At 37.1% G+C, this 144,179-nt stretch overlaps 18 protein-coding genes and 1 long non-coding RNA gene across 20 annotated transcripts; 11 read left to right on the forward strand and 8 right to left on the reverse strand.

The window, feature by feature from the left end:
• Positions 1-38,952: 38,952 nt before the first annotated feature.
• Positions 38,953-63,330, reverse strand: ankrd27 (ankyrin repeat domain 27 (VPS9 domain)). 2 transcript variants are annotated; one of them, XM_065291312.2, is made up of 30 exons: positions 63,082-63,330; positions 60,060-60,182; positions 59,518-59,628; positions 59,279-59,435; positions 56,447-56,601; positions 56,261-56,314; positions 56,075-56,134; positions 55,932-55,985; positions 55,781-55,846; positions 55,575-55,651; positions 55,032-55,159; positions 51,340-51,421; positions 51,059-51,191; positions 48,850-48,930; positions 47,844-47,968; positions 47,316-47,398; positions 47,122-47,237; positions 46,209-46,301; positions 45,929-46,126; positions 45,343-45,402; positions 45,154-45,270; positions 44,932-44,976; positions 44,729-44,851; positions 44,017-44,214; positions 42,753-42,872; positions 42,189-42,362; positions 41,978-42,074; positions 40,965-41,043; positions 40,756-40,807; positions 38,953-40,438 (listed from the first exon to the last, which is right to left on the reverse strand). In XM_065291312.2, exons 2-30 carry the CDS (start codon positions 60,159-60,161, stop codon positions 40,046-40,048), a joined length of 3,333 nt encoding a protein of 1,110 aa, XP_065147384.1. In that variant the 5' UTR covers positions 60,162-60,182; positions 63,082-63,330; the 3' UTR covers positions 38,953-40,045. The 2 variants fall into 2 exon arrangements, with proteins under 2 accessions (XP_065147384.1, XP_073669365.1); XM_073813264.1 differs by lacking the exon at positions 56,261-56,314 and having other exon boundaries at positions 63,082-63,329.
• Positions 63,331-65,793: 2,463 nt separating this feature from the next.
• LOC135781029 (histone H1-like) lies at positions 65,794-67,095 on the forward strand. Its single transcript, XM_065291341.2, has one exon. It carries the CDS (start codon positions 66,366-66,368, stop codon positions 66,981-66,983), a length of 618 nt encoding a protein of 205 aa, XP_065147413.1. The 5' UTR covers positions 65,794-66,365; the 3' UTR covers positions 66,984-67,095.
• Positions 67,096-67,651: 556 nt separating this feature from the next.
• Positions 67,652-68,182, forward strand: LOC135781015 (histone H2A-like). Its single transcript, XM_073813281.1, has one exon. The coding sequence runs from the start codon at positions 67,655-67,657 to the stop codon at positions 68,039-68,041; it is 387 nt and encodes a 128-aa protein (XP_073669382.1). The 5' UTR covers positions 67,652-67,654; the 3' UTR covers positions 68,042-68,182.
• Positions 68,183-68,623: 441 nt separating this feature from the next.
• Positions 68,624-69,160, forward strand: LOC135781038 (histone H3). The gene has a single exon (XM_065291351.2). The coding sequence runs from the start codon at positions 68,738-68,740 to the stop codon at positions 69,146-69,148; it is 411 nt and encodes a 136-aa protein (XP_065147423.1). The 5' UTR covers positions 68,624-68,737; the 3' UTR covers positions 69,149-69,160.
• Positions 69,161-71,364: 2,204 nt separating this feature from the next.
• LOC141281492 (histone H4) lies at positions 71,365-72,026 on the forward strand. Its single transcript, XM_073813283.1, has one exon. The coding sequence runs from the start codon at positions 71,368-71,370 to the stop codon at positions 71,677-71,679; it is 312 nt and encodes a 103-aa protein (XP_073669384.1). The 5' UTR covers positions 71,365-71,367; the 3' UTR covers positions 71,680-72,026.
• A 514-nt stretch (positions 72,027-72,540) lies between these two features.
• Positions 72,541-73,594, forward strand: LOC135781068 (histone H2B-like). Its single transcript, XM_065291383.2, has one exon. It carries the CDS (start codon positions 72,541-72,543, stop codon positions 72,913-72,915), a length of 375 nt encoding a protein of 124 aa, XP_065147455.1. The 3' UTR covers positions 72,916-73,594.
• A 10,619-nt stretch (positions 73,595-84,213) lies between these two features.
• Positions 84,214-84,777, reverse strand: LOC135781061 (histone H2B-like). The gene has a single exon (XM_065291376.2). It carries the CDS (start codon positions 84,773-84,775, stop codon positions 84,401-84,403), a length of 375 nt encoding a protein of 124 aa, XP_065147448.1. The 5' UTR covers positions 84,776-84,777; the 3' UTR covers positions 84,214-84,400.
• Positions 84,778-85,734: 957 nt separating this feature from the next.
• On the reverse strand, positions 85,735-92,520 carry LOC135781012 (histone H4). Its single transcript, XM_065291323.2, has 2 exons — positions 92,382-92,520; positions 85,735-85,952 (listed from the first exon to the last, which is right to left on the reverse strand). The coding sequence occupies exons 1-2, from the start codon at positions 92,516-92,518 to the stop codon at positions 85,778-85,780; spliced, it is 312 nt and encodes a 103-aa protein (XP_065147395.2). The 5' UTR covers positions 92,519-92,520; the 3' UTR covers positions 85,735-85,777.
• A 368-nt stretch (positions 92,521-92,888) lies between these two features.
• LOC141281501 (histone H3) lies at positions 92,889-93,733 on the reverse strand. The gene has a single exon (XM_073813315.1). The coding sequence runs from the start codon at positions 93,674-93,676 to the stop codon at positions 93,266-93,268; it is 411 nt and encodes a 136-aa protein (XP_073669416.1). The 5' UTR covers positions 93,677-93,733; the 3' UTR covers positions 92,889-93,265.
• Positions 93,734-94,915: 1,182 nt separating this feature from the next.
• On the reverse strand, positions 94,916-95,312 carry LOC135787966 (histone H2A-like). Its single transcript, XM_065297880.2, has one exon. It carries the CDS (start codon positions 95,300-95,302, stop codon positions 94,916-94,918), a length of 387 nt encoding a protein of 128 aa, XP_065153952.2. The 5' UTR covers positions 95,303-95,312.
• A 14,364-nt stretch (positions 95,313-109,676) lies between these two features.
• Positions 109,677-111,630, reverse strand: LOC135781097 (uncharacterized). Its single transcript, XR_010545064.2, has 3 exons — positions 111,559-111,630; positions 111,112-111,153; positions 109,677-109,703 (listed from the first exon to the last, which is right to left on the reverse strand). It is a non-coding gene; the product is annotated as an uncharacterized lncRNA (long non-coding RNA).
• Positions 111,631-123,435: 11,805 nt separating this feature from the next.
• LOC135788206 (histone H1-like) lies at positions 123,436-124,059 on the forward strand. The gene has a single exon (XM_065298095.2). The coding sequence runs from the start codon at positions 123,436-123,438 to the stop codon at positions 124,057-124,059; it is 624 nt and encodes a 207-aa protein (XP_065154167.2).
• A 746-nt stretch (positions 124,060-124,805) lies between these two features.
• On the forward strand, positions 124,806-125,405 carry LOC135788207 (histone H2A-like). Its single transcript, XM_065298096.2, has one exon. The coding sequence runs from the start codon at positions 124,806-124,808 to the stop codon at positions 125,190-125,192; it is 387 nt and encodes a 128-aa protein (XP_065154168.2). The 3' UTR covers positions 125,193-125,405.
• Positions 125,406-126,116: 711 nt separating this feature from the next.
• Positions 126,117-126,559, forward strand: LOC135788133 (histone H3). The gene has a single exon (XM_065298041.2). The coding sequence runs from the start codon at positions 126,117-126,119 to the stop codon at positions 126,525-126,527; it is 411 nt and encodes a 136-aa protein (XP_065154113.1). The 3' UTR covers positions 126,528-126,559.
• A 711-nt stretch (positions 126,560-127,270) lies between these two features.
• LOC135787945 (histone H4) lies at positions 127,271-127,582 on the forward strand. Its single transcript, XM_073813247.1, has one exon. It carries the CDS (start codon positions 127,271-127,273, stop codon positions 127,580-127,582), a length of 312 nt encoding a protein of 103 aa, XP_073669348.1.
• An 879-nt stretch (positions 127,583-128,461) lies between these two features.
• On the forward strand, positions 128,462-128,836 carry LOC135788209 (histone H2B-like). The gene has a single exon (XM_065298097.2). It carries the CDS (start codon positions 128,462-128,464, stop codon positions 128,834-128,836), a length of 375 nt encoding a protein of 124 aa, XP_065154169.2.
• Positions 128,837-136,466: 7,630 nt separating this feature from the next.
• LOC135781070 (histone H2B-like) lies at positions 136,467-136,876 on the reverse strand. Its single transcript, XM_065291385.2, has one exon. It carries the CDS (start codon positions 136,871-136,873, stop codon positions 136,499-136,501), a length of 375 nt encoding a protein of 124 aa, XP_065147457.1. The 5' UTR covers positions 136,874-136,876; the 3' UTR covers positions 136,467-136,498.
• A 586-nt stretch (positions 136,877-137,462) lies between these two features.
• LOC135788126 (histone H4) lies at positions 137,463-137,885 on the reverse strand. Its single transcript, XM_073813237.1, has one exon. It carries the CDS (start codon positions 137,883-137,885, stop codon positions 137,574-137,576), a length of 312 nt encoding a protein of 103 aa, XP_073669338.1. The 3' UTR covers positions 137,463-137,573.
• Positions 137,886-141,538: 3,653 nt separating this feature from the next.
• On the forward strand, positions 141,539-143,588 carry LOC135781009 (C-type mannose receptor 2-like). The gene is made up of 4 exons (XM_065291321.2): positions 141,539-141,608; positions 141,697-142,038; positions 142,314-142,652; positions 142,783-143,588. Exons 1-4 carry the CDS (start codon positions 141,572-141,574, stop codon positions 143,145-143,147), a joined length of 1,083 nt encoding a protein of 360 aa, XP_065147393.1. The 5' UTR covers positions 141,539-141,571; the 3' UTR covers positions 143,148-143,588.
• The last annotated feature ends 591 nt before the right edge of the window (positions 143,589-144,179 follow it).

Raw genomic sequence — 144,179 nt, forward strand, 5'->3', positions numbered from 1 at the left:
AAAGATTTAAATTAAATATATTTTCAACTGCAAAATATACTTTATATTTTATACATACTTATACATTTTATATTTGTATAAAATATAAAAAAATAATATTTTGGCCAGGATTTGTTTTTTTTTTGCGATAATGGGTTGTAAAGTTAGAAATGTATTAGTTCCCCTGAAATACATTTTTAAATGTATGTTATATTGGAACGTTAAAACTAAATATATTTTCAAATTTAAAATCAAAATGTATTTATTTAAGCTTTACTTTCTACAAAATGTATTTAGGATATATTTAAAACATATTTTTGGCCAAATAAATGTATTTTGTTTGTTGTATTGAAGACATGCATGGACCATTATGGTTTTTATTACCTCTACCAGAAAAGGTCCACTGAGAGGTATCGATCATCTATTAACAACACTTCTTTATGTTATACAAGAAATTTGCAGGTCAGAGTTCATTAAACTCGAACTTTAGAACGTGCTTAAATGGAAATTTTTCACATGAGCTTATGTTTCTGATCTGCATTCACTTGTGTATGAATGGAAGTCAATGGAACATAAAGTCAAGTGTGAACATAGCATTATGATTATTGCTTGACAGACTATGCCACAAGACACCAGATTATCGCTTGGGTTAAAGCTCACATCGCACACGCTGTTTCTGCTTATCTCATCTTAATTTTGAGTACCTATAGTAGCATAAGTTCATTCATATATCTAGTTTTAATTTGATCAGTTTTTTAAAGCAACACTAAAGAGTTATTGCTCTTTGCTCCCCCTACAGGTTAGAAGCGTAATTGTTCATTAGCACTGTCGTAAATACTGCTGCATAGTTGGCTCTGATTGGATTGTAGGTCTGCCGTAAAGCAAGTTTTTGTAGTTTTCACTCGAACTACAGGACCACTACCCGACGGTTGGAAACTTCTTTAGTGCGGTTTTGGCCGATAGAGGGCTGCAAAGTGAATGTGAAAGTGCCATTTCAGTGGATGAACCACTGAAACTTTTTTGGAAACGTTATTTTATAGTAAAAAAACTATTTGGTGTTGCTTTAAAAGACAGATCAGATGTGCAGATTATTTCCGAATAAACCAAGCTCATAATGCATAAAACATAATACCACTAGCTCTGGATAATTTATGATTCACTACATGTTCCTGTCCTTTACATTATATGCCCTTATGTGCCGATTACCAACAAAACACAGACATTTGATGCACTTTTATGTACCGCCTGTGACTCATGACCGGGTGTGCCTCATAAGCCTTGAAAAGTGAAGCCTCTGGCTCTTTGATCGCCCCCTGGTGGCTGGCTTCAGTACAAGTCATAACCCCGCCCTCTCCATTCAAACGAATGGGACTCTGCTCTAAATAAAAATATTATTTACACTTCCAATAAAAGTTTGCGAAAGATGGTTTTGGTCATTTCAAGTAGATGTTATCACGCTGAAATATGTTCAAGTGTTCATTATTGTGGTAAGTTTCATTTTAGCTTGTAATTTGATGCTATAGAAACGGGGCGTGTCGTTATGATTGGCGTGGTTGAATTGGGCGCGCGAGCGTTTGGGCGGAAGTCTGATACCGCGGTTCCGCCTCTGGCCTCACGGACGATTCCTTCTGCTCATGCCTTGGCTCCAAACTTACGTTTTTACGTAACATGGCGGCGACCGTAGTCGGACATTTTTGGCTTCAATTCATTACAATGGTGGGAGGCGATGTCGCGTCGTCCATCTTTTTTTACAGTCTATGCTCATGACCCGTTTGGGACTGCCACATTTCAATAAAATCCAGCGTTTAACAAAGACATACGCAATCCCAGATTAACAAACTCCATTTTTTCCATAAGGCTGTGTTCTTTGGGAAGCTGATCAAGCTTAAATTTTCTTCACAAACAACAACACACTTCTTCAGTGATGTTGATGTCGTGTCAGCTCTTGGTTGGTGTGTGCGTGCGCTATTCCGGGTAAAGTGCCCATATAAGGACTTCCACTTTACTTCCTGCACTGAAATTGCCCATAAAAGAATCTTTCATGTTCGAAAAAACCTTCAAATTTTCATTAATCACAGAAATACTCTGTCATACGTCCAACTGGTTTTTTGACACTTTGTCAATGTTTAACATGAGGAATCCAAGGCTTTCTGTGTTTTTGAAGCTTTGTTTGTGTTTACAGTGCACAATATAACATGTGTTCATGTTTCACGTGTAAAAAATGCGGCATTTTTCACACAATTTACTAAGAATAAGTATACCGCTGTCTCACTGTCCTAAAAACAGGCTAATGTCTTCATTGTTCTGTGAAGTCCCTCCTTCAGAAATACATATCGAGGTCTGATTGTGTAGTTTGTTTAGTGTGTTGTGATTCGATAGCAGCTTAGCTTGTCGTTAGCTTAGCTGGTGACTGACGTATTCCTGTGGGTGGAGTTTAGTCAAAAAAACGTTCTAGTTACGTCATTAAAGCAGGAAGTAGGGGGCTGTAGTCCAAACCGGCCGATCGCTGTAGGCTTTGAAAGGTGAATTCTGTTAACGAAAATATATCGCCTGACAGTAAACTTTGACCTTTATAATTTTACAGGTATTATTTATGCTATTATAGCAACATTAAACACTTACTAGGGTTTAAAAAAATGGGTTTAGGAAGAACGTGACCTTTAAACAGTGTTAATAAGTCAGAATGCATGAAATAGATTAACCCCCCATCCCCAGAAAAGGCAGACTGTGTAACACCAATCTTTTGTCTAATTAAAAAAACACACATTTCCATATTTCCAACATATACATTGGCCATGATTGACACCACTTACAGTATTGCATGGTTCAGGGTGTTGCTCTATGTCCTGAAATATCACACGTCTCTATGACAGCCCTGAGCTCTGTAAATAGCAAACAATTAAATTTTCGCGGTCAGATTCTTTGTTCAACTGGTCAGTGAGATTTAAGGTGATTTATGCTTGTCGATCATTTTGCCCGTTTACAGTGAAGACCATATATGAAAAGCACTAAGCATAGACTAAAATAAAAAAATATTTTATATTCTCTAAAATCGTATCTCAGAGAGCAACAAATCACACAGTTTGGCTCCAGCTTATGGCACTTACAGTCTTGGCCACCAGCGCCTGTCATCTCAGTGTCTGAACGACAGGCAAGATCGCCGCTTAATACCGAACATGAAAAGGGTTTCCCAAGTTCAAGACTCTCCATTGATTAGCTCTTCCTCTCTCTCCCTCCCCTTTCCTCTTATCATCTTCACTTCTGCTGGCCGATCCACTCCCTGCAGAAAGAACTATCGATCGTTGTGTCTGAACATAGACGAGCGGCAGGTCCTCTACAGCTTTTGAAAAATATCAATGATGGTTTAAAGTCACGGAGTACAGAGATGTCACAATGAAAAGAGATTTTAACAAGAATACCCATCTGACAGCGGTGTTTATTTATTTCGGTGTTGGTTTAATGCTCACAGAAAGAATAATATAGATCAGTTAATTCCATAAATCTATGTATTATGCATCTATGCACACATTTTTCATAAAAGGATTAATAATATCTCTAACAGATAAAAAATTGACATCCAATGTGTGTGATGTCATATGTAGTTAAAACAGTGTGGTTCAAATAATAGATGTGCGCCAAATTTACTTTATTTTTGGGAAACAGTCGACTAAGTAGCTAGTCCAGCCCAGTCTCACGAAATCACATACCTATAGTCATGTAATTTTTGATCTTTTTTCGTGATCATATCACGAATTCTGTTTATGTGTCATTCTCACGTATTGGTTACTCAACTGCTTTTTCCTATTTTCAAACCATTGTCGCTTCGGTTTAGGGTTAGATTTGGTGTTTGCATTTGGATGTCACCAAGTATTGGTTTATACAATTTTTGTTCTGATTTTTTATATTTTCTGATTTTAAAACGATTGTTGCCTGGCGTTAGGGTTAGATTTGGGTTTGGGTAGGATGTCATTTTATGTAAATCTAACCCTAAACCAAAGCGACAATGGTAAGAAAGTACGACAAAACTGTTGCGTAACCTATATGTGACAATGACACATAAATAGAAATTTGTGATACGATTAAAAAAAATAACATTTGCAGAAATTTGTAACAGTATCATGAAAAAAGAATCAAAAAATAACTTTAGGTTATTATAGGACAATAGGTACGTAATTTCGTGAGACTGGGCTGGACTAGCTAGTTAGTTTCTCCAATAATGCATATGGTAGTTAAGCAGAGAGTAACATCGTTGTATAATCAATATATCTGCTGTCCAAAGGCAATACCAGCGCAATACCTCTGTGCATTTTACGAAATTATTATTTTATCAGATGTTTACAAAATAGGGTGGCCATTCGTGTTTTCGGGTGCGTTCTCCGGAAGTCGCGTTGGTCAACCGCATACGTCATCAAGGTTTAATATTTCTGGTTCAATTTCAGAAAAGCAACCGTTACATTTCAAGGTAAGAATGAAACTACAATTATACAATTAGGCTATGGTGTGAGCGCAATCGCGCCTGAGCGCGATTCAAAAGGTGAAGACGTCAGTTGCGCGACCACTCACCTTCATCTGCCTTTTGATGCGTGCAGCGGTGTTACGTGAATGTCCGAGCTGCACACGTGACAGATCAACTAAGCAATATGATGACATGTGAGAGGGCTGTCTGTAATCGCGCACCAAACGACTCTGAATAAAAAACACAGACTTATCATAACGGTGGGTTCCAGAGCTTTACTTCCTGCTTTTTTCAAAACAATCGCATCTTATGACGAAAGCGCACCCAGACTTGGATCGTTAAAAACTACAGTGTGAGTGCGTGCTCTCACAGGGGAGTAGGGAGGGCTGACAATCGCGCTAGGGCATGGTTTGGTTTGTTTTGGATAATGTGAGTGAACCCTTACTTACTTATTCATTTAGCTGACGCTTTTATCCAAAGGGACTTACAATTGTTATATATGTCAGAGGTCACACGCCTCTGGAACAACTAGGGATTAAGTGTCTTGCTCAGGGACACAATGGTGTGTCACAGTGGATTCGAACCCGGGTCTCTCACACCAAAGGCGAGTGTCTTATCCACTGCACCATCACCACCCAGGCACCCATACCTCGATGACGTATGCGGTCGAGCAACTAGACTTCCGGAGAACGCACCCGAAAACATGTTCGGGACGTGTCCGGTGGAACTAGCACGAATGGCCACCCTATTACCAAATGCTTTGTACTTTGCATCCATCTCAGACGAAGCATTTCTGTGTGACTGCTTCATTTCCATAACTCTCAGTTTAGCCTCGACATTCCGAGTTAATTCCTATATTCCCAGTTAATCCTTTCATTCCTCAACCACCATCCACATTCCTGTTTATGAGTATATCTCAATACTACCAGTACAATCTCCACACTTCCTGTTAATCTTTACACGGCAGGGTAATCTTTTTACTCTCAGTTCACACATACACAATCAGTTAATCTCAATCCTCCCACTTCATCCCACACACGTTCAGTTGAAGTCGCATCTTAATAGACTCCGAGGAGAGTTCACCTGTTCTTTGCTTTTGTTCAGTTGTAAGGATCCACCAGAGATCTCATTAGTCTTGTCTCATAGCTGCGCTGGGATGACCCTAATGATGTATTATGAAAAAAGCACCAAAATTTAAACGTAATATAAGTGAAATTGATTAATGCGAGCCACTTGCAGGTGGATGAGAGATACAGTGATGTTGGAAATAAAAAATGATGTATTAAGCCCCTACAATTACAGATGGTTCAATCCTCTCGACAACCGCTATCCATTTGAGATGCTATTAGCATGCATAATTATGCTAATTAAGCCGTAATTAAGTGTTAATCCTTCAGAGAGTCTACCCTTTCTTCTGCTGTAATTTTCTGCAAGATGGCAGTAAGTAGTTTTCCCAGGCTTTTCCACATTTTGAACTGATTTTCAGGTGAACATAGATATCGGACAATATGACTGCATTCTGTTTCATTGGCAGCTATTCTGCTTAATTAGTTATCTTTAAAAAGCCCTTTGAGATTTCATTAGGTTGAAAATTATGAGTCTTTTCCCTTTATTGGCTTGATCCATGCCCCATTTTACCACCCTTGCACCAGGCACATTGATCCAATTAAATGTTAAAGCTATTGTTTTTTCTATGTAACATTTTACTGGACTAGAAAGTAAATAGTCTATCAAGAGCTAGTTACTAATAATATAATTTACAACTTACTCTCGGATATCATGTACATACTATATGCTGAAACACTCAAATTAACCAATTAAAAGATAAGTACAGCCCATAATTGAATTATTATGGATGAGCACCACTGTTGATTTTATACAAAGATATGGGAAACGACCAGATTGAGGTTGGCACAGAGGCTCAGTGGGTAGCATTGTTGCCTCACAGGAGGACCACCGTTCGAGTCCTGGCTGGGTCCTTTCTGTGTGGAGTTTGAATGTTCTCCCTGTGTTTACATGGACAATTGTAATCGGTTTAAATGTTCAAAACGAATAAAAAACCTCCACGAAAACACCACAATCGGAATAAAAAGAGCCGTTGGAGAGGGGTGGTTTATACCTTTTGTAATCCACTTAAAAGGACATTTAAACACTTCATTGAATTGATAACTGAAACAGGGATGCTCTGCACATGTGCAATCTTCTTCTTCGTTTCTTTTTATGTCGGTTGTCAAACACATTTAAAGGTGCATTTCCGCCACCTACTGGAATGGAGTTTATATGCAATTAATTGACATATGACGCAAAGAAGGCAAGCTTGTGTTGTTGAGGGAAGTCACGTGCAGTGACCATCCCGTTGCTTAAATGTTCCCAATCAATCCTTTGTAAAGTGATATGAGACAGCATTGTTGTCAGTCCATGATTTATTTTCTGATCCACGAATGCGAGTGAAACTATATTTGTGCAATGTGCGATATCAAATGATCAAATCTGATTTAAAGGGATAGTTCGGCCAAAAATGATATTAAACCCATGATTAACTCTCCCCCAAGCTGTCCGAGTTGCATATCCCTGCTGAAAAAACCAGCATACCAGCAAGACCAGCATATGTTGTGTTTTGGTGCTGGTTTGCTAGTGAACACCAGCTAAACCAGCATCAAACCAGCATCAGCACCAGCATTAGCACCAGCTAAACCAGCAACAAATCAGCATTAGTACCAGCTAAACCAGCATTAGCACAAGCATCCCATGCTGGTCATACCAGCAAATGTTGTGTTTTGGTGCTGGTATGCTGTGACCACCAGCTAAACCAGCATAGACCAGCATAATTCCCATGCTGGTTTGATGCTGTTTTTTTCAGCAGGAATGTCCATCGTTTTTCAGACAAACACATTTTCGGATATTTTAGAAAATGTTTTAGATCTTTCAGTTGATTAAATGTAATGTTACGGGGTCCACGACCTTCAAGTCCAAAAAAAGTGCATCCATCCTTCACAAAATAAATCCAAACGGCTCCAGGATGATAAACAAAGGTCTTCTGAGGGTAATCTGCGCGGTGCTGTAGAAATATCCATATTTAAAACTTTATTAACGAAAATAAATACCTTCCGGTGGCGCCGCCATCTTAGACTCCTCTGTATTCAGAAGAGAGTATTAGCGTAGTGTACGCACTTTTCTTAGTGATGTATGACAAATTTCGGAGGGCGGGGGCACAGATCAGCAGCAGAGTAGCCTCCGTAGGCTGCGTAAGCTCTCATCCTGAATGCGGACGCGACTAAGATGGCGGCGCTGCCGGAAGTGGGTTTGTGTGAAGTGTGGGTTTACTCCGGGTACTCTGGTTTTCTGTCACAGGCCAAATACATGCAAGTTAGGTAAATTGGAGATCCCAAATTGCCTCCCCAACCTGTGAATGGATTAACCAGTTCTCGCCATGAATGTAGCCATAAATGTTGAAATGGTGTAAAGAAAGAAATAACAAGATTAAGTACTCTGTTACTACACTAGTTAACATCTTGTCCTAAGACAAGAACAAATATTGTGTACATTTTTGGGGCTCGAGCCCCAAGTTCAACCCCCCTTGCAACAGAAACTACACAGAGGAAGAAAGAGAGCAGTGAAGGAGGAGATGGGGAGGAGGAGGGATGCCGGAAAAATTGCAGCTGGACCCGGAGGCCTGAAGGCTGGCTTATATATGCCCATAATGATGATTGACAGACCTGAATGTTTAGGCTCCTCTTGAACTTATATTAAAACTACAAACAAATATGTTGATTTCAGTATGTTATTCGAGGTATATGTTATTCCTTATTCAAGTAGGTTGAACATTAAAGAGCACCTATTTCATTGCTAAAAAACAACGTTATTTTGTGTATTTGGTATAATACAATGTGTTTGCAAGGTTTATGGTTAAAAATCACATTATTTTCCACATAAAGTACATTTTTGTAGCTCCAGATTTCACTCTATTCCTGAAACGCACGAAAAGTTTGAAAAGTTCTGTGTCCCTGATTGGCCAGCTAATCTTTACATTGTGATTGGCCTGAATACCTCTGACATCAGCCGGAAATGTGACGCTCCTTACCATGTTTAAAAGATTCGGTTGCTAACAGGAGTTAACTTACAGGCTGTGATCCGAAGTAGGAGGAGTATGATAATGTCTTTACTACATCACCAATCTCAGGAAGTAAACTGTTGCCTAAAATTCGTTTGTTTGTTGTCCAAGAAAAGAGATTTACGTTGGAGACGATAACTCGTGTCATCGTTTACTTTGGGGTTTGTACCTTTTGCCAACGTGAAATGGACAATAGGTGCTATTTAACTAAAATGATAACTAGTCCACATCACCGAACAATAAAAGTAACTTTGTTAATTTGCTCGCGCAGTACTCACACAAATCACTTACCTTCAATTACCTCAAATCACTTACCTTATTATTAACTAATACTGCAGATTTTCTGTAATAAAAACTTTAGCAATTGTTTATGTCACTGAATGTGTAGATATGCTGTTCTTGTTCCATTTACATAGCGGCTATAACGAGCAGATTTCCTTAACACACTCCGTTTTGCGTAACTTTAAACCGTTTGTGTTAGCCAACATTTTGGTGTAGTCAATGTAGTAGAATAAAAAGCATTACGTTGTCAATTTCACAGCAACTGCATTAGCACTGGATACCTGAGGTAATTTTATGTTATAGACCTTAACAATAAGCTTCTCCATCGTGTCATCTGTCATTTCAAATGCATTTATAGTTCATCAGTTGAAAAATAATCACTCAGAAAGTGATCCCAGCAATACCGTTCATTGTATCTTTATTGGGCAACACTTTATTTTACAGTGTCTTTGTTACACATGTTACATGTAATTATTATAGTAATAAATTAATTATGCATAGTTACATGCAACTAAACCTAACCAAACCCTAATCCTAACCCATGTTGTTGGGTGTTGTTACATGTTGTTAATGATTATTACTTGGTACTTAAATATATAATTACACTGTAACAGTGATGCCTTAAAATAAAGTGTGTCCCTTTATTGTTACAGTTATAGCGTGAACTCCGCTATTCTAATTAATGGTTTTTTTAACTAACTACTTAGTTGTAATGTGAACAAACCTTTAGTCTTGTTTGACTGAATGTATGTCTCTGATGTCACGGGTGCTTAGTGGTGCGACTTCTCTTAAGGAACTTTGCTTTAAATGAACCTATGCCGGGTAGTTTGAACTCACAGTCAGGGGAAGTACTGACATTTTCTAAACCTAAGTTTATCCACATTTTACCCACCCATGGGTTTAAACCAGTGGTTCTTAACGTTATTCCTGGAGGCCCACTGCCCTGCATGTTTTGTATGTCTCTTTTATCTGGCAGACTCAGTTCAGTTCATTGAGATCTCTTCTAATGAGCTGATGATTTGAATCAGGTGTGTTAAATAAGGGAGACATACAAAATGTGCAGGGCAGTGGGCCTCCAGGAATAACGTTAAGAACCACTGGTTTAAACAATCTAATGAATCTCCAATTAATCTATTTAGAAACATACTACAATGGCAGGTCAGGTACAGTAGAACTGTCTAACTGCAGCTTTGGGAATGATTGATGGCTTAAACACAGATTCATTTGCATGACAATTATATGCACACAAATGAAGCCCTTTTGTTTTTAGAAACACTAATGAACTATGCACATGTTTAATTACAGGCAATTCATGTACAACTTTAATTAGGAACAATTAAAGCATATCTCAGGTGAGCTATATTCAGAGCAGTGGAGGCGTACGTGTGCGTGAGTGCATGTGTGTTTGTGTAGATGAACGACAACAGGATCTGTGTACTGTGAGCTCACTTATACAGGAAATGACACGGCACAGCGGACCCTCGCAGTATGAGCTCTGCAATTAAAGAGTTATTTACCTTTAAACAACTATTACATCTATTAATGAAAATCCAAGTATATTACTTTCTTATCTTCTGAAAGAACACTTTTAACCCCTTCAGCTGTAAGTACTGAATTCATGACTTTATTGCGTAAGACAGAAGTGGGATCAGCATTCTTTAATTCTAAAACCCCATTCACACAGACCTTTGCTCCCAGAAAATACCTGTAAAATTGCCAAACAAGCGTCTGTGTGAACACAAACTTGTCCCGTTAATCTTCTGGGATCGTTGCCGGAAAGAGGACCTAGTCAGATACCCGGATAACCCTCTGTGTGAACAAGAGACCGTAAGAATGCCGCAATGGGCGTGTCGTAGTGAGGACGCCGGCGTCATCACAACAAAAGTTATGGTTCAGCTCATTAAAACAAGAGATAACATGCATATAAACATTCACCACGAGAAATGTTGCAAACTAGATTGAAGCAGTTATCAGGAAATGATAAATGAGATGCATAAACAATGAAGCACGTGCCGTAGTGAGAATGTGCGTGTCATGGCAACATGAAGTTGGTTCAACTCTTTAAAATGAGGGATTTACAACATTCATGACGAGAAATGTCAGCAAACTGGACTGAAGCAGATATAAGGTAAGTTAGCTCGTCACTTACTGGGTTGAAACGAAGATCATTCAGCAGCATAAAAGAATATCGCGTCACGTGCTTATTTGAGCTATAATAAACGAAAATACCCGCGCGTCATACCAACAAGATATATCGTCCAGCTCCTCAAAATGCGGGTTTTAAATGCATATAAACAATCACGATGAGAAATGTCTGAAAACTGTTTTAAAGCAGAGATCAGGGAGCTTGTCAAATATCCATTATGAAGCTGAGATCATTCACCAGCATAAATCTGTGCGTTCACGCGCTCCTTTATAGTCTTATCATAAACAAAAATGCACGCGAGTGGTTTCTGGAGAGAGGAATAATAAATAATATGCAAACTTCAGACGCTGCGTAGAAGAGAGGGCGGGACTTTCAACAGGTCACCTGTCTTTCCGGGACCATCAGATCCTGGGTAATCTTGGCAGTGTGAATGAACAAAAAATCTAACGATCCCGGAAAAATCCAGGATGCCTTTCCCGTGTATTTTATGGAATGTCTGTGTGAAAAGGGCTTAAGTGGTCCACAGCTGCACTTAAAAATTATGTGTATCATTTCCAGTGGGAGGAATTTTACTTCCGGAAAGTTGCGTTGATACATATTTGTATTTGTATGTTGCGGTATCTGTTATATGAAAGCAACAAAGTACTTGAGGTTATTGCTGTATCGTGAATAAGTCACAACTGAATGGGTTACATTGACTTTGATTCACGCCATGCCTAACAATGTCCTTCAGCGGTGACTTATTCATGATACCGCACAGCCTCAATACCTTATTGGTACAATCATTATTTATGCATGTATGCACATAAACACTAGAATATGTGTTACAAACAAGTATATGGTACTGTATAGTGTTGATATTCTGTGCTCATAGCAGGTGGCAGTAAGGGCAATTATTAGGGTGCAAACTTCTGTTTAACTAAATGAAACGACACTTTGTTACTTTGCAGCCGACATAGTAGAGGAAAGTGGTTTCAGCGATAACAATTGTTTTATTTATATGTTCTCATTTGTGGTAAAAACTTTTATTTTAGTACTTATGTGATTGTTTAAGTGTAATGGGGCGTACACACCAAATGCAAATTTAACGATTTGTGCGAGTAGATTACATACAAAGTCAATGCAAAAATGCGAATAGACGCAAACTCGCACAGAGCAGCGCAAATGATGCAAATTGAGCAGCGCGATTTCAGCGAAAACACGGCTATTACCCTTAAACCTGTTTTTGCGCATGTTAAAAATATTCTTCTCTTGCTAAAAATCTGCATGACAAGAAGTTATATTTTGCGAGTAATCTAGAGTGAGGAATGCAATGTTTTGCATTTGGTGTGTACGCAGGATTATCAATAAACACATAATGGGCCTTAAAACATCATTTTCCAGCACATCTCTCTAGCAGCTGGTTATTTCACCACATGTTTTCAAATTACAAATATGTGATCGTACACTGTGGGTGGCAGCTTTGTGGTTAAATAAATTTGACCAAAGTGGATAGATGATATTAAATTTTAAGATAAAATATAACAATACACATTTTGTTGCCAAGTTCCTTTACGAGTCTGTTTTGGAAGTACACAAAACGTAGACAAATACCAAGAAATAAAGGAAAATGCAGGTTTACAAACAAGTGCATGCCTCCGGGTAAAGGTGTATTAGAAAAGAAAACTGGCAAAGCTGTATGGTAGCAGAGCAAGATTGTGGTAAATGTGCAGACGTCATATAAACACGTTCACTGACATCTCATTGTTGTTACAATTTGTAGTGTCGAAAACACCAGCAATAAATAAACAGCAGATTTTATCAATGGGTTTCAATGAGAAAAAACTGGTCTCATTAAAGAAACCAATTCAAAAAAAGAAAACACCGGGGTTGCCCTAATTTACACCACAGCCCTTTACTGTTAAAGCGTCAGTATTAAAATAATTAAGTGCAGTGCTAAGTAACTTCAGAGTCCATGCCAAAACGTAATTAGAGATTCATCCGCTCGTATATATCAAAATTAGTGCGTGTCAACAGGGGGCTATGTATCAGAGCCAGGCAGGGAGGCTGCAGGACTGCTTCCTTCTCGCCTGTGAAATACAGCCTGGGGTTCAAACGCTGGAATTAAGGGATTTTAATTAAAGCTAGAGAAGTTTACCACCTGGTTTTGCTTATTGCTAATGCATTTCCCACTCAGGAAAGCCCTCTGTGCTTCATTTAATGGGCTGTTCTCAAACAAACAGTCGCTACTATTATACCTCACCTACAAGTGATACTTAAAACTGATGGCTATATTAAGGATCAGTCACGAAAAGGCGATGTGATAGGATATTAAAATAAATTTGTCAACACAATTCACTCATTCCCTGCCAGCCAATTTTTTGAAAAGTTGCCTTCCAGCATTTGTTGTGATTTTCACAAAAGTTTTTAAAAAAAGCCTTCCAGGAAAATGTTCTTCTAAAAATATATTAACATACAAATATATCAAATATAAGAACAGACCATTTGCTTTCAAACAAACACTACAAACAAAATGGAAAAAAATGTTTCATCCTATCTTGATTCTTTCTCTGCTTATAAACTCTTAAATATGGGTATTTTTCTTTAAAGAGTAACTAAACCCTAAACCAACTTTTTTTAGTTAATGATCTGTAAGAATGATGCTTTATTAGTGCTGTTAATTGATTTTAGTAAGTTTTTTGACATTTGGATATAAAGTGTTTCAATACTACAATATATGGTGTAAAAACGTCTGAGTGCTGCCCTCTTCAGGTTGAACAGTGGCTACTGCAGTTGAATTTTCCTATTGGATGTTGGGTCCAAGAAATAACTCATGACGTAAGCAGATTCAAGCTCACCACGCCCTTGTTACGATCTCACCACACACTTGGTACGAGCTAGTTCGTCCCCTCTATCTCCGTTGGGATCTGCCCACTTTTCTTGCATTTTTCAAATATTGCAGTGGGTGGAGTCAGGCTCTGACCAGGGGTTTAGTTACTCTTTAAAAATAGTTGTTTTTAGCAAAAAGCTTAAATAAGCTCATAATCGGTCCACATTTATATCCAAGAGACTCAATAATCTTTTACATTTGAATGCTTTACTTTTTCATATTTAAAAGCGTTTTTGTGCTGCTACGCATTCATGTATGTGATAAGCAAGCCCGCGGTGTCGTCCCGTTTATAGGCGCATATTTGTAACGTGCTCATTAAATAACAAAAACACTATTGCGCCATAGACTTTAGACCAGGTTTTATTTGGTCAATGGTGTAGTCCAACATTCAATGCGCCTGAACACACCTGGTTTTTAGATCAGAACGCCCATGGGCGCAAAAATGCATTTGCTATTTAAATAACGTGGCACTAAATGTGAAAATGGTCATTGCGCCGGGTTGAAACTAGCAAAAGACACTTGTGTTGCGCATTGCACTGCATTGCGCTGGTTGTATGATAGAGCCCACAGAGTTTAAAACAAGTAAATAAATTTGGGTAAGTACGTTATCTAGTGGATATTCGCGGTATTGCTGATGGACATAGAAATTCACCAGGAACGCCTTTTTTATGCGAATGTTTTCTTTTAATTTACGAGATAACTCATCAATGGCAGGGAAAGAGTTAATAGCCGTCACAATATTTTATATTTTAAAAATCTTACATTTTCAAGCATGTTGTTCCAGTGACATCTGGTATTTACAGTACAGTGTTTTATGAAATTAATTAACGAATGTTAGTTTTAATTTCAACCAAAGAATGCTTCAATCCAATCACAGACCATTAACAGAGCAGGAAGCAGTCATCCATCCCCCTGTTAAACAGACCGAGTAAAATACAACAGTTCGGCAAGTAAGGCCACCAGGTCTGTATCACTGTAAAACTTTAACAAATTATTCAGTGTTAAAAATGTTAGTTCAGGCCTCTGAATTTGAATGGATTTTTAAATGCAATATTTCACAATTCACTGTTCATGAGCCACAATACTTATAATACAATATAAGGATTTCAATAAAAGATACATTTTGTACTGTTATGTAGAGGATTATGGTAAAACAGAACATAATTTCTCGAGGTGCCAGTCCTCAAGAAGTTTAGGAGTACCATGTCTTTTACCATAGGGAGCTGTGTCTATCCAGACTCAAGTAGAGAGCGAGAGAGAGAGAGAGAGAGCCAATCCCCCTCCTGGGGCTCCTGGCCATGCTGTAATAATGAGCCCTGGAGAGCAAGACAGTCGGTGCCACAAACCATGCCCACAGGTACTGACCATAATAACTGCCCCTGGGAACAGTGAGATAGAGAAAGCACACAAGTAATAACCAAGTCTCTTTTCACGCTCCCTTACAAACAGCATTCACCAAAAAAGTGCTGTGCCCAAAACACACTGTCTGCTGGAGCTTCTGTCCTGTAATTGAAGTGAATGTCATACACTGTAGAGAGACAGAATAAGAGCCGCTGAGATTTGATCATTTCAGATAATAGATTTCCCCCCAGCACAAACAGGTGGAGGGTGGCGCAGAGCGAGGGAGGGAGGCACAAGAGGTTGTCAGTGTTGTGGAGGGGAACGATAAAGACGCGACACAATCATCTGAGAGTGCACTTAACTAAAACTAATCGATTAGAGAGACCTCAATACACGGGAATCACAGAGCCCATCTGTCAAATCACATCAGACCCCACAGTGATCCCGTACGCGTCACCACTTATCGGCATGATACCATGCGCGGGCCCGTGTGAGGCGGAAAAGCCCTTTTGATACGTCTCACCAGGACACTTCATTAGGATCTGACAGCCCGGTTAACGTTCGGCTCTCAGAGCAGCACATCTTCAGGTTGACACAAGCAAACGCCACTAAAAACTATACCCAGATTTTTAGGCAATACTATGCAGGATCATTATTTAAAGCAGGGGTGGGCAACTCCTGGTCCTGAGGGCCACAGCCCTGCAGAGTTTAGCTCCAACCCTAATCAAACACAGCTGAAAAATCTAATTGAAGTCTTCAGGACTGTTTGGAAATGACATTCAGGTGTGTTTGATTAAGGTTGAAGCTTAACTCTGCAGGACTGTGGCCCTCAATGCCCACTGATGAGAGCATAGTTCCTAGCCATATCGGCCTAGAAAACTGAAACTTTTAGTTTTCCGTCAGTCTTAGTACACGATACAGAAGAGTCAAATTTTAAATAGGACAAATATTGAAACCCTTTAGTTATTATTTAGTGTGATGCTAATGGTCTTATCAGATTCAATGGATTATGCTAAGCCATGCTAAAAGTGGTACCGCCAGACCCAGAGATCGTCTGAATGGATTCCAAAACGATAAAAATCTAATGTTTAACTCTAGGGGAGCTGGAAAATGAGCATATTTTCAAAAAAAGTGGAATGTCCCTTTAAGGTATCAAATTTTGGTCAGGTTGGAAAGCCAATAGCATGTTTTATGGATAACTGAAGTCCCAGTAAAGTTTTCAATTGACCAACCAGTCAATAGCCAGTCATTTGCTTTATATTAAAAACCAAACTCTGTTAACATCATATGTGAGTCAAGTTTCCTGCTATTTAAGTCCCTGAAGCAAGCTACGTAAATAGGGAGCAGACAGAAATGCGCTAGGTTGCGCTTTGATCAGACCTGTGCATTTGGTGGAGAGGTTAATCCATACAATACAGCAAAGTCCCATTAAACATATCCACAACAAACACCATCAGATAATTGGAGAGAGAGAGAGAGAGAGAGAGAGAGAGAGAGAGAGAGAGAGAGAGAGAGAGAGAGAGAGAGAGAGAGAGAGAGAGAGAGAGAGAGAGAGAGAGAGAGAGAGAGAGAGAGAGAGAGTCTGTCTGTTTGCAGCATGTGTCATTTAATCTGGTTAATTGAATGCTTCAATAATTCTGAGCAGATTATACTCTGACAAAGTGGCACTATAAGGTCAGGGTTAAGTAAGGCCAATTATCTATTTGTCAAATACATAAAGCTCTCATCTAATTTCCGCTCATTGGAATTGATTGTGGTGTAGAATGGATCGCAGATGGCTAATAAGATTTGGTGAGGAGAAAAGGAAAGCAAATATTATCTAAAAGTAAGGGATGATCCACGATTATTAAGGACAACCCTGAATCGTCAAAGCTGATTTTCACGGAAGAATCGCCTTTAGCTGACAAGATCAGTGAAAGCTGTTTAGCCAAGAAAGCCAAAATGATCATCAGTAATGAAAAACACCATGACATTAGTTTCATCTTAAGACTCTCACTCTCATTTCAATATGTAAACTGTATTGAATGTTACAAAGGAAAAGTCTGAATGAATAGGTCAACACAGATTAAAGATTCACGCTTACTAAAACTCTGCCGCCCCTACCTGAATGAAGGTGCTGTGCAGTGATGTATGTAGGGCCTGGGTAAACAAGTCAGTGCCGCCAAGTCCACAGTTTGTGCTAGTATTAAATTATTGCCGTGGGTTGTTATTTTTTTCCATAGGTTGAAGGTGGAAGGATTTTGATAATTTTCCTTCTATCTTAAGTAGGGCTGGACCAGAATATTCGAATAATTGAATATTCGTTCAGTGGGTTGACATTCGATTTTCAATTTTGAGATTCGAATATATATATATATATATATATATATATATATATATATATATATATATATATATATATTTTTTTTTTTTTACAGCGTTAATGCAGAGCTTTTGCCAAGCAGGAAGTGCGCTTCACGCTCCCGCTCTATAGGTGACGCAGAGAGACCAACATCCATAGCCAACAGCCACCAAACGCCACCAGTACAAGAGATCGCCTCAAACGGAAAGTGCGCTTCCTGCTTTGGCATTCACGCTAATAGTGTTGTAAATAACGTTTGGTTTCTTGCAAAAACTGATTGATTTGCTTCACAAGACGTCAATATGTCACACGGAGTTATGGGGGATTACTTTTGTATTGGATATATATGCTTTAGCTCTTAAAGTGTGCGGATCGGTTTACTTGCTTGATGGAGCACTGGGGTTTCTGCAAAATATCTTCTTTATTGTTCTACTGATGAAAAAACATATTGGATGGTGTAAGTGTTATAAATAAACTTGATTTTGAAAGTATGCTACCGTTTTATTACAGTTTGTTGAACTTCTTTCATTGATTTTCGTTGTTTTATTTAAATAGCCTACCCTTTACGTTGTCATTAATTACTGTGCTGCTAATTTCTGATACGGGATTGTTTGTTTGTTAGAAAAATATTCGGTTACCTTATTGAAAGTATTGCTCTTGTGTTTTGTTTCACTAATGCTGTTCTCGCAGGACGCGTGACAGGCACACCGCTTCCGAAGCTCAAAAAATGGTATTCGGAACAGCCCTAATCTTAAGGCATTATTATATTTAAATAAAATAAGAATGTGCTTATAATTACTGTACTATACTTTAATAACCACAGGGCTGTTAAAAGAATAGCTACCCTTTTGCCATATTAAACTATGTTATTACCTCAATCCTAGACGAATTAATACATACCTATCTTTTTTCAATGCGTGCACTGTACAGCGCGTTGTGAATGTGTTAGCATTTAGCCTAGCCCCATTCATTCCTATGGTACCAAAAAAAGTTTTATTTTGTGGCACCATACTTACTGGTATAACTCCTCATGTAACAGTCTTTAAATAGGGAAAACACGGAAGTGTTTGGTGGCTTCCCTGTTTGGTCCCATAGGAATGAATGGGGCTAGGCTAAATGCTAACACATTCATGACGCGCTGTACAGTGCACGCATTGAAAAAAGATAGATATGTATAAATTTGTCTAAGTTGAGGTAAAAACATAGTTTAATATGGCAAAAGGGTAGACTATTCCTTTAAATGCTTCACTCTTATTTGTTTGAGAGATGTTCTACTAGTGTGCATTATTTTTCAATAGACGCACACTTATGAAGTAGTTCAAGGCAGGGTTTGAATTGGGCCAGGGGCGTCTGGGGCTGAGCCTGAGTCTGAAGGTCTCACTCTGTGGCAGTGTGCCCGCGAATAACACTTTTTCATTAATTCCTATGGAAGGTAGGCATCACGCTCGTGAGTGTGGGGCACACGTGAAACCAAAATGCGTGACCGAGTTTTGCACGACGTGTCACTACGTGCTTAATTAATAAGTCTACGCAGCCTCGCCTTAAGTCGAACACAACACATCTTACTCAGAATCTCAAGAAGGCGCAAGGTCATTAGATATTAGAGATGAAAAATAGAGAGATAAGAAAAAAGGTCTTAGACATCAAATGCTCAGGTCAGAATAGAAGACTTAATAGAAGACTTGAAATGTGTATGGGATTAAGGGAAAACCGACCTCGGGCGCAGTAATATTGACGGAAGTTTGAGCGAGAGGGGGAATTGTCAGAAGTGATTATGTTACTGCGCGCCAAGGTGGAAGTGCTCTTCCGCCATATAATATACTTCTAATTTTTTATCCGCTTAAAAAATCGCCACGTTTTATTTTGTGCCACTATACTTAATCGTGTAAATACTCATGTAAGAGTCTTTAAATAGGGAAAACATGGAAGTGTTTGGTGGCTTCTAAATTCATCCCTGTTTGGATCCTAAGGAATAAATGGGGCTAGGCTAAATGCTAACACATTCACAATGCGCTGTACAAAGATTAAGTCCACACAATAAATAAAAATAGGCATGTATTAATTTATCTAAGTTGAGGTAAGAACATAGTAAAATATAAAAAATTGTGGTGTTTTCCTTTAAGTCTATACCCATGACACTCATATCCTTACAATATGCTAACTGGAATACACTGAATATAACTTATTGTTTATATTTAAAAAAAAAATATCTTTGATTTTACAAACCAGTTAGAACTATAGTAAACAAATCTTAATTTAACCCCTGGTTCTAGGTCTGTTGACTGCATTAAAGTTACATGTTACTACAGCAAGTTTAAGTGGAATAACAGACTTATTTAAGTTAAACAAATAAAGCATAAATATATGTGTGATAGCGAAAGAAAGAAATTGAAAAGAGTGAAAAGAAATATTTCCTGCTTGTTCAGTTTTTGTTTTTTCTTCATTTCTAATAATATAAAACTAGAACAAGTTATACATAATACTGAAGAACAAAATAATATATAAATATTGGCAGGCCAACTTGGTAACATTGTTCCCATTACTGCAAACACAAGAGCAAACACTTTACATCAAAAGCAATGTGCAGGGGTAGGTAGTGCTACAGTCTCTCTCTTTCTCTCTCTCTCTCTCTCTCTCTCTCTCTCTCTCTCTCTCTCTCTCTCTCTCTCACTCGCTGTTTAGACGTGATGCATAAGAAAATAGTCCTACTCACAATAGCATTTTAAGGACTAAACCTGTCAAATGTTAAAAAGTCCCGTTGGGGGGGGGGGGGGGTATGTGAGTTGTGGTTGTATGGTACAAAATGTACAAAACATTAAACATTTAATGAATTTATTGAACAAAATAGTTAACAAAAAGGGAAAGCACAGCAAATCCACAAAAATGCATAGAAAATAAAGGTAATATTTTATAGGTAATAAAGCATGCATTGAAAACATTTTAATTTGTTATTAATATTTATTGATCCTCTTTTGTGGGAATATTTTATAGTCTTTGTCCTGGGCTATGCCTTTATAAACTTTGCACATCTGATGTGTGTCATTTTTGGTAAAGCCTCTTAAAAATTATTTTCAGACAGTGCTTTATAATCCAAACACACAAAGGCAACATGAAGACAAAATTCTTGAATAATATATGCAAATAAAGTCTGAATATGTCAATTGTTCAAAGCTGGACGCCTCTACTGAATAAATATATAAAATTTGTGTTATATACGTTATTGTTTATATGCACATAACATGTAAGGTTATCTTAGATTTTTTTAAATTAATTTTATAATAATAAAAACCTTAAATAATAAACAATATTCAAGGTTTGTATTTAAATATTAAATATCATTATTAAAAAAAATCATATTATAAAGTGAGTTTTTGGTCATATGCTGATCTAATAGTCGTATAATAACATTGAAGTTAATCGTGCTTTTAATATGCACTGCAAGAAACAGCACAACTGACAGACTAACAAGAATTCTTCTAGATGTAATTAAATGAACGCACACATTCAGACTGACAATTAAGGCAATATGCAGCACTGTTAGGGCCGGTATGACACGTCTGCCAGTCTCTACAGGAGGCCAAATATTGTCAAATCACCCAGCAGGACAAAGCACAGTTAATAAGCATTCACTCAAGCCTAAGATTGACCTCTGACCTCACATTCCACATCATACACTGAACATACTGACCAGAAAACAACACTATACACGTTTAACAGGCTTGGTATTTAAAATTAGAAAAGGTGTACTGTTCCATTTCCTTATAGCATTTCATAAAATATACTCACACGACTCACAGCGTTGGTAACGTTTCACGCGCACCATTGCAACATTAGAAGACAATCTATTTTCTAGAAACTCAAATTTTGCCAAATCACCCTGCAGAGTTAATATACATTCATTAAAGTATGGACTTGACCTTTGTTCTTTACATTCCACATCACACACTAAGCAGCACTATACTAGCTAATTTATTATACACATTTATTTTTACTTTTTTATTATTTTCCTTAAAGCGTTAGTTCACACCAGAAATAAATTGTTGTCATTACTCCCTCATGTTGTTCCACACCCATAAGATCTTCATTCATCTTCAGAACACAGATGAAGGTATTTTTGATGAAATTTGAGAGCTGTCTGAGCTCTAATAGACAGCAATGCAACCCACATCTTTCAAGGCTCAAAAAAGCACTTCAACGCAGACCGCAAGCAATGTGATTGGTCTGCTAGTACCCCTCCCGTCAGGTAAAAAAACGGCGTCATAGGTATCTCCATTTGCGATGTTGAGAACAAAGATGGGCCAAGTTGATGAGTGATTTAACTCAAACTGCATGGACTCCTGCTAGCACTGAACTTGTAATGCGCATGACTCAGACTCTTCCTCACACCTGAGCTTGTAATACGCGCGGCTCTGACATTTTCTTGCACTGAGAGGTTGTTAGGCGCGCAGGGGTTTAAAACAGCGAGTTTGTTGTTCCCGCTTCCTGGCACGCAGGAAATTTCAGAGCGCCTGGACTTTAAAGGAATAGTCTACCCTTTTGCTGTATTAAACTATGTTATTACCTCAACTTAGACAAATTAATACATATCTATCTTTTTTCAATGCGTGCACTGTACAGTGCGTTGTGAATGTGTAAGCATTTAGCCTAGACCCATTCATTCTTATGGTACCAAACAGGGAAGCCACCGAACACTTCCGTGTTTTCCCTATTTAAAGACTGTTACATGAGGAGTTATACCAGTAAGTATGGTGCCACAAAATAAAACTTTTTTTGGTACCATAGGAATGAATGGGGCTAGGCTAAATGCTAACACTTTCATAACACGCTGTACAGTTCACTTCACGCATTGAAAAAAGATAGGTATGTATTAATTCGTCTGGTAATAACATAGTTTAATATGGCAAAAGGGTAGACTATTCCTTTAATGACAAGCTCGGATTAAAGGCATAAGTTTTAAGAAGGTTGCGGTCATAAAAGTGTTACACAAATAAGTGAACTATTGCCCCGCACCCCGATACTAAAAAAAAAATCAAGAAAAAAATTCTTAGTACTTTTGTCTTGTTTTTTTAGTAAAAAAAATCTTAAATTAAGATACTTTTGTCTTGATAAGCAAAAAATCTGCCAATGGGGTAAGCAAAAAAATCTTTTTCAAGAAAAATTCAAGAAAAATTTGCTTAACCAATTGGCAGCTTTTTTGGTTGTTTTATGCATAAAATCATTTAAATTGGATATTTTTGGTCTAAAAACTAAACTTATTTTCTTGGGTTGTTTTGCTCATCAAGAAAAAGCATCTTAGTTTAAGAATTTTTTGATATTTTTACTGAAAAAAAAAACAATACTAAAAAATATTTTTTTTGCGTGTATTAATTGCCTGATTGCCCTGACCTTTATTGGGTGTTTGGTGTACGAAACTTTGAAAAACAGAAGAAAACGTGTCTGGAGTTAATAAAGTAAGTTACAATTATTAAACAAAATAAATAATAAAAAATCAATATTCAATCACTATCGCAGTTAAAAAAAATAGTTTTAACCCCTCACTGGTACCTCACTAAGAAAAGAAGTCATGTAAAAGACAAACCAAGTGGATTCAAGTCAATAAAATACATGGCCTTGGACCAAAAAGCAATCATAAGTAGCACTAGTACGGTATATTTGTAGCAATACATTTTTTTTTTTTTTTGCCAAACATCTTTAGGATATAAAGTTAATGTCATGTTTCATGAAGGTATTTTGTAAAATGTTTTTAACATTAGTAATATGTGTTGCAAAGGACTTCATTTGGACAACTTTAAAGGTGATTTTCTCAATATTTTGATTATTTGTACAACGAGAATCCAGATTTTCAAATAGTTGCATCTAAGCCACATATTGTCCTATCCTAACAAACCATACATCAATCAATTTAAAATAATTGAACATTTTGATGGGTTTGTGTTGAAAACCCAGCTAGTCATTGTTTTGTGATTTACTGTTTTCTATCATCCTACATAATGTAAAGAACATTCTTTCTATAACCAATATAACCTTTAGATCTTTAATATTGTCTAAATATAATATAATATTGAGTAAGTTAGGTAGACTTTAGCCTAGATTTCACCAGTACAAAGCTAGCTTTATCCAAAGCGCCAACAATAACCTGTCCTTCATACTTGAGTTTTTCTCCTCATCCTCTTTCAAACTGGATAGTGTTTTGTCACTGCCGCTCACTTCTACAGTTTGTGAGGGACTCCTATGTGTCTCATTGATGATAGGTCGAGCGGACAGCGACTGCTCACTTCAAAGGCCGTCCCTTGTCTCCTGCTCTCATAATCTCCCACACAATAGCGGAAAAACATCCGTCTGCTTCATTTGATCGGCCATGACTGGCTCGAGTTTGACGCATCACAACACGCCTTTCCCTTCAGGGTGGATGCGTAGGTTCACGAGGTCAAGACCCCGGCTGGTCCTGTCGACAGTTACCCGTCATGCTTTGTACCGAATGTGCTCCTCTGCCTGCCTGATGTTCTCTACCTCAAACTTTCTATGCCGCCAATCCCCTGCCACGACTGGACAGGACAGCGTGGGGGGTGGACGAAAAGCGAGTGCGCCTGACTGTTCTTTTTTGACTTTGGTGCAGCTCGAGTGAAGCTTTCACAACCGTAGTGGGGCTCAGCGCTGAGGCAGTCATCAGAGTGGCAGGCCTGTCAGATCACGGAAGGCCGGAGGTCTGATCACCGCGATGGCAGGCAAAGAGACAGCGAGCGTGGACTGTGCCGTACTGACAGGGAATATGTTCACACAATTGGCAAGCTGGTGGCAACTGAGTGACTGAGACTTCAAGAGGCATCGCGTGAGGGTGGATGGACTGCAGTCGAGTGGCAAACTGAAACCACCTCAGATTTTTCTTCAGGTAAAAGTGCACCAAAAACTTAAAATTAACAAGTATTGAATCACCTTAATGCAATCTATGGTGTTGTGACTCCCTTTTATATTAAATAGTGTCCATATGACACTGAATAGTAGTGTTTTCTTTTTTTTACAGATAAATTGGCCATCAATATTACAGACTCCATTACTCCAGTGCTAAAGTTAAACTGGGTTTGTTCAGATGCATAACTTTCAAAATAAGCAATAGCAAACACCACTTAACCCACTTGAACCTCACAAGTCATCAACTGAATAAATACAGTAACACAATACAGACATAATTAAAATATTTTCGAATGAGTTGTCATTTTCTAATAATTAAATTCAGACAACCTGTCTAAGCTGCCAACCTGCCTTAACATTACACACCAGAGATGCATTTATTACAAATAATGAATACATTTATTCTCAATCCCATATTATTTTATCAGTCTTATAGGTGGTATGCATTAGTTTTACCATTATACACTAATGACTTAACAATGACTGACACCTGATTTGAATTCTGCGGCATATTGTGACACGTTTGCAGTCTCTCTCCGCCATTGTGAAATAAACCCCCATACACTTTAACAAACATGACAGCGGTGTAGGGAGAATAATGAATAATCATTACCTAAAGGTCCACAAATTATTGATGTAAAATAAGCAATGATATTTTTTTCCTCTTCGCAATTTATTGCCATTAACAAGTAACTTGCAATCCAATAAATGTCAGTGTGGCTTTCAGTTAATTAAAGAAATAGATATTATATAGTAATGCGGGGTGGCACTTAGATCCCAATTGCCACAGACTGCAATTTACAGTCTGAGCTTTATTTGAAGGGAACCACAAATAATGACCATTAAGCTGTCAGCCAATGGACAGGAGATCACATTAATGAAATTAGATAAGCCGAGCGGTGATCTACACAGCCATCCCGCTAAAAAGACGGAGAGCTTGAAGAAAGGGTCAGGACCAATTAACTAACAAAACAATGCAGAACCCACCTCGCTTTTCAACGGCAGTGTGCAGGAAATGTTTGTGCATGGATATCTGAAGCAGTTGAATAGATCTGTTGAATCCACAGGATTACAGCGTGTGTACAACTGTAACATGCCAGGTGTCATCTTAAAGTATCAACTATCATGTCATTTTAATTGTTTTTTAGGTTTCGCTTAGTTCACTAAAAATGAATTAAAATTAAAATGAATGCATTTCAAGTACTAAGGTTTTCAAACTTTCACTGTTTGCCATATACTTGATGTCTTTAAAGCTTAATTTTTTCCTCTCTCTGCTTTAAAAAACACAATATAAACCATCACAGAAAATCTAATGAATTAAATGGTTAATAGGAATTGTATTGGTTTTAAAGGAAGCTTTAATGCCTCTGATGGTCATTACTGTATGTGTTGGGTTCTGTTGGTGAGATGTTATTACTGGAATAATACCCAAAACATTATATAAAGGAATTTTGTAGTGGTCGATAAATCGGCCAATAATCATTATTGACAAATCAAAAAGCGGAAAAGTCAGAATTCATTTTGTGTGAATATTTTTTATTTGAATCAATGTTCGAATGGGGGGGGGGGTCCTTGACCAAAAGTATAAATTAGGTTGTTTACCTGTTTTTTATTTAAAAATACTAAAAAAAAAATAACATTCTTGTGCTGAGCTGCCACAAAGCGATACTGTCCATTATCTGTCCCAATTTCGCAAAAAACTAATCCAAAAGACTTCTGTCTGAAATAAATGTAAACCCTCAAGTGCACCTCACGCTGTTTCCTGGAGGAATTGACAGACGAGTCCGAAACCGCCTACTTCCATACTATATAGTTATTCTAAAATAATGCACACCCACAGTGTCCGCTTCGCGTCGTGCCGCATTACCATCTTGGGTGGGCATTATTTTCTAACAATTCAATGGCCCATCGTCAGTTATTCCTTACTTATTATCTTGAGTAATATTTAGGGTTAGGGGCTTTTTAAAAAAATAAAAACTATTATTTCACACAAATTTGAGGAGTAAAATGGTTAGTGTTTGTTTGAGTTAAAGATGCAACTTGTATAATCCGCGCCACTAGAGGGCGCACAATCAAAACAATAACAATGACATAGGCCGTTTCTCAATGTCAAGGATACTTCTTTGGCAGTACTGGTCTTTACAAGTCACTTCCTTCAGAGGCAGGGCGAGGCTCCTCTTCAGCATTCGAAGAACACGTAAATGGAACAGACTAGCAAGTGCACGTCATTGCGTCATTACGTCAATGAAAATGTGTGCTTTCGTCCCTGCGCGCATAGGATTGTGGGTGATTTCAGCGTGCGAAGGATACACATAGGCTGTTTCTCAATATGCGTTCTTCAGCTATCTTGCGTCCTTGTGTTCTCGCTCTACGTCATCATTAACTGTCGACGTTCAATTCCAATTTATCAACGATGCATCGAGTGCAGACTTGCGCCCTGAAATCTGGGGAGCTTAGGTGACCAACAGGAAGATCGCACACATCTCAATTCTCACAAGTGTGTTCTGTGTTCTCACGACCTTTTGAGTTCGTTCTTCACGAGAACACAAGTCCGTTCTTTGCATAATTGAGAAACAGCCATATTTCTTGAATGAAGGACTCAGTCCTTGGTTGCAATTCCGAGGATCCTCGACATTGGAAAATTCTGGCTTCCGAGGATCCTTCCTTGGCATTGAGAAACGGCTCCAGATAAATGGCTCTTTGAAGCAGCGTGGAATGATGGGATTTGATGTCTTTAATTCAATAGCTGATACCATCAATCAGACGTGAAGGAGAAATCATGTTACACATGAAGTAAAGTAATCAAGTTTTATAAATGTTGTGTTTGATGACAGTTTTATTTCATTATGTAAGGTTTCATGTTATGTTCAAAACGCAGTTGTTAGTCATAGATATTACAGTATTAGTCCAATATGATGGTGTGTTAACACAGCACAGAATTAATTGTTCAGATCAACAAACTTACCATAAACAAGCGAGTGACCTGACAGATGCTATTACTTCCGCATTTGTCCACGACACTGTTGTCATGTGGTTTCTACATCAGTAAAGGCGGTAACAAAGGAAATTAACATCACTGACAGGCGACTGCACTGCCCCGTGTCACTGTTTTGAATGACAATTTTCTCAAAATTTACAACTATTGTAAGTAATCAGCTGGATAAAATATATAACACTGACCTAGTGGTTTTGGATATTTTACGGCAAATATCTTACAAATTGTATCTTTAAAGGACAAGTTCGGTATTTTACACTTTAAGCCCTGTTTTCAGATTGTTTATGGTGAAATAGAATGGTTTTGACTGAAATGTCGACATATGCAGCTGCCTATGTCGACGTCTTTGCCTACTTTCGTTTACAAAGACGTGAAACTCACGGAGTGGTCAGGGGTGTTCACTGATATGCTCACACAAAAATCGCTGCAAAAGATGCTTTCCAACAGCTGTTTTAGCATTCGTTGTTAACTTGTGGACCTATTTTTCCAAACGCCTCACACCCGTACATTCTTCCGCTTAGAGCTTGAATAATAGACACTCCAGCCCAGGTGTTGGCGCTTATCCGCCATTGCCAATTGCAAGAATAGAAACAAAGTTCCCGGCGTGGAGTAATACCGTACCTCACAGGACATCTAATACAAGTCAATGGAGTTGGCAAAAACTACGATAAAACCTGTTGGAATGCGTCTTTTGAGCGATTTTTGTGTGAGCATATCAGTGAACACCCCTGACCAATCGGTGAGTTTCACGTCTTTGTAAATGAAAGTTTAATGCATTTTAGGAAGGATTGTTCCAGTGCACCATTAAACCCATTGTAGAGGTCTGAGCTGAAACACAAACACGCGAAAATTCTCAGGGCAGCCGCATATGTCGACATTTCAGTCAACACCGTTCTATTTCATCATAAACAATCTGAAAACAGGGCTTTAAGTCTAAAATACCGAACTTGTCCTTTAAAGGCGCTCTAAGTGAATCTGTGTGACGTCACCTCTTGTTGATGTTCGAAGTGTTGTCAAAACAAAACTCCTCCCCTTCCCCTCCCTTCCGTGCTTTCTGAAGGAGTCATGAACGCGCCCAACCCCCACTCCCAAATCCTTCTTGTCGTTTGGCTGGAACACTTTGTTATGTTTCGTGGTTGTAGGCTGTGCCACTTTGTTTTGGTTGCAGTTTGTGGAGCCTGGGCTGTATACAGAGACCGTGTTTTCTACAGTGTGTTCAGAGGACAAGCAGCTAGCAGATAGTGAGGAGATGATTACTGTATGAAACAAAAAATATTTTATGGCCTAAAATGCGTGAATTCGCTTAGAGCGCCTTTAAGGGTAATTTAGGGTTTCTTTAATTAATACGTTGATCCAGGATCACATCTTACTTTGTGAAATTACGTCGACCATATAATGACGGGGAGGGGGGGTGTTGTTCTTGGCCGGAGGGGGTGGGCTTAGCTAGGGGACACCCCATAATCTTTGACATAATTTAAACACTGGTCACAATGACAACATAATTACAGTTTGTACGCTTTGCACTTCTAGGATATCATGGCATAATAATTTGAAACAAGGAGTAAAACTCCAAACTATAAGTAATCAAATATTGCCATCGGCTAAGAAATTTTGTATCGTGAATCGTGTTTTTAAGGTAAACAGCTGATGGTTCTTTACAGCATTGTAATGGAAGCCAGTTTCTATTGTTTTTAGCATGAATGGAGCATTTCTGAAGAAAACCCAAGCAGCTCTTCCATGCAATGAAAACATAATGATCATGTGCTGTCAATCCCTAAGACAGCCTTAAAAAACAAATTTTAGGTATTATATAAAGAAAATCTTTTCATCTGACATATGCGATGTACATACTCAGACTGGGTGTTTGACACCAAAGACACTGAACATCAACACTTCTCACGTTCAGACTCGACATACCATGAATATGCAAATACACGAATGACATATCTGTAAATAATGAGTTAAATTTCATGTTATTGTATGGCTACATTATGGCACACAATGTTTGGAGTTTGGAAATGAAAGTTCCTGGTCAATATATGCTTTTATTATATGGACACCACCAGCATGAGCATTTTGAAAAAAAGTCTCATTTTGTATTTCAAGTCTGGAATGGCGTAAATTATGCAAGCATTTTTATTCATAGGTGAACCACGAAATAAGGCAGGATTCTTTCCCTGAAATGGCCATGTTGCTGCATGCGAAACAACCCCGGGAAGTTAATAATTGTTTTGATACGACCCAGATACTAAAAGACACAAGTCACAGAGACGAGAGAGGTTCACCCTCTCCTGTCTACCCTCATAAGTGTGCACACAGCCTTGTATTTGTGTGTATGTGCCCCCCGGCAGAATGCCATGGCTGGCACTAAATTAGTGATTAGGGACCCTCTCCTCCCTCACCCGCTCCTCTTACTCTCTCCAGAGACGACCCACAGACTGGACAGCTGGATGCATCAAGAACTGTCACCTTGTCAGAGAAAGTTTTCTCTCCGTCCGCCGAAACTTTCGTCAGTCCGTCAGCCGGTCGTGAGGGGCCGAGCGCTTCCAGTGAAACTGGAAACGTGTGTGGGGGGAGGGAGCGTGTGACATTTGTGACGGCTCCCACTCAAATGAGCGTCTCTGCTGCTGTCAGCGCAAGCCTCGCCCCCCGGCAATGACTGTCAAGCGACATGCTCACAGCGGCACGAAGAGGCAGCAGCCTATCACGGAGAGACGGACATGGGATACATTCACTTACAGTACAGTTGTCTGTACAGTTGTATGTTACTGTGGTCAAATGTTTATGGTGCCCAGGACTTGTCGTAGTTTTATGATCCGTGCCAAGTACACTAACCCCAATCCTAATGAACTATCTGTTTTATTGCAACCACTTTAACAGGGTGTTAAAATGCACAACTCTTCCCACAATCGCATCTATCTTTCTTTGAAGTTTGCTGTTTGTCATGATAAGCGGTTCATATGACATTTCCATCTCTCAAAAAAAATTTGGGACAATTTAATGAGACTAACAGCTAAAAATGTTGTGCACTGAAAAAAAATTAATTCCATTTTTACTCTTTTTTTTTTAAGGTAAGTGGTTGCAATCAATTTATTTAAGCTACATTTAAACAAAAGTTTTTTTTTTTTTTTTTTTTTTTTTTTTAAATGTAGCTTAAATAAATTTATTGCAACCACTTACCTTAAAAAATTGAGTAAATTGAATTATTTTTTTTTCAGTGTGTGTGCATGTAGATAACTCAAAAGTTTAGTGTTTGACATTTTGTACCATAAACCTCATATTTTGATGCAGTTATCCTAACCTGAGGGGCATTAAAAGCAAATACTATACAAATAGTCCACCACGGCATAACATTTAGGCACTAGGCCTACTATACACTGCAAAAAATAACTTTCTTACTTAGCATTTTTGTCTTGTTTTCAGTACAAATATCTTAAAATTCTTAAATTAAGATGTATTTTCTTGATGAGCAAAATAACCTAAGAAAATAAGTCTAGTTTTTAGACAAAAATATACAATTTAAGTGAAATTGTGCTTAAAACAAGGAAAAGATCTGCCAATGGAGTGAGAAAAAATCTTAAAATAAATACCTTTTTTTTGTTAAACAATTAATTCAAGAAAAATTAGCTCAAATTTTTAAGTCAAAGCTTTTAAGTCAAATTGTATATTTTTTTGTCTAAAAACTAGACTTATTTTCTCAGGTCATTTTGCTCATCAAGAAAATACATTTTGATGTAAGAATTTTTTGATATTTGTACTGAAAACAAGACAAAAATACCAAGTAAGAAAGTTATTTTTTGCAGTGTATAGTAGGCCTAGTGCCTAAATGTTATGCCGTGGTGGACTATGTGTATAGTATTTGCTTTTAATGCCCCTCAGGTTAGGATAACTGCATCAAAATATGAGGTTTATGGTACAAAATGTCAAACACTAAACTTTTGAGTTATCTATTGAACAAAATATTACACTGTAAAAAATCTGTTTTTGTCAAATCATGTTACTTCAATTTAACAAATTAAGTTTAACAATTTCAACTTGTTTTTATAAGTTACATCAATTTATCACAGGTCAAAGCTTAAAATAGTAGGTTGAATTGACTTGCAAAACGCATTTTTGGATTTTATTTAAATTTACAAAAAATGCTTAAGAAAACAAAAGCTAATTCTATTTGTAATCAATATGTGTTGATCCTCTTTTTTTTTTTTGATAATATTTTGTAGTTATTGTCCTTGGCTAAGTCTTTATAAACGTTGCACATGTAATTTTTGGCCAAGCCACCTTTAAATCTTTTCAAAGCTGAACTTCAGATTTTACTCTATACACACCAATGCAAAATGCATGCAATATTTTTAATGCATTTTTAAAGTCGCCATGCAACGGAAGTAGCGATTGTCTCTTTTCCCCGTAGTGACGTACAGTATATCCTAGTGAAACTGGCTTTAGAAACGAAAGAAGGTGAACTGTAAATAATTTGCTGTAATTATGCAGCTGTTTGCCATGAACTTAAGATTGAAAATATTTAATGTTTATTTAACTTTGAACAAACTGTTGCCAGTAAACAACCTAAATGTAAAATCTACAGTAAATTACTGGCAACCAGCTGCCAGTAATACTGTAATTTCTACAGAATAAGATTTTAATTCGCCCATCGAGATCTGATTGGATTGTTTAAAGTTGGGTCGTGTTCTAATTGCTGCGATCTTCCCTGGACCCCGCCCACCTGCCATACCATACGACTGAAAGTAAAGAGAGATGATTTTGAGGAGAAGAGGAGATTTGCATTTTTGATTAAAGATTATGAGGGCACATTAATTTTTTGAAGCTCAAAGATAAGCCATTGTTAAAAAAATTCCACAATATTCCAAAAACATTACAGTTTTTCCTTTTAATTTCATGCCAACTTTAATAAATATTTAAATAAAGAGCAAACATCTCAAAGTTGGACATCAGTTTTGGCTACTATTGTAGACTCAAAAGCTGTCCCTGGCTCACCAACATTTAAATTGGAATGTATGTTACTACTTGGACACAGTTTGTTCAAAGTTTAAGAACAAATAAACATAAACAAGTCTTTATCTTTACAGAATAAAACTATAAAATAACAGCCTCATGCAAAGCATTCTGGGAACCAGAAATCCTCATTAACCTTTTTTGTTTTTCCTTCAGATTTTGGTTCCTAGAATGCTTTAAATGAGGCTGTTATTTTTATTTAAAAACTATTTTAACATTTACATTTGAACAAACTGTTTCTAGTAAATAACATAAATTTAAATCTACAGTAATTTACTGTACTAGCAAACAGCTGCCTTTAGGTACAAAGGTGAACTTTATGAAAGGGTACCATCCAATTGACAGCGCTTTTTACCTTTTTTTTTCTGAGAGTGTACACTGTAAAAAATTGCTGTAATTATGCAGCCGGTTGCCAGGAACTTACTGTAGAAGATAAAGACTGAAAATGTTTCATGTTCATTTAACTTTGAACAAACTGTTTCCAGTAAATAACATAAATGTAAAATCTACAGTTAGTTACTGGCAGCTAGTTGCCAGTAATATTGTAATTTTACTGATTTTTGAAGTAATGAAAGTACTAAACCTCCACCTTTAGCATGATGTGTCGAGTATGAGCTACTTGATTGAGATTTTTAGACATGCTCCACATCCACAAGATAAATTATATCGACAGCATCAAGCACAGTCACAGTTTAGATGAATGCACTTACAAACCGCTCTAGTTCTGCAGGGTTTGAATGCAGAAGAGTAAAGCTCGCAAGTGCTTGAACTAAATTACAGAAATGATTTAGTTAAATCCTGCTTATTTTTCACACTGTAAAGCATTTATTATTTTCTAGTTGAATAAACAAGGTATAACCAACCTTATTCCCATGGGTGCATTATGTATATATAAACTGGGCCTATAAACGGGACTTATGTTGTCATGACGTTTACAGATTTGACATAACAAGGCCAGTGAGCAATAGCCCATGTGTTTATTTTTATGTGTGTGACCTGGCCCCATATACTTTCGTTGTAAGCGCATTATTGTTACTTTTAATTTACATTTCCTGGAATATTCACAATGTGTCCCAAATGTAACTTATATCGTATCTGATACATTAAAGTAAGAATGGATAGAATTTACCTCAAATATAAACAGATCAAATACTTCATTTCAACTTACTATTATTTATCTTGACTAGAGATGAGTTGTTATAACTACAGGTGAGTTGTTATAACTCATAAAATTAAGTTGACTTTTCTAAACTATATTTTTTAAGTTGTGACAACTCATCTCTGTTGACATGACTTGTAAATCTGAGTTGATTCAACAAAAAAAAATTAAGGCAGCAAAGTATTTTTTACAGTGCATGATACGACTTTAATAATTCAATTTCATTACAACCAGTGGAACTGATATGGAATCAGCAAAAGCCTAATACAGATTAAAAACAGATTTGACATTTAACTTTAAAATTACCATAACCTCAAGCATAACACACTGTGGCTTAGACATAATGCATAATAAAGTCTATATAATTGAAATGTCTTCACAAAGTTTAAATAAAAAACATATTGAAATTCAAATGAAAATAAAAATGATTATTTTTAATAACGGCGTGTTGCCAGTAAATCAGATTTGTGAGAAAACATTTCATATTACAGTGTGACTGTGGTTATCCTCATTGGTTTTAATGGAAATCCACGGCTGGATCTGTTTCAGTATGGATCTGTGGTCTTGCTGTGCCTCTGTCATGTTTGTTGAGCTAAACGTGGACGGGACATAAACCTTGAGACGGGACAAGCTGCCAATACTCCGGCCATGTGACACTGACACTCGTGTCTCTGCACTGAAATCTTGTCAATATGTGTGCATGTTGACATGCTTTGCTCATTTCCCTACACGGGGAGAGTAATGGACACGTAATTGTTTGCCTCTTTGTTGTTGTCTTTAAATTGCATTACTGATGCGGCAACAGTTTGTAAGAATGAGCTATGCTATTTGTTTATTTAATAGCTGTCATGTTACTCACTGTGCTGTCTCCACAACAATAGTAATGCCGGTAATTTTTATTTTTTTAACCTTGTGGGGACATTTTTTGGTTCTTTCTGAGGAAACAAGCTTTAAAATCATACAGAATAGTTTCTTGTAAATCTAAAATAGCAGAAAGTTGACTGTGAGGGTTTGGATAGGGGTAATGGATAAAATATACAGATTGTACAGTATAAAACGTGTGCGTGTGTGCGTTTATGTTGTTATTCAACAGTAGTGTTGTGTTGACCTAATGTTATACTGCCCCCCAGCGTCTGCTATATCATACTGCACATAAAAGTTAAAACAACTTAGTTTTGCAAATCAATACTATTTTTGACCTTTGATAAGTTGACATACCAAATTAAGTTAAACCATTTCAACTTGATAAGTTAAGTTAAAGTAACATAAAAATAATTTAATTGCACTTGATCATAAATACTGCTCTAACTAATCAATTTAAACATATAGAAATGTAAAAGTATAATAAAAAACAACATGCATTAAAATAAAACACTAAAAGGAGTGTATATAAATACTGCACAAGGTGATTAGCTGAATATAAATACAATTATTGCACATTATAATTAAATGCTGCTATTGCAGTATCCCAGTACAGTTAGGTTGCAGTATGTGGATTACACTGCAAAAAATGTTTTTCAAGAATAAAATTCTTAGTATTTTTCTCTTGTTTTCAGTAAAATATCTAAAAATTCTTAAATGAAGATGCTTTTTCTTGATGAGCAAGAAAATAAGTTTAGTTTTTAGATCAAAAATATCAAATTTAAGTGATTTTGTGCATAAAACTAGCAAAAACAATCTGCCAATGGGGTAAGCAAATATTTCTTGAATTTAGTGTTTAGTAAGATTTTTTGCTTACCATTGGCAATTTTTTTGCTTGTTTTATGCACAAAATCACTTAAATTTGATATTTTTGGTCTAAAAACTAGAATAATTTTTTTGGGTCGTTTTGCTCATCTTAATTTAAGAATGTTTAGATATTTTTACTGAAAACAAGACAAAAATACTAAGATGTTTTTTCTTGAAAATCTTTTTTTGCAGTGTAGATGAACTAGAGATGCCAAATTGTCCTGAATGGATACGAAAGGCTTTAATCTTACAAAAACTGTGATCGAACATTGAAATGAAACTGATTTAGTGGTTTTAACACGACTAATGCTGTTCTCTGGCTCTAAGATTCCTATAAAGAAAAGCTGACACAAAAAGTTTCTTGTTCCTCTTTTCCAAGAGCCACAATATCTCATCCTGATATTTGCTTAATGTGTTAATTGATGACCCATACTTTCCATATTCAAATGAACATACACGCCATTTGTGCTATCTGAAGAACACCTCAAGGCAAACATTTCTAAAAGTCTAGTTTCGATCATTTAATGCACTTTATTAAAAGTGCTCTCTCTCTTTCCGTTTAGTTTAAGTGCTTTAATAGTTATGTGTGTGGTCTTGATGCATGGCTGCCTGTGAAACGAGCCCTGTGCTTAATAATGGTAATGACTACATTTCCCTACATCGCTTTCATTAAATCAAGCAGGCTGTACGTTTCTACATCCGTCCGGCTCGCAGTCATCAATCGTTGCAACTATCAGCACCGCCGCCGAGCCCAGACACACACTAGGTGCCATTTTGGCTCGGGAAGAAAGTTTTATATGTGTAAAGGAGCAATCGATTACTAGCGCAACAGAATACTGTCATCCCGAGAGAGACCAAACTAAGATTCATGTTACAGACGTGAAAGTGCACTTTGTAATTTCTTCATTAAAAAGTTTTACAGACGCATAATTGAACCGCACTTTTGACGGATATGTTGGAAAAGACTTTCGACTCACGTGACATGAAGAGTCAGTCTTATCACTGTCCATTTTGGACAAACACGTGAGCATTTAAGTCCTGTCAACAAAAATATCTGTGTTAGAAACATGTTAAGGGATATTCTTGGTCAGTATACACAAAATAATAAATTGACGACAAATTGAACACTTTCGTATCCAACTCTCACTTTAACTAGTTGCTTAGTAGCTTGCATATTGGCTGTCTATTAGTACTTATAAAGCACATATTACGCCTTATTTTGCATGACCATATTCTACATTGATTAATCCACCCTATTCATTATCTAACCACTACAACAACAACAACTAGATTATTAGCTATTAATTAGCAGTAAATTAGGAGTTTATTGAGAGTAAAATCGTGCGCGCTTAGTGTACGAGTCCGTCGGGTGTACCATCTGTCATTTTTACGCTTCGAAGTGTGCTCATCAGTGCCCCCTTGATGCGGTCTTTTGCGAAGCCCACACTGCAGCAGGCTTCGCGCACTTTACCAAACCTAGGAGTCCTTGCGAAAGAGAAATCAGACCAATCAGACGACGGAAGGGAGGAGTTCACATTGACGGGCAACTTCTTCTCCTATATTGAGTCTGTCCCAAAATACGACTCCGGTGTACCCACGTGGACTCGCATCAAGGGTCTCTAAAGTCTGCACTACATGATGTCATCGAAGTGTGGACTCTGAGTAGGATCAAAAGTCTGTAGTGTGCCATTTGGGACAGGGCCTTATACGGTGGAGTTTGTGAGCGGATGTAAATTATAAAAAAACTAGCAGAGGAAGAAGACCACCAGTTTAAGACTGATGTTAAAAAAATGTGTTGTGTTTTATTTATTGAAATGGTTATTTTGTAATTAAAGCTTTGGTTCTCTTTAAAATTTGTTATTTCAGTAATGGATGAATAATTAAAGTAAGCAGTGTTTTAATTGCTGATAAAGTATAATGCATGATCACTACAATCTCAAAAAGGTTTTTATAAGAATAATTTACAAATATGCAAAAAAAAAAAAAGGTTTGCATGAGTTAAAATAGTTTATTTGTAACAAACAGGAGATAAAGAATTTGCAAACGTGTTCAGCACTGGGACTGCGCCATGAGTGTTTTGAAAAATATTACCAAAAATTATTCTCATTTCACCATATCCAATGGTACAAAGTTACCATACAGTAAATCCGTGGGGTAGCATTTAAAAAAAAAAAAATCAAAATAATTGAAAAAAATAAAACCAGCTTACTTACAAGGCTACAGGTGAAGGAGCTCTTCACACTTTCGAAAGTCCTATAATTGGTCCTCATTTACAGGTATGTCCAAGAAATGTCAATAATAAAACTTTTACATTTTAACTCTTTAATTTGTCATATTTAAAACTGTTTGTGTGCTGCTGCGCATCCATTGTGTGTAATAATCAAACCCGCGTTGTTGTCCCGTTTAGAGGCGCATATTACTAACATGCTCTTTAATTAACAAAAACAATATTGCGACATTGACTTTAGATTTTAAAACAGGTTTTAGTTGGTCAATGGTGTAGTCAATTTAAGTTGCCTTAAAAATAGCAACGCACCAACAATGCACCTGAACACACCTCGTTTTCAAGCCAGCATGCATGGGCACACAAATAGGCGCAAATGCATTTGCTTTTTAACAAAATGACACAGGACACGAAAATGATAACTGTGTCGAGCTGAAGCTAGCAAAAAAGTTATTTTGGCAAAAACGACATTATTTTTTTTTGGCAAATATTTTTACAAAACTGTACCTGTTCTGTCTCTGTGGTGGTTAGTATCTTTATAATAGCCTACAAGAATTTTATGGGTACAAAACAATTAACTGTACCCTACACAATTGATCCTTAAGGTACGGTAATGTACCCAAAAAGGTACATCATTGTATTTTGTTTAGTATACTGTAAAGGTACAAAACCGGGTACCACCCCACAGTGTTAAGGACTAAAGTTAACCTAGACAGAGAAAATACATTATTGCTTGTTGGCAGAGTTGTATAATACTTAAGTATTTTTACCATCCACATAAAAGTACCTTTTCAATTATTTGTATTTTATTAGTGTTTTTCTTTGGAAAACATATATTCCAAAACATATTATCATAATTTTTACTCCACTAAATTTCATAATTTCAAGTTTTTGGTTTATATTTAATATTTAAGTACATTAAACATCTAGTATTTTTTGTACATTTACGCAAGTACAAATTATTTTCGTACTTTTACTCAAGAAAGTAAAAGTACACAATTTTTTATGTAATTAGTTATTAAATCAATTTTAATATGCAATATATAATGAAAACACAGTATGATTCTATGCTTTAGAATGTAGTGAACATTTTTTAGTAAAGAAAAGTACTTTTTTCCCCAAGACAAACACTCTGATAAAGCACAGATGCTTGGAAAATGTAACTAAAATACTTAAGTATTATACACCTCTGCTTGTTGGTGTATGTGATCCAGTAAAGTGTGAAAAACCTGTCTACACTTTACAGAGTCGAGACCATTAAGCTTTTGTGTTGTCTAACATAGCCTACTTCTGCACTTCTAGTACACAGTATGTAGTATGGGTCATATAAATAACTTCTGCATACACTGAATACCCAGATACCCTAATTTTTATGGAAATGTCTAGTATGAAACAAGAACAGTCAATGTATTTTTCGTTTATTCATGTGATGAATATTTTAGAAACGGTTTTCTCGTAATGGTTTATTATAGGTTTTTGCTCAAATAAAATAAGGCACATTTACTGCATTGTCACAAAACAACACTGGAAGTGATTTATACAAATATAACAGCTCTCCAGTTCCCAACAATCCCATGTCCAACTGAACACATACATTCAAAGACATACCAGTCCTGTTTTACATTCAGTACTGTAGTACAAGTTTGTGTGAAGACATTTAACAATGACCAGCATTCATTTAAACATGCCATTACTTACACTCAACTAAAATTAAACAAACAATTGGACTACAGTAGGCAAACAAATGTTGCATGCGATTAAAGTGCATTACAGCGGAGGACCACAGATACATTTTATATTACCTATCACACAAAACTTTATTTTCAGCGATATAAAACTCGTATGATTTGACTGAATATTTCTTGCCGTGATTTGGAGAGGAACTCGAAATTAATCCAAAAAAGTAAAAAAATGCACTTTAAAGCATTGAAGAAATAACTCTGTGAGTAATAAAATACTGACTGTGCAATCTTTGTTGTGAACAACACCATTACTGCATGTAACACTACATAATATACTGTTAACAGAAAAGAACAGTAACGAACAAGACGGATAGTGAAAATAAAACTCTACACGCTACAAAAATCTTGGATACAAATAATTTGTCCCTTTAGACATAGAAAAACATCTCCCTTTATATTAATAAGTGGCAACCATTTCATCTTTAAGGGTCACATCAACATGCACTTCATTGCTTGTGTTGTTGTTTTTTTATTGTGTGATTAGTATTGACACACACAAAGCTTGTGTGTTAACATGAAGAAAAAAGACACAAAAAAAAATGTTTTAAGTCGTGGTTGCTCAGACCCATAAAATCTGTAAAAAAACAAAAACGATTTTGATCTTAGAAACCAAACACATGCGTAAACATTCCAACACTGGATATTATTAATAAAGTTTAGATGCTTTATTGTAAATCTGACCCATCACTCCTCCAAGGCAACTAAAATACAAATTAAATACACAGTAAGAGTCTTTTGTAACCAGATAACCACTCACAAGACAACACTGTCCATTTCTGTGAAAGCCGAATCCAGATCAGTTCCTCTGTAGAGGACGTTTTTCTTTTCCTCCCCTCGCCCTGACGCAGAGCCTTCATTAACCCGTTCAGGGTCATGTGAGGGTTTGAGGGAGTCGGTGGGCTCCTGAGGTCCGTTATTAAGCTCTGTCTCCATCTGGTCTGTAGAGGAGATTTGTTCTGAGGTCTGGAGGGAGCGATGGGTCAGATCCTGGCTGATGGTGTGGCAGCGGGTCATGCTCTTGGTCTTGGCGTGTAACGACTGCATGCCTGTAGAGTCCTGCTGCGTCTGCGTATGACAGTATAGGCCGCTGCTGTCTATGGTTTCTCCTCGTGTCAGTCTCCGTCTCTCACTCTGACCGTGTGGTGTCTGAAATGAACAGATGCGTCAGGAGTCAGATTCACTGATTTAAATATAAAATGTATTACAAAAATCTAATTGGTTAAATACCAATGAAGTGACATTTTAAGTGATGCATTAAACATAAATGATAGCTTTGAAGCTACAATTTTAAACTGCATTGAAACTGAGGAGGTCCACTATATGGAGAAAAATCCTCAAACTTCATTTATTTTCCACTAAAGAAAGGCATGAACATATTGGATTACATGTGAGTAAATGATCAAGATTTTTTCATCCTTCAACTGTGAGTTTGTATATATGCGTGTACATATGAAGAATAATACCTGATCTTTTGCATCTGTGGTGCTCATAGTTCTGTCAGACCTTTTCTGAGTTCTAGAAAGCACAAAATTCCTTATGAAACATCTTTAACAAAAAACATTTCTGGACATAAAATATAGCTTATAACTGTACTGTGAAATACATTTATGAAAAGTTAAAAACAAAAGGAACATCCAGTAATAAACAGGCTATTCATGGATGGTAAAAATACCTTTGTTTGGTGGCGTTTATCCCTCGACCCTCACTGTCAGGACTCTCACAACTTTTACCTTTTTGCACTTCCGAGTGTACTACATGAGAAAAATAGACAGTTAAACTATATATTTTTTATAAAGTAGTACACAAGTAATTTATGATACAGATGCGGTATTATCCCCTTCTGACATCACAGGGGGAGCCAAATTTCAATAAGCTATTTTTTCACATTCTTGCAGAGAAAGTTTTCATAAACCAAGTTACAGAGTTGATCTTTATCACATTTTCTAGGTTGATACAAGCACTGGGAATTATAGCACTTAAACATAGAAAAAGTTTGATTTTCATGATATGTCCCCTTTTTTTAACGCAATGCCAGCTTCTAATGGTATATTCATGGTGAGAATAATCTAATTATTAAAGTAAAACTAGAAAATATGTTTTAAATGTATTTAAAGCAACACTATGTAGTTTTTTCACCTTTAAATAATGTCTCTAAAATTATTTCAGTGATAGAACAACTTTTAACTGGACAAATTGTACTGTTGCTGCAACCTGAGCAGCCTCCTAGCTGCTACAAGCACACTCTGAAAGTGGCGGTGGAGGGTAGAGCACACAGCCCCGCCCCTCCCCCTGCCTGTAGAAGAGTGTCTGATACCAGGCACTGTTGCGCTTTTCAACCACATGGGGGAGCTGTGAGTCATTTTTACATGGAAACTACATAGTGTTGCTTTAATCTAAAATCGTGGAACTATGTTTGGATTACCTTGATTAAAAACGTTTTCAAAAGTATTAACAGGAAAAAAAAAAGGTTTCAGATATAATACAATCTAGTAGTTTAATGGACAATGAATTCTGACAATATGAACATTTTCTCCAAGAGTATAAATTGATTTATGATTTTTGGTCTTATTCTGCATCTTTTATAGTTGACTTGATCCCAACGATTCTCAAAACAGAAATTTTCCAAACATCAGGATTTATTTCATGCAACATTGATCTGTATTGATTTCAGTTACTAATTCTTACCCACAATCCCCTCTGATCCTATGGAGTTGGTTTTAACCAGGTTTGACTCTACAGTATCAGAACAGGCTTTCTGTAGAAGCCTCTGGATCTCTGTGTTCTGTAGAGACAATTTTAGGACTTTATGAAATACAATTTTCCTAATATAAATGTGGCATGTGTGTGAATACAAACAAAACATACAGAATAAACCACCAAACGTTAGCAGACATACCTTTCCACCCATCTCGTATGCGCAGTCGAGGGCGGTTCTCTGTCTTTTGTTGCGCATGTGCACCTGTGCCCCCCTGTGCAAAAGCAGCTCCACCAGCTGAACGTGTCCCCCCCTTACAGCTTCATGTAGACCCGTGTTACCGTGATTATTTGCAAGATTTACCAAAGCACCGCTCTGAGAGACAACACATATTATCATTCATTTTATATTAGCACACAACAAATGTAATGATTATGAGATTTATAATACATATGTATATCCAATTATGGATAAATTTCATGCAACTATTATGACAATTTAGAATAAAAATACATTAAAATACAAATTATATGCATACATTACACTCATATTAGAATTAAAATGTTTGTTTGTAGTATTTAAGGCCATGCGACTGTGGAAAATAATATGAAATACAATGCTTTCAATATCATTAAATTATAAACCATATAGATAAAAACGTCTATAAAACATTATCTAAATACAGAGTCATAAAACAAGCATAATTGAATATAATATGCTTCAAAGACACTGGACTCTTGGTATATGATGTAAATATTTACATACCTCCAGCAAGATGGTGGCAATCTCTGCATTTCCCTTTAGACAGGCGTGAATAAGCGGCGTGTTCCCATAATGATCTTTCTTATTCAGTTTGGCGTTACACTCCAGCAGGGCAGACACCACCTACAGGACATACAGCAGTCACAAGAGGGCGCTATATACTAAACCCACTCTAAGCCAAATGTCAAATCTCCTGACTTTCCCTGACTAAAAAGCTGAATTTTCATGACCTTTCTGAGATGTTGTGAGCCTGATAATGTAATGTAGCCTACACTGTTAATTTATAAAATTCGCTTAAATGTGTAAAATGAATAAAAAAAAAATGCCAATAAACAGCTGTTTAGATTATAGTCTCACTTGAAATCAGTGGAAGCTTGGACCTGAAAATGGCATCACAACTTAACAAGCAGATTACATTTTGATTACATTTAAAAAAAAAAATTAAAAGCGGCAAACAAAATCCCTGATATTTCATGACTTTGACAAAAAATATATATAATTCAGCTTTGAGTGTACATTGTTAAACACTCAATATTGTGATGCATGGTGGGGTTTAAGAAGTGTATTAAACCCCAATAATAACTCAATAATGTCCACTATGGATGGATATATATATGATGGGCATTCGATTAAATTTTTTTAATCGATTGTCAGGAGAATTAACGATCGACTATCGATTAATCATTAATATTTCTATAATAAAAAATTATTATTTAACTTTTATAATTCAAAAATGTTGAATACAAAAATACAGCGTGTTTTCCTTCATGAGACCTTTATTACAAGATCAACTTGTGGCAAACAGTTAAACTACATTTAGTTAGACAAACGGAACATATATGCGCTTGAATATGCGGTGCTCTAAAGCAGCGAAACCTGCAGCTGCGAGCCGCATTCTTAAACAGAGACCTCATTTGTTCCAAAAAAATCATGACCTCTTCATGATTATTCTTTTGAAATCAAAACGGAAGGTCACAGATAACGAAGTATGGTGTTAAATATTGCACCCTGGTGGTAAAATGTTGAATTGCTGCCACACAGTGAAATTCATTTAATTGCTTCAGGACACACGCTACGCTAGGCAACGCAACCTGCATTCGATTAAAAAAAGTATTTGATTAATCAATAACAAATTAACGTCATTGACTATATATATATATATATATATATATATGGATGTTCCCTTAAATAGTGCACTATTTAAGTGTATATGGGGCTGTTAAATGTTTTGAAAGGCAAGTTGTGATTGGTCAGTGATTGTGATCACCTGTATGTGGCTGTTCTGACACGCCAGGTGCAGTGGTGTGGACCTCTGGTTGTTGCAAGCGTTGATGTTGGCACCATGACGGATGAGCAGAGATACCAGAGCTGTGTGCCCGTGCAGCGCTGCCACGTGGAGCGGAGTGAAGCCATCGGCACTGCTGCTGTTTACACCCAGACCATCCGGCTGCAGACGGGCTGTTTTCTAAACACAAAAATGAACAATTTAGCTAAGAACATACCGCACTATCCCATCAACAACAACTTTTGTTTGAGATGGGATAGTGAAAAGAAGAAAAACAAGCATTAAGTCCTCTCATCCTCATGCAATGTATAAACAAATCCATTCAATTATGAATAAAGATTAGGATTTAAAATATACCGGTAGATGAAATTAGGATGCTACAAGTCTGTTGTCAATAAATTTGAGGCAATCACAAACTACTTAAATAAAGCTTAAATAAAGGATTGTATTTTTATTTCCTGTAGTCAGATGCATTAACACTGTATCAGGGTCTCAGATGTATTCAACTGCATTTGTGCTGACAATCATGTGACTCAAAGGTCAAAGGTGTGCCATTTCGAGGCACCTCTCTCTCTATAAGTCATTCAACAGTTAACAAGTCAAGTAATCGGGATTATGATTTTTTACCCAAATAACCGTGATTATAATTCCCCCCCATAATCGAGCAGGCCTATGACATGGGTGACATTTAGACCTTTTGTGTTGGTTCACAGCTGGGACACTGGCAGAGCGGATGGCAAAGCTTGGTTTTCGCTGAAACCTCAACCTCCTGAACTTCATCCGGCTCCTCATCCACCCATTCTAAAAGATAGTGTACCTGAAACACATACAAACACTGGAATCAAAACTACTGTAGCTGTTTGCAAAATCATGTGAATGACACTGAAATGAGCTCACCATCTGCACATCTCCATCCGCCACTGCTCTTAACAACTTCTCTATCTGTTCGTACGAAACAAAGAGTCAAAGACTTGTTATCCTTCACTTTTCATGTCAATATACTTCCATACTGAAGCATCTGTTTAATTTCAATACTTTATTTTCAATTATGCAATATATATTAAAGTAAAAACTGGAAAAGGTAAGCAGTTTTCATTCTCCAGAGGGCGCTGTCAGTACCTCTCTATGTCTGATGCGGTCAGTTTCTATTGCTGTTTCTACACTCAGTGACGACACGCTGGATACGGATGAACGTCTACTGCTGCAGTCAGACAGCTGTGGAGATCGACTCAGAGACTGAAAGACAACTTATTGTTAAATACGATAAACAAGCAATGGGAAAACTCTAGCACAAGTTTTAAACCTCACCTCAAATCCACTTTCCATTTTACTGGAGTCATTGTGTCTGCGCTCCAGCAATGACAAAATCTACGAAATTGTAAATGGGTTACATGCTAAATATTCGAAACAATCACAAACTCATTTTGCTTGACATTTGTAGGCATTTAAAGGTGCAATGTGGGACTTTTAGAAGGATCTCTTGACAGAAATGCAATATAATAAACATAACTATATTATTAGTGGTGTATAAAGACCTTACAGAATGAACTGTATTGTTTTTGTTAACTTAGCGTGAGCAGTTTTTATCAACATACACCGAGGGTCCCCTTACATGAAAGTCGCAATCATGTTACTACAAAAACAGACGACCTGCTCAACAGTGCGCATTTTATCCATAAGTTGTCGCAAATGACGACAGTTTCTCACTGCATTTCGAAATTGAAATTGGTTGCACTTCGCAATCTCACCACTAGATGCCACTAAAAACCCACATTGAACCTTTAACAGTATAATCTCTACAAAATACTAAAATTATATTAAAAAAAATGTAATCTTTCACACGAATACTGATAATGTAGACACAAGACAAAATCAACAGTGTAAATGTTGAGACCTTTGAGTTGAGAGCGCAGTGCAGTGGAGTCTCCTTGGCTTTGTTATGGATGAGGGTCGACGCTCCGTTTTCCAGAAGCACTTCCATGATGCTCTCATAACCCCAGCGAGCTGCGATGTGGAGCGGGGTGTCTCCCTTATCATTCTGGACATTCAAGCGACACACGTGCAAGTCGAAGTACACCAGCGCCTTCACACACTAAAAAAACATGAATGATTTGAATGAAGTCTAAAAGTTGAATTTAGCTGTGGGATATTTATGTGTTTTAAGGACGGCTTACATCTTCATGACCGTACATGCAGGCCAGGTGTAGTGGAGTGTTGCCATTGTTGTCCTGAGCGTCTGTGTTCGCCTTATAGTCTAACAGCAGCAGCTACATGAGAAAACAAGGAGATGCATTTAATAAAATGAACCCTTACTTAAAGGGACCATTTCACATGACTTTATTATGATGTAAAATAAATATTTGGTGTCCTCAGAGCGTGCATGTAAAGTTTTAGCTAAAAATACAATATAGATCAAAAGTGTGCGGTTTTGGGTGAGTCCTTTAAAATGCAAACTAGCTGATAAAATGCGGAAATTTGTTGAAATTGAAACTCAATTGTGCTGTCAATAATTTTTCTCTCTGCACTAAATGGCAGTGCAATGATTGGATAGTGAAGATGGGGCGGTATTATTATAATAAGATCCCCTTCTGACATCACAAGGGGAGTCCAATTTCAATGACCTAATTTTTCATGTGCTTGAAAGACAATGGTTTACCAAAACTAAGTTACTGGGTTGATCTTTTTCACATTTTCTAGTTTGATAGAAGTACTGGGGACCCAATTATAGCAGTTAAAACACGAAAGTGTCAGATTTTTGTAGTATGTCAACTTTAATATACAGTTCCACAACACTACAACTACATCATTGTAATAAAATTATTATTAGCTAACTAAAATTTATGAGAAAATAAGTAGCATTAAATAGGAATGAACAATGTTTAACATGCTTTTCCAGCTTTTATCATATTTGGATTTAAATGGCAGCTGATGATGATATTCTGTAGGATAAAAGCTTGTTTTTCATTTTAAATGATCGGTTTAGTTTTTTGATCAAGTGTGTCCAGATTTTGGTTCCTCTGCATTTCTAGCATTTTGATTTTGTTGGTACAGCTGAAACATGAATGAAATGAATGAATAAAATCTGACCGTGACTCCCTGAAAACCCTTTTGACAGGAGAGGTGCAGCGGTGTGAGGCCGTGATAATCGGTGCTGTTTACCACGGCTCCCTTTGAGACCAGAAGATCGATCAGCGCAGACTGACCTGAGAACCACAACAGCATGTTTACAATAAAGAACGGTGTGAAAATTTATCATTTTGTAGATATGGGACTCTGCTTACCACAAATAGCAGCGACGTGGAGGGGAGTGTAACCTCTGTCATCACGAGAGAATGGAGTGACAATGGACGGGTCGTTTAACCTCCTGAATAATGACAAGACAAAACTTTAAAAGTTACTATCGAGGCTTTTATCCAAAGCAACTTAGAGTACATTAAAGGTACAGTATAAATTGTATCAGCACACTGTCAGAAAAAAGTACAAAAATTGTCTTACTCTTTAAAATGTACCACCACTTAGGTACAAAGGTGTACTTGTTAAAAGGCTTAAGTATCTTTTAAATCCATAACACATGATACAATGACACACTCGCTCCCTATTAAACTCTTTAAAAGCTGTGAAACTTTGTACTGCAGCTCACAGTCATCATCATATCCTTAAGATGAATCAATTTTGAATGTCAATAACACTGATGAAAATCATTAATAAATAAATCTAGATGATTGTAAAGGCTCTATACATTCTTATAATTTTAGATAATAAATAAAGTAAAAGTGTTGATGTAATTTCAGATGTGTGCTGGGACTGACCCTGAGGTACGGAGGTCACAAGAGTCACATGAGCAGAGCGGGTGACACATTTGCCTCCCATCATCCTCGTTCTCACTCTCAGACAGCAACCGCTGTACCTCGGCCTCATTACCGCTCACGATGTGCTGCAGACAAACACAGCGTAACAGATACAACACCACATAGACCGTAAAGAAGATGGACGACGCATCTCAATAAGACTTCCATAAAAAAATGTATGTAAATAATGTCTATTGACATCTTGCACCAATGCCGTGATTTGGAGCCCATTTTCCTATTCAACTCAAATCACAAACACATAAATCATGTTGTTTGTGCCATTTTTTTACAACTAACTTAAACCAAACTTATTAGAAAAACGAGAACTTTAAAGTAAATAAACATGATAAGAAATAAATAAAACAAGAGAAACCATCACGTTTACATGCAAACAAATAATCTTATTGATGGCTCAATCGGATTGCAAACCCTTGAGGTCAATTGAAAGCAAAATTTTGATTGTATCCAAAGGGGTGTTGTACTCCAATCTGCTGCGATACGATCAGCCAGAGAAAAGGATTAAATTGGATTAAAATCAGTCGGATTGAAACATTTTGTGCATGTTAACATAGCCATTGGGGAAAAAAGTATTGGAAGTGTGGAAGACCTATACTGCAGCCAGCCACCAGGGGGAGATCAAAATGTTTTGGTTCACTTTTCAGGACATGTGTGGCCCTCATAGTCCCACATACCAAATATTAATTTGAAGCTACATTTTTAAGTTTACTGTGGAATTGCATGTCCAAATTATTTTTGGCATAATGTTCTAAATCCAGTTGGATACTCATGTCCTGTCATATGTTTAATTTGGTTTTTACTTTATAAAAAATTACTTTATGTCTAAACTACCTAGTTTTAAAATGCTGAAAGTTCTTGAATAAAAGCAGCAGTGGTGATGCTTTATTTCTGGAAGTGGCAAAGACATTTGAAACAAGAATAAAAAACACCTTGAGACATTGCAGCTCACCTCAAACAGATGGTCTATAGGTGTAACAGCGTTCTGAGAGAGGAGGTCCATCTTCTTGAAGGACAACCTGTTTCCTGCTTCCTAAAGTAAGTGCACATGTGACTCATTACTACACTCATTTTCCACCGTGTTAACCCTAGTTATGTAAAAAGTTAGAAGCTTTGACAGGATTAAAGTCAGAACAGATCAAACAGATGAATAATGAATGCATTTGTGGTTCAACTAGAACATTACATCACTATGGATTAGGGGTGGGCAAAAAAATCGATTCTTAGATGAATCGCGATTCGGACGTGGGCCGATTCTGAATCGATTCACAAATGTCAAGAATCGATTCTTAAATGTTAGTTTACAAAATAACGCCACGTTATCAGAACCAAAAGGCGGAACTCAAAGCGGTGATGCACACGGACAACTTAAGAGAGCGCGCCCTGCAAGAGCGCATAGCGGAGCTTACAAGAGCAGAAGAGAAAGAACACTTTAAATGCTTGTAGGACTATACTGCATATATCTCTACATTGAATTTAGGGCTGTCACCATTACTCTATTCTTTTTGAGGAGTTTTAAAAAAAAATCCTTGAGTACACGTCGAGTACTCCTTAAAATAGCGGAGATGCGGTTTAGTGAAACAAACAGAAGCATACAAATCAGCGCTACGCTGCCTCTCTCTCTCCCTCTCGTTTGCTCGCTCACACACACCGTGCGTGTGAATCAGCAAGTGTGTGAGGCAAGAATGCGCATCCATGTGAATTTTGGAAGTTAAAGACGACTGAGCTGCAGTGGCATGGCAAAACACATTTGAGAAGAAAGGCGCAGCAACTCAAAAAGACCTGCATGTTTCACAATTACTCCAAAAGACCATAATGACAATTTTGCGCGTGGAGCAGCAGTTGTGCGATCTACCGGCATTGCCTTTGCGATCGACGTATTGGACACCCCTGCCCTAAACCATCCGCAGACTGTTTAGATATAACATGAATATACTTCTGAAAAAATATGCACATAGTTTGTTATTCAGTCGCTGGGTGCGCTGCATTATATAAATACAGTAATACTGCCAATCAATGTGTATAATGATGATGATTAGACGCTTAACGTTCGTGGAAGTTAATGCGGGTAATATAAAGAATTAATATGTCACTCTAATTTAATATTTTTACTGGTTTTAATGTCTTACAACAGAAACAGGACATGTATGTATATAAGAATGACATTATTTATCCCTAGTTGCATTAAAGTACAGTATATGACAGTTCAGAGACTAGCAAAAGCGCAAACATTAACCTGGCTTTGAAAGCAAATGCGACGTAATGACGTCACATATATGCAAATTAGTACGTCAAGAATCGATTCTGAATCGAATCGGGACCCTAAGAATCGATTCTGAATCGATTCATGAGGGTCCAAGCGATTCCCACCCCTACTATGGATGTTCCTGCTGTATGTGCAAATGCAAGAGGGGAATTTCCTATTTGTAGTGTAATTATGTAGTTCTTCTAAATAGTACCACTTACAGGAAGTTACTCTTGAAACTAAAAGTTATAAAGTGGCTTATGACCTATACAAAAGAGATTTGAGACTTGGAGTTGTGACAAAAACTAAGAAAGACTTTAGACAATGAAAAACTTGATATTTTATGAACTCAACTATGATGCAAGATAAACGGGCCATTAACACAACAGCGTTTTCAACCAACCAGGAAAGGTTTTATGCATTTAGCCGTTTGTTTACACAATGGCATTTTCGAGTATCGTAAAATGCAAACTTTGTAAACAGATTTAGGCCTAGTACACACGGACACGAATATTTTTATAACAGAGTTTTTCCCTCCAAAAAAATCCCGTCCACACATGGTCGGTTTACAAAAAATCTCGGTCCTTATGAAAAAGCAAAAACACGCTATCAAGCGCTGTAAGAGCATGCCACACCAGCAGGTGGCGATATGACCCAAATCGTAATTCCACCTTGACCAATAATAATAATAATAATAATAATCCTACCTTGTAGTTCATGTAAACAGTCTTATGTGTTTGTATTTATTGGTCTATTGAATAATGCATGTGTGCACAAAGGCATGTAGTGCTTCATTACTATGTAACATTGCCATCTACTGGCCTGGCATGCATAATACAGCATTTTGACGTTTAATTGGATCCGTGTAAACGTTGATCTTTTGTAGGGTATACGTAGTCGTAAGTGTAGCTCTTACCAGTGTGCTCTGGTTGAGGTTACCCTGGCTGATGTACTCCACGGCTGCTTCGAATGAGGTAAGACAGTAACCTAGATCATCCTTACTGGAGTTACAGAAGCGGAAATTCTTTATATAACTCAGATTTGCCATCCTGAGGAAAAAGCCAAACCATTAGCCGTGTTGCCTGCAATATATGCAAATTTGAATGTATGCATGCAAGTACGGCTCAAAATGCTAGTTCATAATTATTCAACCAGCTCTATAGAAGTTAACTAGAAAACACATACGGCCCAACTCACCAGTTAGGAATCTCCGTTTTGATTAACAAGTAGAGAATGGCTAACAGCAGATCATCAGCACACATGGCCTCGACGTTCACAGCTGTGAGAAACACATGATGCGTTATTACGTAAGGAATAATTGACGATGGGCTGTTGAATATTCGAAAATAATCAGAGTCAATTATTCTACTTATACCACGGTTACCAAAGAAATTGGTAAAACATTGCTTTGGTGGATATTTTAAGACATTTGACAGGTCAGGTGTGCATCTTACAAAATATAATCATGCTCATGGAAAATTTCTCAACCAATCAGAATAAAGCATTCAACAGCCCCATGGTATAACATGTTTTACTGTATTCTGGGCACAATCTTGCATGGTGTCTCAAGTAGTCATAATGCAAAATACATTGAAAGCTATCATCTATCTTTTTACAAGCACACTCAGTGCTGGCGCGTCAGCCCTGGTGTTGAGCCCTATTCGTGTGAAGACCTACGAATGTAAAGACCAACGACTCTATTTGCTTAACTCCACCGAGCAAGGACACCGACAAGACACTTGGAGTATTATATAATTGATTTCTTTCAAATTCTATTTAATTTTTTTAATTTTAACTAACAACATGTGTTTCCAGTACATTCCTGACACGCTCTGATACCACTCACACTACGAGTCTACGGCATGCACAAGGATATAGGCGTGTGTTGATTTGCTCATGCATATCAGGTGCGGTCCAACTGCACAGCAACCGCAGGCCCCACGACAGAATAGAAGTAAAGCGTATTTTTGTCAGCAGCAGTCACGAAACAAACCAGCTCCACGTCTGCCATGCTTCGGTTGAAAACGGCAGGTGTTAGGCATGCAGAGGAATTTTAAATTTGAGCAAGCGTGGAGCAATTTTACGGAGTGGGATGAAATTTTTAGGTGAGCTGAATTGAGCGAAGCGATCTAGTGAAGCGGGGTTAACGAACACGCACGTGAGCATCTAGTGGTGAGACTGTGAATTGCAACAAACGGCTCAGTCCTTCCCTTTCGAAACGGCACGATGTGGGTGACAATCACATACGATTAATCATGCAGCCCCCTTAAATTGATGTGTTTACTTGATGAGCAAAATGACCTAAGAAAATAAGTCTAGTTTTAGATAAAAAAATCTTGATTTTTTCATACACCATTTCAATTTACTAAATGCTAAGCAGATTTTTTTTTCTTTGAGTATTACAGCCTTGGATATGTCAATGATTAACAACAACATTAATTTTTATTTATTCATATTTTTTATGCAGTATCAGATTAAAAAAAAGTTACCTCTCAGGTCCATAAAGGACAAAAATGTCCATGTCAAAAAAGTGTCATAAAAATATTATAGATTAATATTTTTTTCCACTTTCACTGATGCCATTTTTTTAACCAGCATCAGCTCTAATCACATTGACCAAACATTCATTAATTTTCAGAATTTTAACCCTTCAAATGCTGGTTTGTTTACACAATGCCACTGTTGTTTTTTATGGAAAAAAACGACACCTCCTTTGCAGCAGTTGTAGTCTTGTGATTTCCAGTACAATATTTTTTTTCATTCAAACTGTTCACACACGCACACACACACGCTCACACAAATGCACACACACACGCACATTCTGGTTTCCATGTTTTGTGGGGACATTTCATAGACGTTTTATACCATACAAACTATATATTCTATTCCCCTTACGTACCCCATTCTCCAACCCCAACCATCACAGAAACCCTTCTACTACTCCACATTTTCAAGAAACATCATTCTGTTTGATTTATAAGCTTGTTTTCTCATTGTGACCTCAAAATGTCCCCACAAGGTCACAAAAATACTGGTATTCCTATCTTTGTGGGGACAATTGGTCACCACAACGTGATAATTACCAGGTACACACACACACACACACACACACACACACACACACACACACACACACACACACACACACACACACACACACACACACACACACACACACACAATTTTCAGTACACACATACAATGAAAGACCAATGTTGCATTTTGTATACATAGTACACACATACAAACCACACTCTGACATCCATACGAACACACCCACACAATTATAGCTTCATAATATATCTAATTGGCTCTATAATATGCATAAGCAGAAAACAACAAAGCGATAATTTGCTTTATATGCCAAACCTAAAAAAATGGCACAATCTGGTAAAAAATAGTAAAAATTTAAATTTTAAAGCCTTGCCAACAGAATGAAAGCCTGTTAACAAAGATTGCATCATTTTATAGTTGAATGGCACCGGGATTAAAAATTGCATTTTTAATGGGTTTCAATGGGGACATTTTTGTCCAAAAGGTCCTGAGAGGAAGTATTTTGTGTACGTAGTAGAACATAGATTTTTTAAAGGAAATGAAGGTGAAATATTAAAATTCCAATAAAAATGCACACCTGTGACAAATTTTATGCAGTTAGCATTAACGCAGGCAAAGTTATCAAAAAAACAAAACTGAAAAAGACAAAAATGTCCTCAAGGGTGCACAAGGGTTAAATCATTTAGTTTCGTTAGAAAGAGCAAACACTTACAACTGAATGTGTCTGCTGACTGAATTCAGCGGAGCTCAACGCGCGTCACGTCACAGAGCAGCAGGTGTCAGATTTCATTTATTTCTGTCAGAATTTGCAAGGCGAGCTGACTGACCAGATGATGACAGAAGCCGCGTGCTTACTCGTTTTTGTTATAATGTACATATATGATGTTTGATATAAGCGAGATCGTTTTGTTGTTGTGTTTTTCATCAAGAAAAATATTAAACCCATCATTCAAGCAGCGCTTTTATGGAGAAGTAGCCGGTTGCTCTGCTTGGGACTGGCGGGTTCTTTGAGAATTACCTGCGCACATTGACTCAAGCACTTAAGTAAACCAGCTGTTGCACTCGCATTGCACGCAAATTCATACGCGATTAACGCAGCTTACGCAAGCACTGCATTTAAACAGTTGCGTAATTCAAAAGTGAAAGTAAAATGTGCACATCTGCATGCGCATTTATAAGCCCCTCCCACTCGGTGATACCGGGATCACCGAGTTTGTGACGCGCCGATTAACCGGTGGGAAAATTACGTCACCGCGGCAACCCTAACACCATTAACAGATTTTTTGCTTGTTTTATGGACAAATTCACTTAAAGTTGTCTGTTTCTTGTCTTAAAACTAGACTTATTTCCTTAGGTCATTTTGCTCATCAATAAAAATACATACATTTGTAAATATTTGTACTGAAAACAAGACAAAAAACTAAGTAAGAAAGACATTTTTTGAAGTCTGACATTTGAGTATAAAATCATGGACTGTACCTACAAACAGCTCAAACTCTTTTGGTCTGCCTTGTCAGGGCAAAATTGGTAGAATTACTAAACAAGCAGTGTGACAAATAGATATTAGTAGTTAACAGATACTGAAGATGTTGTTTTACAACATCTAGTAAGGTCTGGTTTCAAACAGTAGACTAACTGTTTTAAATGAGTGCACAGCAGCTAACCAATTACAAGCGTTTTCAAGGGTACAGTTATCACACAATTAAAACAACACACGGCACTAAGCGTAGAATGGCCCGTACAGCAATGGTTTTAGATAATAATACCATGTTATTAAAAGATTACTGTATTCACCATCATGGGAATGTACAGGAAGCCTTCATGTGGGAACATACCTGCATTTTGACGTCTGGTCGAGTTCATGATGGTTAAAATAACCTTCTTGAGGCACATTAGTTTCTGCTGAGGAGACGTACAGGCGTTCAGCTGACTCAACTCTCGTTTAGCTCGAGGAATATTTATACTGGAGGAGATAAAGAAAACACATGATCACTAAATCACAGAATACTGTGGCTCGACAAAAAGGATGACCTGATGGCCTTGGGTAAAGCATGATGAATAGTTTTTTCGAACGCCCAGCTTTGCAAAGTATCGTTTATTTGACTTGTATGTGTATACAGACGTTTGATGCATGCGCATTGCAACAAAACACAATGCATCCCCTGGACTACATACTACCGATGAGTGAACAATGCTCAGGAAAGCTGACAGAACGGTCACTTGCCCACTCGAGGAGTGCGGCATCATTGCAAAAGTTCATAGGCCTTGCTAGTTAAAATATTTAAGCAAAGAAGACGCAAAACAGATCTTGATGCGCTAAAAGTGGTGCTCATTCAAAAACTCCTTTTCATTAATGAATCAATGATGGGAAAGTTCACCTGAATTCTGACGTCACACCGAGTTCTTTCTGCTGCAGATCATGTAGCGATCTTGTTGTTTTGTTAAATGCTGCGTCCTGCCAGGAAGAAATTCAATCAATAACAAAACACAACTGAGCGCAGCGGCCAAACACTTTTCAGTGCCATGTTCTGACAGTACATTTATTTTCAAAGTGAAAATAAACCAATGAAGAGATAATCCGTACCCGACTAGCTTCAAGAGTCCCAACATAACTAAAGAGCAGATCATGGATGCCATGATGGATGTACATCTGCAAATAAGGGAAAAGAGAAATGTATTGTGTATAATGTTGTTGTTTTTTTAAGGTGAGACAGAAAATAAAAGTGGTAACTGACCTCCACTGCTTGTTTGAGGAGGGTCATCTGTATCTCCTGTCTTGCCAGGAGCTTCTAAAATGGAGATATTTTCCTGCTGTTAGCCTCTCAGTGAACGTCAATGTTGTTGTATAATGCTTAAAAAAATAAATAAAAATACTTACCAGACGAGAGTCCTTCAATAGCCACTGAAGACATTTTGTATAGAGAGTATTAACAGAGTCCTGAAGGATTGGAAAAGTAAATAGTTACAAATGAAAAATACTATGAATTGAATGGCCATCTGATATATTAAAGTGCCAGAGTATTAATATCAAACATCAGCATTTATTAGTTTTGTTATTACACACATGACTCCTGTTCTGTACATCAACGCTTGTGAAAAATCCCCTAGAATTAGAGCTCTTCAGGATTGGTTCATTTTCAGGTAAGATAAAAGCAAGAGACAATGTTAAAGATAGAAAGTTAAAAGTGGGGGGTGAAGGGGAAATAGGTTTGAATAAGATAAGATAAAGCAGAAAACGGGTTTTGCTCACTATGTGATGTCGAATGCCCTTCCTCTCTTGTTCTTTAAAGGACTGACAGAAGGTGTCCACAAACTTGTCCAGTTTCTCAGCATGGCGGCCCAAAAATTCTCTAACATCCTGGATGTTCTTCAGGCAGTACGTTGCAGTAACCGAATTTACCTCCTCTATGAAACAAAAAAAAATAAAATGCAATAATCATAAAAATGAAAATCTAACTATTGCGCAAACAATCACTTCTTATTGTTACAAAAAACATATTTAATTAATATGCCCTCTCATAACCACAGCGACAAAACAGCATTTAACTCTTTCCCCACCATTGTCAATTAAGAGAAAACATTTCCCTTCCAATGACACTTCCCTGACGAGTTTTTACGATACTTTGTAAATACGCTATCATCCACAAAATGATTTTATATATATATATATATATATATATATATATATATATATATATATATATATATATATATATATATATATATATATATATATATATATATATATATATATATATATATAGAGAGAGAGAGAGAGAGAGATAGATATATATAAAAACAGAAGCGAAAACTACTTTAACAACATTTTAAACTATGTATGTTTTTGATCATCATTCTGAATCTGATCTATAAAAAAATTCCTTTACAGAAATACAATTATCTCTCAAAATTTTGTATTTTTGAAGAAACCTACCCATATTTAAGAGGTTATAAAAGAGAACAAATGAAGATAGGATGAAACTTTTTTCCCACATTTTGTTTGTTTAAAAGCAGTGTGTATGTTTTTGTTTCATTTGGTATTTTTGTATGTTTATATATTTATAAAAGAAAATTTTCCTGGAAGGTATTTTGTGAAACTTTTGTGAAAAATCATCAAAATAAAAAATGCGGGCGGGCAACTTAAAAAAAGGCTGACAGGAAATGAGTTAAAGGGGACACATCATGAATATCTGACTTTTCCCATGTTTAGGTGCTATAATTGGGTTCCCAGTACTTGTATCAATCATGAAAATGTGAAAAAGAAAAACCCAGTAACTTAGTTTGGTAAACTATTCTCTGCAAGCACGTTGAAATTTGGCTCCCCCTGTGATGTCAGAAGGGGACAATACCGGCCATTAATCTGCACCATCCAACCATGGCACTGCCATTTAGTGCAGAGATCAGCTTATTTGTATTTTAAAGAACACACACAAATGGCAAATTTTTGCTCAACCTAAAAACGTGGCAATTTTAACTTGATATAATAAATTATCTATATGACATTTTGAGTTAAAACTTCAAATATATGAAGAAAAAAAGTCTTGCGAAATGTCCCCTTTAAAGGAATAGTCTACCTTTTTGCCATATTAAACTTTGTTATTACCTGAACTTAGACGAATTAATACATATCTATCTTTTTTCAATGCGTGCACTGTACAGCGCGTCGTGAATGTTTTAGCATTTAGCCTAGCGCCATTCATTCCTATGGTACAAAAAAAAAAGTTTTATTTTGTGGCACCATACTTACTGGTATAACTCCTCATGTACTGTAACAGTCTTTAAATAGGGAAAACACAGAAGTGTTTGGTGGCTTCCCTGTTTGGTACCATAGTAATGAATGGGGCTAGGCTAAATGCTAACACATTCACGACGCGCTGTACAGTGCACGCTTTGAAAAAAAGATAGATATGTTTTAATTCGTCTAAGTTGAGGTAATAACATAGTTTAATATGGCAAAAGGGTAGACGATTCCTTTAAGTCATATTTTTCTATTGGTGCTTGTGTGCCTTTTGTTTAATTTAAAATAAGCACTTTGATCAGTCACAAGCACATATGAGATTTGAGCTCCAGGCAAAGAGCTTCACAGTCAATTACAGTATTATATTTCAGTTTTTTTGGAGCTTGAATAACCCAGTTCCCATTCTCTTTCATTGTACAACAAAGCCAAGCGATAGATTACATTTCCTTTTCGTTAAACTGAAACAACCATGTGTGCCTTTTTAGTTTCTGTATTTGTTGCATTGTGCTGAATTGTCACAGTTGTTCAATGTGATTTCTGTAATCATTTGATCTGTGTTTCTCACACATTGACTTTAGCACAAAGCTTGTAGCAAAAAAGCAATGCTAATGTCAAGCCCAATGCACTGAACGAGCAAAGCTCAAGCTGACAAAACACACACACACACACACACACACACACATATATACATATACATATATACATATACATATATATATATATACATATACATATATATATATATATATATATAAAATAAAAAAACGGAAAGCTGTAATGTGAAGTCACCGGGACAGCAAATAGTCTTTTGAATTTAAAATGATGAGTGGATTAAGCACTTTAAATCTGCAAGAGAGGAATAGAAAGTAAAGAAAGCTACGCAAACAGTTATAACACCGGTCAATGTATAATCTAGACTTACTAAACTAAAACTTACTAAACTTCTAAACTAAACTTACCGTATTCAACAGAGTTTTAATCTTTCTACACCTCTCACAATGTTAATAAATCCTTTCAAATGGGTCATCTACACAAGTATTGCTTCATATATCAGTGCAAAAACTGTGTTTTTGTGGTGCTTTGACGAACAGTCCCACATTACTAGTTGTTTGTCACGCATACAGTAGTAAACCGTTTTTTTTTGTAGGTGGGTAATGATTGCCTTTTTCACCAGCTACCACCACAAGTATATTTCAGATCTGCAGGAACCACTGGATCTGATAAAGTAGCCACCTCTTTTACTATAAGAACATACATAAAAACTACTTTTTCCATGTTCAATACTTAGTTTTTTATGTTTAGTAAGGATGAGGCATTAGCCTAAACAAATAACACACACAATACCTGGGCTTTGGTCCGAGTCAAGGGGTCTTGAGACACAGAGTATACTGTAAGCCTGCTCTTTCTCATTGTAAAAAGTCTCCTCAAACAAGATGGGGATGGATGTGGGACTGGGAAACCCAGCGCCCAGTCGGACCTGGTTATTTTCTATAGATACTTCCTGAAACAAATGCCACAAAAACATGTTATATTCAACACTGAAATATATGAGGTTTTATTCGAAAGGTCGTTTAAGCACACACCTTTCCGTCTAGTGTCTGGTAACCCTGCTCAGCAGGCTGAAGGACGTATCCATCAAACTGAGGTGCCGTTAAAGAGATGACTGGTAAGCTTCCACGACAAGGTACCAGAATCTATAACGCGACAACACACAGACAATAAACGTTACAAAAACAACCTGAAGTAACAAAAAGTTTAAATACTGCTCTTTGGGAAAAAAAACCTCCATGTCTTACATGGAGAGTCATTTTATGCAACTTTTTGGTTTCGTTTGTGGAGCTTGAGTGCCACGGTCCACTTTCACCCTTACTGGATGAAAAAAATTCCCTCTATAAAGCTCAATTGCAGTGTTAGCAATGCAAAGGTCGTGGGTTTGTTTAATTGTCTATCAAATAGTGGTCTACAGTACTTTAATCCAGGACAGTTAGGAGTGATCTCTATAAATGGACATGACAATAAGCTCATCGATCCTGAAACAAGACTTAATTCATGTAGCGAGTGGAAACAGAACTTCAGACAGCATGTGAATCGACCACAGTCACATGAATGTTGGTTAGTGACTTACAATGCCATGAAGTTGTGCCACTCGAATGCAGAGGTCCGGTCTTTGTTTTTCCAGAGCCAAGTAAAAAGGGTTCTTCAGGATATCCTCATCATAGACAGCCATATGTGTATCAAACTCCAGCTCCTTAAAAGAAAGGAGGAGACAGGAGATAAATAACAAGAAATTTAAAGAAAGGAGAAGCAGATGCAGAAAATGAATTTTAGAAATGTCAAAGAGAGCTTGCATGTTCCCTCATTATTGTTGTATTTGGCTGAACTTCACACAGCTGATTCTTACACTTAACAAACATTTAGTGGGTTTAGTGTTTTGGATGGATAAGTGCAAACAGTTGGACGTGTTACAGAGCATTTCTGTGCCGAATGCACTTCGTCAGGGTTTGTCAAAGTTTCGGAAAGGTTTTTTTCGAATAAGGGTCCAGCGGACATATTAGGGGTAAGCCATACGTATTATTTATTTTCATAGGCACTTTCCCCAGAAATGCACGCCCACACGTCAATCAGCGGGAGAGCGAGAGCCCAGGATAAGTTACAGGCATCAGCTTTCAAACTCACCAAAGGCACGAAAGAAGAAGTGTGTTTTTGGATGTAAAGAGAAGTAAGCCAGCCTTATGGAAACAATGGATATAGTTTGTTTATCTGGGGTAGCAGTGGAGTTTTGTGTGTGTGTTTGTTTAATGCTGGATTTTGTTGAAAAGTCCCAACCGGGTCATGAGTTGGGTCATGCGGTAAGTAAGACTTCTGTGTTACGTTGAATTTTGGCATGTAAGTGCATATGATGTAAATGGCCCGAACATGTAGAGAATCATAAATTATCCAGTCAGTGTTGTATGAAGTGCTCGTGACTCGCTCCTCCCGCAGCTTGTAACTCCTCCTTCTGAATACATTCAGTATTCATATAACAAATATCTGAGTACTCGTAATCTACAAGTGGATCTGTACAAACATCACATGAGATTCAGCACAAAAAATCTATTATCTCTCTCTCTCTCACACAGCTGTGCCCATTGGTAGTGAAATCAACAACATAACACTCTAATGTACCAGTAAACATCCCTGTATCCATGCAAATAAAACACACAGACAGACATTACTCATACTAACTTACAATGGAAGAGGTAACTTATACAACACAACAGTACGTTCCTGAAATCTCATTGGACAAGAGATGCCATACTGCTGAAAACAGACCAGAACAGAATACAATGTTTGGTTTTACTCGACCACAGAAATGAATATCTTTATTAAGCCTGTCTGTCTGTGTTCTGGGGTTTTAATAGATTATTTGAATGGGCTGGATGTTTTGAACACTTTTTGTGATTTTTGGTATATCAAACTCTCAAATGCAAATTAGATTCTCTTATATATTATTCATTTAAGATCAGATAAAGACAAACTACATTTCTTTTGATCAAACATCCCGCTGCAGGAATTTCCCACTCGCTTTCATAGTGAATAATTCTGTTCACTTCCTAAAAATCAAAGTCAAATCAATAACACAACGGATCATTCTGTACGATTCAACCATGCCAGCTAATATCATATGATGCCAGTTTTACGAGAATGCCACTCAATCCTAAAACATTCAGTTGAGATTATATATTTATCAAGAATATAGAGTTATATATTTGAGCAGAAAACAGGTAAAAAAAACCTATAGGAGAATCAGCAAGCATAAATCATACTCACATACTTATGGCGGTTAAAGAGAGCTTGCGACACCACAAATAATTTCATCTTCAAACCCTTTAAATGTTTAATAAGAAATAAGAAAGCCATGTAGATGAGGTTCAGATTGTCCGGATTACAGAATCACACGGGAGCTCGGAGAGGTCACGGCCTGCTGAGGTCCTCCACCCCTCATACTGAGCAGCATCATCAATGTTTGGATGACTGTCTGCTGCTGAGACCATGAAGAATGTGAGATTTGCCATGTGATCTGTTTCTTTAGGCCATAACGGACTGTGGGCTTAGAGAGAACCTTGCCCCCGTGATCCAAACAGGATCCGACTGTGTGCTCTCTCGAAAATGATTTCGCAATAAATAAACTTTAAGCTTGATGCTTTGAATTATCAGATGCACTTAAGATTCCATCAAAGGAAAACTAAGGGAATTAGATGCGTCTGGTTGACATTACTCAAACATTTGCTCGGTTGTGCCCCTATGTACTAATCCCCAATAGTGAATATCAATAAAATAAACAGGCCCATTTATTGAAACGATTTTAATAGATAATAAGGTGTTTCACACAGGTTTATGTAACCCCTAACAATGCTACATAACACAGTTATTCAAGCTATAAGCTTTGTTTATCATAACACGCAAAGTCTTTTGAGAGACTATGGTATTTGCACGTGACGCTGATGGAAATACTGATATAGAAATGTGGAAAACATTTCATGTGGAACCAACAAATTAAATCCGGTTTTATGGCCAAACTTTTAAATTGCACTTAAACGAAAGAACGAAGTAATATATCACATGATCACGTGTCTCAGGTCAATAAAATCTGTACAACAATTATCATCATATTTGCAATACATGAATGCAGTATACGTGCCCTGTTTGTATGAAGTATTATTAAAACAGGAAACGCAACATTAGACTCACAACACCATCAAACAAGAATGCACCCTTTATGTGCACCTTATCTTCTCCTAAATGTTTTACATGTTTACACACAATTTAAATTTTTAACACTACATGTGAACGCTTGTAGTAAACATGATATTTGTTTCATCATCTCTTATGAATGACACAAGCTAACTAACTTAACCTCAGATATTTGTCATCCTCAACAACTACACGACTCGGTTGACGTTATATTTGGCTTAAATGTGTATGAATAAATGTTTAAGCGATCCAGAAAACTAATAACAAGAGCGACAACGATGTAGTAAATATATATGCTAGTGCTAGTGTGATGGGTTATACGGCTAACTTACTGCTGCTAACAGCACTGAATAACTACAGTCAAACAAAACACAATAATGCGGTCTTTAAATTAGGAATCTTATCATTCTTACCTCATATCATTAAGCACAGGATGGTAAGCTTGTACAAGTATTGGAGTTTGAACAAAAAACGCAAAAGCATTTCAGACATCCAGCGACAAAAACACAACGCCTCCTAATCTCATGATTCAACGGAAATCATAGCGACCAATCAGAGATGCCCCCGATGATGCGTTGACCAATCACGAGAATTCTTTCGTTTGCTCAAGCGCAACACAGGAAGGCGTCATTTCGGGTTAAGGAAAAGCTTCGAAGTGTGCTTAAACTCGAGAGCAGGTGCACGAAGTGAGATAGGATTGAGTTAAGAATGGCCGATCAGTTTAATTGTTTTGCAAAAACTTGCACAATGTGCCCGTATTTTGTATAATGGCTGGTAAAGCGCGTTCGCGGTGCAAAATAACCAAGAAACAAAACCTGAATGCACTGCTTTGGATAAAATGCTAATATGCTAAAAACGATATTATAGGTTTATTTACAATGAAAATACATAAGTTATTTTCTAAAGCAAATACATATTATCAGATGACGATGCCAATAATAAATGGAGTGTAGTGCTCAGGTCCAATTAATTTAGAAAGATATGTTTTATAACAGCACTTCAATGGTTAAAGGTCGCAGATAAAATGCAAACAAACTATTAATATAACAACAGACCTAATTCAAATCCCAAAACTAACAATATGAAATAAATTAAATATGTTAATAATATAACCTTTGATAAAATTGACGCATTTACTAATTTACAGTCTTTTTGAAAATTCTGTTTTTTCCTAACTCCATCTGAATGCAACTCAAATAGCATCAATACGTATGACCATAAGCTATCAAAAGGGTTGTTTAACATTATGTTGTCATTTATTGCCATCTATTGGCCATTTAACGGAATGAGTTTCTGCATGATATTTCACATGTTTGCAGAGAATGGTTTACCTAAACTAAGTTACTGGGTTGATCTTTTTTTTCACATTTTCTAGGTTGAAAGAAGCACTGGGGACCCAATTATAGCACTTAAACATGATAAAGTCAGATTTCCATGATATGTCTCCTTTAATGTTTGTCTTCTTTGATGATTGGACAGATTTAAGAGATTTGCATATTTGTTAACGTCATCTTGCTAACATTTTATCTTTCTTCAAATCCATGTGACATTTAGTTTACAACTATACAAATGTTTTTTGACATGTAACTTACAATGTAACTTAAATGTTACATGATGCCCCCTCCCCATAGGAATGCATATTAATCATTATATATTCATAACATTATATCTTATTATAAATTTTCAAAAATGTTGATAAACTATATATCATTGGAAAGTAGTTTTCATATTTTGACACCTTTTTGCATTAATAATGATGCAGTGACAGTAATTTAATAATTTGTGACAAGAGTATGCAGCAAACCGTTGACACCTAGTGGCCATTGTTGGTAAAACCACTAAAAGTGTGACACTAAAAGTGTGATTTTAACTTGAAATTCGGATCACAACTAATTGAGACTTCTGGCTTCATGTTTACCGTACATTACTTTTGTGAAACCTTAAATTTTTTAAATGTTTTTTTTTTTATTAAAATAGATTTAAACGGCTATAACATTTTTTATTTATTTCATATTTTCACCTATAGATACTTCTGTGTTAAACCTTCAATTGTCTTCCTTAAAACAAGACCAAGATTAGGCTTCTAGACAAAAAAATGCCAGAGTTATATTAATTTGAAAGTGTACCACTCAAAAGGAATTTGTGCCAGTTAAGGGGTTAGATATACAATTAAAATGGGTGCCTTTTCAATACTGAAAAAAGACCAGTTTTACAGCTTTTAGGGGGAACACATTGATGTGAAAGAAACCAACAATGTCAACTAAGACTGTATAATTTGTTTTTTCCAGTGATTGTCAAGTCGCAGACAGTACAGTCAATTCAATCTGTTTCTTTTCCCAATGATTATGATGCAAATCAACAAAAATATAAATCTAATAAGTGAATGGACATTTATTTTTCTTCAATCTTGATATAGGCTAATAATGTGTAACAAAGCTGAATGCAACATGACTGATTTTGGACGGTTGTGTTTTTATGTTATCATGAAGGATGAATCCAGCCAAGACATCAACGGACAGCACTGCACTGCACTATCTTCAGTTAATATACATTTATTTGATTTTAATTGTTCATGTTTTTGTTTAATACATTATGAAGCAGTTGACCCTGACAGGATTTATGCTAACCCCAGACCAAAATGCATGCTTGGGCTGCTTTAATTTAAAACACCATGCACTGACATAACTTTACATATATCAGTGCCACTGTTTTGTCCAAAGATGCTCAACAACGTTGTTTTTCGTAAGGTTTGTTTCTAAAAACGTTTTAAATGTCGTAATATAACGGCCTAGTCCTGAATCAATCAGATCCCTGTACGGAAAATTGCCTTCTATATATTTAACATTGTTTCATAAGTATTGTTTATAAGCTTATTTGTTTATATATTTAATTATTTAAATGAAATTACTTGTACTATTGTGTTAAAAAATAAACTATCATTGCCTTAATAAGCTTTATAGAATTGGAGGCTCGGTTGTAACTGAGATCTCTACACCCATTGCAAAGTGTACGTATTTTAATATTTCATAGTCACCAGTATGTAATGGATTTTATGTCATTCTTTTATGTGTTCAGATGTAACAACGTTATAAACAAAAGCAAGAAATGTGTGACGTCGTAAAATATTTTGTCAGCTTCTAATTGTAGCCGTGGACCAAGCCTTTCAGTCACAAAGAAACAGCTACGCCTCGTGTGTTACAAGATGATCAAACTAACCACTATTTAGGACACATAACAAGTCCGTCAGTGATGTTCGATTAATTCAAGAGATTTTCCAAGTGTCTGTTGAAAACACAGAAGACGCGCTCGACATGTCACCAAATATTAAACGAGAAAAACTCATGATTATCATACGCAGCTTTATATGGTGGCTTATGTTGGTCTTGGATTTTATGTGAATATGACAAAATAAATGTTTTGTTCACGCATGTTTCAGTTTCAAGATAAAGCTCTGAACCTCTGCTTTCGGTCTACATTGTTATTATCGCGCCAATGTGTTAAAACACTCCAGTTATATTATAAATGTTAAAGGAGAAAACACAAGCCAGCGGCTCGTGAAGGCGCGCAGACACCGAACTGCCCCGGTTGAGTCTATATGGTTCTCATGTGCTGAGTAAAAGCGCCGCGCCCTCTGACGATCTCCACGGAATTGCTGAACTCGTGTTGACTGTTTGATAATCCAGATCCGCTCAGAGAAATGGCTGAAACCGCTCCAGTTGCTGCCGCCACCCCGGCCAAAGCACCCAAGAAGAAATCCGCTGCTAAAGCAAAGAAAACGGGACCAAGCGTGGGTGACCTCATCGTCAAAGCTGTTTCGGCTTCCAAGGAGAGGAACGGTGTCTCTCTCGCTGCACTGAAGAAAGCGCTCGCTGCCGGTGGCTACGACGTGGAGAAGAAAAACGCCCGCGTCAAGATCGCCATCAAGAACCTGGTCACTAAAGGCACTCTTGTCCAGATTAAAGGGACCGGCGCTTCCGGGTCTTTTAAACTGAACAAGCAGCAAGCAGAGACCAAGAAGAAGTCTGCGAAGAAAGCCGCTCCTAAAGCAAAGAAGCCCGCAGCCAAGAAACCCGCCGCTGCCAAGAAGCCCAAGACTGCAGCGACAAAGAAGACCGCCGCTAAGAAATCACCCAAGAAAGTGAAGAAACCAGTTGCCAGCGCCGCTAAAAAGACAACAAAGAGCCCCAAGAAAGCAAAGAAGCCAGCGGCTCCTAAGAAAGCAGCGAAGAGCCCCAAAAAAGCAAAGGCTGCTAAACCCAAGACGACAAAGCCCAAAGCAGCTAAGCCTAAAAAGGCAGCACCCAAAAAGAAATAAAGCAACTCTTTGTTTTATTTTTTTACACTCAAAGGCTCTTTTAAGAGCCACCCACTAATTCATGAAAGGGCAGTGTTTCAATATTATCTGTAACTTATTATGCTTGTATTCATAATTTGACCGCAGCGTTATCAACTATTTTCCGTGTAAAGTAACAAAAGTAATCTGTTTAGAGAGTCGCTAAATTTCGGTAAACCACTTATAGCAAGTTGTCGCCTTTGCTGTGCAGTATAGACACAACAACTCAACTAAAGTCGCTGTTTTTATATATAAATTGCTATAGGGGTCTGAAGTCGCTAGATCATTACCTGAGAGATCTGATTCAAGTTGTGTGTGGCATTATTAATATGACAACTTTTCTATTAAACCATTTACATTATCCCTTCATAAAACGAATCCTCATGCATACTGAAAAAAAAATATATATATATATATATATACTTTAATACACTGTAGGTCGCTTTGGACTAAAAAGTCTGCCAAATATGCAAATAAAGACCGAGACGGATAAAGAAAGTCTGGGCGTAGGCATTTAGAGGAAAGTTCAGTGATTGGTTTAAACTTTCTAAAGACTCTAACCAATCGGCGAGAGGCAAGCATGTTTAAATAGCGCGTTGACTAGCGTTAACCTGTATATTTCTTCTAGAAAGCAGCAAACTCTTATAACGAAAATGAGCGGCAGAGGCAAAACCGGTGGTAAAGCCAGAGCAAAGGCTAAGACTCGTTCATCCAGGGCCGGGCTTCAATTTCCCGTCGGCCGTGTTCACAGACTTCTTCGCAAGGGTAACTACGCAGAGCGCGTCGGTGCTGGAGCTCCAGTTTATCTCGCCGCTGTGCTCGAGTATCTTACTGCTGAGATCCTGGAGTTGGCTGGAAACGCCGCTCGTGACAACAAGAAGACTCGCATCATTCCCCGCCATTTACAGCTGGCAGTGCGTAACGACGAGGAGTTGAACAAACTCTTGGGGCGCGTGACCATCGCTCAGGGCGGTGTGTTGCCCAACATTCAGGCTGTGTTGCTGCCAAAGAAGACCGAGAAGCCCGCTAAAGCAAAATAAACTGTCCAGTTTTCCAAACCGAAACAAAAGGCTCTTTTAAGAGCCACCCACCTGAACTAAAAAGGAGGAATTTCGTTAAATTATTGGTCTGTTTACGTTTAATAACATGGGGAATAAACTTCCTAGTTTTGCAAAACCAAATGCTTTATTCAGAGTAGGCAACTTTTTTTAATCACTTCTAAAGCGTCATACAGTTTCGCGACACAAACATTTATAACACACTTAAAACAATGAAGAATAAATGGTTTCTTAAGATTCACATACAGTGGTGGCGCAAGATTACAGAGATATGCAGGTCAATGTATGCCTAAATTTTGACTACTGACAAGTCGTCTGGTGGTGGCTGGTTTGAGTATGTATTTTAAAGAAATCTTTACAGAACATTAAAGTATTTGACAGTATTTAAACTTTATTAACGATATCGTTACACAAATACAGCTTGAACAACTGCCTTTAGGTGAGGTGGAATAAGACAAAAGATTTCGAGCGGGAAACTCAAAATTGCGCCTTCTGCTTGTTTAAAAACACGAGACGCACCACCATTGGCTTCTGTCTACGCTAACGTTACACACTAGCCAATCATATGCCAATACACTGTCGCCGCCCTCTGAGGTCACGGTCGACCTGTCTTTAAAGTCAGCCTTAAGAGACCGTTTCTACATTTTGTGTCGCAAGGAGAAGAGTTTAACTTCAGTCATGGCAAGAACAAAGCAGACCGCTCGTAAATCCACCGGAGGCAAAGCGCCCAGGAAGCAGCTCGCTACTAAAGCTGCCCGTAAGAGCGCCCCAGCTACCGGCGGTGTGAAGAAGCCTCATCGTTACAGGCCCGGTACCGTAGCGCTGAGAGAAATCCGCCGCTATCAGAAGTCCACTGAGCTGTTGATCCGTAAGCTGCCTTTCCAGCGTCTGGTGAGAGAAATCGCCCAGGACTTCAAGACTGATCTGCGCTTCCAGAGCTCCGCCGTCATGGCCCTGCAGGAGTCCAGCGAAGCTTATTTGGTTGGTCTGTTTGAGGACACCAACCTGTGCGCCATCCACGCCAAGAGGGTCACCATCATGCCCAAAGACATCCAACTGGCCCGCCGCATTCGTGGTGAACGCGCCTAAACTCAACATCATCCGCATCAACATAAAGGCTCTTTTAAGGGCCACCACAATTCCACTGAACGAGAGATTTCTCACAATATTTAGTCACACTACACGTTACTGTGTTTCTTTAATTGTAGGTTCATTAATAAATATAAAATTACTTTAATTGTCTTAATGTTTTTTGATGTTTTAAAGGTAAAATGATAGAACATAGGACATTTTAATAACATCACTGTTATATGAACCAGGTTTATGAAAAGAATGCACATCACTCATTTCAATTAAAAACCACTCCACACGCACAGCTTTATATAATTGCTATACAATTTTCTAAATTAAACGTTTAAAAGTTGTCTGATCAGAACAGGCAATAATGGACTAAAATTCTAAAACGTTCGGGGAGTCTTAAATGTATTTAAGTGTATGGCAGAGTGGGGAGCAGATAGAGGGGCGCTCCAAACAGTATAGCAATGATAAGATCTGTACTAGATTATGGAAGTATAGCATATGGGATGGGGGCAAAAACACGAGAAATTGGATAGAATTCAAGCGCAGGCATTGAGAATCTGTTGTGGAGCTTATCCAACAACACCTATTGCAGCAATGCAAGTAGAAACACATGAAATGCCGCTTAATATGAGAAGACAAATGTGTATTGGACAAATTTGAATTGTCAAAATGAGGTACACCCAACAAGGAAAATTCTAAGGGTATGTTGGGAAAAAGGAATGAAGAAATATAAGAGTTTTGGATGGGTGGTAGAAAATGACATTAAGGAGATGGGGATTAACAATTATAGATGTGTACCCAGAGTGATATATCCAAATATCCCAATATGGATTCTCCCTCAGCCAGTAGTAGACTTAACATTACTGAAGATAAGACAAAGTGAAAGAGATTATGAGATGGAAGTAATAAGAGCAAAAAAATATTTAAGTAGTACGTATGAGGACAGTGTACAGATATACACAGATGCATCCAAGAAAGGAAGAAGAGTAGGAGTGGCAGTCAATGTGCCAAAGTTAATGTTGAGGAAAAAAAAATTAGAATTAGTGACCAAATTTCAGTATATACAGGTGAGCTAATGGCTATGCTGTTGGCAGTGCAAGTAGATAAGGAAAGGGAAATAAAAAATGCAGTTATATGTTCAGATTCATATTCAGCAATAGTCAGTATTGAAAATAAAAAATCAGAATCAAGGCCGGATTTAATCATGGAAATTTTTCAAAATCTTTATGAGTTGAGGCAAAGCAAGATAGAAGTACAGTTTATGTGGGTACCAGCACATGTAGGAATTAAAGGTAATGAAGAAGCACATAAGTTAGCTAAGCAAGCAGTAAATGATGAGATGATACCACAAATTGAGATACCACATAGTATAAAAGAAATAAAATCAGTAATAAAAGAGAAAGTGTTTGAAAAGTGGCAACAATATTGGGATAATGAGAGTAGAGGAAGACATTTATATGCAATACAAGAGAAAGTGGAAAAAGGTAGGAAAAGAGGGAGAAATAGAAGAGAGGAAAGTATATTTACGAGATTGAGAGTGGGGCATACAGGTTTGAATAAAACATTGCATTTAATAGCTAAGCACCCAACGGGTTTGTGTGAGAAATGTGGACAGAGTGAAACAGTAGAACATGTGATTATGAGTTGTAATGGATATGATGAAGAAAGAAAAGTGTTAAGAGAAGGAGTGTGGAACAATGAAGGGAAAGAATTAACAGTAAAGAATATATTAGATCTAGATATAGGAAGTAGTACGGTTGATGTGTTGTTTCAGTTTTTGAATAGTACTGATTAAATGAAGATAGTGTAGGATTAAAATATGGATAGGATTATAGAATGAAGTAGTGGATGAAGTATAGAGAGAGTCAGGGAAAGGAATTCAGGAGGTTAAAAGGGTGTTTTGTGTTTAATTTTATTTTATTTGTATATTATTTTTTATTTTATTAATTTATTTTTTTACTTGGGAGGGGGGTTAGAAAGGTTAAGAGAAAGAAAGGTTTCTGGTCCAAGCTCCATGCTACCTGAAGATGGCAGTAATGCACTGTTAAGTGCGGTTGCCAATATAATGGAAAAGAAGAAGAAGAAGAAAAGGTTCGGGGGGGGCTTAACTGTGACCCCGCACAAAGCGCCGCCTTTATTGCTGCGTGTTTCTACTAGGTCCTGTAGGCAGCTTTAAAGACCTGTTTCACTTCTCCACAAGTTTACTCTCTGTTTTGCTGATTGAAATCATGTCAGGAAGAGGCAAAGGCGGTAAAGGACTCGGCAAAGGAGGCGCTAAGCGTCATCGCAAGGTTTTGCGTGATAACATCCAGGGAATCACCAAACCCGCCATCCGGCGTCTCGCTCGTCGTGGTGGAGTCAAGCGTATCTCCGGTCTGATCTATGAGGAGACTCGCGGTGTGCTGAAGGTGTTTTTGGAGAACGTTATTCGTGACGCCGTCACCTACACTGAACACGCCAAGAGAAAGACCGTTACCGCCATGGATGTCGTCTATGCTCTGAAGCGTCAGGGTCGCACTCTGTACGGTTTCGGAGGTTAAGCTTCAGTTCTACGGAAACCCAAACGGCTCTTTTAAGAGCCACCCACATTATCACATAAAGAGACGAAGTCTATGCAGTACTACTGTGTTGTGTTTTTTGCAAATAAGTTTTTACGATGGAGTATTGTTTGATTATAAACTAACTAGCTAAATACTGATACCTTAATTTGGCGGTTTGTACTCCCGAAATAGAAAGTTATAATCTAAGAGGCTGTAAACATAATTTTTCATACTACAATTAATAGAACCTATTATTTATTTTTGAAAGAAAATCTAAAAAAAGTATTTGTATTTTTATGCCACTTTATCAGATAAATGAGCATCCAGTTTGTATTAGTTGTTTTTAAAGCCCGTGTTATTGTTTTTATTCGGAAGATAAATGGAACATGAGCTACTTTGTGAAATCTATTTAAACAACTAAATTGTTTTCAAAAAACTCTTAGTAATGTTATATACTGCTTTTACGTGCTTGCATATGTGAAGAGCTTGCTTGTATTCGTTTAATAAACGTTTTCCTGTAAAATAAATAACTAAACCGTGCCTTAAATTTCCGCATTCAATTACCAAAGGAACTTTAATGAAATTGTATTTTAAAAAGAGCGGGAAAGTAAAACCACACTACAATACATGGGTGTATTAAATTCAAACATTAGGCTGTGGGTGGGGCTTCCGTTTTAGCCACTTTGATTGGCTCGCTCACGTCTTAACCACACCAATGAAATCCATTCATGGTATTTGTCCAATGAAGACACCCAATCAGCACCGTGAGCCTGTAGTCTTTGAAAATTAGCATGAATAGAGAATAAATACTTCTTTCCCAGAACAGATCGGTACACACTTTGATTTCTGTCGTGAGTGATCATGCCTGAGCCAGCGAAGTCCGCACCTAAGAAGGGGTCCAAGAAGGCCGTCACTAAAACCGCTGTCAAGGGTGGTAAGAAGCGCAAGAGGTCCAGGAAGGAGAGCTATGCTATCTACGTCTACAAGGTCCTGAAGCAGGTTCATCCTGACACCGGGATTTCCTCTAAGGCCATGGGCATCATGAACTCTTTCGTCAATGATATTTTCGAGCGTATCGCCGGTGAGTCCTCTCGTCTCGCTCACTACAACAAGCGCTCCACCATCTCATCGAGAGAGATCCAGACCGCCGTGCGTCTGCTGCTGCCCGGTGAACTCGCCAAACACGCCGTGTCTGAGGGAACAAAGGCCGTCACCAAGTACACCAGCTCCAAATAAATCTGTTGAAGCTTTCGACACCACAAAGGCTCTTTTAAGAGCCACCCACTTTATCAGATAAATGAGCATCCATTTTGGTTTAAATTATAAAAAAAAAGTTTTTTTTCTGTTTTTAACTATGGGTTTGATTATTAGTATGTTTTATTCACATACAGCATAAATCGTTAGACTCTAGTTGGTTAACGTTTCCATTATGTGCTTCAATAATATAATGGATCTTTCATAATTTTTTAGTAATGTAAAAAGTTAATCTCATTATTACTGGGCTGACCAAAATATGTTGAGAATGATAATGGATAATTGTGATTAATGCTTTCTTACATTTTTGATGTATTGCTGCTGTTTTATTGAAGTGTGATTTTTTTTTTTATCGTTTTTTGTGTAAAAGCAACATGTAGAGGGGGTGTCAATGGTCATGAATATTAATGTCAGTCACACATGAGGAGATGAAATCCTCAACCCCCCAATGCCTCAATGAGGAATGTTGTGCTAAAATAATGATGTTGAGGAGACTTAAAGACAAATGTTAATAATAAAGTAGTGTACAATATAATCTAAATCTAAACAAGTATCAAATGTAGATTTTTATACACATAAATTTGACCCTCTGGGGTCTTTAAGTTTAATGGCCCCCTTGAGAAGTTTTGACCTTGTGCTTTGATCATTTGCTTAAAACCTAATGATGGCAAAAGTCTCATAACACTGTTCAGCACAAACTGAGATACAATATAATATTAGCAGCATGTATGCAGATGTTTGTATTTTTGAGAGAAAAATGTTTATGCATGGTTTTAAAGTCTACAAAACCCATATTAAAAATATTCTCCCAAGACTTTTTAAAACAGGATCTAGTAGTCTAGAGTTTTTTTCTTCAAAATGATGTGAAAATCATTCTGCCTATTCATTCACATAAAACAATATTTTGATTAACTATTTCTAAGACACTATTTGCTGAGAAAGGCCATATGCGAGGAGGTGTGAAAGCTGCTGAATAATCTGTGATTGACACCTCAGGAAACAAAGATTTGCATAATGAGCCGCATGATGAGCCTTTCATGCAGGAATGTTAGAGGGAAATGTACTTGTTTTATTTGTGTTTAATTTAAATTATAGCTAAAAATATAATCCAAACAAATAAGGGTCAAGGCACTTTTAAGAAGTCATATCTGTATACTTATATAAACAACCTATATAACCAAAAACAAATAGTTTCTAACTCAAACTGCAACAAAACTCGCTGTTTATTTACTCCCATCATTGCTGGTCTTCTCAAATCATAGACAAAAAGTTGCTGTTTCAACTTCGTTTGTGGGTCAACTTGCCAAACTTCTTCTTTGTATAAAAAGTTTAAATGAAAACTGTCACCATCGCGGTTACCCCGTAGGACCTACGCACAACTATAGCGAGCCCTTAAGTGGTGCAGCGGTGGTGTGTCAGACTTTTTACACAGTAAACCAGGGTTCGAAACCTGTGTAAGATTACAAATGTATAAAATGTATAAATCCTGTGTTCCAATGTAATAGTATATAAACTGAAAAAGTGATGTACAGTGTGTTTTACATCTTCAGGTAAAGATTATGACATTCTACAATCAAGTCAGGCAGCCCAGGTGGCTAAGACATTAACATTTTGTCTTTATGCTCTTCTTGACCATTGGGAAGAGTGCTAAGTTAAAGGTGATTGCTAAGCTCAAGGCACAATTGTGCCTTTGTCTCTATGCATTTGAATGTATGGGCGATACAGTTTTGATGACTGGATTAGCACCATTACATTTGAATGACATTGCTGATGAGATCAGGGCTGAAGCAAATCCGGTAACGGGCTGATTCCTAGACTGAATTTAGATGCTTTGTTTAAAGTTGAGTGCTTTTAGTGCATTTTAGGGACTAAAAAGAGACTTAAGAGACTTAATGACTGAAGCTCCTGAGCTCTATGGTCTGATTTGAATATCGCTTTCTGCAATAAAGACCACAGTTACACTTTCAGTGCTAGATGTACAGTATACAGTGAATCAGATGCCCATTGTCAGATTATTTAACTTCTGTTATTTTACAATGTAATAACAAGTGTGATTCTTTAAGCTTGCATCACTCGCTTGTCAACAATAGTACAATGTTATCTTGGAATCACATTACAGCACACAGTTAAAATATCCTGTAGTACAACGTTTAAAAGGAGCTTAACTAAAAGTTGCCACCAAGGACACCATGATAGCGAATGTAACTGAGAAAAATTACTTGCTTGTCACTGGCTGCATTTTGAAAAGCTACTGGATCCAGAGTTACAATGCTTTTCTGAGGTAAAGATAAACTCTTCCTCAGTCTTCCTCACTGTCCAGACCCAACTGAAGATCTTCCTTACGTGTGTGTATATAATGATATCATCCAAACACGCATTAAAGTCTAAATCTGATGATACTTAATGTTTTGTTTGTCATTGTTTGCACGTGTTAATGACGTTTGCATAGTTATTTATTTTCACATGAATAGCCTGTACTGTCTGTGGGTGGGATCTCATTGGAGATAATAGGGTCATACAGACGAAACGGTCGCTACCTCTCTTTACTTTCACAGAGATTGCATAAACAGATAATATTTTTTTTTTGATTGTAGTTAGTTTGTTTAAAAGTAGACATTTCAGGCTTTCCTGTTTGGGTGGTGCTGTATTAATTTTTGTAACATGTTTTTTTCTGGATTTTCTGAAAGCGCACCTTGTTTATCTTATTTATTTGACAAAAGCACAAAGTTTTGTTGTTATCATGAATGTACACAAGGAGCACAAACGTGTGGTTGTCATTTGTGTGGCGTATTTATACCACTGATTCTTGAGAGTCGGGACAAAACATGTCCCATTTAGAAAAGTCTCATTTATAGCAAAATTTATGAAACTAATCATGATTGACATAATTACAAAGTTAAATCTATAGGATTTGTATATACCAATCTGATTTTTAGAATAAACTTTTTTATTTTTGGGGGGATTTTTTTTTAAATGTGTGGTCTGTGGTTAGAAGGTCCATGTTATTGCACTTGTCCTCAGCATGAGGTCACAATATTAATCATCCCAAAAAAACTTTAAAAAAGCTCTACAATTGTGAAAACATATATATCCACTAAAAAATAAGGGGTATAAATATAAAAAACAATGCATGAAGTGAACATCAAACAATATTTTCCATAAAAATCTACCTATTAAAGTTGTGTCCTCAGTTTCTGTCAACTCCGTCAGATTTTTTTTATAAAGCTATTTAAATCAGGAAATTCAGGTCAGCTATATCCCTGAGGACCCTTTTTCATCTCCCTGCCTGTGGTGAATGCAGCACTACCACACATTCTCTGTTATGTTTACATTTGTTATATATATTAAACAAACAATGTGAATATTCCTATGGTCACAGCTGTACCATGTCAACACCATCTTTCTGTTAAGATACTTTTTTTAAACCATAGTGGATTGAATTTAAGCATTATAGTGAGGTTATTGGGACAGCTAGCAACTGAGGAAAAAGTACCTAGCTGCAGTGTACAATACATGTTTTGGAGGGAAAATACATGCCCTTATGTCAACTCCGTCAGACGTCAACTCCGCCAGGTTCTATGTATCTGACGGAGTTGACCTGTAAGCTGATGGAGTTGACAGATCCACCAATAACCGCTTAATGTGCGATTATAATATTATTTGTGAATATAGTGAAGGATTAAACCATTATTTCAGGGTTTTATTTACACATAAATGCACATATAGCATGCATTACATTATTTAACCATACTGACTTGTAAAGAATAGGCAGGCAGTGGTCTGCTTGTTATTGTGTAACATGCAACTTATATATATATATATATATATATATATATATATATATATATATATATATATATACACACACACACTCACCGGCCACTTTATTATGTACACCTTACTAGTACCGGGTTGGACCCCCTTTTGCTTTCAGAACTGCCTTAATCCTTCGTGGCACAGATTCAACAAGGTACTGGAAACATTCCTCAGAGATTTTGGTCCATATTGCCATGATAACATCACGCAGTTGTTGCAGATTTGTCAGCTGCATCCAGGGCACGAAGCTCCCGTTCCACCACATCCCAAAGATGCTCTATTGGTTTGAGATCTGGTGACTGTGGTGGCCATTTGAGTACAGTGAACTCTTTGTCACGTTCAAGAAACTAGTCTTAGATGATTTGCACTGAACATGGTCAGAAACAATACACGATGCTCAATTGGTACTAATGGGCCCAAAGTGTGGCAAGAAAATATCTCCACACCATTACAACACCACCACCAGCAGCCTGATCCGTTGATACAAGGCAGGATGGATCCATGCTTTCATGTTGTTGACGCCAAATTCTGACTCTACCATCTGAATGTTGCACCCACAAAACTGCCACTCACTGGATATTTTCTCTTTTTTGGACCATTCTCTGTAAACCCTAGAGATGGATGTGTGTGAAATTCCCAATAGATCAGCAGTTTCTGAAATACTCAGACCAGCCCGTTTGGCACCAACAACCATGCCACTTTCAAAGTCACTTAATTCACCGTTCTTCCCCATTCTGACGCTCGGTTTGAACTGCAGCAGATCGTCTTGACCATGTCTACATGCCTAAATGCATTGAGTTGCTGCCATGTGATTGGCTGATTAGAAATTTGCATTAACGCGCAGTTGGACAGGTGTACCTAATAAAGTGGCCGGTGAGTGTGTATATATATATGTATATATATATGATGCAGGGCAATCATACATCCAACACACCCAAGTGAAATGAAAACAGAGGCGGAGGAGGGCCCCTGGTTTCCCTTATTGTTCTTTTTTTGATAGTAGGAAACGGTGTATGTGCAATATCTTTATTATAGATTGCTTTACAGTAATTACTCTAATAACAATGAGTAGTTTTAGTAGTAGTGTTTGAAGAGCACATCTGTTCAATAATCAGCAATGCACACATATTTTTTGTCAACACCATCAGTTTTTTGTCAACACCGTCAGATTTTCTGTCAACACCGTCAGATTTTCCAACAGCGTTGGATGTATTTTTTGTTAATCTTTTAGGGAAAATAATTCTTTCTTCAGTTTATGTTGTTTTTGTAATAAAGTACCATCTGATCTACCATCTCTTATGTTGTATTTATTTAAGGAAATTGTTTTTACAATATTAAAGTTAAAATCAATGTTTGCAAATGCTAATATTTAGAAATCTGAGTTTTCAGAATAGTGTGGAATCACAACCTAAGTTTATATATTGTATTTTTTTACATATCAGAGTAACTAAACACTATAACAATATACTTGAGAACTTTAGATTCTGGTTGGATTGAAAGAATTTAAATTTTTATACTTTTTAGTGTGTCTGATGGAGTTGACAAAAATCCAGTTCTGAAGGGAAACATGTTTATTTTTAAAAAATGTGTTTTATTTAGAACCTGTTCCTTTACATGGTTAAATAGCTAAGACCTTTCTCTGCAGAAACATATAACTTTAATTGATATAGTGTGTATTTTAAAAAACAGTTTTTTAAAACCTGTTTTGTCCCGACTCTCAAGAATCAGTGATACACTGAGATGGCATTCTGAGATGGTGCTGTACCCATGTGCTGTGATTTTATTTTGTCTTAGTTTTCATTTATTCAGTCACATTCACCACAATTCACTACAGTTTAATTTCAGCGTTATTTGGTTTTCAGTGATGTATGTGTATAATGTGTGTGACAAATATACATATCTTACATTTTAAAATGATTATGCTGATACATGCTTCATTTTTGACCAAGGCATGTCAGTAATTTGTGTAATAATTTGTAATAATTGTAAAATATGAATTTGTAATAATGTGTTATAATTTGTGGTCATTAAAAGTAAGATATTTTGAACATTCATGAAATATGGAATTCATAGATTATGGAATTTGAAGCGCAGAAGTAAACTGATTTTCAAAGATAAAGCACGCAATTACCCAGCCATGCATAAAATAGCATCGAAAATGAATACGGGTCACTTTCGACCTATGTTGTGCATTAGAATGAGTTTGCATAGCTTGTGCATCAAAGGGTTAAAATATATTTGGCAGACGCTTTATGTCCAAGACGACTTACAGTGCATTAGAAAGTACATTTGATCAATATTCATATGGAACTTAAAGGAATCAGAAGGTCACAAAATACTTTTGTAATAAGATAAACGTAGTGCACTTGAATTACATCTTTAATAATAATCTGGTTGAAAAATAAAGTATAATTTCAAAAACACTGAAACACTTCTCCTTTATGAACTGGTGGGTGGCTCTTAAAAGAGTCTTTTAATGAAATAAACTCTGTAAAGCTGCTTTATTTCTTTTTGGGCACTGCCTTTTTAGGCTTTGTTGTCTTGGGTTTAATATACACTCACCTAAAGGATTATTAGGAACACCATACTAATACTGTGTTCGACCCCCTTTTGCCTTCAGAACTGCCTTAATTCTACATAGCATTGATTTAACAGGGTACTGAAAGTCTTCTTTAGAAATGTTGGCCCATATTGATAGGATAGCGTCTTGCAGTTGATGGAGATTTGTGGGATGCACATCCAGGGCACGAAGCTAACGTTCCACCACATCCCAAAGATGCTCTATTGGTGACTGTGGGGGCCATAAGATATTTTCATATAAATTCAGTGATACAGTAGCCCAGTAGAAACTAAACCTTGTATATAATCAATAATCCATTGGGTTCATATGTCTTCTGTAGCAAAACAATATGTTTGTGAGTATAAAACTATATTTACCGTTTTGACCAAATGCACAAATTTTAAATTATGATAAATTATTAGCACAGCTTACTAAGAAATCATCCATAGATAGATGTGCATTAAGCGCATAATGTGGAGATAAAACATTTTATGACGGAGTTTGATTTGTGGTCAGGCGTTAGCCTGGTTTAGATCAATCGATATCACTTTGTTTATGTAAATAAGGAAGAGTCATATCGCTCCCTGGTTAAATACGGCGTACCACAGGGATCAGTTTTAGGCCCTATCCTATTCTCGTTATATATGTTACCTCTAGGAGACATTATCAGGAAACATAACATAAGTTTTCACTGCTATGCGGTTGATACCCAGCTTTACATCTCGTCACATCCTAGCAAAACCTACCAGTTCTCTAAGCTAACAAACGGTATTAGCCATATAAATGACTGGATGGCACATAACTTTCTTAAACTCAACTACAATAAGACTGATATACTTATTATCGAACCGCTCCAAACGTAATATGTCAGATTACAAGTGGTGCACTGTGGTGCCATCTTCCACGGTTAAGAAGTTAGGCGTGATGTTCGACAGCAATCTATCTTTTGATAGTCATATCTCCAACCTCTGATGCACAGCATTCTTCCATCTTAGAAATATCTCAAAAATACGCCATATGCTGTCTGCATCAGATGCAGGAAAGCTTATCCATGCTTTTATGACCTCTAGAATAGACTATTGTAACTCGCTACTCAGGGGATGCCATGCAAATCAGGTAAACAAGTTACAGCTGGTTAAAAACGCCGCCGCAAGAGTGCTTACTCGATCTAAAAAGTATGACCACATTAGTCCAATTCTGGCATCTTTACACTGGCTACCAGTTAAATATCACATACAATTTAAAATATTACTAATCACCTACAAAGCCTTAAATGGCCTAGCGCCCTCGTATATAAAAGAACTACTATCAGAATAAAATCCATCACGTAAACTGCGATTACAAAATAAAGGTGGTAGATCCTTTCATATCTAGCCTCTAAGCTCTGGAATGATTTACCAAATAATGTTCGAGTATCACACACAGTCGATCAATTTAACTTCTTACACCCTGAAGCTATTTTGGGGATTTTCGCCTGGATTTGGCCTACCCAATTTCAAAAGCATCCCATACCCACATGCAGAGGTTTACATACAAAAGTTTGGTATCATTTTACAGGTAACCCTTTGAAATTACATAAAACACTGTTAAAAGTGCTCAACATGGTTGTATGTGATATCAGTCCTCTAATAAACACAAAAATAAATAGGCGCTTTTTGATGTTTTTTTTTAAAAGTATATAACTCTGGCCCTGGGTATCTCAGGTCCCTGCAGACAGTTTTGTTTGATTCCAGCAATTGTCAGCTTACAGAGGAAAAAGGAATTTTTTCTCTATCATAATGTATGCAAAAGTTATTTTACTCCAACTGAAGGGAGGAATAATACCCTTTTTGTATACAATTTCTGCCTAAGAACATTTGAAGTGTCCCCATAACCACATACAGTGGAATAAATGCAATTTCTTTATATCATTTTAAAGAAAACCCTTTGAAGTTACATAAAAAGCTGCTGTTTGTGACAAATATTGTTATTTATGTTGTTTTTCATATGATGAAACACCAAATTTTCTTTTTTATGTTGTAAATACTGTCTTTGATAGTGTATAACTCTGGTTCTGGGTGCTCTAGCAGACTGCAGACAGTTCTGGTTGTTAGCAGCAGCAGACAGTAAACACCCAAAAAAAGAATGAACTCTTTAGCATGTCGCATTCAAAAGATATTCTTATTTTACTGAAGGGTGCGAAAATACATTTTTCATATAAATATTAATTTTTTGTTTTGCACATATAATAAATAGCAAGGGATTATATATGCACACAACCAAAGAAAATGGTGTGAATGGACTCATTGTTTAGAGTAGGACCTAAGATAAAAGATGATGTATCATTTGTGGCTATATGTGCTATCTGAGGCAGTCCACACTCAAGTTTCCCATATGTTTACAAAAGACCATTTTTTACCTTATTATTCATTCGATGATTGTTGGATATGTGTTGATATTAGAACAAAAATAACACTGTAGCCTTATTCCTGAGAGTGAGAGCTTTCATTTGATATAAGACTTGCCCATGTTTGTCATTTTTGAAAAATATGAAATATGTAAATATTAAATGATATAATAAAATATTGGGGGGGTGATAGTGTAAATTAAGTGTAAATAACTTTCTTACTGTAAAATATATGTCAAAGTGATGCATATCTGCAGAAAGTAGAGACTCTAAGCTTTCAAACAGTATCTCATATGTGTTACTGGGGTCCATGACGGAGCATCAAAGATTAAAAGAATGTTTTATATTAAGTCAAAATACGAAATTCTGGACCCGGGACAGGGTCCTCAGGGTTGAAGAGGTTAAATCTAAATTTAAGACATTCTTCTTTAAGAAAGCATTCACACAAAATGTCCAGTAAATGTAATTATCCTGCAATAGTTAGTTTGTCTAGAACAAAGCACTCACATACCTCATATGGGTAATATACTTATGCCGCAATAGTTAGCCTGTCTGGAACCGAGCTGATTTAAACCACAATACTGTATGACACGTGCATTACATGTGAACAGCCCCTACGCTAATAGGATTCGGTTTCTCTCTCCCTGTCTCGTCCTCAATCCCGAGGACAATGAGACAAACAGACCCAGTTCCTGCAGCTGTGAAGGTCATCACACCACTGATCTACTGACCGTCCTTCAACGTGATGCCCAGCCGATGCCTGACCAATGACCACTGGTGGATCCAGTTTAATTCGCTTACCCATTCACATACCCCGGTAGTACTTATATATATATATATATATATATATATATATATATATATATATATATATATATATATATATATATATATATATATATAAATATAAATGTGTCTCTCTCAGGGGGTTTTCTCCTTCTAGGAGTTTTCCCCATGTACTATCCAGGAGGGTTTTTCTCCTAGGGTTTTTTTACATCCCCTAGAGCGTCCGCCACCTTTAGCTTTACTTACTACTTTACTGTATACGTTACATTACTACTATACGCTCGCTTTTCTATGCTTTTCCTACATCTATTTATGTAAAGCTGCTTTGAAACAATTAACAATTGTGAAAAGCGCTATATAAATAAAATTGAATTGAATTTTTATACCCATGTCTATTAAAATGTTCACTTGGACTGGTCAGAGTAAATTACTGAACTGTGTGTGTGTACAGAACAGTATTAAAGGGACAGTTTGCCCAAAAATGAAATTCTGTCATCATTTACTCTCATATTGTTCTAATCCTGTATGTTGTTTATACCATGGGCCTGAACTGTCAAATGTCTTATGGTGTGGTAACCGTTGTATAAGCAGAATAATTGATGAAAGCCCATTGAATTATTTGAAAATATTTATTCCAGAATTATAATTGTTGTGCTCTGACAAACACAACTCATCCACATCTATTCACTCAGCCCTTACAAACCACAGCCTTAAGCCCGAGATACCCTGCATGATTTTTGGCTGTCCCAGACGAAACATTACCATTGTGAAACAGTCTTCATCGTTGGTCCTCTGTCGTACAGTGAGAGAGGTTCAAAGGCAGCCATTTTCCCGGTTTTGCGTCCAGAGACAGCCTACAACAGTTTACTGACAGTGTCAGAATTTCAGCATGATCAATGCACAGTGTGTTTTCTGCTAGGATCTGCGTACCAGTATTTGTTTACCACTAGCGCATGCTGGTGACGTTGCGCTAATGTGTGTCACAGCCGTCAAAGCATCCAAATTAATTATTGTAGTCTTCTACATGCTTGTCATACACAAGTTTAAATGATCCATGTCGCACAGTTTGATAATGTAATGATAGAAGTGCAAAGATTGTGCAGTGTATCCCGGGCTTAATAGTGGTTAACAGAGGACACCACTTACAAAATTAAATAAAAGAATAAATAAATATTGTGTATTGTCGTTTTTGTTTACTTTGCTATTATGAGATCATACAATTTTGAATTGAATGCCATTTAGTTATGACAGAGACAATTTCATATTTCTGACCAAACATATACAACAAAATACTGGAGTAGCACACTTCAGTAATTATTTAATTCAATTCAACTTTATATAGCGCTTTGCAATTGTTTATCGTACCAGAGCAGCTTCACATGAAACAGAAACAAAGTATCACTCTCTAATATTTTTGCTTTGCTTACAGTGTAAATTTGTTGTGGCAAGGTCTCTGACAATATTTATGGGGGGAAAAAAGAACAGCGATACACTGAAAATACAAAATCAAGCATTAATCACAAACCCCCGTTATCATTAATCTCTCAAATTATTTCAGTCAGTCCCTTACATAAATATATCATATAATAACAAATTTATTACCCATTTACTCAATCTAATTGGAATAAGTGTTTTTATGTATTACCAATTGAAAACAAATCTTGCTTTAGTTCACCCATATGTGGCTCTGACAGAATTCAACTTCATGAAAGACCCAACTTAATGCTTGAAGCACATAATAGGAAACTTGTTAAAGTTACAAGACTTCAATCTTGATTTATAAAATCATATTTATAAAACAAAAACGCTTTTAGCTTAACTTCTAATCAATTACTCGACAGTTAAACTGGATGCTCATTTATCTGATAAAGTGGGTGGCTCTTAAAAGAGCCTTTGGGGTGTTGAAAGCTTCAACAGATTTATTTGGAGCTGGTGTACTTGGTGACGGCCTTTGTTCCCTCAGACACGGCGTGTTTGGCGAGTTCACCGGGCAGCAACAGACGCACAGCGGTCTGGATCTCTCTCGATGTGATGGTGGAGCGCTTGTTGTAGTGAGCGAGACGAGAGGACTCACCGGCGATACGCTCGAAAATATCATTGACGAACGAGTTCATGATCCCCATGGCCTTAGAGGAAATCCCGGTGTCAGGATGAACCTGCTTCAGGACCTTGTAGACGTAGATAGCATAGCTCTCCTTCCTGGACCTCTTGCGCTTCTTACCGCCCTTTACAGCGGTTTTAGTAACGGCCTTCTTGGACCCCTTCTTAGGTGCGGACTTCGCTGGCTCAGGCATGATTGCTCAAAATAAAATGACAGAGTGTACCGATCAACTCTGGTGAAGAAGTATTTATTCTCTGTTCATGCTAATTTTCAAAGACTACAGGCTCACTGTGCTGATTGGGTGTCTTCATTGGACAAACACCATGAATGGATCTCATTGGTATGGCTAAGACGTGAGCGAGCCAATCAAAGTGGCTAAAACGGCAGCCCCACCCATAGCCTCATGTTTGAATTTAATGCACCCATGTAACGTAGTGTGGTTTTACGTTCCCGCTCTTTTTTAAAACAATTTCTCTGAAATATAATAATAGAATTCGCAAATTTAAGGCACTGTTTAGTTATTTATTTTGCAGAAAAACGTGTATTGATTGAATGAATGAATGAGTTTATTTTATATACTTAATCAGGGACAATTCACAGAAAACAATCTAAGAAAAGAAGAGATGTCAAGCAAGATCTCGTTACGTAAAGGCTTGAAAGCAACGTTTTCAGATAAATGTTATCGTAAAAGAGATGGTGTTTGTTTTTGCTTATGTTAGCTATCCATTTAGCAAAATTAAAAACTTGTATTTGTCGAGTCGATGAAGACGACAAAAAAAAAACAACATAATATACATTTCCAAGCAGCGCGTTATAAAAGTTCGCGTTTAGAAACAAATAATGAAAGCCCAGCGCAATGAGACGGCCAAATTAAGGTACCTACAATAGATTACTGGTAGATTTTAATCTTGTCGAAGAATATGTTTTGTAGTTTGGAGCTCTCAGTGGAAACGTCTGGGCAAATTCGTAATCAACACTCGCAATAAATAAGTCTGAGAAGGATATAATAATTAATCGACATATATAACTGGACAGGAGAGATGAAACTGAGAACAAAGAAGTTTGATCGGGTCACCAGCTAAATAATTCAACTTAAGGTTCAGCACGCATAAAACATTAGAATTCTCATCTCTTATTGTGAAAATATGGGTGGCTCTTAAAAGAGCCGTTTGGGTTTGCGTAGAACTTCAGACATTTAACCTCCGAAACCGTACAGAGTGCGACCCTGACGCTTCAGAGCATAGACGACATCCATGGCGGTGACGGTCTTTCTCTTGGCGTGTTCAGTGTAGGTGACGGCGTCACGAATAACGTTCTCCAAAAACACCTTCAGCACACCGCGAGTCTCCTCATAGATCAGACCGGAGATATATGGCAAGCGAAAAGGGTCATATTAACGCAATAAATGAATCGCGTTTACATCCAAACGCCGTATTTAACGGCGTTTAAAACAGAATTTGCGCCGCTAAATACGCCGTCGGGATTCCAAACGCCGTAAAAACCGCGCGAAAATCGGCAACAACGCCGTTATTTACGGCGTTTTATAATCCAATCAATGACGCCGTTTTGAGACGCCGTTTGTCTTGCCATTTACGCCGTAAATAACGGCGTTATCTTCTGTCAAAGACGGCGTAAAAAGCGGCGTTTGCTAGTGGTATAATGAGCCCCTCCCATCAATTTCCACAGCCAGTAGGTTTGAACCGTTCTTACCCAATCAATGATGAACTGAGTCAGGCCAGAGCAATTCATACTGATCATCCATGATGAAATAAGTGTTTAAAGATTACATGCATGCGCAGCATATCATAAATGGGCAGCAAATTATAGTTTTTTTCTCTAACGTTACTAAGATTAAATATATTACTATAGTAGCTTAAGGAAAATACTGCATCTCTGTATCATGTTAAAATAGGAGCGGTAATAGCACACCAACCTCATTTAAGGTGTCCCAATTATTAAGTAAATACCTCGACATTAAGTAAGGGGTTGAAATATTTCACAGCTTTGAGTAAACATGAAATCCCACCTGGTGTAACAGAGCCCAGATCAACTGTATAAGTCGATTAGTTATGAGCCGTCTCAATTAGCCTGGTGGTTAGAGCATTCGGTTCAAATGTCGAAGCTGCTGCGGTTCAAGTCCAGTATGGAGCGGATTGAAATTCTTATAATTTTGTTTTGTTTATCAACATCGCTTATTTTTTAATGAGACTGTCAATAAGAAAGGAACGCATAGAATAAGTATAATATAGTTTGTATATATATAAGTGATATTTCAAAAATATGTTATTTATCATACGCAAAAGTTAAGGCTACTGTCCACCGACATATGCTGTTTGAAGACAATTGTACGATTTTTGGAATGAAATACTTTTGTTGGTATTGCTTATTTCTTATGGATCTTAATCTCCATACATAAAGCCGTAAGCCGTGTGAAAGAGAGAAAGAAAGATGGAGAGAGAGCAAGCTGTGTTTACATGTGTTTGTAAGAGGCTACAAACTTTGTATAATAATATAATGAGAATATTTATAATATTTATCTGCGGCAATAAATAATCCATTTGAAATATATCAACATGTATTTATTCATTTGCTGGATGGTATCAGCACTAAGCGAAAAATTACTAACACTGAACTGCAATAAGTAAATGAACTAGTGTGCCCCGGCTATCAGTGGTTAATTCGGTCTCTTTTTCTATTAAACAATTTTATTAATTCACTGTATTTATTTCTATATTTGTTTTGGAAATGCTTTATTTTATCAAATGAATCTGCATGTTTTTATTGATTTTAAAGTTTGCCATTTAAATGGAACGGGCGGACTCGCAGTATTTCTGTCATGTCAGTTAAACTTGATGGAAATATGCGGTCCAGCAAAAAAACTAAATATTTTTAGATCATGTAGGCTAATATTTTAATTATTAAGTGTATTTGTTAAATAAATGCATTATCTGACAATCAGCATTTGTGATGGGACGCATCTTGGTTACTTTAATCATTTCCGTAAGTACAAATTATTGCTACAACATGATATTTCACACATCGTATGTGCTTCTTATTTTATAACAACAATATATGGCCCTTTTCTATTCTAACACGGACGGTTCTATTATACAAGATTTAAATTTTTAAAAAGATAAAAAATGTGATTGATTGAGTCTGTGAAGAACTGACATTCATAAAACCCAGCCCTGGGCTGAAGTTTAATCGATCAGCGCTGCGGATTATTACTGCAAAGTTTTGAGATTTTTCAAAGAATAGCCATTTGTGTAATAGTTTTAAATATCATTGCATAGAGCATTTTGTATTATCTAGCAATTGGATGGAAATGTGAAAATATTACTCGTGTATTACTCGGAGAGCATTAGAATATAACAAAATATGTTTGCAGTTACATATTAACAATGTCATAGTCATGTATATTTATTTACACTCTTGTGAGTTATTAACAACAGCAAAAATATTCTCTGTCTAAAACATTTTCTTTTAACATCACGTTTTTTCTGAAAAATTGTACTTTCGTCACTGCTCTCCCCTAAATAAAATCCAAACTTCATTGAACTATTTAAAAAAAACACAGCAGACTGCTCACAATATGGATAATTTATGGAGTCCACCTGTTTAAATACTGTTAAAATACATGGGTTATTATTGTACAATAAAGTAATACTTTTGGTCCACATATTGGTCTTTCCGGGCAGCTTACTCGATTACTTGTAAAGTAGGCTACATTTCTTGTATTTTAATCAATATATTTGAGAATGTCACACTTAGCCTATTTAAGTTTTAAAAACTGTAATAATTGCTTATTTAAAATCAATATTATTTGTATTTAACATCAACTTAAAAAAACTTTAACTATGATTTTTATTAAATATTTTTGGTTAAACATGTTAACATTTTATTATTTGAGTAAATGAAGGAAGCAAAAAAGTAGATCATATGTTAATTTAAAAATCACATCAGGGCCAAAGGTTTTTAATCAGCAGCAAACTGCGCCTCTTGCTGGACAACAAACACCGCAGGAAAGTAATTTTACCCTTACAATATGTAGTCTTTTTTGTTAATGAAATATTGTCTGTTTCCTTGCGTATACAACATAAGGTGCATTTATCTAAATACTTTCGGATTCTGTAATATTACCTGTACAGTAACAAGCAGCTTTTTTGCACATACTGCTAGAATAATCGTTTTATTTTACGTATATATTCAGGTCACCAAATTGTTAATACAGCTGTGCTACTTAAAATGTGTGTCAAATAATCAATTTCTGATCGTTTTATTACTGCACAATGTGGCTGTATGCAGCTTAAGGATTTTGGACAAATATGTTATTTAATGTTAAACTGTGAGAGTGGCGCTCTGTGGCGCTACAGGGATTTGAGCAACGTCCAGAATCACAACAGACAGCCGCCGTCAGTTGCCCCCAGTGTGTGTATATATAGAAAATAATGTGTTTGTATTTAAATTACATTGCGCTTTTCGTCTGGTGTGCCCTTCAGACGCGTTTCACTCCTGCTTTGCGACAAGCTTTGATCTCACCCGTCTCTTCATGACTCTCCACTGACTGCATTTAAAACATGTTCATTTAAATAACGTTACCTTTTCAATGTGTGCAGGTGCATGTGTTTAACTTGTCAAATTTGACAAATAAATGTTCGATAAAATAACCTGTCGCTTTGTTTATCATTGATAATTGATGGTTCAGTATGAAATTGATAAGCTTCACATTAAGTAAATCAAATTTTTTTAGTTAAATAATACTCACAAAAATGTCTACATCTATTTAACATTTCTTTAGGATTTTTGATTACATATACTCAATTTTTTGTGATAGAAAATACATTTAATTATTGAAATATACTAAATGAACAGATTTCAAATTTACTCCATATTTTTAAGTGTATAAATGAAAAGTTTTTAAAGTGTATTACACAAATGGCTATTGTTTAAAAATTCTTAAAACTGTGATCACTTTTAGTAATAATCTGCAGCGCTGATCGAAAACTTTAGCTCAGGTCTGAGTTTTATGCAGACCAGTTCTTCACAGACTCAATCAATACTTTTTTTAGACCTTGGTTGTAATATAACCTTCCATGTTGGAGTAGAAAAAGGCCATACATTGTTGTTATAAAATAAGAAGCACATGTGTGTGAAATATTTTGTAGCATTAATTTGTACTCACGGAAATTATTAAAGTATAGTCAAACCTGTTCATTAAGGAGCGTGCCAATACTTTGTCATGACAAAATTATAAGACTTTTTTTCTGCGTATTACAAAAGTGCTGAGTGTCAGATAAAATGCATCGTTTTAACGAATGTGTAACCCACACAACACACAAGGTTACTGGAGTGCAATTCTCTTTATCGCCTGCAGCTAGCGCAGGGAAATCACTCTGCCTGCAGGTTGCCAGGCAACCTAGTAAACAAACACACTTTCCTCCGGTTGAAGACGTTGCTTGAAAGTATCAAGAACTGTTTGAAAGCTGTGAGAGAGAAAGTTAAGCTGCAGGATGTTGAGTTTTTCAAGATACCTCCGATTGGTTTTTTAGAAAGGGATAGATCTGAATCTTACCCTGGCGGTCAGTGGTGAGCCAACCGCAGAAGTGAATGGACCAAGAGCCTGGTGTGGCCAGCCGTGGCATCTTTGGACCTATCATCATCATCCTTTGCCTTCATTTTAAAAACAGATAGTGAAGAGAACATATACTTCAAGAAACACTGAGAACTTCCATGGACTCATTCTTCATTTGAGTTATTTATTTTGAGTTTATTATGCACTGTGCACTCAGGAAGCCGACTTAGGTAGGCAGGGAATGTAAATAATTAATTTATTTTTTATAATACACTTTATAATACATTTTCAAATTTACCTGTTTTGTGTTGTCTGTTTTCTGCTAACCTTTTACTATTTCAGGCTCCGTAGAGCTTCTGATACTAGCCCATATCTCATTTTTAATACTTAAATTAGTTATTAATTACACTAATTTGAGACAAGGGGTTACAAGTGCACATAATAGTCAAAATATTAGCATACATTTAGGCCTACACGTAAACTGAATATATTTAGTTTTGCTGGACCGCATGTTTATATTTCCATCAATTTTCGCTTAGTGCTGAATGCTGATTAGTGCTGATACAATCCAGCAAATAAATAAATACATGTTGATATATAGTTCAAATGGGTTCTTTATATATTATTGCAGATAATTCATATACGAATATAGCCAACCAATATTTGTTCTGTCTCATTATATTATTATACATGTAAACACAGCTCTCTTGCGCTCTCTCCATCTTTCTTTCTCTCTCTCTCGCTCTCCACATGGCTTACTATGGCGTTTGAGATGCATAAAAAAGCAATACCAACAAAAGCATTTCATTCCAAAAATCTTACAATTGTCTTGAACCAGCATATGGCGGTGGATAGTATAGCCTAAACGGAACAGCAGTCGATCAAAATATTAGAAACATGCACACCCGCTGGCCGTTCGTCCAAGAAAGTCAGCGGAGGTGTGGGCATTCCCGTAATTTCGGTGGTTTTAAATATGCATAAATATAAACATAAATATAAACACATAAATTTGCCTATTGAATTTGCCTAAATTACTTTTCAAGTACAATGCACTCAAAATGAACAAAAATGACTAAGGAAGAACAAAAAGTTAGTTAAGTCCAGTAATTGTCCGCATACTTCATGATGAGCACTGAAGAAAGCATGGATTGAAACGTCTGCTCTCCAGTCTGTTTTTTATACACTTTGCACTGTTGTCACTTTTGCATAAAATATTTTTGAAATATCACTTATAGACTATTTACGAAATTTGCTAAATTGCATGAACATTAAAAATCTCTTATTCTATGCGTTCCTTTTTATTGACACACGAAAAAACAAAGAACGGCACACTGCTACTATGGCTCTCAATATTTATTATTTAAAAGACAACGTTTCGACCAAAAAGGTCTTTGTCAAGTCAAACACGAAACTGAACATGAAACAAAACAAAATCAAAAGAATTTAAATCCGCCCCAAAGTGGACTTGAACCGCAGCAGCATCGACATTAGAACCGAATGCCTTAACCACCAGGCTAACTGAGACAGTTCATGACTAATCGACTAATACAGTTGATCTGTTAGACCAGGTGGGATTTCATGTTTATTCAAAGCTGTGAAATATTTCAACCCCTTACTTAATGTCGAGGTATTTACTTAATAATTGGGACACCTTAAATGAGGTTGGTGTGCTATTACCGCTCCTATTTTAACATGATACAGAGATGCAGTATTTTCCTTAAGCTACTAGTAATATATTTAATCTTAGTAACGTTAGAGAAAAAACTATAATTTGCTGCCCATTTATGATATGCTGCGCATGCATGTAATCTTTAAACACTTATTTCATCATGGATGATCAGTATGAATTGCTCTGGCCTGACTCAGTTCATCATTGATTGGGTAAGAACGGTTCAAACCTACTGGCTGTGGAAATTGATGGGAGGGGCTCATTATACCACTAGCAAACGCCGCTTTTTACGCCGTCTTTGACAGAAGATAACGCCGTTATTTACGGCGTAAATGGCAAGACAAACGGCGTCTCAAAACGGCGTCATTGATTGGATTATAAAACGCCGTAAATAACGGCGTTGTTGCCGATTTTCGCGCGGTTTTTACGGCGTTTGGAATCCCGACGGCGTATTTAGCGGCGCAAATTCTGTTTTAAACGCCGTTAAATACGGCGTTTGGATGCAAACGCGATTCATTCATTGCGTAAATGTGGACCTTCTGGCTTGCCATAGAGATACGCTTGACTCCACCACGACGAGCGAGACGACGGATGGCGGGTTTGGTGATTCCCTGGATGTTATCACGCAAAACCTTGCGATGACGCTTAGCGCCTCCTTTGCCGAGTCCTTTACCACCTTTTCCTCTTCCTGACATGATTTCAGACTGATGATCAGTAAATGTGAGAAATACGGTAGTGAAACATGACTTTACAGTTGTCTACAGGACCTAGTGGAAACAGGCTAAAATGAAGGCGGTGCCTTGTGACGTCTCACAGTAAAAGCCAAGAGCTACATACTGAATTTTAGCTTTCGATTATTAACTGATCTAAACAGACATCTTTAAAAAGAAACATTATTGTTTATTGTAGAAAAGTATATGAATTATATGAAATCATCTGTGCTTGCTGAGTGATTTTAAATAAATGGGGTGCATGCTTCTGATAAACGTGCTTATAATGAAGATGTTTTTCAAATATCAGATTGTCATTTTGTCGGCAATTTTTTTATTTTATTTTTTTTGAGTCATAGAATGTTTAATTTTAAACAACAATTGTGACGTTTACGACGCTTCTGCTACCATGTACCGGTCAAGATATTCAAAACTTCACACTACATTTCTTTGGAGAAAAGTAAATTGATGTTAAACAATATGCCCATGCTACCTATACAAATAAAAAGTCCGTGTTACGTTCAGAAAAATACTACTTGAAATCGTACACAATTCCCTCCCTAACATGCTTTCATAGAGAAAATACGATTTCATTAACAATTTTATAAAGAACACATACTTAAAAACACAGAAAACCTTTGTAATTAAAAAACAATGGAAAATTTCTCATTCAGTGGAATTGTGGTGGCTCTTAAAAGAGCCTTTAGTATGTGTGTGATGCAATTTTTGAGTTTATGCACGTTCTCCACGAATGCGGCGGGCCAGCTGGATGTCTTTGGGCATGATGGTGACCCTCTTGGCGTGGATGGCGCACAGGTTGGTGTCCTCAAACAGACCGACCAAATAAGCTTCGCTGGACTCCTGCAGGGCCATGACGGCGGAGCTCTGGAAGCGCAGATCAGTCTTGAAGTCCTGGGCGATTTCTCTCACCAGACGCTGGAAAGGCAGCTTACGGATCAGCAGCTCAGTGGACTTCTGGTAGCGGCGGATTTCTCTCAGCGCTACGGTACCGGGCCTGTAACGATGAGGCTTCTTCACACCGCCGGTAGCTGGGGCGCTCTTACGGGCAGCTTTAGTGGCGAGCTGCTTCCTGGGCGCTTTGCCTCCGGTGGATTTACGAGCGGTCTGCTTTGTTCTTGCCATGATCACAAAGAAAACTTTGCCTTTCGACGCATAAATGCTCAGCGTCTCTCTGCAGGCTGTTTTTAAAGACAAGTCTGCCATGAGCTCAGAGGGTGGCGACAGTGTACTGGCATATGATTGGCTAATAGGTGACGTCAAAGTATACAGCTGGTCAATGACTGTGCGTCTCCAGGAATGTGCCCATATTGTACGGAAATAGAAACCGTGTATCATGTACTTCTGATATGTTAGGCAGTACTCTGAAGAGAGAGAAAATTGAAGAGGGTAACAAAGAGCTCTGTAACTTTGAGCAACCTGTTGAGTTTATCTGGAACACAGTCTATAAGCAAAGCAGTGCTAGAGTATCTAAAAGAAACACAACTAGCAAGAAGATTTTAGCTCAATTTAATTATTATTTATTTATTCATGTTACTTTTATACACATTTATTTTTGACTTCCCAATGTGACCACACCTCAATCCAATAGATGGCGATAATGCACAAGATTGTAAACTGCCAAAAAAAATCACTGAAGAAGAAGACGACTGTGCGTCTCCTGTTTTCAAACAAGCGGCGTTTCCCGCTCGAAATCCTTTGTTCACTTACAAACAGCGGTTCAAGCGGTTTTAATGCATCAACGATTTATTATTAATGGTTCAATATTAAATACCTTACTGTTCTAGAGAGATTAAGCTGAAACAATATAAAAATGCATTAGACAAACTTACTAGTATGACCGCATTCACAAGACGATTTTATTATCTTATTATCATGTGCCAGCACATGTGAACTTAAAAAGCTACAATTAATGTTGTGGGTAACTCAAACACGGCATTGCACATTCGGGGGATTTTTTTCTTTTGTTGTTTTCTTACAGGATATCATCCTACACACTGTAAAGAACATTAACATGGCCTTACAATTTATTTATTTTAAAGACTAACATTAAAATGAAATCAACAACTTAAATGAAACGTTAGTATGATCAGTGATTCGCTTTTCCTTGAGGCCCACTACTCTACACTTTTTGTTCGTCTCTCTTATCTGTCCGACTCCGTTCAGTTCATAAATCTCTACTGAACTGATTGTTTTAATCAGATGTGTTAAGATGTACAAATTATGCAGAACAGAAGGCCTCCAATAAATGCTGCCTTTAAATTCAGACCAGCATAAAAGAACTAAAACAAATTTCACTCTTTTATAGCTCAAGTGGGTGGCTCTTAAAAGAGCCTTTTGTTTAGTTTTGGAGGATTGAGTAGTTTACTTTGCTTTAGAGGGCTTCTCGGTCTTCTTTGGCAGCAACACAGCCTGAATGTTGGGCAACACACCGCCCTGAGCGATGGTCACGCGACCCAAGAGTTTGTTCAACTCCTCGTCGTTACGCACTGCCAGCTGTAAATGGCGGGGAATGATGCGAGTCTTCTTGTTGTCACGAGCGGCGTTTCCAGCCAACTCCAGGATCTCAGCAGTAAGATACTCGAGCACAGCAGCGAGATAAACTGGAGCTCCAGCACCGACGCGTTGTGCATAGTTACCCTTGCGAAGAAGTCTGTGAACACGGCCGACGGGAAACTGAAGCCCGGCTCTGGATGAACGAGTCTTAGCCTTTGCTCTGGTCTTACCACCGGTTTTGCCTCTGCCGCTCATTTTCAATTGAAGGATTAATGCTTTCTTATAGAAATACAAAAGTAAAGTAGCGCAATGCTCTGCTGTTTTCAGTATTTAAGAATGCTTGCCACTCGCCGATTGGTTAGATTGTGTAGAAAGTTTAAACCAATCACTGAACTTCCCTCCAAAAGATAACGCCCACCCTTCCTTCTCCTTCTCTCTCTGATGTTGTTTGTATTACAGATATATTAATAATGACAAAAAAACGACAAAATCTTAAAGCTTATGCCACAGTTTCACAGCCCCAGTGACATATTATATTCAGTGCTTTATCCATCACCCAGCACCTTGTTTTATTCCACCTTAGTGTTTGTCATTGTGTTATTTTGTTGTTTTATGTACACGCTCATCCCAATAAAGCACCATTTCATGAAGTCAAATATATGTGGCAGACACAATTTGTCCAAGACAACTTACAGTGCATTACAAATTGTATTTAATTATATGGTTTTACTACAAACATCTTGGCTAGTTAAAGACATTTGTGGCTACTGTGGTTTCACTACATATACTGTATCATGACACATAAACATGCTGTCTTAATTGTATTTATACAAATGCAGATTGTTTGTTGTTAATAATTGCTGTTATCTTTATGTTTTGTTTAAATTATAGATAACTTAATAGCATGAGCTATGAGTTACTGATCAAATTCCCCCCTTCACTGGGCTGCGTTTGAAAGCTCTAAAATGCTGCCTCAGAACGCATGAAGGCGAGTCCAAATCCAATTTTTGCTTTACTTCCTGACTCCTGAGATACTTTCATAAATTATATTTTTAAAGCCAGCATGGTGTGTGCAGTGGGAATGTGATTGGTGGAGCATGGTTGAGTTTCCAAAAAGTAAAACAGCAGCCAAGATAGGGGTTGGAGCACAGTTTTAGGTTAAATAAATGTATATTGTGTTTGCATTTCCAGTAAGAAATTAGTATTGTAGTTTTTAAATATTCGATTAGTTATCACAAATGCGCTCTCTGTTTATATTTCAAAGAGAATTCCATTACATTGCTTTTGAAGGCTGTCCGAATGCGTTTCCTGGAGCTGCCTTCATGTTAGGCAACACGTCCACTCCCTTGTTTACTTACAAACGCAGCCCAAGTTTGAATGAGACTTGAACTTCTCATTTGTGAACAACATCAAATGTCAAAACATGAAGTGCATGACAGAAGCTTGATGCTGTCGTGTGAGAACAAGCAACAGCCAACATTTTTCCGTCTCCCAAGCGCCTCTCGTGTAAATTATTTAATTTTGATGGCTAACATTTCTTTTCCGTCACAGAAAACCCCCACAGGTTTATCAATGCCATCAAATTATTATTTTGTTTTTGTTTGTTTGTTGATCATGAAGTACAAAGTAGATGAGGAAAACTAGGAATCTGTGTTTATTAAAAGCGCTGCCATTGTTGTGGGGCCCTCACCTGCTTTCCAGTACAATGCATTATCTGCAAACATAAGATAAGGTTCAGAAACACAGCAGGAAAAGGGTTAAAGAAAAATGAACACAGTGTGAAACTGTACTTCGACTGCAATTTCGCTTTTCAAAAAAGTGTGGAAGAAACAGAGGGAGTAAAGATTGCAGCTTATAAAGTTTGTAATACTGTGAAAAGCATGAATTAAATTGAAATGTAAATGTTCGCTGCTCTAGTTATTCCCACCCAGCAGCTGTAGTGTACTCAAGTGTAGCTTGCCCACCGGTCATTTTCAAGCGCAAACTTTCTGAAATATCACCGGAACAACCGGCTGTGGGTGTGTCTCTCTTAAACAGAGATGGATGAGTGAGAAATGAAGACGACACCGATACATATTTTGTGTATGATCTATAAGTATTTATTCAGCGATCGGCGGTAAAAGTGAATCTGTACGGAACATCGTTGTTGTACAGAACATGGTTAGTCTACGTTAACCTACGTAAAACGACACTAATGAGACACATAAACGTTTGAACAAAACAGTGTACACACAAACATTTTATATAAATATAATATTCTGATTAAAAATAAATCCTTACAAATCACACAAAGATGGTCAATGTGCTTCCACTGCAGCTCGTGTCTGAATCCATGTAACAGCAGTAGTTGTAACGGGCCACCATTCGTCAAACTTTTATGACCCCCTCCCCCACCCCGTTGACAGGTCGTGTTTTATGACCCCTTTGACAGGGGGGCGGGACCATCAATCAAAATCTGTACAAGTTGTCAACTTTAGACAGAAAGTATTTAATGGTTTTATTGCCGGTCATTTAGAGTGATTGTTTTTCCTGAGTGTGTTTTATGTCACGCGTATGCTGTTATGTTTAATGACGGCTCGTGTTTGTGACATTTGCTGTTTATTGACATTTGCTGTATCTATCTATCACCCCTCCCTTTTCGACCCGTGCGCTTCTCAATACGGACTGCATTTCTTTCACAGGGGTGCGTGTTGTAAAGCGATTAAAGATTTCAAAAACTCAATGTTGGTAAAACAATCCCCCATTACGGTGTCAAAAAGTAAATGTTTATTTTAGATTTAGACAAATCATGAACAATGCTACGATTAAAACTTTTGATTGTAACATCACAAGTTATTTAATTAAATATTCCGTATACGGGTATAGTTTAAACAATGATCTGAGCCAATACTACAATCTTTAGACGATAGTCTAAACTAAATAAATTTTTAAACGATTCATGAGTTCCGTGAATCTTTTCATAACCTGCACTATAGTTTCACGCGTATTAAAGATCCGGCGGAGCCTGACAAAGCGCCGGGTGAGCGTTCATATCTGCCATTTTAAAATAAAGTTAATAAATGTAATTCTGTCCACTATGGCAAAATAGGATTTTATTTTAGATTTAGGGGAATCTTCAAACAAGTCTCTTAATTAAGACATGTGTATACGTGCACAGATGGTGACAGAGAAACGTTAATAATCTTTTAAATGTTTTTAAGACGTATTCACCCCATTTTGGGGTTTTATTTTTAATTAAAGGCTTCTTAAAACATGTGTGAATATGTGTATATTATACAATATTGTCTGCTCTGACAAAAATAAATTATTATGTAGATTTTAGGTCAATTGGCTGCGTGTATCTTATAAATACAACATGATAATACGTTTGTATTGGCAAGAGACTTCTTTAAAGTCACGCAAGAACAAAATATTTTAGTTGTAACTGGTTAAACTTAAAGCCGATATTTTCTATCGAACTAGTCTATTTTCTGTTCAGACACAAAGTTTTCTGATGCTGATATTATGTCAGTGTATGTTTGTGTGGGGGTCGTGTGATGTAATCTTTGAAAGTTTATGACCGAGCCTTTATTGGGGAGCGACAAGAGATCTCCGTGATCAGTTTGGATGGAGCAGAGCTGTTATACTCAAGTCTATTGGTATGTATGTGTTTCGCTGTGTTCGTTCCAGTATTTTGTCTGATTTATTTAAAAACTAAAAATTCGATCTCTGGTATTGCAGCGAAATTGTCTAAACTGGTATTAACTATTCCTGGTAAATCGCGGAGAAGAGTGGCCTGACCAAAAAAGACAGACCGAACCTCCCGCAGCGTAACACGGAAATCTTGGAACAAAAGAGACGCCGACTGGCTCGTGTTGTCCGGTGTGTTTTTATTTAATCCTGTTAAAATAGATTTAAACAAACTGGTTTGGTTTAATATTTTCTAATAACATGTGTTATCTGTTTTAAAGGGTTGGATATCAGAGGCAAAGCGAACGTTGTGTGTAGCCTACTATTGCAAAATATATAGCGGATCTCCACGGTACGTTTATCTTGCATAAGAAAATTTTTTATTTAGATATTTGTCCTAATAACTTGTTTTTATCTGTTTACAGGTTAGGATACAGACCACAACGCTTTGGACGTATCTTTAAAAAAGATTAAAATCAGAGACTTTTTGGATTTGTCTGGGGACATTTTAAACATTTTGTGGCAAACTGGATTTAAAACATTTCGGATACTGGATACCTAGTTTGATTTGTACACAGAGCTTGTTTAAGACGTTTTCACCGCATTTTAGGGTTTATTTTTAATTAAAGGCTTCTTAAAACATGTGTGAAAATGTGTATATTATACAATGAGTCTTATATTGTCTGCTCTGACAAAAATAAATTATTATTTTAGATTTTAGATCAATTGACTGTGTGTGTTTTATGTCAAGCGTATGCTGTTATGTTTAATGACGGATCGTGTGACAGCTTGTGTTTTGGCATTTGATGTCAGATATCACACTTCCTCCATCCTTATTCACAAGCCCTGCATTCTTTCACAGGGGTGCGTGTTGTAAAGCGACTAAAGATTTCTAAAACTCAACGTTGGTAAAATAATTACCCATTACGGTATCAAAAAAGTAAATGTTTATTTTAGATTTAGACAAATCATGAACAATGCTACGATTAAAACTTTTGATTGTAACATCACAAGTTATTTAATTAAATATTCCGTATACGGGTATAGTTTAAACAATGATCTGAGCCAATACTACAATCTTTAGACGATAGTCTAAACTAAATAAATTTTTAAACGGTTCAGGAATTCCGTGAATCTTTCCATAACCTGCACTATAGTTTCACGCGTATTAAAGATCCGGCGGAGCCTGACAAAGCGCCGGGTGAGCGTTCATATCTGCCATTTTAAAATAATGTTAATAAATGTAATTCTGTCCACTATGGCAAAATGGGATTTTATTTTAGATTTAGGGGAATCTTTAACCAAGTCTCTGATTAAGACATGTGTATACGTGCACAGATGGTGACAGAGAAACTTATATATGACGTTAATAATCTTTTAAATGTTTTTAAGACGTATTCACCCCATTTTGGGGTTTTATTTTTAATTAAAGGCTTCTTAAAACATGTGTGAATATGTGTATATTATACAAAGAGTCTTATATTGTCTGCTCTGACAAAAATAAATTATTATTTTAGATTTTAGGACAAATGACTGCGTCTATCTTATAAATACAACTTGATATATAAGTTTGTTTTGTCAATAGACTTCTTTAAAGTCACGCAAGAATAAAATATTTTAGTTGTAACTGGTTAAACTTAAATGTACTATTATCTATTTAACTATAAGCTATATTTTCTGATCAGATATTTTTCTATTTCTGATGCTGGTCTTATAACAGTGTGTGTGAGATGATGGCTGTTCACAGCAGGTGGCGGGGCTGTAAATTAGGGTCTTTTTAAAACTGTAGTGGTAAAAATGTAATAGCACACTGACAAAAATAAAGCATTTGGTTGTAACAAATTATTTAATGAAATATTCAGTATGTGTATAGCGATGAACGGTGTCAAAATCACCGGGGTCCCAACAATACTATAGTCTTTAGACTAAAGGGTATTTATTTTAATATAAATAAAATCTTAATCTTTTCGTGCACAATATTCTGATCACGCCATTAGATTGTGTACCAGCGTTTACAATAGAGAACATACGCGGATGAGTGTTCATATACACCGTTAAGAAACTTTTTTTTAAACGATTAAAGACATTTTCAAATCATCTTCTGGGGTTTGTTTTAAATTAATGACATCTTAAAACCAACTGGGAATATGTGTTTATTACACAATAAAATGTAATTCTGGCCGCTCTGACAAAATAAGGGTTTAATTTTAGATTTAGGGAATTCTTTAATCAAGTCTCTGATTAAAACACATGAATGCGCGAACCACAGTTGCCAGAGAACGTACGCTGAGGCGCTCTTATGGCGTTAAGAACCTTTTTATTGTTTAAGACATTTTGACCCCATTTCCTGGTTTTGTGTCCGCTGTGGATCCCAACCTCTATGTGTTTATTATACAACAAATGCAATTCTGTCAGCATTTCTAGTTTAGAACGCCTCTGATTTAAACATGCAGGTTTTAAAATGAAACGGCCATGTGACTTTTATGACAAAAGCTATTCGATCTTAATTTTTTGTTTTAACATCCAAAAGTTTTTATACACATTCCATAATTAAACAACTAGGTGTGTATGAGTAAGATTATATCTAATGTCACACGAGCAGCACCAAATCGCGCTTGTGTCTGTGTGTGTGCATCCAGGCTGTTTATGTGTGGGCGTGTTTATGAGCGTGTCTTTGCAAGGTGTGTGTGCGTGTGTGTGTGTGTGTGTGTGTGTGTGTGTGTGTGTGTGTGTGTGTGTGTGTGTGTGTGTGTGTGTGTGTGTGTGTGTGTGTGTGTGTGTGTGTTTGCATGGGGGTCTATGATGTCTCTGTTTGTTACTAAAGTTTTGATATTAAGTCTGTGTCCTCATTGACAATAAGTAAGGGTTTTTAGAAGTAGGCTTCATTACACAGATACTGATTAAATCATGTTATCCATTATTTGCGATTTAAAGAAACTTAAAAGGTTTAAGACATTTTATCTCACATTGTGGTGTTGTTTTTAATTAATGTAACCTTAAACCCCTCTGTTATCCATTTAGGGAACAATAAAATGTTAGCAAATATTATTTATCAAAGTTGACGATGTTATAAGCCAGGATGTCACTAACGTGACAACAAACATTTATTTAAAGACAAAACATTTTAACAAAATTGCCATGGCTTACAGAGACACACTAGATTTAATAATAAAAATAAAAATATACTATTCGAACATCCTAACCTGGTATTAGGTTAGATTAGGTTTTAAGGTCAATCAGCGTCTTTAGCTTTACAACTTACAGCACAAAACCCCCCAATGACAGGATTTTTATGAAGTGGAGCAGACCCTTGGTATGCCTGTGGGGTTAGGTACAACTAAGGTCAACATCTATCAGTGCATAATAAGCAAACATGAAATTATATTTTAACTATGGTTTGTTAATGATGTTGCTAGGTTCGCGTATTTTTTCTGAAACAAACTTTTCTTTTCAAACTTAGTTAGGATACACACGTTTGTCGCCTCAAACACCTGATCAAAGTTTTTCTTCGCTAGCGACAACTAATGTCTGAGATATTGTAAATTCATCAGATGGTTTTACGTGTGTATTTCTTAAACAAACATGTTGCTTTTCAATCTTAGGCAGAGTTCATACGTTTTGTCGCCTCAAACACTTGATCAAAGTTTTTTTCTTCGCTAGTGTCAACTAATGTCTGAGATTTTGTAAATTCATCAGATGTTTCTTACTTGTGTATTTTCTTAAACAAACTTTTCTTTTCAATCTTAGACAGTCTTCATACGTTTGTCTTTCGATAAGTTGTTCATAGTTTTTCTTTGCTAGTGTCAACTCATGTATGAGATTTGTAAATTTCATCATATGTTCTTACATGTGTATTTTCTGAAACAAATTTATGCTTTTCAAACTCAGGTAGTCATCATACTTTTGTCTCTACATACATTTGTTCAAAGTTTCTTGTAGCTAGTGTCAACTGATGTCTGAGATTTTGTAAATTCAACAGATGGTCTTACGTGTGTATTTCTTAAACAAACATGTTGCTGTTCAAACTTAGGCAGTGTTCATACGTTTGTCTTTTCATAAGTTGTTCATAGTTTTTATTTGTTAGTGTCAACTAATGACAGAGATTTTGTAAACTCATCAGATTCAAACAAAACTCATTCATTTCTGTAGTTTATGTAACACCTTGTCAAACTCTTAAAGGTAGTACTATCTGTTTAAAACAAGAGAGGATGCGTTTGTTAAAACACATATAAATTAAGATGCATACATCTACAAATGGGGCAATGTCTTTAATCTATTGGTCCCGAATTTAGAGGCTATACGGCCAAACTATTTCAAACATTGCCCCATTTGTAGATGTATGCATCTTAATTTATATGTGTTTTAACAAACGCATCCTCTCTTGTTTTAAACAGATAGTACTACCTTTAAGAGTTTGACAAGGTGTTACATAAACTACAGAAATGAATGAGTTTTGTTTGAATCTGATGAGTTTACAAAATCTCTGTCATTAGTTGACACTAACAAATAAAAACTATGAACAACTTATGAAAAGACAAACGTATGAACACTGCCTAAGTTTGAACAGCAACATGTTTGTTTAAGAAATACACACGTAAGACCATCTGTTGAATTTACAAAATCTCAGACATCAGTTGACACTAGCTACAAGAAACTTTGAACAAATGTATGTAGAGACAAAAGTATGATGACTACCTGAGTTTGAAAAGCATAAATTTGTTTCAGAAAATACACATGTAAGAACATATGATGAAATTTACAAATCTCATACATGAGTTGACACTAGCAAAGAAAAACTATGAACAACTTATCGAAAGACAAACGTATGAAGACTGTCTAAGATTGAAAAGAAAAGTTTGTTTAAGAAAATACACAAGTAAGAAACATCTGATGAATTTACAAAATCTCAGACATTAGTTGACACTAGCGAAGAAAAAAACTTTGATCAAGTGTTTGAGGCGACAAAACGTATGAACTCTGCCTAAGATTGAAAAGCAACATGTTTGTTTAAGAAATACACACGTAAAACCATCTGATGAATTTACAATATCTCAGACATTAGTTGTCGCTAGCGAAGAAAAACTTTGATCAGGTGTTTGAGGCGACAAACGTGTGTATCCTAACTAAGTTTGAAAAGAAAAGTTTGTTTCAGAAAAAATACGCGAACCTAGCAACATCATTAACAAACCATAGTTAAAATATAATTTCATGTTTGCTTATTATGCACTGATAGATGTTGACCTTAGTTGTACCTAACCCCACAGGCATACCAAGGGTCTGCTCCACTTCATAAAAATCCTGTCATTGGGGGGTTTTGTGCTGTAAGTTGTAAAGCTAAAGACGCTGATTGACCTTAAAACCTAATCTAACCTAATACCAGGTTAGGATGTTCGAATAGTATATTTTTATTTTTATTATTAAATCTAGTGTGTCTCTGTAAGCCATGGCAATTTTGTTAAAATGTTTTGTCTTTAAATAAATGTTTGTTGTCACGTTAGTGACATCCTGGCTTATAACATCGTCAACTTTGATAAATAATATTTGCTAACATTTTATTGTTCCCTAAATGGATAACAGAGGGGTTTAAGGTTACATTAATTAAAAACAACACCACAATGTGAGATAAAATGTCTTAAACCTTTTAAGTTTCTTTAAATCGCAAATAATGGATAACATGATTTAATCAGTATCTGTGTAATGAAGCCTACTTCTAAAAACCCTTACTTATTGTCAATGAGGACACAGACTTAATATCAAAACTTTAGTAACAAACAGAGACATCATAGACCCCCATGCAACACACACACACACACACACACACACACACACACACACACACACACACACACACACACACACACACACACACACACACACACACACACACACACACACACACACACACACACACACACACACACACACACGCACACACACCTTGCAAAGACACGCTCATAAACACGCCCACACATAAACAGCCTGGATGCACACACACAGACACAAGCGCGATTTGGTGCTGCTCGTGTGACATTAGATATAATCTTACTCATACACACCTAGTTGTTTAATTATGGAATGTGTATAAAAACTTTTGGATGTTAAAACAAAAAATTAAGATCGAATAGCTTTTGTCATAAAAGTCACATGGCCGTTTCATTTTAAAACCTGCATGTTTAAATCAGAGGCGTTCTAAACTAGAAATGCTGACAGAATTGCATTTGTTGTATAATAAACACATAGAGGTTGGGATCCACAGCGGACACAAAACCAGGAAATGGGGTCAAAATGTCTTAAACAATAAAAAGGTTCTTAACGCCATAAGAGCGCCTCAGCGTACGTTCTCTGGCAACTGTGGTTCGCGCATTCATGTGTTTTAATCAGAGACTTGATTAAAGAATTCCCTAAATCTAAAATTAAACCCTTATTTTGTCAGAGCGGCCAGAATTACATTTTATTGTGTAATAAACACATATTCCCAGTTGGTTTTAAGATGTCATTAATTTAAAACAAACCCCAGAAGATGATTTGAAAATGTCTTTAATCGTTTAAAAAAAAGTTTCTTAACGGTGTATATGAACACTCATCCGCGTATGTTCTCTATTGTAAACGCTGGTACACAATCTAATGGCGTGATCAGAATATTGTGCACGAAAAGATTAAGATTTTATTTATATTAAAATAAATACCCTTTAGTCTAAAGACTATAGTATTGTTGGGACCCCGGTGATTTTGACACCGTTCATCGCTATACACATACTGAATATTTCATTAAATAATTTGTTACAACCAAATGCTTTATTTTTGTCAGTGTGCTATTACATTTTTACCACTACAGTTTTAAAAAGACCCTAATTTACAGCCCCGCCACCTGCTGTGAACAGCCATCATCTCACACACACTGTTATAAGACCAGCATCAGAAATAGAAAAATATCTGATCAGAAAATATAGCTTATAGTTAAATAGATAATAGTACATTTAAGTTTAACCAGTTACAACTAAAATATTTTATTCTTGCGTGACTTTAAAGAAGTCTATTGACAAAACAAACTTATATATCAAGTTGTATTTATAAGATAGACGCAGTCATTTGTCCTAAAATCTAAAATAATAATTTATTTTTGTCAGAGCAGACAATATAAGACTCTTTGTATAATATACACATATTCACACATGTTTTAAGAAGCCTTTAATTAAAAATAAAACCCCAAAATGGGGTGAATACGTCTTAAAAACATTTAAAAGATTATTAACGTCATATATAAGTTTCTCTGTCACCATCTGTGCACGTATACACATGTCTTAATCAGAGACTTGGTTAAAGATTCCCCTAAATCTAAAATAAAATCCCATTTTGCCATAGTGGACAGAATTACATTTATTAACATTATTTTAAAATGGCAGATATGAACGCTCACCCGGCGCTTTGTCAGGCTCCGCCGGATCTTTAATACGCGTGAAACTATAGTGCAGGTTATGGAAAGATTCACGGAATTCCTGAACCGTTTAAAAATTTATTTAGTTTAGACTATCGTCTAAAGATTGTAGTATTGGCTCAGATCATTGTTTAAACTATACCCGTATACGGAATATTTAATTAAATAACTTGTGATGTTACAATCAAAAGTTTTAATCGTAGCATTGTTCATGATTTGTCTAAATCTAAAATAAACATTTACTTTTTTGATACCGTAATGGGTAATTATTTTACCAACGTTGAGTTTTAGAAATCTTTAGTCGCTTTACAACACGCACCCCTGTGAAAGAATGCAGGGCTTGTGAATAAGGATGGAGGAAGTGTGATATCTGACATCAAATGCCAAAACACAAGCTGTCACACGATCCGTCATTAAACATAACAGCATACGCTTGACATAAAACACACACAGTCAATTGATCTAAAATCTAAAATAATAATTTATTTTTGTCAGAGCAGACAATATAAGACTCATTGTATAATATACACATTTTCACACATGTTTTAAGAAGCCTTTAATTAAAAATAAACCCTAAAATGCGGTGAAAACGTCTTAAACAAGCTCTGTGTACAAATCAAACTAGGTATCCAGTATCCGAAATGTTTTAAATCCAGTTTGCCACAAAATGTTTAAAATGTCCCCAGACAAATCCAAAAAGTCTCTGATTTTAATCTTTTTTAAAGATACGTCCAAAGCGTTGTGGTCTGTATCCTAACCTGTAAACAGATAAAAACAAGTTATTAGGACAAATATCTAAATAAAAAATTTTCTTATGCAAGATAAACGTACCGTGGAGATCCGCTATATATTTTGCAATAGTAGGCTACACACAACGTTCGCTTTGCCTCTGATATCCAACCCTTTAAAACAGATAACACATGTTATTAGAAAATATTAAACCAAACCAGTTTGTTTAAATCTATTTTAACAGGATTAAATAAAAACACACCGGACAACACGAGCCAGTCGGCGTCTCTTTTGTTCCAAGATTTCCGTGTTACGCTGCGGGAGGTTCGGTCTGTCTTTTTTGGTCAGGCCACTCTTCTCCGCGATTTACCAGGAATAGTTAATACCAGTTTAGACAATTTCGCTGCAATACCAGAGATCGAATTTTTAGTTTTTAAATAAATCAGACAAAATACTGGAACGAACACAGCGAAACACATACATACCAATAGACTTGAGTATAACAGCTCTGCTCCATCCAAACTGATCACGGAGATCTCTTGTCGCTCCCCAATAAAGGCTCGGTCATAAACTTTCAAAGATTACATCACACGACCCCCACACAAACATACACTGACATAATATCAGCATCAGAAAACTTTGTGTCTGAACAGAAAATAGACTAGTTCGATAGAAAATATCGGCTTTAAGTTTAACCAGTTACAACTAAAATATTTTGTTCTTGCGTGACTTTAAAGAAGTCTCTTGCCAATACAAACGTATTATCATGTTGTATTTATAAGATACACGCAGCCAATTGACCTAAAATCTACATAATAATTTATTTTTGTCAGAGCAGACAATATTGTATAATATACACATATTCACACATGTTTTAAGAAGCCTTTAATTAAAAATAAAACCCCAAAATGGGGTGAATACGTCTTAAAAACATTTAAAAGATTATTAACGTTTCTCTGTCACCATCTGTGCACGTATACACATGTCTTAATTAAGAGACTTGTTTGAAGATTCCCCTAAATCTAAAATAAAATCCTATTTTGCCATAGTGGACAGAATTACATTTATTAACTTTATTTTAAAATGGCAGATATGAACGCTCACCCGGCGCTTTGTCAGGCTCCGCCGGATCTTTAATACGCGTGAAACTATAGTGCAGGTTATGAAAAGATTCACGGAACTCATGAATCGTTTAAAAATTTATTTAGTTTAGACTATCGTCTAAAGATTGTAGTATTGGCTCAGATCATTGTTTAAACTATACCCGTATACGGAATATTTAATTAAATAACTTGTGATGTTACAATCAAAAGTTTTAATCGTAGCATTGTTCATGATTTGTCTAAATCTAAAATAAACATTTACTTTTTGACACCGTAATGGGGGATTGTTTTACCAACATTGAGTTTTTGAAATCTTTAATCGCTTTACAACACGCACCCCTGTGAAAGAAATGCAGTCCGTATTGAGAAGCGCACGGGTCGAAAAGGGAGGGGTGATAGATAGATACAGCAAATGTCAATAAACAGCAAATGTCACAAACACGAGCCGTCATTAAACATAACAGCATACGCGTGACATAAAACACACTCAGGAAAAACAATCACTCTAAATGACCGGCAATAAAACCATTAAATACTTTCTGTCTAAAGTTGACAACTTGTACAGATTTTGATTGATGGTCCCGCCCCCCTGTCAAAGGGGTCATAAAACACGACCTGTCAACGGGGTGGGGGAGGGGGTCATAAAAGTTTGACGAATGGTGGCCCGTTACAACTACTAACAGCTGTTCTAAATAACCTACATCTGATTGGTTAATAATAATCCTGCATAGTTACGGGGAAATTGTGTCATTTTGGGGGAAAAAAAGTGCAATAACCCAGCAAACATGTCCCATTGGGCCCCAGGTGGGGCAACTGTGGGCAAAAAATTGGGGCCCACAGCGGGCTGCTCCTGTGGGCCCCACTACCGGCGTGAAATGCGGGGCACGTGTGGGCCCCACACTATGGGGCCACAATGGGGCCCCAGTGGGACAGCCCAAAGTGTGGGCTGGGTGTGGGCTTACTGTGGGCACATTGGGCAAAGCGTGGGCTAACTGTGGGCAAAGTGTGGGCTTACTGTGGGCACATTGGGTAAAGTGTGGGCTTACTGTGGGCACATTGGGGAAAGTGTGGGCAAAGTGTGGGTTTACTGTGGGCACATTGGGTAAAGTGTGGGCTAACTGTGGGCAAAGTGTGGGTTTACTGTGGGCACATTGGGTAAAGTGTGGGCTAACTGTGGGTTTACTGTGGGCACATTGAGCAAAGTGTGGGCTTTCTGTGGGCACATTGGGCAAAGTGTGGGCTTACTGTGGGCACATTGGGCAAAGTGTGGGCTAACTGTGGGCATATTGGGCAAGGTGTGGGATAACTGTGGGCAAATTGTGGGCCTAACTGTGGGCACATTGGGCAAAGTGTGGGCACATTGAGCAAAGTGTGGGCTGTGGGCAAAGTGTGGATTTAATGTGGGCACACTGGGCAAAGTTTGGGCTAACTGTGGGCAACGTGTGGGCACATTGGGCAATAAATACAGTAGGCACCCTGGCTGTAAATACACGGAAGTAAAATATAGAAAATTATGTGCAAAACATGTGGATTGAATACTGAATTTCTTTTATTTTACAAAATCACATAAAACCGCTTATTACTAAACAAAAGAAACAGAACAATGTGAATCTCCTCAGGGGCACCAGTTGATATTATCTTCTGGTCCTTCTGATTCCTCCCCCATCCTGCTCTCTGTCACTGCAGATGTGGGGTCCTGGTTGCTTTTTTGTCACAGCATCTAAGTGAAAACATAAAAAACAATATAAACATCAACATTAAAACAAGTTTTTTTTTACAAAAAGTCAATCATGATTAATCCAAAAAGGAAACTAATTATAAAAGGGGTTTTCTACATTTTAACATTGTTTTTAGCCCCAATTATTAAAATACTTCAATTGCTTGATTTGAGACCTAGTTATTATGTGCTTAACCTTTTAAGTGTCACCCCACCCTATTGAGTTAAATCTACACTCTTGAAGCTTTCAAACAATATACAGTTTGTCATGATTAGATAAGAATTCATATGCCAGCATTGAAGTAAGTGTAGGCGTCCTGCTGGTGGGACAGTGACATTTAGCAGAAAATAAATGTTTTGAGGCACACTCTCTTCATAAATGAATCAATTACTCTCCCTACATAATTTATTTTATAAAACACTGTTGAAATGTCTATTCTGGAGGCTTAGACCTTTCCAACGATATATCGTTTTTAGTGATAGATTAAAATTTACATCAACAATATTAATGCAAACTTAGGTGTCCCGTATTCGGGACGGCTGCGCTTAACAGTTTAAAGTCTAAGCTATATATATATATATATAAGAAATCGTTCAGTGCAAGATACCATTGGTGTAGTAGCATATATAAGTAAATGTATACTTGTAAATGTAAGCAAAGGGACTTACATTTGCTCCCGCCCGGATTTATGCCTAAAGAATCCGTACAGCTGATCTGTCTTTTATAAGTCTGATAAAACTAAAAGGTCTTTATATATTTGAAGGATGCAATACTACTCTATAGGTATATAAGATTAAAGGAGAAGTCCATTCTTAAAATGGGGCCCATTGAATTTTCATAGTAGGAAAAATTACTATGGTCAAGTCAATGGGGACCATTTTTGAGTGAACTACTCCTTTAACATTAGCAGAAACAGTGTGTGGTGTTTTATGTGAGCTTTAAGGTGGCAATAATAAGATAAGTGCTAAGATACTATAACAATGTATACTGCACTAGTTTTTCTTACCAAGTATTTCAAGTAGGTTTTATTGCTTTAACTGGATCCAAATGGATGATCTTATAATTGTCTTTGTTTAAGGGTACATCTTTAGGATTTTATTGCAGAAAGCTGATGGATATTAACCAGCGAGTCACTATTTGATTTAGGTGAATGAGCGGTGTTCTGACCTTGAGCACAATAAAATATAAAATGATGACAGAAAAACATTTTTTATTAAAACTATATGCATCTTCTAATACATGATATGGGACTGAGGTGTACATCAAGTCAAAGTGAGCTCTGACTATTTAATAGGTAGTTAATATTTTGTAGTTATATTTTTTATTTATCCATTGTATTGAGGAGAGCGTTTTGAGCACTTATTCTGACCCATTTATTTTGGGTGCAAATACAAACAAAGTAATACTTACTCTTCAGCCAATGGAAAAGATCAAACACAACAAGAAAATTAGCTGAAAGAAAAGTGAACATAAAAGTACAATAGTTATTAATGCAGAATTGATGGCTTCTGTTTAAATTCTTCTACTGTAAACTGTGTTCCCGTACTGTAAGTTACGTTATAACATTATTATTTACGCGTAAAAACCCTACATTTAAATAACCTGCGTAATAATTAACTAAACAATGTAAAATACATTTAAGAACGAGGATAACACATTTTATAGAACTAAAGACAAATAAAAGATCTGCTCTACATTAGCTCATAGCTACATCACAAGGTCAGTCAAACAAACAGCTTAAATCAACAGTAAACATTAAAGTTCATAACATTTTAGTCATATCAAATTACTAACAACAAAATGAACATTACTGTGAACTTATTTTAATGAAGTAACCAGGATTTAAAGAAAACTTACCTCAGAATTTATCACAGAAACGAAAACTGTCGTCTGAGGTAAACATCGGTTAAATTCAGTTTTTGAACTCACGAGGACGGAGGCTTCTTCTTCTTCTTCTTCGATGAGTTTTATTGGCAGTTTGCAATCAATGTGCATTACCGCCATCTACTGGACTGAGGTGTGATCACATTGGGATGGAATAAAAATACTTATATAAAAAAAAAAAAATAAATAAAGGATGAAAACTAAATTCTACTTGCTAATTGGGTTTCTTTAAGGAAAGCTATAATAATAATAATAATAATTAGTTACATTTATATAGCGCTTTTCCAGTGCTCAAAGCGCTTTACATATGAATGGGGGAATCTCCTCAACCACCACCGCCCTAACTGAGGACTGTGTACTGTTACACTCAATAAGTTTTCCATTGTTAAGTCTTTATTTACCGCTTTCTTCATGTTTTCCCTTTCCCTGGTGTATTGTGTGCATTGTAGAAGTATGGGTTTTACATTTTCTGTTACTCCACAGTTTGTGCATATTCCAGTCTGATGTTTTCCTATAATATGTAATCCACTATTTAAACTTGTATGTCCCATCCTCAGTCTTGAAAACCATGTTTCCTCCTGTCTTTCCAATCCACTGATTTTACTAGTTGTAACCTCTTTGTGTATGTTATACAAGTGTCTACCTTTTCTCTCCTTATCCCATCTCTCCTGCCATATTCTGTTAATTTTGTCCTTAATAATACTTTTAATTTCTGATCTGCTTAACGTGATATTTATTTCAACCAGTTCTGATGTATCAGCTTCCTTGGCCAGCATGTCTGCCTTCTCGTTCCCCTCCACTCCCCTATGTGCAGGAACCCATATAAATTCTACTCTTGTGCTCTGTTGATTTATTTTGAAAATGAGTTGATTAATTTCATCTAATAGATCCTGTCTACATGTAGACTTTCCACTCTGAATGCATGCTAGTGAGGACATTGAGTCTGAACAGATAATCACCTTATTGGGTTTTACTTCTTCCACCCATTGTAGAGCCAGAATTATTGCTAACATTTCTGCTGTAAAAATGGCCAGATGATCAGTTGCCCTTTTTTTAATATTAACATTATACTTTGAAATGTGTACTGCAACCCCTATTTTCCCGGTCTGATTTTTTGATGCATCTGTGAAAATCTGAACTGTATCATCATCATACATTATATCAATATATTGCTGAACATTTTGATACATCCCTGATTTAATAATGTTATTAGCCTCCAAATCCACCCTAGGAAAACAAAACATCCAGGGTGGGATTGTTGGTATGTTAATAATTTTACTACATGCAATTTTGTCAATTTCCATATTTTTTGCCTGCCTATTCCCATGCCACCCAAAACTGCCTGATGGGCGCCCATACTCCCAGCATTCTAATAACACCTTCTTTGTAGGGTGTGTTTCTTCATGTCCTTTCAGATTTGTCCAATAAGACATGGCTAATTTTAATCTCCTGAGATCTAAAGGCATTTCTCCTACTTCTACTTGTAATGCTGGAATAGGTGTTGTCCTGAACGCACCACAACATATTCGAAGTGCCTTGGCCTGTACTCTATCTAGTTCTTGCAATGAGGTTTTATTTGTTGAACTATAAACTATGCTTCCATAATCAAAAACAGAACGAATCAGTGCAGTATAAATCCTTTTCAATGACATGCCCGACGCTCCCCAACTAGACCCTGCTAAACACTTCAGTATATTTATACCTTTTTTGCACTTATCTATCATTTTTTGAATATGTATTTTGAAATTTAGTTTAACGTCAAACCATACCCCCAAATATCTTATACTTTCAACTTGCTTAAGTTGCTGCCCATACATTTTGAGATCTATAATAGGGTTCGTTCTTTTTTTGGAAAAACATATAAACTGTGTCTTTTCAATAGATAGATGAAAGCCCCACTCATGTGACCACTTTTCAACCTTATCAATTGCTGATTGCATTTTAATCTTCAAATTATCAATATTCCTACCTCTCACCCATAATGCCCCATCATCAGCATACAATGCTCTACCCATCCTTTGATCTATTCTACTAAAAATGTCATTAATCATTATATTAAAAAGCATTGGGCTACATACGCTTCCTTGTGGGGTACCATTCTCTATTGAGTATGTACTTGAAAACTCCATCCCTACTCTTACCTCTATGGTTCTATTATTTAAAAAGTCTTGAATCCAGTTAAACATCCTGCCACCTATACCCATATTATTTAACTTAATTAAAAGCCCCTCCTTCCACAACATGTCATATGCTTTCTCAATATCAAACAGTATAGCCAAAACAGCTTTTTTACTTACTTGAGCTTTCCTAATTTCATTTTCTAGACAAATAATTGGATCCATTGTTGTGCGACCACTACGAAACCCACTCTGGTGAGGGGAGAGCAGTCCTTTTTTTTCAATTAAATATCCTAGTCTTAAAGTAATCATTTTCTCCATTATTTTGCACATGTTGGATGTAAGAGCTATTGGTCTATAGCTTTTAACCTCTGTTTTGTCCTTGCCTGGCTTACCTATGGGAACTACAACAGAGTGTTTCCACATTCTAGGCAACTTCCCTCGCTCCCATATCTTATTATACAATTTTAAAACAACACACTTAGCCACATCAGATAGTTGCTCTATCATTTTGTAACACACATCATCTTTCCCTGGCGAAGTATTCTTAGCACCTATTAAAGCTCTTTTTAGTTCAAATAAGGAGAAATTTCTATCAATTGCAGTGTCACCTGTGATTTTCCTCTCCAAAATACTCCTGTTTTCCTTAATCACCTTTGTTCTCCACATTAACTCTTCATTGGATAAATTTTGTGTGCTATGTACCTTAACAAATGCTCTAGCCAGTACCTCTGCCTTTTCTGAATTAGTTACTGCCTCAATGTCATTTCCTTTTATTACTGGTATGGATAAGTCCCTTCTGATGCCTCCCATTTTCTTTATCATTCCCCATACGTCACTAACCTTAATTTCAGACCCAATATTGCTGCAAAAGTCTCTCCAATATTTCCTTTTGGCCTCACAAATAACTCTTTTTGCTTTGGCCTGTGCTTTTTTATATTCTATTAAATTACTGAATATGTGATTTGATTTAATAATTTTAAATGCCTTATTCCTTGCTTTAACTGCTTCTTTGCAGCCCTCTGACCACCATGGAACCATTTTCTTTTTCTTCATCCCGGTAGATTTACCTATAGTCTCCTCTGCTGATTCATATAGTATACCAGTAATCATAGAGTTCCACTCCTCAACATCATCATCTCAATATGACTGAATCCCCATCAACTTTCCACTTGCTACCATACTATAATGTCCCCAGTTGTCCGCTTTCATTTTCCATCTTGGTAACCAATTCCCTTCTAAATGTACACTTTGGTCTCTCATCTTTGTCCAAATAGGGTAATGATCACTTCCCAAACTATTATCATTGAAAACCTCCCATTGGCTTTTCCCTGCTATTTGTTCTGACACTAAAGTTAGATCGATGGCTGATTCTGTTCCTCTACCTACATCAAATCTTGTACCTCTTCCATCATTCAAACACACTAAACTGTGCTCATCCATATACTCCTCAATGATACTCCCATTTTCATCTGTTCTTGTACTACCCCAGAGTGAGCTATGTGCATTAAAATCTCCACAAATTATTACTTTGCCATTTCCCCCTTCCCATATTCCTTCCAGCATAACTTTTGTTAACTTTTGGCAGGGGTTATAAAGATTAGCTACTTTGATTTTAGTTCTATCAACCCATATTTCAATTATGACCACTTCAATCTGTACATCATTGTTAATAGCCCTAAAATTTATACCTTGTTGGACAAATGTAGCCACTCCACCCCCTGTTACAGAACTTCTATCTTTGCGCACGGCCGTGTACCCATGAATTACAAAATCAAGAGAAGGTTTTAACCAAGTTTCCTGAACACAAATAACGTTAGGTTTGACAACTAGTTCTTCAATAAAAAACTTTAATTCTTGTCCATTAGAAATTAAACTCCTGGCGTTCCATTGCAAAATGGATATACCCATCAATATCCACCACCACATGATGACTGACTATCTACTGCCTCTGTTCTAAGCATTTCATTAATAGAATCGGTTGTTAGTCCCTCTTCACCTAAATACTTCTCTGCTGCTTTTAAGATTATCTTTATTCTTGCTGTTCTGCTATCTGTTTGTGCTGTGCAGTTAATGACTTCCACCATAAATGCAATAAATGTCTTCTTTTCTACAATCAGAGTATTTTCATTTACTTTACAGCATTAATGCACAACTTTTTGGGCTGGATTTTGGGTCACAGGTACTAGGCCTACGCTTGGGCCTACCTTATTCCTTGTTTCAAAGTCAACTTTTTTGATTGCTTCAGCATATGTCATTTTTTCTTTTACTTTCACATTTTGAACTTGAACTGCTCTTTTGTGTGCTTCACATCCCTTGTACGCAGCACTATGCTCTCCCCCACAGTTACAACATTTATATTTGGTCCCTTCAGTACATTTACCATATTCATGGTCCCCCCCACACTTAGCACAACGGGCCTTAGCCCTACATGCTACAGCAATATGACCAAAACGTTGGCATTTAAAGCATCTTATCGGTGGGGGAATGTATGGTCTCACTTCATAGCTAACATACCCAATTCTAATCCGTTCAGGTAATTTGTCCTCATCTAATGCCAGCATAACAGACATACTTGGTCTTTTAACTCCGTCTCTAGTATAAGGCAGTCGTTTAACCTTGTTTACACGAACTCCTCTTATATTTACTTTGATTTCTTCTTCAGTCACATCAGTCGATACTCCAGATATAACACCCATAGCTCTCCCTCTTTCCTCCCATATTTGCGGCTTCACTGCCTTCCCCAGTAATGTTTTACACATCATCAAACCTTGTTGTTGATCTCTATCTTTGCAAACAATTAGCAAGTTTCCATCTCTTAAAGTTTTTACTGTATATACCTCTCCTACTAGCTTATACACAGCTTCGCTAACCTTTAAAGGATTCAATGCACACGGGGTTTGAAATCGAATTATGACTTTAATTTCAGATTCTCTAACGTTACTCTCATCTCCTTTATTTCCTATGGCTTTCCTTTTCTTTCTTTCTTGTCTCACCTCCTGCCAAGCTCCATCGTTTGAGTTTGTTCCATTAGAAATGATTGAAACTTCATCACCTTCCATCTCCTCTAGATCATTCTCATATTCTCTTCCTGCAATCACCTCACTTCCTATCCATCCCGGATCACTCCTCAGCCCTCCTGGTTCTCGCACCGGATCTGGGGCGTGCTTCTCCATACCCGCGTCTCCCCGAGGACGGAGGCGCGTGCCCGCAAATAATAGGTGTGTTCGACCTCATGCGGCGCTGACATGATGATGACGTCAATGTACCGCGAGAGCGGTTCGAAATTAGACATCTACGTGTAATTTCTTGACTCAGTCTCGCGATACGTTTACGTCATCAACATATGATGTGGGTTCTCGCAGCGCTTCATGAAGTCGAACATGCCTAATAACACATGACAAAAGACAACATGTTAAAACACAATAAAGATGGTAAAGAAAGTTTCTCATAGCGAAGCACTGCGTTCAGACGGACTGAAAATTAGAACTTGTTTAACATTAAATATTTATTGTATTAAAATAAACAGAAATGTTGTGCTTTAAAGCATAGCTTTTAAGATCCTTATCCGGGGGTGTGTTCAATTATTTCTACATAAACATGCATACACATTTTGTTCTAAATGGACAGACCTTCATAAAAATGTATAAAAATGGTTTTATTACAGCAAGTGTAGCAACTGTTTTTGATTTAACAACAACAATTAACATCAAAAGGAAATTATCTGCTAAGATAATAACAACCAATGATAATTATTTAAATAATTTATTAATAATTATACTTATTTTAATCATTCAAATATTAAAAAAAATATTATTACTATATGATAAATGAATCAGAAATCAGAATCAGAAAGAGCTTTATTGCCAAGAATGCTTGCACATACAAGGAATTTGTTTTAGTGACATAAGCTTCCAGTACACAAAGACACCAACACACAGACAAAAATTGTAGGCAAATAAATAGGTGTGTAAACAATTGTGCTATAAATGACAATTTAATAGGATTAAATAAGATGCAGGGATGTACTAGAATGGAGGGGTAACAAATAAAATATAAGGATATTGCACTTTTTTTGCATAAGCATGAGTGGGGAACATTTAACTGTTCATGAGGTAGATTGCCTGGGGGAAGAAACAGTTTTTGTGCCTTACTGTTCTGGTATTCGCGGCTCTGAAGCGCCGGCCAGATGGCAAAAGTTCAAAATGGGGTGACTTGGATGTGAGGGATCCAAGAATAAATGGCAAAATAATTGGGGCTAGCTAGAAAATATGGGGCTTGTGTGGGTTTTTTTGTGGGCAAGCCCACAGTGGGATGGCCCACAAAAAACCTCATGGGGCGCAAAAGGGCAAAGTAATAGAGGGCCCGCATGGGCTAGCCCATATGGGCCCTGTTTGGGTTTTTCTGTGGGCAAGCCCACAGTGGGTTTGCCCACAAAAAACCCTCATGGGGCCCAAAGGGGCAAAGTCATACGGGGCCCACATGGGCTGGCCCATATGGGCGCTGTTTGGGTTTTTCTGTGGGCAAGCCCACATTGGGTTGGCCCACAAAAAAACCCTCATGGGGCCCAAAGGGGCAAAGTCATACGGGGCCCACATGGGCTGGCCCATATGGGCGCTGTTTGGGTTTTTCTGTGGGCAAGCCCACAGTGGGTTGGCCCACAAAAAAACCCTCATGGGGCCCAAAAGGGCAAAGTCATACGGGGCCCGCATGGGCTGGCCCATATGGGGCCTGTGTGGGTTTACTATGGGCAAGCCCACAGTGGGCAAGCCCACAGTGGGCTTGCCCCTAGTAAACCCATGTAGGGCCCCCAAAGGGCAAACTACTGTGGGCCCCACATGGGCTAACCCGCATGGGGCCCATTTGGGGTTTGGTGTGGGTTTGCCCTGCCCACAGTGTCCCACAGCATACCCACAGTGGGCCCGCATGGGCATGTTTGCTGGGAAATGGGAGTGGCAACACTTTTCATATCGTTGAGAATTAAACAGAAGGTTCTCCCTCCATAGGGATCATTCATTTCAAAAGTAAAGCAGATACGGACCCTCGGACCACCGTCTTTAAGGAAAACAGATAAAAATACAGATAAAATGACATATACATGACATTAGATGGTAGTCAGAAACTGTAAAGCAAATAAGTCACACTGACAGTTTAAGTGAACGGTAGTGCAAATAAACATATGTATGAAATGTACATGTACAACTATATTTCTTGAATGTATAAACACTAAAAATACAGAAATAAAATAGTATAAAATAAACATCTGTAGGTCTGACCAAAAACTGGCAGAGCGCTCCTTCTGTGCTCCTCTTTCTCTCTTTTGCGCTTCTTTTTCTCATTTTTCCAGAGGTTTGTCTCGGACTGTTTTCGTTTGTTTAGATTGGACCTTATAACAGCTGGTGCTGGATGATCCCGAAGACGTGCCTCCTGGGGCCTGCACACTTTTGCTCACATCATTTTTAGCAGGAAAACTGCTGTGAACACTGTAATGATGAATTTAGTTTTTTATCAGAAACAATCTTTTACACTGAGGGCCATTCCACGATATCCATGAGGTCAATATTTGATTACAAATTACATGGTTTTGCCTCAATTTCAGAAAATGGCCCATACACGTTTTTGTTTGTTTGTTTGTTTGACACGCGCATTAAAAGCTGGCCAACCAATAAAATTGGCACTTTTGTTCACGTGCCTGGAGCTGCTGAAGCTACAATAAAACATGACTTGGTGGCGCTTAAGCACAAAATGGTCTTGCAGAGCAAATCATGTTAAAGAGGTAAACACAGACCAAGAAGATGCATCGAGGCTAGATCAGGAGCTGATGTCTTATTGTTTTATATAAATACATTGCTCATAAAAATATAAATATACATTGTTATAAAAACAAGGAACTTTATGACAAACGCGACATGGACTACAAATATCTTGCTAAGAGAGAGTTGTTATCACATGGGATTTGACGGTTAGTTTAATTTCTCACATTACCTTAACCATGGTTTGGAGACAAAATAAAATCGTTGTGCTTAACCTGTGTACTGTGTGACCTCCTGTTGTGGGTCAATCACATTGTGTCATGTGGTGTGAACAGCTCAACAACTTCAACACAACTTCTACAGTCATGTAGTGTGAACAGCTGGGGAATAGTTGGGGCCCACACTTAAAAGTCATGTAGTCTGTACGAGCCTTTAAAGGCTCCCAATGCTGCCAGAGACAAAGACCTTTAAGGGCGATTTATAGTCGTGCGTAGGTCCTACGGCGTAGCAGCGACGGCGTAGGTTCCGCGTCGGTTTTCATTTATACTTGTGCGTCGCCGTCCGCGTCGACGTGCAAACACACGCGAAACCGCTGGTTGGCAGTGATCACGCGTGTAACCACAGTAGCAGCAGAAGTTGTCACAGAAGAAGAAGCTAAGCAAGTTAACCCACAAACGAAGAAGAAATAGCAACTTGTTGTGTATAATTTGAGAAGACCAGCAATGATGGAAGTAAATAAACAGCGACTTATGTTTCAGTTTGAGTTAAATCACTCCTCAACTTGGCTCATCTTTGTTTTCACCGTCTCAATCGGAAATACCTATGACGCAGTTTTTTTACCTGACGGGAGGGGTTTTGGTGGACCAATCACAGCGCTTACGGTCCGCGTAGAGCCGACGCGCTGTTAGAAATTTTGTGAGGTGCGCGTCAGGCTACGCAGAGCTACGCACAGGCTACGGATAGCCTACGCCGTAGCTACGCCGTAGGACCTACGCACGACTATAAATCGCCCTTTACAGTGCAGCCAGAGCAAATCTGTGCAGACCATCAGAGATGCAAAAGCAAAGTACAAAAGAGAGATGGAGGACCACTTTACAAACAATGACCCACAACGACTCTGGCAAGGGGATTCAGCACCTCACAAACTACAAAAGCAACACTCACAAGATGCCAATGCCTCTCTAGCAGAAGAACTCAACTGCTCTTTGTTTGATTCGAGGTAAAATCGTCAGAGACCGTCACACCACACCCACCCCCAACACGGAAAATGCATCCAGGATTTGTCCGGGATTGGTTGATTTTGGGTTAATTCACTCTGTCAATGATTTTTCAGAATCTGTTTGTGCGTTCACACCGTAAAGATCCTGTAAAGACACCTGACGTGTTTAACCCTTATGTTCTGGGTCAATTTGACCCTTTTTGATTTTAAAGCTGTCGGATAAACCAGTTAACCTGTGATTTTTTTTCTTGAAATTTTGTGACTTTTTCTCATTTATGGCCATGAACATGCATGGAAAGTTTGGACATGCTGATATGCTTTGAAGTACCAAAATAATTTTGTAACGATTTTGAGGTTTTGTTTTGTTCAAAAGCAACTGTATAGACCTAAATGAAATATTTATTTTTAGTGTTTGTTTTGGTGTTTTACTATCTTGAAATGGGGAAAAAATGCTTCTTCTCACTTTTATAGTACTGAAAAAGACTTTTACAGACACAGTTGGTAAAAGTGAGCTATCATTTCTATTCACAATGTATATGAAATACTACTTAAGTTACTGTTTTCTTCCAGACATTTTGTCACTTTTTTTCTCATTTAGGGTCATGAAAATGCATGCAAAGTTAGGATGCACTGATGTGTTTAGAAGTGTTTTTTTTTTTTTAGCACAAATAATGATTTTTGTTACGATTTTGATGTTTGCGGGTCAATTTGACCCATATTTGTTTGTTCCAAGGCAACTTGTATAGACACAAATTAAAGACATTTATTGCGTTTATGTTGGTGTTTTACTACTCTGGAAAGGGAAAAGTGAGCTTTTTCTTACTATTTTCAGTACTGATAAAGAAAAGTAAATGTGAACTATCATTTCTATTTTCAATGTATATGAAATACTATGTAAAGCAGATGAATTCAGACCCACAAAAAATCCAGAGGTGAACACAGGTGATGCCAGCTGTGCCCCACAAAACATGACACCAAAATAAGCACCATTTGTGTAAAATGCAAGAAGTCAGAAAGCACATGCTTGATGTGTGCACATCATATAAACAGGGATTTCTTGAATTTGTACAATGAGCCTCAAGAACAAAAGATGAGCATATTTAGAAAAATAAAAGCTTAATTTAATTTCACAGCAATATTAAATTGTTTATTTAGGATGTTTTAAACATAGGTATGTAAAAAAAACATGTTGAATTAAAATTTAAAATGTTGCAACAGTTTTTGTTAAAAATTGTGGTTAAATGCATTTTTTTTAAATCATACTTTTTAATTTTAAGTGTTTGTAATGTGTGAGAAATACTGATACTAAAATCCTGTTCATACCTAATTCCTTCTTGTTTTTCATAATTTGATATTTAAGGAATAGCATTGAATCCAATGCGGGTCAATTTGACCCGCTCCATCAAAATCTTCACACAAATCGAACACAATACAAGGGTTAAAGTCCTGCACTTGGTAGGTTTTTTCTGCAGCATCTGAAGTTTGCTTATTATCTGTTATTTCTCTCTCCAGGAACCACTTTTTTGTTTACGATAAGACTATAAAGGAGCGTGTGACGTGCTATTTTTATGCTGCTAAATGATCTTAGCTTCAGACACTTTTATGGGTATTTGCTGTGTGAATGAGGTTCATGTGAGGATGCTCTGTACTGACCACAGCTCTGCGTTTAATGCAGTCATCCCTGACAGACTACTAGCCAAACTGCTAGACTAAGGTCTCTCCTCATCTTTCTGCCAATGGATCTTCCTGACCAACCGCCCCCAAATGGTTAGATTATTTCTCCTCCACCCTAACATTCAGCACATTTCTGCACATTGTGTGAATATTCCCGCCGTACCTTACTGTATAACACATCTATATATAGTTTAACACTTGAATTCCACTGTACAACTTGTAATATTGGGTTAAATGTTTATGCAGTACATTACTTTGTATTATGCGATAACTATTATGATGTGCAATAAGACCCTGCTGTATATATTTATGTCTCCCACAAACACTGAGGCACTCCGCTATGTCCCAGCAGCCAGAGATTTGATCCCATGGCCTACACGCTATACCACTGCCTGAATCACTTCAAGCTTTTCATTGATTCTGATGCATGAAATCCTGCAGCATATTGGGGCAATGACAAACCTACATGGGAGACACTCATTTGCTGAATGGAACGATCTTGGGACAATTTGATTGACAAACACATACACAAAGAAAATTATATCAACTTATCATAGACAAAGTAACAGGAAGCCTCTGGATGGCGCATGTGCTTCAAGATGATCAAAACAACTACTTTATACAACACTTCACAAGTCCTTCAGTGATGTTCATTTAATTCAAGCGATTTAACAAAGTGTCTGTTTAAAACACAGAAGACGCCCTCGACCTGTCAATAAACATTAAACGAGAAAAACTCATGAAAACCATAAGCAGCTTCATCCAGCGGCTGATGATTATCTTGAATTTTATATGATGATGCCAAAATAAACTTTTGTTCACACGTGTTTAAGTTTCAATATATAGCTGTGAGCCTCTGCTCTGTAATTATATTGTTCTCATCGCGCCAATGTGTTTTAATACTCCAGTTTTATTGTAAATGTTAGAAGAGAAAACACACGCCAGCGGCTCGTGGAGGTGCATAGACACTGAGCTGTACCGGTTGAGTCTATATGGTTCTCATGTGCTGTGTAAAAGCGCCGCGAGCTCTGCTACTCATCATTACTGATATTTTGTTTACTGTTTGATCCTACATACGCGTAAAGAAATGGCAGAAACCGCCCCAGCTGTTGCCGCAGCGCCGGCCAAAGCGCCTAAAAAGAAATCCGCTGCAAAAGCAAAGAAAACGGGACCAAGCGTGGGTGACCTCATCGTCAAAGCTGTCTCGGCCTCCAAGGAGAGGAACGGCGTCTCTCTCGCCGCCCTGAAGAAAGCGCTCGCCGCCGGTGGCTACGACGTGGAGAAGAAAAACGCCCGCGTCAAGATCGCCATCAAGAACTTGGTCACTAAAGGCACCCTGGTCCAGACCAAAGGGATCGGCGCTTCCGGGTCTTTCAAACTGAACAAAAAGCAGGCAGAGACCAAGGCAAAACCAGCGAAGAAAGCCGCTCCTAAAGCAAAGAAGCCCGCAGCCAAGAAACCCGCCGCTGCCAAGAAGCCCAAGACTGCAGCGACAATGAAGACCGCCGCTAAGAAATCACCCAAGAAAGCAGCGAAGAAGCCAGCCGCCACCGCCGCCGCTAAAAAGGCTACAAAGAGCCCCAAGAAAGCAAAGAAGCCAGCGGCTCCTAAGAAAGCAGCGAAGAGCCCCAAGAAAGCAAAGGTTGCTAAACCCAAGACAGCAAAGCCTAAAGCTGCCAAGCCTAAAAAGGCAGCGCCCAAGAAGAAATAAAGTCAATACTTTATTTTATATTTTTTACACTCAAAGGCTCTTTTAAGAGCCACCCACCAGTCCTTTAAAGAGCAATGTTTCAATTTGTGTAATGGTTTTTGCAGTTAATTTTCTTAATTTGATTTATTAAAACAATCAATACTAAATAAAATAGTGCTTCTACTAAGAAGTCTCTGATATTTTTTACTGTAGTGCCACATAGATTTTGCAGCGTCTTTGCCATTAGAAAGCATTAGATTTTTAATTAACTTGAGTATTAAAGTTAAAGAAGTTTCGTATTTATGACGTGCAATAGAGTAAAGCTGTAAGTAAAAGTTATTGCAGCATAATAACACTGATACAGTACAGATGCTTGTATTTTGTTCACTAGAAAAGTAAAAATTCTTTACTACGTTCCACCTTGGCTTGTTTATGTTTGTTCAGTTTCTTTATTTCAGTTTCTGCCAGTTTAAAAATCTGTCCTCATGTAACACATACAGATATACAAATATAAATGTATACATTATAATGAACTGTAAGTTGGATGAAAGAATCTGCCAAATCTATAAACGTGAATATAAGCGAAAATTGTAAAACAAAGGCAGGCAGAAATATAGAAGGGGCGGGCTTTAGCGTTTGGAGGGAAGTTCAGTGATTGGTTTGAACTTTTCACAGACTTCAACCAATAGGCAAATAAAGCAGCTCTTAAATACTGGAAACAACATCATTGAGTCACATATTTGTGTGGTTACAAGAATAAATCGAAAATGAGCGGCAGAGGCAAAACCGGTGGTAAGACCAGAGCAAAGGCTAAGACTCGATCATCCAGAGCCGGACTTCAGTTTCCTGTAGGCCGCGTTCACAGACTTCTTCGCAAGGGTAACTATGGAGAGCGCGTCGGTGCCGGAGCTCCAGTTTATCTCGCCGCTGTGCTCGAGTATCTTACTGCTGAGATCCTGGAGTTGGCTGGAAACGCCGCTCGTGACAACAAGAAGACTCGCATCATTCCCCGCCATTTACAGCTGGCGGTGCGTAACGACGAGGAGTTGAACAAACTCTTGGGTCGCGTGACCATCGCTCAGGGCGGTGTGTTGCCCAACATTCAGGCTGTGTTGCTGCCAAAGAAGACCGAGAAGCCCGCCAAGGCAAAGTAAATGCGGTTTCTCCACAAATAAAAAAGGCTCTTTTAAGAGCCACCCACTTGACCTTTAAGAGAGCGAACTTTTGTGAGGTTTTTTGTATAGATCATTTATAAGTGTTTCATACAATATGCAACACAAAAATGGTTTAAGAAATATCAATATTATGCTGAAATTGGTTTAAGCTGTATTTTTTCAAACTGGTCAGGGGATGTCCTGTTTTTTTAGTACAAGCCTACTTTCAAAAATTGTTAATTTCTAGTGTTTTCTACTTTGCTCTTTATCTTCGTGATGTAATGTTATATTCTCTGTAAAGCTGCCGTGAAACCGAATTTCTGCAATAGAATTGAATTGAAAATGTCTCTTCATGCAGATATAAACCATACGTCCAGCGTTAAGTGCTATTTAAATTCAAACAGTGTTTTTATAGATTAGACTCCTTGTGTTTCTTTTTACATAAAAGCGGGTTCCTCACATAAACCTTAACCATATTTGGTGATTCTTGGCACCATAGTTCGAAAAGCCCTGGACTAAAATCACTGAAGGCTCAAAAATACACACTGAACATTATATGCTGTTAAAGAATGTCCGAGATCACATCGCGATTATATTATTTGTGTGTCAAGGTCGCTTTCATACTGGTGATGTCTTTTACTTTTTATGTAACACATTTTTTTTATCAGAACACTCCAAATTAGTAATTACACATGACTTTAAACTTAAATGTGGCGTTAAACTAAATAAAGGATATCGAGCGGGAACAAACCGCTTCTGCTCGTTTAAAAAGAGCCAATGGCCAGTAGACGTCACAAATTAGCCAATCACACGCCAGTTTACTGTCTCCGCCCTCTGAACTCGTGATCTTCTAGTCTTTAAAAGCAGCTTTCTGAGCGTGGTTCTGTATTCACTTTTCTACGAAGAAGAGATTTGACTTCAGTCATGGCAAGAACAAAGCAGACCGCTCGTAAATCCACCGGAGGCAAAGCACCCAGGAAGCAGCTCGCTACTAAAGCTGCCCGCAAGAGCGCCCCAGCTACCGGCGGTGTGAAGAAGCCTCATCGTTACAGGCCCGGTACCGTAGCGCTGCGAGAAATCCGCCGCTATCAGAAGTCTACTGAGCTGCTGATCCGTAAGCTGCCTTTCCAGCGTCTGGTGAGAGAAATCGCCCAGGACTTCAAGACTGATCTGCGCTTCCAGAGCTCCGCCGTCATGGCCCTGCAGGAGTCCAGCGAAGCTTATTTGGTCGGTCTGTTTGAGGACACCAACCTGTGCGCTATCCACGCCAAGAGGGTCACAATCATGCCCAAAGACATCCAGCTGGCCCGCCGCATTCGTGGTGAACGCGCTTAAATTCAACGTCATCCGCATCAACACAAAGGCTCTTTTAAGAGCCACCACAATTCCACCGAACGAGAGAATTTCAGAAGTTAAACTCTTATGGATATTTTTAAGAGAAGTTTATTAACTTTAAAACTGTTGTTAAAAGTAACTGAACGGAAGTATTAGTTTGTGAATTCAAAGTTGAGTTCCCCTTGGTTTAATCTAATTCATTTTTAGTAATGTAAGCACTACAATCTACTGACTATATAACCACTAACTTGAGGGTTAGTGACGTCTAAGCACAGCAAGAAAATAAGAAATTGTTCTCGTGCTCCGGGTTTACGAACTAAAAATGTAAAAGTTAAGGATTCACGGTTTTCGCTTGAGTATAAAATGGTTAAATATTAGTTTCTAGACAATTGCATCTGTAAACACTACCATACGTAAGTGAGTATTAAATATCGGATAAACCACCAAAAAATTAAGTTCTTTACATTTGGGTTAACATTGCTGCATCTGTAAAACAACACATTTACTGTAAACAAGCGTGGCTGCATGTTGTGTTGTGCAGGTGCGAAAATCATAATTTGGTAAACGTAAAAAAATCAAATGTGATGTCTTTGTGGCAATAAATGATTGAGAAGGTGGGTCGAACTAGAAGTACGTTGCTGGCTCCGCCTTCATTTGAGTGTTTCCATCAGGTCCTGTAAGCAACTGTAAAGTCTTGTATCACAGCACTCCGTTGTGCAGTTTTAATACGAGAAACTGAAGTCATGTCTGGAAGAGGCAAAGGCGGTAAAGGACTCGGTAAAGGAGGCGCTAAGCGTCATCGCAAGGTTCTGCGTGATAACATCCAGGGAATTACCAAACCCGCCATCCGTCGTCTCGCTCGTCGTGGTGGAGTCAAGCGTATCTCCGGTCTGATCTATGAGGAGACTCGCGGTGTGTTGAAGGTGTTTTTGGAGAACGTTATTCGTGACGCCGTCACCTACACTGAACACGCCAAGAGAAAGACCGTCACCGCCATGGATGTCGTCTATGCTCTGAAGCGTCAGGGTCGCACTCTGTACGGTTTCGGCGGTTAAATGATTAAATCACGCAAACCGAAACGGCTCTTTTAAGAGCCACCCATTTTCTCAAATAAAGAGTTAACGTGTCCGTTTTAGTATAAATCAGTTTGTTCTTTAAGATTAAGCTTTCTCATCACGATCTTTCTTGGTATTGTGTATCTATTTGGACCGTTTTGGTCGTGATACTTTAGTTAATTTTGGACATTAGAAATGATGTGTAAGCCAAGCATTATGACACGTAAAGCCGCTTACAGAATTTTACAACTGAAATAACAATCCAGTTCTAAAGTTTTCTTCGTAGTAATGATACATACATACATTATAGATCTTGCTTACAGACGCTAAATATCATAGTCTAACTTTGTCACATAAGCTTTACATGCTATCAATTTATTACACAAATTTAAAATGAAGGACAGGACAAGATTAGCATACAAACTTCATTACATGTTTTTCGACTAAAAGTGGTGGATTAATTTTGTTTTCTTTGAGTAAATAAATCTTGGAATAGAATTGTGCATAAAATCTCCTTCATGCTCATAGCAGGTGTCATGTCAGTCTTATGAACACGCCTTCAAGTGAATTGTAACCAAAAACTTTATAGTATAATAAGCAATAGCATTGTGTACAAAATTGAGCGGGAAAGTAAAACAACCCTCAAACGCATATGGCGATTCAAACATGAGGCGGTAGGCGGGACTTAAGCTTCGAAGACACTGATTGGCTTACTTGGTTTACAGCTATTCCAATGACATCCATTCGTGTTCTTTGTCCAATCACATACCGCAATCAGAAGATACGGCTACAGTCTCTAAAAAAATTGCATGGCCAGTGTATATATGCTTCTTCACACAATCAAATCTTCACTCATTGTGTTAATTTGACATAGTAAACATGCCTGAGCCAGCAAAGCCCGCTCCTAAGAAGGGATCCAAGAAGGCCGTTACTAAAACCGCTGTAAAGGGCGGTAAGAAGCGCAAGAGGTCCAGGAAGGAGAGCTATGCTATCTACGTCTACAAGGTCCTGAAGCAGGTTCATCCTGACACCGGGATTTCCTCTAAGGCCATGGGCATCATGAACTCTTTCGTCAATGATATTTTTGAGCGTATCGCCGGTGAGTCCTCTCGTCTCGCTCACTACAACAAGCGCTCCACCATCACATCGAGAGAGATCCAGACCGCCGTGCGTCTGCTGCTGCCCGGTGAACTCGCTAAACACGCCGTGTCTGAGGGAACAAAGGCCGTCACCAAGTACACCAGCTCCAAATAAATCTGTTAAGGTTTTCAACACCACAAAGGCTCTTTTAAGAGCCACCCACTTTATCGTTTGAAGAGTTTCCATGTTTTTAAAACATCTATTGTTAAGATATATTTAAAATGTAAAGGCTGAAGTTTTAATATGTAGACTTTAGTTTGAGTTGTGCAATTGTGTTTGCAATTTATGCAAACAAAGCAATGGCAAAATTTTTATTTTTGTAGATCCACAACAAACATGCACCTTTACAGCATAAGACACTCATGCTGCAGTCTACTAGTTGATTAATTTACCATAGTTAATGCTACACAATACTATAGTAATTATTCTTTGCCATAAAATGAAAATTTTACCAGATTACATCTGTTATATAATAAAACCCAGTTGGAAGATGCTGTTGGTATTCAGATATAGGCCACATTATACAAACACTAAAGGGAAAACTGGTTGTTTTAACCTAAAACTGCAACATTGTTTACAACCTCAAGACAAAATACTAAGTGTAAACTATTTGTATGAGTAATCGTGATATATCTTTCTGGCATGAGCTTTACCAAAGCCTTTTATTTGTCAGAGGATATTCGCATTGTTAAAGACATTGTTGGCATTCATTTGTGATGCTGTGAAACAAAAACATGTATTCATTTATCTTATTTGCATGGTGAAGAATTTATTAAAGCAATACACACAGAATCTGGGATTTCTTCATTTGTAATGAAGGCAGGTTTTTATGGTAAAATAATAAAACAATGATAAATGATTTCAGAACTTTTGCACATTTAATGTAAAATATGCAAGAGAGATAAAAAAAAATCTAACGACCTAACTGCAGAAGTGTACACATCTTAAAACTAACACGTTTTGATTTTACCGGCCTATTAACATCATCATCTTGGCACATCTTGACTTCTTGTCATCTTAAATATTTTCAAAGTTATAGATCTGTGAAATTTTGAGTTCATTCCTGTGCATGGACCTCTGCATACTCACACTGATTCTCTTGTGCTTTGTATCGTTGTCCTGAACTGGGTTCGCTTCAAAAATGTTCTCCCACCCTTAATGCTGTACCCTTTGAGATGTAAATCAAGAATAATAATGTAAATGGTCACTCTCACTCTTTGTACTCATTTCCAATTGCTAATGCTGTACCCCTATAACATATGAATACTGATGTAAATGGCTCAATTCCTTACAGTCACCAAAGGAGTACTTCATCAAATGGTCCAATGGATCTGATTAGGCTACAGCGCTCACCCAATGATTGGATGATGTGTAAACAGATGTCTTAATTCTCATAGACCCCCCTTTGACATGAAGTCTCACTTTTGCTCCAATACTATAATTAATAAAATATCACTTAAGGTTGTAAGGTTGAAATCTGGCATGTTTGGTATCGTTGGACTCGGCGACTACTCAGGACTCCAATGAAACAAGTCCCTTGAAACTACTTAAATCCCAGCCAAAGTAATACGTGTGTAAAACATTCGTCTTACCACTAGGTGGCGCTGCGACGACTGGCATCACAAGTACCAAGTGTCGTGTCAATAGGCCTAAGTTTGGCGAAGATACAGCCTAAAATCTGTTTTTTTTTTTGCGCTCTACGTAAAATTTGTTGATACAGTTTACGGAACCGGATTGACAAATCGACATGAATAACTTTTTGCCTTGATGGTCTGTAGATGCTACATACCAAGAAGAAGAAGAAGAAGCAGAATAATAATTATTATAATAAGAAAACTAACAAATACAATAGTTAATGAGCACAGTCCTGAATCCTAGAAAAGAAAATCTGTGTGGTAAAAAGAGGTCCATGCATTTATGACCTTAACATTTTTATATAAAAAACAACAGTGTAGTCTTCTGTCATTTAATTTAAATATGATGATGGTTTATGTGGTGTGTCGTCTGTTGCTATGCATGCTTTTTGCACTTTTTAGGGGCCAAGCACCGAAGGTGCTGAGGCACCTATTGGAACTGTCAGTATTATTATTCTTCTTCTTCCCCAATGGGAGTCTATGGCAGCCCTATGAACCGTACGTAGGAAAATGATGAAATTTGGCACAGTTGTAGTGGTGGTCTTAAAAAGTCATGTGACCAAAAATGGGGTCTCTAGTCCTAACTCTATAGCGCCACCAGCAGTGCAAAAATTCAATGTTCAAATGGTTATAACTGCTGATCCGCTTGATCTATGAAAATTCTACTTAGTACACGTGATTGCTCTCCTCATGCTTGTTGTTTTTAATACCTTACAGTAAAACTCCACCCATTACAGTAGCGGCCATTTTGAAATGTACAGTATTCCGTTTATTCGCTACTCCTCCTTCAAATTTGGTTCAATTGTTATGAAATTTGGCACAGGTGAACTTTGGAGTGAGCCGCACAGAAATGACCGAACAGAATTTTGATAATTATCTTTGTTCAAAAGTAATAAATGCGCAAACTTAACGAGGTTGACGCAAAAATGGTTCTGAAGCTGTAGCTCAGTCATTCTTTGATCAATTGAAATGAAATTTGGTACACTTCATGTGGACCATGAACTTGGGGTCCATGCCAAATTTGGTGACAGCGCCACCTATGGGTCATGAGATAATAAAATAGGCTATTTTTGCCCATAACTTCTGAACTGTTTGTCAGAAAATTATGATCTTGGTGTCTACGGATTCCTTGGCTCATGCCGCATCTGTCGATGTGTATTATGCCGGGATTGACCGAACCGTCTGTCCGCCATTTTGAAATTTCACATAATTTGCTATAACTTTTGAAGTATTGGATATATCGGGGCAAAAATTGGTAGGGAGCTTCGGCATGATGTCCTGAGGAAATCAGAGAATAGCGCCACCTAGGGGGTTACAAACTATAACAGTTCTTATAGAACTGCTTAGGGTCCACTTAGACATCTGTCTAAGTCGTATGCATAGAGATCCTGAGTTCATGGGTTTGAATCCAGCCTGAGGCAGGTGTTAGTTTCTTCTATTAAAGTTTTGTTTTTTCCCACCTATTCTTCTTGACCTGTCTGTAGTTCACATATGTTCTATTTTTGCCATGTTTTCTGTTGCTGCTCTGCACTGCGGTGGTTCTGCTCTGTCATTGCAACGCTTTGGGTACTTGCTGCGCTTTGTGTTCTTGATGCACCTTGGGTGGTCAGTGAGCATTGGGTTATTGATACCTTCTATGTTGCTTGCTGTGCTTTGGGTGCTCATTGCGCTAAAGGTGCTTGGCCCCGAATCGCTGCTTGCAGCTATATTTATGTTTATATTTGTCTGGAACATTTTGGCAAGATGTGCCAGGATGTAAACAGGCTCTTAAAATCAAAATGTGTTAGTTTGTACTCTTCTACAGTTAGTTTCTTTTATTTTTTTCTCTCAAACATGTCACATTAGATTCCATATTTTATTGCATAATCATTTGCATTCAAGGCAGGTTTTTATCGTAAAAGAATGAAACAATGATAAATGATTTCGGAAGTTTTACACTTTTAAGGGGACACTCCACTTTTTTGAAAATACGCTCATTTTCCAGCTCCCCTAGAGTTAAATATTAAATTTTACCGTTTTGGAATCCATTCAGCTGATCTGTGGGTCTGGGTGTACCACTTTTAGCATACCTTAGCACAATCCATTGATTTTTACGCATAATTTATTGATGAAAATAGGCAGCACTGTGTATTATTGCACCTTCTGCAGCCATGTTACGGCAGCAAAGTCCTTGATTATTACACCAGAATGAGACTATAGACCATATCTGCCTAGAAAATCGCAACTTTTAATTTTCTAGCAAGTAAGTAAGTAAAATTTATTTCTATAGCACATTTCATAGATAAAAATCACAAAGTGCTTCACAACAAAAGAAGAATACCCAACATTTATAAAAACATTAAAACATCTAAAACAGCAGGAGTACGCATTAAACAACAAAGGTACACATTAAACCAGCCTAAACAACCCTACAGACTAGTAAAAGCCTTTTTAAAAAGAAGGGTTTTCATCTGAGTTTTAAAAGTTTCTACACAGTTCAGTGAATGGAAGGAGGCAAGGCGTTCCACGACCTAGGTGCCACAGCTTGAAACGACGGTCCCCTCTTGTTTTAAAATAAGTACGGGGGGCAACTAAATATATCTGATCTGTTGATCTCAAACTACGTGAGGTTAAACTCAGCTGTAACAGGTCAGTGATGTAAAGGGGGACCTGTCCTTGTAGGGCTCTAAAAGTTAGAACCAACATTTTGAAATGTATTCTAAATTGCACTGGCAGCCAATGGAGTGCAGCTAAAACAGGAGCGATATGGACCCTTTTAGTAGTATGGGTTTAAAGCCTAGCAGCGGAATTCTGGACTGTCTGAAGACGGCCCAGGTTCTTCTTATTACGGCAAATAAAAAGACTATTACAATAGTCTAATCGAGACAAAATAAATGCATGAATTATCATCTCCAGCTCTGCCTTTGATACCAGAGCTCTTATCTTAGAAATGTTTCTTAATTGAAAGAAACAGTTTTTAATAAATTGCTTCGAAAGTTTCTCCAGAGACATGGTTGCATCAAAAACAACACCTAAGCCTCTGAGACTCGGCTGTACTGACGAGCCCAGGTCACCAAGATGCTGTTTTAACAGAGGTATGCTCTGCTCAGGGGCAATGATTAGTGTTTCAGTTTTAGCTGAGATCAACATTAAAAAATTGTCATTTTGCCATTGCTTAATTGCACTCAAACAGTTGATTAAAGGTGACAGTTTAAATAACTTAGTAGGCTAAAAAGAACAGTATAACTGAATGTCATCTGCATACAAATGATGAGAGACATCCTTAAACTGACTGATTAAATGTCCTAGAGGGAGCATATACAAAAGGAAAAGAATCGGTCCCAGGATAGAACCCTGAGGGACACCACTCGATAGGCCTGCAGTATCAGATATAGTCGGATTAATAAAAACACTAAAACTTCTACCGGTAAGGTAAGATGTAAACCATTTTAAAGTCGATCCAGATATCCCTAATAGATACTGAAGTTTATCAATCAAGTTTGTGTGGTCAATGGTGTCAAATGCTGATGTAAGGTCCAATAAAACTAACACTGTGTGCTTCCCATAATCTGCTGACATCAAAATATCGCTTGAAAATTTAACTAGAGCAGTTTCCGTAGAATGTTTTTTATGAAAACCTGACTGATATTTATCAAAAATATTATTTATCTCTAGGAAAGTAGTAAGCTGCTCTGCTACCACTTTCTCTAGAATCTTAGCCATAAAGGGGAGATGAGATATAGGCCTGTAATTAATAGGTTGCATAGGATCTAAATTGGGCTTTTTAAGCACAGGTTCAACAATAGCGTGTTTAAAAAAATCTGGAACCACACCAGTTAAGGAGAGAATTATTGATTATTTCCAAAACGCAAGAGCCAATACGATCAAAGACTTGCTTGAACAGTATAGTCGAGAGAACATCACTGTGGCCATTGGAAGGCTTCAACTTATCCAGTAGAGGGGTAACTTCATCTAATGACACTAGATTAAAGGAGAAACACGGATGGAAAAGGGCCAAAGTACAAGCCTTGATATGTACAGGGGGAAATAAAATTCTAGCTCTGATATTCTGAATTTTCTCAACAAAGAAGTTAAGAAAAACATTACTATTTGAAGAGACCGAAGGCGAAACAATAGAATTAATGGTGTCAAACGAGAATTTGAGCACACTGCCCCGCCCCTCCCCCTGCCTGCAGAAGAGTGTCTGATACCAGGCGCTGTTGCGCTTTTCAACCACATGGGGGAGCTGTTAGTCATTTTTACATGGAAACTACATAGTGTTGCTTTAATTTTAAGATAAAGCCTGTGAACTTCAAGTTTAGTTTTCTTCCATAAGCGCTCTATTTTCCGACGTTTACTTCTTAAGCTCTGAATAGATGCATTTATCCACGGGCAGGGTTTTTTAAGAAAGACAGTGTTTGATTTCATAGGAGCCACTTCATCTAAAATTGCTAAACATTGGCTGTTAAAAGACTCAACAAATACATTTACATCACTGCAGCCCCTTAGCTGGCATGGATCAAACAAAATGGAAAACTTCTCAACAACATCCTGATTAATAACTCTCCTTTGAGTCCTAATTCTTAGAGGCGGAGGGTCCAGAGGTAAATTCAGGTTAAAAATAAAATACAACTATGATCACTCACATGTACATCCTCCACACACACATTTACTGTCTCAAGACCTAATGTAAAAATAAGGTCCAGGGTGTGACCCTTCAAGTGTGTAGGCCCTGAGACATGTTGCGTAAAATTAAAAGAGTCACTAATGGATAGGAAATCGGTAGCTGCAGTACATGACATATCATCAAGATTAAAATCACCAATAATTAAAACTTTGTCTAGCTTGATCATAGAGGTTAAAAAATCAGTAAAATCAGTAAGGAAGATAACTGCAGGACCAGGAGGGCGGTAAATTAACACACAGTAAAATATGTTTACAGAACCGACCCTAATCATCTGTGACTCAAACGAGGAGAAGATTCCGGAGTGAATTTCTCTGCATAAAAAACTGTCACGATACACAACAGCAAGGCTGCCGCCTCGATGGGCCATTCGAGGTGTCCCAATCACAGAACAGCCAGCAGAGCACAGCTTGTTTAAATGAACAATGATGCATACATGTTCACGCACTTTTTGGGGGGAATAAAAGATTCAACTGCTTTGAGGAGTTTGGTCTTTGTTTTTTGACTATAAACTATTTATACTTCAAATTACTATCATAAAAATATATAATATATAAATATATAATAAAAACGTAGAGTGGTATTAAAACATTTTTCACATCACTGGTAAACTGATTTTATAATTCTCTGATTTATCCTCATAATTGCTGTTTATATTATTAATAAAATAATCAGAAATAATAAGAACAGGATTAAAATAGACTTGTATAAAAAAACAAGCCTGCAAACCTAATAATATCTTAATGTCACAATGCAATCCTATAATATCAAAACTGCATACTGTTGACACACACACACACACACACTTTAATGGACAATAAGTCGCTTTAGGAAAAAGCGTCTGACAAATGCATAAATATATAGACATAAAACTGTCCATATAGATTTTTCTGTTTCACTGTATTTGCAGGGAAAATAAATAAAAAATATTAGATTTAAAATTGTCTTTTCTATTCTGTTTTGCTTTTTTATTTGTTTCAATTGTGTGTGTGCATGTCAGTGAGGAATGTGCCCTATTTATACTTTGAGCTTCTGCCCCTCCAAAGATCTCTCCACGGCCCTGAATACCAATGGCATCTTGTCACTGGGTTTTATTGTATTAAAGAAGTGATCTGGTATAAGAGTTTAATTATATGGCATAGAATAATTACTACTGTATTGTGTAACAATAAGTATGGTAAATTGATTAACTGTATAGACTGCAAACAGCAGCATGTGTTTCACGCTTCAAAGGTGCTGCTTGATGTCTATCAGATAAAAATTCAGTTTTCATTGCTCTGTTCCTGTAGTGTACGAAAACTTCCAAGTACAACACAATCTAAAAAGTTTAAGCATCAAAATGTTTTCTGAAGGAGTATTCACATTTTTATTAAAAACAATCAGTAAGGTATGACAAAAAAAACTTTTAACAGAAACTCTTTAAACGATAAAGTGGGTGGCTCTTAAAAGAGCCTTTGGGTGTTGAAAGCTTCAACAGATTTATTTGGAGCTGGTGTACTTGGTGACGGCCTTTGTTCCCTCAGACACGGCGTGTTTGGCGAGTTCACCGGGCAGCAGCAGACGCACGGCGGTCTGGATCTCTCTCGATGAGATGGTGGAGCGCTTGTTGTAGTGAGCAAGACGAGAGGACTCACCGGCGATACGCTCAAAAATATCATTGACGAAAGAGTTCATGATCCCCATGGCCTTAGAGGAAATCCCGGTGTCAGGATGAACCTGCTTCAGGACCTTGTAGACATAGATAGCATAGCTCTCTTTCCTGGACCTCTTGCGCTTCTTACCGCCCTTTACAGCGGTTTTAGTAACGGCCTTCTTGGATCCCTTCTTAGGTGCGGACTTCGCTGGCTCAGGCATGATGATTCTAAGTCTTTAAGGATCTAACAGTGTGAAGAAGAATTTATTCACTAGCCATGCTAATTTTTAAAGACTATGAGCGCACAATATGACTTTTCATTGGACCAAATACAAAGAAATTGATTTGATTGGAGTAGCTGTAACGCAAGCGAACCAATTAATTCTCTAAAACTGTAACCCCACCCACCGCATCATGTTTCAAAAATACCCCTGTGCGTTTTTGCTTTGTCTAACTTTCCCGCTCATTTTAAAACACAATGTGTTTGAAATGTAATTGTTTCTTTGAAAACACGAAGCGCAAAATGCTTTTACTAATAAATAAAGGCATCTTTGCACAAAACCGTTTATTAAACAAAGTAAGATCTTGTGTTTGCTTTTAAGCATGTAACAAGATTACTAAGAGCACAGCTTTGGTTAACAAATTTGTCATTCGCTAGGCCTTTATTTTAGTAACCAGTGTTGTGGTGAAACTTGTATTTGAGAAACTACAAAAAAGCACATATGTACTCGGTTAGCACATGTACGTCTAGAAGATATCTGCCAAATATTTGATATACACCTGTGAAAATATGCTTTTTAACGGCTCTTTACAATATCTGTGCATTTTAAACAAAACAGTAACACAAAGATATCGACTCTTTAATGGAGACAGTGGGTGGCTCTTAAAAGAGCCTTTTGGGTTTGTGTGGAGTTTGGGCGATTAACCTCCGAAACCGTACAGAGTGCGACCCTGACGCTTCAGAGCATAGACGACATCCATGGCGGTGACGGTCTTTCTCTTGGCGTGTTCAGTGTAGGTGACGGCGTCACGAATAACGTTCTCCAAAAACACCTTCAACACACCGCGAGTCTCCTCATAGATCAGACCGGAGATACGCTTGACTCCACCACGACGAGCGAGACGACGGATGGCGGGTTTGGTGATTCCCTGGATATTATCACGCAAAACCTTGCGATGACGCTTAGCGCCTCCTTTACCGAGACCTTTTCCACCTTTTCCTCTTCCGGACATGATTTCAATTTCTCGTAGCAATAATGCATAGTAGAGCGCTGTGAAACCGGACTTTATAGTTGCCTACAGGACCTAGTGGAAACACACAGAAACGAAGGCGGAGTCAACAACGTGTTCATGCGTCACGGTCAGAAGCCCCAACCTACTTTGATAGATTTTTACCTCCTATCGTCACATAACGCCCATAGAGAATAAAAGAGTTGCGCCACTGAAAGTTTAATAGCTCGGTCGTCACGTGATTTATGGAGACTTCAGTTAGTTCCTGGAAGCTCATAGTGAGCCATTGAAATACATTGACTTAGAGGCAAAGAGTTTTTTTTTTTTTTAGTCAAGAAAATGCATTGATTTGCAGTATTTATATATCACATCAATATCTGTAGGTTGTATTTTTATGTAGATCTATCAACAATGTTTTCTGACTAATAACATCCAGGGCTATGGGACGATTAGTATGGTCAGCTGCTGGTATGTGTTAACATGTTTTAGGCTGCCTCCAACAACTTTAAAGCTTCAAATGCATCACACTGTATGTAAGCTTCTAATGTTTGTGTATATTTATAATGTACAGTTGTTTGTGTGTTTTATTTCTAAATTAACAAAGATCAAGATTAATAAAGACTCATAAGGCACTTTTTTATTTATTGTAAATTATAATAATACCCCTGGTGTTGTTTTCTTTTTAATGTAAATATGAACATCTCATGGGAGATGACATCACTTTCAATTATTATTAATCTCTGAACTTATTAATATGTGCATTTTATTAATACAAATTATTAATTAATTTATTTATTGCATTTTATTTAATTAACCAGCAGAATCAAGGTGCCAAAAGCAATTCACCTATATGTTTTATGCATAAGTATGCACTAGTACCACCATCACGTTTAATAGCCTGTATCTCTAATCCTGTTCTGTGGACCTGTGCCTGGATCTCGCTTATGATTGTTTGCCGCCTGCCTTTAACCTATGTCTGGATTATTTGACTCTGAGTTTGGATTACCTTTGATGTGCATGTTTGCCTGGTTTGTGCCTGTTTATGGATGTTTTCCCAATAAAACTGCATTTGAATCAAACCCGCTTCTCACGTATATGACAGTAGATTATTAAGAAACACCCGAAACAGTGATTAAACTCAAACATATTGTTAAACCGCTGGTCTGGATAAAGTAGATGTTCAGCAGAATGCAGGACCTATTGAACCATTGCCAGTTAAATATTGCTTGCACAGGGAAAACATTTAACAAGTTATTAAAGGAGAATTCTCACCAAAAACGTACAAATGACACGCAGTGTGATTATCGTGCAATAGATACACCAAATTCCGCTTTTGCGTGCATATGATACGCCAGCCCTTCCCATTCACTTATATGGCGAATCGTTTCGTGTCGTTTTATTTATTGTTTTATATATTTTTTTCTGTTTTTTTTACCATTTTCGCTGGTGTACATTTTAATCTATCGCAACAAACTATTTATTGTTGGAAAGGTCTAAGAATCTAGTTTTCATATTTCAAAACATTTTGTCAGCAAATAATGCAGTGACAGTAAAATTTATTAATTTATGACAAGAGTATGCAACTAACCGTTCACACTTAGTGGCCGCTGTTGATAAAACCACTAAAAGTGTAACACTAACCTCATTTTTTTGTGATAATTTTATTTATAAAATAAATACATTATTGCATTATTTTTATTTATTACAATAAATGTAAACTGTAAACTTTATTTAATATTTCCCGCTTAGACGCTTATGTGAAAAACTTCAAAGTGTCTTTTTTAAAGCAAGACCAAGATTAGGCTTCTAGACCAAAATAATGTTTAATTAATTTGAAGTTCTGTATCATCTTTGAGCTCCCCCACACTCAAAAAGGCCTGCGTCATTTTTATACACATCCCTGAAACCTATGCTGACAGTAATTTTAAATGTTTGTATTAAACACATACATCGAATTGATCTTAGTTGTATTTCCTAATATATTTTATTCCACTGTATTTTCATGACACTGGCACGTATGTCAATATGCAAATAAGCTGCTTTTAGTGCTGTTATTATCATATTAACAATGAGCAACAGTAAAGTAGATGGACAATACGCAAAAAAGAGGGAAATGAAGCATATAAATAACTTTCTAAAGAAATAAACAAATGATGCTGAAGAGCAGATAATCACATATGCAGATACAAACAGAGACACAGCAGATTCAGGAGAGAAACACAAAACATCTAAAGTAAGAACAACTTACATTCTCATTCATATTAAATTATACTTTTGATATGGTTGTGATTTAATGTCAATGTTTAGTTTAATATTTTATAATCAGACTGTAAAGAACCAACAAAGAGTTACTGAACAGTGGGTGATGAAAATGATCATGTTTAATTTGATAAATAAAATTATAAAAATGAAATTTTTTTCACAAAAGTAATAATCTAAAATGAGGCCATATGTCTCAAGCAGTTGTGATCCAAATTTTAAGTTAAAATCACAAAAAAAATAGGTTTGTGTCACACTTTTAATGGTTTTACCAACAACGGCCACTAGGTGTCAACGGTTTGCTGCATTCTCTTGTCACAAATTCATAAAATACTGTCACTGCATTATTATTACTGCTAAAACGTTTTGAAATATGAAAACTACATTCTTAGAGCTTTCGAATGATATATAGTTTGTCAACATTTTTGTAGATTTATACCAGGATATAGTGTTATGAATATATAAAATTAATATGCATTCCTATGGGGGGTGGGGTCATGTAACTTAAAACTGTCACTAAATTATTTCTATCATCAGATGACCTTGAAATATGAAAACTACATTCTGAGAGCTTTCCAGTGATATATAGTTTATCAAGATTTTTTGGGTTTAGAGTAGGGGTTTAGTGTAAGAAATATGTAAAATCAAATTTGGCCTACATGTTGGCCTGTGACCTTTTAGAAATTGACTCGCACTACGTCATTTCTTTCCCAAAATTTTGATGAAATATGAAAACTACACTCTTAGAGCTTTCCAAAGATATATAGTTTGACAAGATTTTTAGGTTTAGAACAGGGTATTAGTGCTATACATATGTAAAAACAAATTGGGTCGACCTGTGGCTCGTGACCTTTTAGAAAATGACTCGCACTATGTCAATATTTTCCCTAAATGATGATGACAAATGAAAACTACACTCTTAGAGCTTTCCATTGATATACAGTTTGTCATGATTGAATAAGAATTCATATGCAAAACATTGAAGTAATTGTAGACATCCCACCTACAGTGACATTTTGCAGGACATAAATGTTTTGAAGCACACTCTCTTCATAAATTAATCAATTACTCTCCCTACATAATTTATTTTATAAAACACTGCTGAAATATGTATTCTAGAGGCTTAGACCTTTCCAACAATATATAGTTTGTCATGATTCAATAAACATTTACATCCAAAATAGTGAAGTAAACCTAGGTGTTCCTCTACAGGAACAGTGACAGTTAAGTGGTTTTAACATGCAGTAACATTTAGAAAATGATAAAACATTAAGACAAATACTAAACAAGCTTTGATATAATATTATTATATCTATTTACATATAGAAGTTCATGATTGACCAATCACAATCAGGAGTCATGTAAATATGTAATTTTGTCCCATATAATTAGAAGATGAAACTTAGTTTTTATTTTTTTGACCCTTAGAAATGACACAAACGCTATATTTCAGACTTCTTCTCATTGGTGAGTTGGTGTTTCTGGTTTATATTTTGTTTAAAATGTGATAAGAATTTACTCTGTTTAAGAATCAAAATATCTCTCTCTTTCATAGCTCTCTGTTCATTATCTGAATGCTTTCAACGCCGCTATCACTATATAGACATGACTATGAAATGGACTGATGCTCAGAGATACTGCAGAGAACACTACACAGATCTGGCCACAGTCGACAACATGAATGACATGAAACAGCTGATGAGTCAACTGAATAACAATCAGAATGTCTGGATTGGACTTTATAATAAACTGAAGTGGTCTATGGGTGACCCTGTAAACTATACAAACTGGGGAACAAACAGTGACAAATATGGTGATGGTAATTGTGTATTTATGAGAAATGGAACATGGAGTTATCAGAAATGTGATCAGAAGTCAACGTTCATCTGCTACAATGGTGAGTGCAGCTCCTTACAACAAACCTTCACTAAACAAAACACAAATCATATGTCAACTCTTCATGACAACAATAAATATAGAAACAGAAACAACAGTTTATGTTTGACACATTCACTCTACTGTGAACTACAACAAACTACAGAGAGTTTAAGAACCACAGAGATCAGTTTACTCAGATGTTATAACTCAAGACTTTCAGAAGATTCACATCTAGACCGTAAGTGTACTAAGTTTGAATAAAGATATTAAACACCCTTTTCTCTCCTTAAACAGAGACAATTAAAGGATACGTCTATGAAACTTCTAATAAAATGTGGAGAGACGCTCAGAGTTTCTGCAGACAGCTTCATACTGATCTGGTGACTGTGAGGAATCAGAATGAGAATGATCAGATTCAGAAGATCATCAATAACAGTCAGATATCTGTCTGGATCGGTCTGTTCAGTGACTCATGGGAGTGGTCAGATAAGAGTGACTCCACCTTCAGATACTGGATGTCTGGTGAACCCAATGGGGGTTCTTATCCAATGTGTACAGAAGTCCCAATGGATCCTCAGGGTCAATGGAATGATGCAGGTTGTAGTCAGTCTAAGACCTTTGTGTGTCATGAAGGTCAGTAATAAAATTCACTGTGTTTCATGTCAAAGCTTTCTTCATTATCAGAATTAAATCAGATTCATCTACAGTATTTCCCTTCATGTTTGTGTTTGACTGTTGTCATTGTGGTTTATTGTGTGTTCAGATAATCTGGTATTGATCAATAAGAATATGAGCTGGTCTGATGCTCTGAGTTACTGTAGACTGAATCATGTGGATTTGGTTTCGGTTGATTCAGAGGAGATTCAGCGCCGGGTGTCAGGATTGGTTCAAAAGGCCTCTACTCGTGCTGTGTGGTTGGGGTTACGTCACTCCTGTAGTGTTGGCATTTGGTTCTGGATGAATGGAGAGATGGTTTGCTATCAGAATTGGGCTCCAGGTAACAAAACAGCAGTGGACGACTGTGACCGTGAAGTAAAATCTGGAGCAGTTCAGTCTGGAGGAGATCAGCGCTGGATCAGCCTTCCTCAAAGTAAACAACTCAACTTCATCTGCATCAAATATGATTAAGAATCAAATCGTACGCATCATATACAACTTATTTTCTTTGTTAGGTTTCTGGTTTAGTTTTGTTCTTTGGCAGTGGGGCTATTTAAATATTTCAGATCTAATACAGGTTGCATAATAAACACATTTTAAACAAAGTTTATTGTATTCGTTTGAACTCAAACTCTTTTCTAAATTACTTTCTCTGGTAATTCATAGCATACAGACACAATTCAATTCACAGTTTATTAGCTTTTGTCTTTAACTGAATTATGGGAAATTATTTGTAATAACTTTTTGGAAGTGGGTATAATCACATTTACTAATCAGAGATGACTTATGTTGTGTTACTTGCGTGTTTTTATTAATAATATGTAGTCATATCAGAGTTAAAAAAAAAATTACTTGTATAAATTAGGAAAACAGGATGAGATTTCTAAAGTCTCTTAATATCTGAAATACTAACAAATGCTGTGTGTTTGTTTACTGGTTTAAGTTCAAAACAGTAATCACCTTTACAAATATCTGGTTAAAAATAAATATACTGTATGAGAAATAAAATGTCTTGCATCCTGTCTGTGTTTGACTCGTGTAAAATAGTTTTAGAGGATATCAGTTCAAAAGAAATCAGTGTTTACTTGACTTCACGTCATATTTTCATATTTTATTTTCTTATTTTTGTATTGTCCACATACCAAACAGTTGTCTGTTATTACAGTGATGATAATAGCACAAAAAATGAACAAAAATGAAATGAAATAAATTTTCACCTTATTTGCAAACTGACATACATGTGAGCTGTCAGTAAAATGGATATTATGAGATTTATGTAAGGTTGAGCTGATCTAGTAAATATAATTATTTAAATAACCAACAGTTTTAGTGCTGTTCTCATAGTATACTGATGTTTGTGGGATGTCTATTAAAAACAATATCAGCTTTAGTTTTTAGCCCACCCAACAGTGCTGCACAACTAGAAACCGACCAGCTGACCTTTACATATCACATCGATCAGTCATATTGGTCATGTACATTTGCATTATGCAACATCAGGGA

The sequence above is a fragment of the Paramisgurnus dabryanus genome, chromosome 23 (genome assembly GCF_030506205.2).
Source record: "Paramisgurnus dabryanus chromosome 23, PD_genome_1.1, whole genome shotgun sequence".
Taxonomy (NCBI): Eukaryota; Metazoa; Chordata; class Actinopteri; order Cypriniformes; family Cobitidae; genus Paramisgurnus; species Paramisgurnus dabryanus.

Coding starts and splice junctions, on each gene's coding strand:
- LOC135781068 (XM_065291383.2), top strand. CDS start 72,541: ATGCCTGAGCCAGCGAAGTCCGCACCTAAGAAGGGGTCCAAGAAGGCC.
- LOC135788207 (XM_065298096.2), top strand. CDS start 124,806: ATGAGCGGCAGAGGCAAAACCGGTGGTAAGACCAGAGCAAAGGCTAAG.
- LOC135788209 (XM_065298097.2), top strand. CDS start 128,462: ATGCCTGAGCCAGCAAAGCCCGCTCCTAAGAAGGGATCCAAGAAGGCC.
- LOC141281501 (XM_073813315.1), bottom strand. CDS start 93,676: ATGGCAAGAACAAAGCAGACCGCTCGTAAATCCACCGGAGGCAAAGCG.
- LOC135781012 (XM_065291323.2), bottom strand. CDS start 92,518: ATGTCAGGAAGAGGAAAAGGTGGTAAAGGACTCGGCAAAGGAGGCGCT. Junction 85,953..92,381: donor CGTCGTGGTGGAGTCAAGCG/TATCTCTATGGC, acceptor TCGCTTGCCATA/TATCTCCGGTCTGATCTATG.
- LOC135787945 (XM_073813247.1), top strand. CDS start 127,271: ATGTCTGGAAGAGGCAAAGGCGGTAAAGGACTCGGTAAAGGAGGCGCT.
- LOC135788126 (XM_073813237.1), bottom strand. CDS start 137,885: ATGTCCGGAAGAGGAAAAGGTGGAAAAGGTCTCGGTAAAGGAGGCGCT.
- LOC135781015 (XM_073813281.1), top strand. CDS start 67,655: ATGAGCGGCAGAGGCAAAACCGGTGGTAAAGCCAGAGCAAAGGCTAAG.
- ankrd27 (XM_065291312.2), bottom strand. CDS start 60,161: ATGGCTGTCTATGATGAGGATATCCTGAAGAACCCTTTTTACTTGGCT. Junction 46,127..46,208: donor GCATGTACGGTCATGAAGAT/GTAAGCCGTCCT, acceptor ATGTTTTTTTAG/TGTGTGAAGGCGCTGGTGTA. Junction 44,977..45,153: donor ACCGCATCAGACATAGAGAG/GTACTGACAGCG, acceptor TCGTACGAACAG/ATAGAGAAGTTGTTAAGAGC.
- LOC135788133 (XM_065298041.2), top strand. CDS start 126,117: ATGGCAAGAACAAAGCAGACCGCTCGTAAATCCACCGGAGGCAAAGCA.
- LOC135788206 (XM_065298095.2), top strand. CDS start 123,436: ATGGCAGAAACCGCCCCAGCTGTTGCCGCAGCGCCGGCCAAAGCGCCT.
- LOC135787966 (XM_065297880.2), bottom strand. CDS start 95,302: ATGAGCGGCAGAGGCAAAACCGGTGGTAAGACCAGAGCAAAGGCTAAG.
- LOC135781029 (XM_065291341.2), top strand. CDS start 66,366: ATGGCTGAAACCGCTCCAGTTGCTGCCGCCACCCCGGCCAAAGCACCC.
- LOC135781070 (XM_065291385.2), bottom strand. CDS start 136,873: ATGCCTGAGCCAGCGAAGTCCGCACCTAAGAAGGGATCCAAGAAGGCC.
- LOC135781038 (XM_065291351.2), top strand. CDS start 68,738: ATGGCAAGAACAAAGCAGACCGCTCGTAAATCCACCGGAGGCAAAGCG.
- LOC141281492 (XM_073813283.1), top strand. CDS start 71,368: ATGTCAGGAAGAGGCAAAGGCGGTAAAGGACTCGGCAAAGGAGGCGCT.
- LOC135781009 (XM_065291321.2), top strand. CDS start 141,572: ATGACACAAACGCTATATTTCAGACTTCTTCTCATTG. Junction 141,609..141,696: donor TTTCAGACTTCTTCTCATTG/GTGAGTTGGTGT, acceptor TCTCTTTCATAG/CTCTCTGTTCATTATCTGAA. Junction 142,653..142,782: donor GACCTTTGTGTGTCATGAAG/GTCAGTAATAAA, acceptor TTGTGTGTTCAG/ATAATCTGGTATTGATCAAT.
- LOC135781061 (XM_065291376.2), bottom strand. CDS start 84,775: ATGCCTGAGCCAGCGAAGTCCGCACCTAAGAAGGGGTCCAAGAAGGCC.